The 144,179-nt window shown below is 43.5% G+C and overlaps 1 protein-coding gene across 2 annotated transcripts; it reads left to right on the forward strand.

Annotated features, from left to right (window-relative positions):
- The first annotated feature begins 20,164 nt into the window (after window positions 1–20,164).
- Adtrp (androgen dependent TFPI regulating protein) lies at window positions 20,165–78,703 on the forward strand. 2 transcript variants are annotated; one of them, XM_052157479.1, is made up of 7 exons: window positions 20,165–20,254; window positions 20,463–20,710; window positions 33,223–33,357; window positions 35,144–35,245; window positions 66,143–66,258; window positions 73,435–73,586; window positions 77,391–78,702. In XM_052157479.1, exons 2-7 carry the CDS (start codon window positions 20,558–20,560, stop codon window positions 77,423–77,425), a joined length of 693 nt encoding a protein of 230 aa, XP_052013439.1. In that variant the 5' UTR covers window positions 20,165–20,254; window positions 20,463–20,557; the 3' UTR covers window positions 77,426–78,702. The 2 variants fall into 2 exon arrangements, with proteins under 2 accessions (XP_052013439.1, XP_052013441.1); XM_052157481.1 differs by lacking the exon at window positions 20,165–20,254 and having other exon boundaries at window positions 20,535–20,710; window positions 77,391–78,703.
- Window positions 78,704–144,179: the final 65,476 nt, after the last annotated feature.

Consider the following 144,179-nt stretch of genomic DNA (forward strand, 5'->3'; position numbering starts at 1 on the left):
GTTCCCCAGCAGGGAAGTCCAAGTCCCATTCCCAAATTGGGAAGAATCTAAAGTACCTCTGGCCCAAGCATTTCAGAACAGCAAACAAAGCAAACACATGGGAAACTTTCAAAGTAATTGGTTCTTCTTCACAAAATAGAAAAGGGTGCCTCATTAAAACATGGATTGGTTGTAGTTACCTGCAGCCGTGAGTTTTTGACTACTCTGTTTTATGCTTCTGGTGGGTTGCATGCTTCCAGTCATCCTCCCGGCAGCTCTTTAGATCAGAGAATGAAACACACACACACACACACACACACACACACACTATTTTGAAATGCCTTGGCTAACTCAATGACTGGGGACTTCTAATCCTCTGCCTGCTACCCGAGGTCCAATCTCACATGGCTGGCTGGCTTTATCTCCTGCTGCTCTTACATCCATCCATTTGGGCATCCTCCTTCCTCCTCCCCCCTGAATCCTAGCCAGAATAACTCTAAGGGTCCTGCCCCGTCTCACTTTGCCCAACCATTAGCCACTGGCATCTTTATTGAGTAATCAAAAACCAATGGGGAGACAAGGACCTTTAGCATCTGGATATGCAGATTCCCAATTGAATCAAAGCATTAGAACCAATCTCCTACAGTTATCAGTCAATATACATTTACAAGGAGCAAAACACATCCAATTTTTGTAATGATAGAATGTAAAATCAGAGTTTCTTTCTTCAGGACCTGATAGTTGAGATCAATTAAAGCAATAAGACATAGTTACAATATGGTACCAGGACAGAGTCACATGTGACCCTGTTTAAACTCATTTGTAATTTAGGTGAAGAAAGCACTTGAAAGGGGTCCATTTATAGAGGGAGAATTCTAGCTGTTGTTGGGAGGTAAGGTTAACTGTTGAAATGTACAAGTCTAGAGCATGAAAACAAAGTTCAATTAAAAAAAATTGTAGTGGCTTAGAAATTCCCCAGGATCAGGAACATAAAACTGTTAGAATATTTTCATGATGCAATCAATAGTCTTTTGTTTTCTGATGAGCTGAAAAATAACATAACAAGCTTGAAGAAAGATTTACCTTTAGCTCATGGGTTCATGAGAGTTCAGTCTGTGGCTACTGGTCCCACTTGCTGACCATCGTGGTGGTGGACTATGTGGTGGGGTGGGCTCTTTATTTCTAAACAGACAGGCGCTAGACAGAAGAAAAAAAAAAAACAGAGAAGACAATGGCATAGAATGTAGGTCCCAAAGATAAGTCCCCAGGGGCCTACTTTCTACAGCTTCTAGCCCCCTACACTTACTTTTGATTCAACTTACCAATAACATCATTGTGAGTTTATCATGGTATTAATCCTGTCACTCAGTCAGTGCCTCAAGATCTAATCTCTTCTGCAGAGATTGTTACAGAACAATTGTTGTGATTTGCTGATGTCCCGGATATTGCTTCATCTGTCAAATTGCTAAACAAGACTGGCTATTGCAAACACAGTTTACCCAACTGATTTAGCTTGCCTAAGGTGGCTTTAGAATTAGGGAGTCCTGGATCAACTTGGATTACTCAGCCACCCTAGTATTGTACTAGCCAATTAGAAAGCCTTTTGGCTAAGATCAAGTGTAGAAAGACCAGGTACATGAGGTTATCTAAATAAAAATTAATTTTACTTTATGGTACTGGTCACATTTCAAGTGCCCCAGGACAACCTTGTAGCTGGTTGCTATACTGATGATCAATGAAAAGATAGAAATCTTCACCATTATAGAAAATTCTGTGGGGTGGTACTGAGCTTGAAGGTTATTTCTTGCCATTTCCTACAACTAGCATCCTTGAAAACAGCACACTAGTCAAGGATTGAGCATGCTCGTGTGATGAGGATACTACCCCCATGTACACACAGAACCTGCTGTATCAGGAAACCTGCAGCAAATGGTTCCTCAAACTTTGTACCAGGTTGTTGGCTCTGTGCCCTCCATCTGCTTAGCTCCCAGGAATATATGAACAACTACTTAGTGCTTAGTGGAAGTAAGGGCATGACATTACAAATATTTAATGTATATGCAAAACAAAACCACTTGACGCTTTTTAAATTGTCCACTAAGCATGAGAGTCGTGTTTCTTTCCTTCCATTATAGTATCTCCCTGGATGTGCTGCACTGTGGAGCTAATGGGTGGTGTAGCTTGCAGCTGAGGGTAGCCATGCATGAGGGACACTGCCTTTTGCAACAGGATGACTTGTAAGTCCATTGCCTCCCTACCCCACGCATCATTTGGGTGAGGGGGATGTAGTGACCTTAGTCACAGAGAGGGCAGCTCTCTTTCCTAGGACAAAGGCAAATCAGCATCAGAAACAGACAACTGCCTGTTTGAAGATTCACTCCTGAAGGGTTTGAAGTGTGAGCACAGGGATTTGTTCACTTCAATATTCTATTGACCATCACTCCAGTTCTTGCTTCTGTGGCATTCAGACCAGAAAGGGGGGAAAGCATGGTAGGAAGTGGGGAGGACAAAGAGAGAGACACACACATTAACACATTTACTTATTTTAAAGGTATAATGTAAATGAAGATTTTTGAAGGCTGTGTTTGCAATGATGACGGTGGTTATGATGATATTTAGTGTTTGTTGGGAGTTTTCCGTAGGGCAGGCTCTAACCTGCCTTACATGGGAAAGCGTAGGGCAATTCTTTGGGAATCAAGATGCTAAAAGGAATCTCGGATGAAAATGTGACATTTGATTTCTCAATATTTTTAATAAAACTATCATTTAAACAAAGGCAAACTCTTGTAAATTATTTGTAGAGAAAAAAAATCTTAGACTAATGAAGATGATGGGTTTTATTTAACTTCTTAAAATGATCATTTTGGCTAGGCAGTGGTGGTGCATACCTTTAATCCCTCAGCACTCAGGAGACAGAGGTAGGGAGATCTCTTTGATTTGAAGTCAGCCTGGTCTACAGAGATAGTTCATTTTGGAAAATCTACTTCAACAGTAGTACATAGAGTTCCAATGGGATAACAGGGTTCCGAGTTAAGATTAAAAAATATTTTTATAATAAATACATTAGTTTTTGAAACTACAGCTCACATTTCTGCCAATTGTTCAATCTGTGTGCTTTGATAACTTATTTAACTCCTGTGTATACTTACATAGGCTTCTTTAGTTGTCAAATGCAATAATAATGTGTGCCTTAGTGTTGTAAAAAGAAAAACATGAGGCACTATGTACAAAGTGCTAAGCATGCTTGGGCCACTGGTGTGCTTAATAAGCATTTCTCTTTAGTTATATAAATGGAATATTTGCTTTAATAATTTTATGAAAATAATACCTAATATTGAATGGGCACTGTCTGCTAATACTATAATTCCCTTTCTTCCATAGTTCATTTCTTTCTTAGTTAGAAATTCACACCAAATCACATGGATCCACCATCTTTTTGTCTTGTATCATTAATGACCTTTTTCCTATTTAAAGAGACAAAGAGAAGCTAGACTTGGTAAACCTCCTGTTGTGGCCATCCAGGTTGTTTTAACAACTATACTGTAGACCAAGTAGCTTAAACAACAAAAGCTTATTTCTGTGCAGTCATGGGTAGTCCAAGGTCAAGGTGCCTGTCCACTCAGTTACTTGTGAGGGTGCTGATCCTGGCCACTTCCACACATGAAGCAAAGAGGGACAAAGCTTCCTATGGTCTCTTCTGATAAGGGCATCAATCCTATGATGAGAGCTTCCCAAAGACCCCCATCTCCAAGTACGATCTCACTGGCGAGTAGAGTTTCAACATAGCGATTTGGGGACAAGAGACACAGTCCCTAGCATTCATGTTCTGTTCAGGGGCTCACTAGCAAGGGATGGGAATTATATAGCACTGTCATAGGAATTCTGAGTATGGGAACAGTGGCTTTATTTTTTTGTGGAGCTACTAAATGAACCACCATCTAGCTTCCTAGTGTCTACTTCTGGGCTATAGAAAAAAGTGGAGTGGTAGAGAAACAAGAGTACCAAGCAACTTCCACAGCACCTAGTTTTCTTCTCATCTTTAGTTTACTGAAGTCTAATGACTTCATGTAAGTCTCATTAGTCTTCATGACCTCATTAGTCTAATGAGGACTAATTCCATCTTTAAATGGGAAAAAAAAATCCCAAGTTTTCCAATCTTTCGTGGGATCTATTTGCTTGTATTTCCTTCATCATTGATTTAACATCATGCCTACTACCTGAGTTCTTAAGAACAACAGTTAAGAGGAAAGGGGGAATCTGGGAAGAAAGTAAAACACACAGGAGCACAAGTGTGGTCTCCTCAAAGAAGAGCCACCAAGAAGAAAAGATCTTTAACTGATCATATTTTGGGCTACATATTCGAAATTAGTTTATTGAGTCCTAAGAATTTGATAAGTTGTTGAATAGATTTTGATTTCCCATCTTTCTTTCTGTTCCACTGAAAATACTTCTAATTGTAATTTGATCTCTGTTTTACCTAAAACAGATGTCAAATCAACACTGCTGATCTTTGTACCTTACCCCTCATTTTTTAAAGATTTATTTATTTATTTATTTATTTATTTATTTATTTATTTATTTATTATATGTAAGTACACTGTAGCTGTCTTCAGACACTCCAGAAGAGGCCGTCAGATCTCATTACAGATGGTTGTGAGCCAACATGTGGTTGCTGAAATTTGAACTCAGGACTTTCAGAAGAGCACTCGCTGCTCTTAACCACTGAACCATCTCTCCACCCTCCCCCCATTTTTATAATCATAACTCAGTAGCATGCTGGTTCCTTCTGTCTATTAGACTTGGTGAAAATTTATCAACCTTGGACTTCAAGTTAATTTCAGATGCCCTTTCTAATTCCTGAGAAATGTAGCAGGAACTAGTGGGAAATTCTGGGTCATTAAGGTCTTAATGGAAATCCCCAGATTAAGAATGAAGGTTTTCCTTCAGTTTAAAAGCTGATGTTGGCCTCAAGACAACTATGAAATATTCTTGGAAATCGTTCCTCCTGAATATTTTCTGGAAAAAAAAATCATAATGCTAATAGTGGGCAGCCTCATGGCAGAACTGCTACTTCTACCATGTCTTCAGCAGAAAACATATTTCTAAGTTGTTCCCGTATATGTGCCTCCCAAAGCCAGACACTTCTTGTAGGTCACTAGAATGTTCTCCACAGTTGGTAGCCACAAGCGATAATGTTCTTGTTCTCAATCTGTGGATCCCTGCTCCTCAGGGGGTCTAATGGCCCCTTTCACAGAGGTCACCTAAGACCATTGAAAAACACAGATATTATCTTATGTTTCATAACAACAGAAAATTACAGTTATGAAGTAGCAACAAAAATAATATTTTGGCCCAGGGTGGGTCACCACAACATGAGCAACTGTATTAAAGGGTTGCAGCACTAGGAAGGTTGAGAACCATTGCTCTAGAAGCTATTCTTATCATATTGAATATTTACAATATTATTACATTATCATGTTGAATATTTACAGTCCTGTGGGTTGTGCACAGCACCCATATGGACTGTCTTATCTAATGGGCCCTGCAAAGCTGTGAATGGGGAGTTATATTACTGCCTTCATTTCACAGTCGAGAAAACAGGTATAAAGTTTTACTGCCTCACACATAACCACACAAGTGAGAAGAACCGAGCTCGCAATTTGAAGTCAGGGACTTGACTTCCGAGTGTACACTGTTGACCTCTTGTGAAAATGGTGTTTTCTTTCGAGCCTATGCAGTTTCAGAAGCCAACACAAAATGGCAAGGCAGCAGCCTGGCCATGCTAACAGACAGATGTGGTTCAGCTGTTGCAAGCTAGGATCTTAGTAGCACTATCACTGGTTATAAACAGCTTTGACCATCAGTAGAAGAGTAGCCTGAGGGTTAGAGTTTCCTCATTGGTTCTGTGACTCCTGGATCCAATGTGTTCTCCTTTAGCTTCCAGTCAATATATACTTTGAAAAGATAGCTAGCCTGATTTAAAAAAAATGGATGCTCATACAAATGCCACTAAAAATCCAAAAGAGTACATAAAATCTACTTCCTGCTAACACAGTGCTGGCAAGAGTATCTTTGGCAAGAACAGTAGGACATTGTCACTGAACATAGTAGAGGCACTATTACATCTCAGAACAGAAAAGAAATCATCACTCCATCTATTCAACTAAATATGCAAGGAAAGTATACCCTATGGAAGACAACTTTGAAGAGCGTTATCTTCTCCCCATCTGCATATTTTCTGTATCCTTTTTGACATGACTCCTTTTGAATCTCAAGAAATGGACAGAGAAGGAAAGAAGAAAGAAGGTCACAGTGGGGATTTTGACATCATTCAAGACAATGAATGCAAGAGCTGAGTCAGAACATCCAAGAACTAGCTACAATTCTGCCCAAGGAATCCATAGTTTATAAGACATCCTCATCCCCAGAAGGCCAAGTTTTCAAGAATCTTACTTTTGTTAGAAGTAAGAGTTGGATTTGATTTCATCTAATTTATTTTGGGAACCTAGGAAACAAATTGGAATCACTCAGAGTGCCCTCAGATACCTGGACATCCGTGTATCAGTGGTCAGTGACCATGGGCGCACCTGAGTCATTCAGAAAGCTGAGTATGGCCTCATATGCCGGTGACCCCAGCACAGAGGGGACAGAAGCAGGCAGATTCTGGGAGTTTGCTGGTCAACCACTGGCACCAAAGCAACAAGCATCGAATTCTATGAAGATTCTGTCTTAAGGAATAAGGTAGGAAATAAGAGAATACTCAGTTTCCTCTTCTAGCCTCTGTGGGCACACACATGAGCATGCTCACTAGAATACACAACTGCACACACATGTACATGTAATAGAGTCTCCTGCTATCCAAAATTTGCATAATATAGGTGCAATGAAGCATTCATGCCAAGAATAAAAAAAAATCCCATCTAGAATAAAAACAAACAGTCCAATCAGATACTACTATCATTTGACAATGACTTTAACACTTTTTTTTAATTTCCATGAGTAATTGCAAACTTTCTTGAAACAAGTGAAAATAGAAGATATCATTGGAGAAGTACAAATTATAAAACAGAATCAATTTAGAAGCAGAGAACTGAGGAAGAGATTGACAGGAATAAATCTAATGACAGCAATAAAATACTGCTCTCATTACATGAGAGCAGCCATGAGGTCAAGAGGACCGACCATCTACAGAACCAGAGAGGTGTGTGGTGCAGCCGAAGAAGCCAGCCAGTCTGAAAACCAGAGAGACAAAGGAGACAGACAAAACAAGTGGGAAGTCAGCTGGACTGTCAGACCATAATAGAAGACTTTTCAAACATCTCATTGAAAAAAAAAATAAAGACTGAACATTTTTCAAATTAAATAAAAAAAACCTACAGATTTCAGAAAATGAACAATCCAACAGGATTAGACGAGACAAATTCATATCTCAGCACATCATCATTAAGTTTCTGAATGTTTTTGACAATGTCTTTAAAAGTAGCTAAAGAAAACTGATATGCCAAGCACACAGGAATGCAAATTGAGTAATTGCACTTTTTTCGCCCCTACAACCGTGGGGGCCAAAAGGAAAGGGCACACAGCCTTAACATGTGTTGTAACAATGGCCAAGGATGCCTTCAACTTCAGAGGTGAATTATTAAGAAGTGAAATACAGAGAACTCACTCCCATGAGTTGTCCTCTGACTTCCACAGATGCACTGTGGCAAGAGAAAGACATGCACACACGCTGAGCGGGTGCACACACACACACACACACACACACACACACATAAATGTAATAAAACCTGTACTAGAAATGAAGTAATTAAAACTGAAACATGATGATAAAAGAAGGGAATTTAAAGCATCAGGAAAGACAACAAATGAGATGCATGAAAATCAGAAGTAACTGAGAGGAGTAGGAGGGGTGGCTGAGTTTCCCACTCACTGGGCAAGGAGTGGACGGCTTCCAGCTGTTAACCCAGCAGCAGCATCCACAAAACGGTTGAAGTAGGAGTGGGGACAGGGACTTAAGGGATAGCGTGGTGATGAATAGGTTATCTAAAACTATCGGTGAATGAAACCTTCTAGAAATGACTAGTTTGTAAGTTAGTTAAGCATTATGATATATAATAAAGAATGTTGAACAGAAATAGACTCCAAGGGTAGACAGTGTTACTCCCAAAGACTGAATGAGTTACTGAATGGAAAATCTCAGTACCAAACACAAGATACTTCCCTATGAATTATTGGTCAAGGAGTCCCAGAGGAACCCAAAATAACACAGGTTTAATGTTGGTTGCTCAAGTTAACCAAATAGTAAGACCTATTCCTGAAGATATCACTAACTTTGGATACAGGACATAGAAATTAACCTTCACTGACCAGGAAACTCTCCCTTGATGGCTAGCTCACATGGTGCCAAAAGTTGCTATGCAGGATTCTGGGTCGGAAAATAGATCAATGATTTCACTCAGCACTGGACCCTGCATGATACAACACTCACTTGCTTCACAAGGTTTGTCCACTGTTGTAATAGTGGCATACCGGTTGCAGAACTGACCAGGCACATCCTGATTGGATATGAGGCCTGTTCCACAAGATGGATTTCAAACCTGGCTAAAGGCTCATCAATAGGAAGATCATAGATCTCAAAAGAGAACCTATTGTTATTATGTTAAATGGGCTTCCTGAATTCCAAATATTTAAGCTTATATCCATAGGTTTATGCTGCTCTTGACTTTGGTTAGAGAAACTTCTTTTTGCAGTGGGTAGTAATTAATGCAGAGACACATAGATGATCAAACTGTCAAGTGTTTATAACTATCAGCACCCCCATGTGGTTGAAATATCTATATTAACATCTCATCCCCTCACCCAAGGCTTAGAAAGAAGAATGAACAGGAAGGTTAAGGAGAGCTTTGAAATGCAGATTTCTTGACCTGGCATGACTGAGGAATTTACCAATTCACAGCACTTCTGTTTACTTGCACAAGACTGGCACAACAAGATGAAGCCAGTCAAAATTTCAACACCTATGCAGAGTGGTCCCTGAGGCTCCACCATTGGAGGAGGAGCTCTAGATGATTGCAGAGGGAAAGGGTGTCACCCTCCTTTAGTGTCATGGCCTCTTGTAGCTTGCTGATATCCCAGAGGCTGGCTCCATACTCATGTACATATGAGTAGCACTAATTGAATTCAGGGGGAGGACGTGAAATTGGAAGGGAGATGGGATGTTGGACGTAGAGGAGGTAGATGGATATGATAAATACATTGTATAATGTATGAAAATTTCATAAATAACTGAGCAATGAATCCTATGTGGGGAGAGGGGATGCTAAATAATACCTCCTTGTCCACCAGCTGCAAGACAGTCAGAAATAGAGCAAAGCTTAAGACTACCAGAACAACCAGAAACTTTTATTTGACACATGGACAGACTTTCCCTGATTGGTTGTAAGTCTCACCTTATTTGCATAGGTCTCACCTTATTTGCATAGGTCTCGACTTATATGCATGACAACCTGGGGCCATCCATGACCCAGTGGTTTCTTAGGAAATTCAGGCTGCTGACAACTTCCATACTAACCCTTCCTCCACTGTTGGACTCAACAGAGGAGGACCATACAAAGATGTCAGAGCCAGTGGTTGATGACAAGAGACGGTCTCTAGACAATAGTCACTTCAGTTATGCATAGGATAAGAGTAATTGATGTCTTATAAATCCTGCTTAGTAATTAGAAGGTATAGCACCAAGTGAGGCAAGCCTACTATATTTAAACATAGGAAAGATAAGGGGGTCAAAACCAGAAGGATGGAAGGAGGCCACATTTCACCTAAAATAAAAACATATATACAAGTAGAATGCAATGGTCTCTGTGTATATTGTCATGTCCAGATATTCAAATGGATAAAAATCAAAACACTGTTAAAAAAAGAAAAAAACAAGATGGAATCTTAAAATGTCTTCAAGTAGTATAGAAATCCATGGAAGCAGGTTCAGAGGAAATGGACTGAAAACAAAGAAATAAAGGGGAAATTTGAATCCTGACAGTTAACAGCTACCTTAAAACACAAATAGATAAAGAAGCCAACTACAAGGAATATGTTGGCACAATGTTCAAAACAATAAGCCAGGAGCCAGCCTTGATAGTACACAATTGTAATTTTAGCATTTAGGAGGCTGAGACAGGAGAATCGTGATTTGGAAGTCATTCTGAGCAGCATAGTAAGACCTTGATTACAACAACAAAAACAGCAATAAAAAAATTAAATCAAAACATTGCCCAGCCATGTACTACCTACAAGAAAATTGACAATTGACCATACTAGAAATAAAAACTATATAGTAAGAAGTTTGCCATTGCCCCTACATTAAAAGTGCTGTGATACTGGGCAAAATCTTTGGATCCTCTGAGCTTTAATCTTCTTATCTGAAAGATAAAGAGGTTGGACTGACTGATTGCAAATGTTTTTCCCCCTGACCTAAAGTCTTAATTGTGACTCAATCTGATGCTTGTAAACAGATGAGTTCTTTGGACCTTCAGCTACAAGTGCACCCTCAAAGCTCCTTGCAGTGATTCTATCTCCTCTCAGGGACTCTAGGAGCACACAGACCCGCATCCCACCCCAAGGCAAAGCTGGAGAGGAGTGAAGAGGCTCATCTGAACCAGTGTCCTCACTATAACAGGCAGAGAGGGAGCCAAAGAAAGTAATTAACTTTTCAAACAGAAGAAAACCAAGAAGCAAGCTTCCATGTCTTTCAACACCAGTTTAAAGACCGGTTATTTGGTTGCTAGAAATGCACTCATCCTTTTTTCAAAACAAACTTTGGGAGGTGACCTGAAGCTATAGATTTGTAAGAAACAGGGCATTCATGTTGGTTTCCTAGAGAAACAAGTACTCTTGGTGGTGGTAAAAAAACACAGCTCAGTGGGCCAGGACACCATTCTAAACTCGTTTCTTAGCAATGGCCAAGAGCTTCTAGAGTTGCAAATTCCTCCCCTTGGTTTCTGTGTACTTTGACTTCAGCTGTTCATCCCACACTCCCAGTTATTCTAGAATCATTCCCCTTTCTGAGAGAGGTACTACTATAGAGGAAAACAAACTAATACAGGCTCAGAGGCACCAGGGGATTGGGAGAATCTATAAAACACCAGCAGCTGAGACCACAGACCAATGCCACCCCTAGTGATTATCAGCAACACATGTCTGAATGCACAGCAAATCTGTGTGAGCAACTAGAATTTGCCTGCCACTGCATAGGCCGGGTACACAGAGATATGGCAGACATCATAGAAGAGTTGGAAGTTCACTGCCTGTATCAGGATGTCCCGGCTTCCTTGGGAAGGGCACTGTTACCCTGCAGGAGTTAAACATCTCTTGAGGCCCTGGATCAACTTTCAAGGGAACTATGTATCTTAAAAAGGGCTCTCAAAGCAGATCAAGTAGTAAGTTAACCTAATAAGTATACACCTCCCATTCAAGTCCCATCTCAGCTCTTTCCTTTTTCTGCCTTTTTACAAGGTGACTGTGAAATATAGGTCCTATATTTATCAGTGTAATGGCTATTCCTGGTTGTCAACTTGAATATATCTGGAATGAACTACAATCCAGAATTGGAGGGCTCACCTGTGATCCAGATCTTGAGGTTAGAAGACACAGGTTTCTGACCTGGATCTTGGCATGGAGCTCTTGAGGCATGATGACTATGAAAAGCTTAGGCCCAGGCAAGGTAATACACACCTTTAATCCCAGAAGGCTGAGGCAAGATCTCTAAATTCATTATCAGCCTGGGACAGAACAAGGCCTAGATCCATACCTTTATCCATACCTGGGCCACACCTCCTTCTGCTGGAGACCTTCTTAAGGACTTTGGGAGAAGGAAGACTCGCTGTTCTTCATTTGCTTACACTTACTTGCCAGCACATCTGTTGGAATCTTCTTCTATAGAAGACCAGATGAAACAATTAGCCTCATGGGATTGAGCAACTACTAGATCCTTGGACTTCCCATCCACAGCTGCCCATTGTTGGGTTAGTTGAACTGCAGACAAATTCCCTTAATATAAAGAGACATTCCGTAACTTCTGTGAATCTGGAGGGCTCTAATACAATAAGGAAAAACTGTTGGTCTTACTACAACGGTCTGTAATTTATCTGTTGCCATGAGTCGCTGAAGACACCATGAAGGTCAGTCAAGGTCAGTCTCCACTGCGGAGGCTCACCATCCCATTGGCTATCTATGTTGTGTTCTGAGGCAGCCCCCTCATGTGAAGGTTGAAGGTTGAGGCTGAGGAAGCCGAGAGAGGAACATTCTCGAGTGGGTGGCCATGGGGTGACTTTAATCTTTTTCTTCTGTATAGGCACTGAGTTTCTGATGATTTCCTCAATGCAATCCAATCTTCTGTGAATTTTAAATGACAAAATAATCTTCAGGATAATTTAAACTCCATTACTACTTTATGCATATCTCCATTATAGCACTTATCACATCTTGCTGTAATTTTTTGTTTACATATCTGTCTCCTCCATTCTTGGCTTTGAGTTCCTCCAGGACTTCGGTTAGATTCTTCATCCTAGATTCTGCCTCCTCCTCTGTACACAACAGCTTAAAGCTCCAAATATAGTAGGTTTTTAATGAATGAGTTAGCTCCGAGAGGCTCAATGACCAAAAATCCCATACTATTCATATATACATTTGTCCATAGATATTTTTACTGTAATGATTTGTTTTTGAGAAAAAAATAAAAATGTGTGCACTTATTGTACACTGCATGAAGTTCTAAAGTATGCATAAGTATAGATGGTTAAGTCAAGCTAATTAATATATGTATTACTTTACACACGTTTTGTGGTGAGACTACAGATCTTTGGGAATTTTCTTTTTATTGATTATACTTGTTCTTTGGCAATTTTGTGCATATGTACATAATACATCTTTACTCTTGATCCCCACCCTCTCCTACCTCTCTCTCACTGTTAACACATCCTTTCCCCCTCCCTCTCCCCTCCCCCCTTCAGGTCCCTTTCCCATATTTGTCTTGATTTTCATCAGGACCATCTGTGTGGCCAAGCCTGGAACTATTCATTAGCATATCATGTACCATGATCCATTAAAGCATTGTGGTATATAACTGAAGTAATGACTGCCCCTCCCCCAGGTTCATCAATAGCCAATAGTTCAGCAGGTAGGCGTGGGGCAACTGCAGCTGCTATGAGATCACGTTTGCAATGGATGTCATTCTCTGGAGAAGACAGCACTTCATATCTCTTCTCCTTATCTTCGGCTCTTACAGTCTTTCCAATTTCTCCTGCCATGTTCCCTTGCGGAACATGTGCATAATACACTGTTATTAACTGTAGTCACCATGACATACAAGTGATTTCTTCAATATTTTCTTTGGGACTGAAATTTTGTCTGGTAATAAACTCTTAACTAATTTCTACTCCTGCCTTTGTTTAATTCCCCACTAACCACCAATCCACTCAATGCTCTGATAAACGTTTAGACTCTTCATGTAAGAGAGGCCTTGCAGTATTCGTCCTATGGACCCGTGCGACTTTGTTTAACATAGTCTTATGTTATGCTAAGCCATGTTGCTAATGGCAAGATTCTTCCCTATGCAAGGTCCATGACACTTAAGTGTCCATTAAACGTAATGCGTCGTTCATGCCTTTGTTTACTACTGGACATTTAGAATGACCTCATACCACAAGTACTAAGAAGAGTATTGCAGTAACACAGGAGAGCACATGTATATTTGACATTCTAACATCATCTCCTGAGGAAGCATACCCAGTTTTGATGTTGTAGGATCATATGGTGGAGCATTTTGATTTTTAATGGAAGCTTCAAAAATCTCTAGTGGCTGGATCAATTTGGATTCCCACTCGGTATACCAGGGTTCCCTTTACTCCAAAGGATTTTATTAATCCTTTATTTTTGTTAAAAAATAACCATTGTGACATAAGTAAATTAATATCTCAATTTTGCTCTTGAATTTGGATTTATTGATGATTAGGAATGTTGAAAATCTTGTTTGTATATTTGTTGGTCATGTGTATGCTTTCTTTTGCAAAATATTTCTTCGGATCTTCTCTTTGTCTTATTTTATGTATTTTATCTTATTGAAATAAGTCATCACTATATAGTCTTGGCTGACCTGGAAGTCACTATGAAGATCTAGCCTTAAACTCTTGAGATTCACCTGCCTCTACCCACCATTCCCAGCTTCTTTACATTTTTTGAGTTGTTCATTATCTTATTTGACAGACATTTATGAAGCACTTACTAAGTGTTCAGGACTCACTAGTAAGCACTTACTATGTGCTTGGCCCTCTGATAAGCTTTAAGAATTACCAGAGCATATCTTGGAAACCCAGGAAGCAACAGGGTGTTTAACAAGTTGCGTTCTTGGTTGTTATTCCATTTTCAGAGATGCTTGGGGCTGTGGGGATACTTATCAAAGAAGAGATAAATGTTAGGGAAGAGGTGGGGACCATTTTATATGCTGGGTTCAGGGAGGAGGTCAGGGAGAAGTCCCAGAGGAGGAAGCTGCTAGGCTGTACTTCAGAGTATGATTCTGAGATAGCCAGTCAGACTTCAGGGAAAGGGGTCCTAGGAATGAGGAATGAGGGTACGTGTAACCTCCGTGGGAAGTTCTGTTTATTTGTTGTTCTTAGAGGAGCATTGTGTGACATCAAAAGATGAGGCTGGGGGGAAAGTACCAAAAGCAGGTAATAGTGGGGCAGCTCACTAGAGCTTGTGAACACAGATAGTGTGTCATTACGGATTTTCCTACAGCAAAGGAATGCACATCAAGAATGACTGTGGTGGCTGAGCTGGGCTGGTACACACCTTTAATCCCATCACTTGAGAGGCAGAGACAGATGGATCTTTGAGTTCGAGGCCAGCATGGTCTATAGATCGATCGGGTCCTAGGACAGCCAGGGCTCCACAGAGGGAAACCCTGTGTGGGGCTGGGGGCATGCAGATGACTATGGCATTGCAGAAAGAATCACACTCCTTGACCTTGAAAAGAATAGAGCTGAGGAAGGAAAATCAGTGAAGAGACAGTTGTTCTCGCCAGCGAGAGATGAAGTCCTAGACTAGACCAGGGAAGGGTGGACAGAGAGGGACTGCTTGAAGCCCAATTTAGGAGGCTAACTGGCCGGTTTTCTTCCTGTTCACTCTGCCTCTGCTTTCAAGAGTATACACTTCCTGATAGCAGGGATTGGATTTTATTTCTAAAGAAACTGTTGGATGAAGAGCTTCAAGTGGTCAATGCCTGCATACAGTTGGAAGATTAATCTCCTCCTGAGAGCCATTCCCATATAGGTTGACCAATCCCAATGGGTCACCCCTGGACACATGGAGAGACAAGCAAAGCTAAATGGACCCAGTAGGTCTTACGTGTAACAATGATAACTTTTTAAAAGATGACGAGTTTGGGAAGGGAGACACTAGAGGAGCCTGGGCTGGAGGGGTTAGGGTGATAGAGATGCAGTGTTATGTGTGGAGTTTTCAAAAAATTATAAAACAAACAAAGAAATGTCCATGGCTTAGTTAGTTCCTGGCAAATAGTTGTTTGATATGCAGTTATTCAACACCAATATGAATTTAAAAAGCTAAAAGCTCACACCCCGTGTCCCAAGAGCCCAGAGCTATGAGAGGCACTTTTGTGAATCAAGTTGTCTATGCAATATTTAAAGCATGAAACTTGTGTGTGTGTGTCTCATTATTGCCTCTTAAAATTAAATTCCTGCCCTGTTTTTAAAAATAAATTTTAATTCTCTCCTTTCTCCTTTATATAAAACATAGCTTCTAATTCTTGAAGAAAGGGGGCATGCAGGCAAAGAATAGTCTAGGCCTGTGTTAGATCAAAACTGGTAGCTAAGTTTTGATCCTGGACATGGGGGATGGGAGCTAGTTATCAGAGCTCTTGCCCAGCAGCACGAAGTCCTAGGTTTGATCCCCAACACTGAACAAGACCAGGAGTGGCAGCCCATAATTCCAAAACTTGGGAGGTTGAGACCGGCGGATCAGAAGTCCAGATGGTCAAAGTCAACCTGGGGATGACTCAGTTGGTCAAGTGCTTGCTCAAAAAGCACAGGGACTGGATGGAGCTCAGCCCCTAGCACCCAATTACAAATAGGTATGGTGGGACATGCCTGTGATGCTAGAAGTGGGGGTATGGATAGAAGGTCTCAAACCTGAGACAGTTAACTGCGGTGCTTATTACCATATCTGATGCTGTCTCTCAGGTCCTCCAACATTCCTCAACACGTTATAGGGTCTTCCTGGATTAGAATACCCCATATCCTACCTTAAATTTCTCTAGCCCAGAGACTGGGCTGCTCTCCACCACCACCCCAACCCCAGCTCTTCCCTGCATAACCCAGACATTTTGGCCACCAGCCCTTATTGGCCTCCTTGCCTTTTGGTGGCTGCTCTTGGTTGTCATTCTCCTAGTCTCTTGGCTCCTAGCTATCCTCTCTTTCCTCACCCCCACTCCCCAATGTGTTTCCTCACATGGCCTGGTTCAGTCTCACTCTGGACTTCCCCCAATGCCTTTGCCTCTGTTCTCTGTTATACCTATAATAGAAACCTCAACCCCTTGGGAGCAGTCGTGTTCTTTATTTCTTTTTTTTCCCCTCATTCAATGGAGACAAGAGGACTCTGGGGGTTCACTGACTACCCAGTCTAGCCTAATAGATGTTTTCCAGGCCAAATGAGAGACATTGACTCAAATCAGGTAGCTATGTTTCTAGAGCAGTGGTTCTCAACCGTCCTAATGCTGTGATTTTTTTAATACAGTTCCTTAAGTTGTAGTGACCTCCAACCATAAAATTATTTTTATTGCTACTTCATAACTATAATTTTGCTGCTGTTATGAATCATAAGGTAAATATCTGATAAGAGGATACTTGATATATGACACTTGGAAAGGGCTCTTTGATTCCTCCCAAAGGGGTCATTGAGAACCACTGCTCTAAAGAATGGCATTTAAGATTGTCCACTGGTCTCCAACACACATATGTACAAATGGAAATACCCTGTATATACAAGTGTACCTCCCCATAAAATACATTTAAAAAGTTCACCATCATCCTTAACCACATATAGAGCTCCAGGCCAACCTCAGAAATAAAACAAACAACAACAACAACAACAATGCTCAAACATATCACCAACAACAAAAGTGGCAAAATCTCCACTTGATGTCATTGCTGGGGACAGATATCAAATGAAAGTAGGTCTGATCATTCATCCAGAGATATCCATTGTTGAGGTCTGTTGCTGTGTATTGCAATTCTAAATACTGGTCATGCTTGCCTTAGGGAGATCCTCACATACACCAAACGATGCCATGTAACTTTGCCCCACAAATTATCCCTGATTGGTCAATGTCCTGTTCAGTTTCTATTCCTGCACAAACATCATGACCAAGAAGCAAGTTGGGGAGGAAAGGGTTTATTCAGCTTACAGTTCCACATTGCTGTTCATCACCAAAGGAAGTCAGGACTGGAACTCACACAGGGTAGGAACTTGGAGGCAGGAGCTGATGCAAAGGCCATGGATGGGTCCTGCTTACTGGATTGTTTTTCCTGGCTTGCTCAGCTTGCCTTCTTGTAGAACCCAGAACTACCAGCCCAGGGAAGGCACCACCCACAATGAACCCTCCCCCACCAATCACTGATTAAGAAAATGCCTTACAGCTGGATCTCATGGAGGCATTTCCTCAAGGGAGGCTTCTTTTTCTGTGATAACTCCAGCTGTGTCAAGTTGGCACACAAAACCAGCTAGAACAGTCAATAAAGATGCCTACAGCCTCTAGTTGGGCAGAAGAGAGATAGGCAGGGTTTCAGTTCCCAGACTTGGGAGTCTGAAGCAGGACCACAGAGGGAGAGGAAAATGGACAGAAAAGAAGACACCATGGGATAAGGGATCATGAGAAGCGGCCACGAGGACTGGTCAGTCAGTCTGAGTAAAACCCACTCAGGCAGAACGTGGCAAATCATTTTTTGGGGTGCTACCTTGATAGGAAGTAGATACTAATAGCTTAAAGGGTAGATGCCTGCCCAGCTCTAGTGCCAATTAAGGCTTATTACAAATATAAAAGTTTTATGTATTTTATCTGGGAATAAAATTATCTAAAGTGGGGTAGAAACCTTAATTAATATTAAATATTTATCACAATGATACATTGTGATGCAGATGTGATTATCATGTAGATTTCATTTTGGTGACAGTTTTGATCCAAGTTTTATTAGAAAATGCAAAAATGTAGTTTAGAAGTTAACATCATTTTTATATACATAAAATATTCACTTCTATTTATTTCAATGCTGACAACTACTGGGATTCCCAAAACAATTATTAAATACAGTACACATCTAAATATGTCAACATTTATGGGAGGTCCCATCAACAAAAGCTTAGCTACGAATGGTCCATCTTTAGGTCTGAACACACCCCAGAGATTCAAGATTCAAGCTTTTATATTTTCCTCCTTTCCTACCTTTGTTTTTTTGGAGGGCAAGGAGAGAAGGAAGATTGGTTTTTCCAGACTATATTTCTGTATAGCCCTGGCTATCCTGGAACTCACTCTGTAGATAAGGCTGGCCTTGAACTTAGAGATCAGTCTGTCTCTGCCTCCTAAGTGCTGAAAAAAGGCATGTATCACGACTGCCAAAGGCTTCCCACCTTTCTCTTAATGTTTACCCAACCCTGGTCTTATGCTAGAGATTGGGAGAATTTTCTCATAAGAATATAAAAGGCCCGTGGGGGAGAGGTAGTGTGGAAAAGGGAGCCAGCAGAACAGAAATCAAGGGTTTCCCTGGGCCCTTGAGATCCACCAGTAACCAGTGTGGGTCACTCTGCCTTCTCACTGTTTCCTGAGCACACCCTTTTATCCCTAAGGTCATGTCAAGTCATTTTTAAAGACTTCGGAGAACCAACATTGGTCACGCGCTCAGAGCCATGCTTAGCTGGCAGTATTAGAGAAGCAGGAGATGCCATCATTATTTGCAGTTTTAGCCTCAGCCATGAAGTCTGCAGAGCATTGCCCCCATGTCCTAGATTGCTCTCTCCATGGTGAATGGTTTTCTGTTTTAAATGTTCGTGCCTTTGCCAAGTTCATAGGCTGAGATCCTGACTCTTCAAGTTGATATCAGTCATAGGCGTGGCTATAGACAAGTCCTGAGGACATTAAAACACAGCCTTCTCAGATAGGATTTGGGCCCCAAAGGTACCCAAAGGATCTGTTCTGTCTCTTTCCCATGAGAGGTCATGGTGAGAGGATTATCTGTGTTAAACAGAAAAGGAACCCTTACAGACACCAGACTTGCCAGCATCTTGGACTTATAATGGTATAAATAGAGGATAAATAAAAGTTGTGTATAAGTCTACAACTTTGCAATATTTTGTTATAGTGTTTCCTGCAGACTAGGAAGTGGTTACCCTGCAGACTTGCTGGCCACTGTCCTCCTGCGTATGGGTTTGAATGTTTGATCCAGTTGACTTTTCAGAGGGAGATGAGCCTGTTCTGGATTAATTTGGGCTCTGATAGCTCCTTATGGTTCTTTTTCTCAGTTCTTATAAGCCCTGGGGAAGTCATGAATAATATCAACTGCAGACTTCCCTAATGGCGCCAGGGGCATTTCTCAAGGAATTTGCTCAACCCTCCAAGTGAGTTGCCCAGGGAAACAAGCCAGTGATGTCACAAGGCATGCCACTTGCAATTCTCCTTAAGTCCCCTTCTGCACAGGTGGAGGTAGGGCCCTGTCCTTTTCTCTCCTAATCCAATTCTGTCTTGTACTCCCCAGGGCAGTACAGAGGCCCTTGCTACCCCAGACACACACACACACACACACACACACACACACACACACAACCAGCCTCGTCTACACTCAGGATATGCTGACTTCCCATGACTCTCTCCCTGAACGTCTTCCCTCTGGGCACAAATGCTGTGCTGAAGGAATGTCTGGACATCTTTAGTTCTTCTGTAGCGTAAAGGTGTGGGGGTGAGATCGGGACTCCCTTGAATCGGTTCCTAGAGGATCAAAGGCTTTACTCAAGCCTGACAAGGACTCAGAGATTTCACAAGTAGAAGGGCTACACCCTATTTCCTTATCTCTCCTCGGGCTATAAACACAGCCAAGTCTGTACTTCCTGGTTTTAAAGGAACCGCCTCTTATTTGCTGGGACACTGTTGCTACCTCTTGACCTTTCGTCCAAATGAAAAGAGCAGCAGCCCGACCTTTTACCAAGATGGCATTTGTAACAGGTTATTTATCAGGCTATGTCCTCTGTTCAAAGTTCAACTCCTTTGCTTCCCTCAAAGTCCTGTTTTGAAATGGGTGCAAACGGGCGGGTTATCTAAACACGTCTATCGCAGAAATTTCCTCCTGCACGTTTAAGGAAAGGTGCCTAAGAGAGATGCGAAGTCCAGCCTGTGCTGAACCGCTCATTCCCAGAGGGCTTTGTTTCTACAGCTTCCCAGCCAGGAGAGAGTGCAGCTGTGCCACGCAGGACACAGCGCAGCGTGAAAGCAGAGTAGACACACGCGTCCCTCCAGTCCACGGAAGCCATGACGAAAACAAGCACTTGCGTGTACCACTTCCTTGTTCTGAACTGGTACATTTTCCTCAATTATTACATCCCACATATTGGAAAGGATGAAGAGAAGCTAAAAGAATTCCATGACGGTGGTCGATCCAAGTACTTGACGCTTCTTAATCTGGTAAGTCGGTTTATCCATGTCTGGAACCTCGTTCTCATCAGTAATGTGAGAGTTTTTCCACGCACCACTTTACGAAGCACAACCCCCCTATATATCTTTCTTCTTCATGGTTGGTGAGTTTTGGGCTTCTCCTGTTAATCAGTAATTTGTTCTAAGGAGCTAAGTTTGAAACCTCTCTGTAACTACTGGGGTGTCTGTTAAATGCTTTTTACAAAGACTCTTGGAGCCCAACGTGGGGGGGTGGGGTGGGGGAGGGAACACAGGCTTGAGTACAAAACACAGGAGAGATTTTTTTTTGAACTTTGCTTGGGAAAGTCTGAGAAAAGAAGGCAGAGTGTCACATGTTGAGTAGGAAGTGTGACTTCCAATGGAGGAGTAATGTCATTTGACAGCACACACGGACTCACAGATTTATCTGAGAAAAGCAAACACATTTTGCCACCTTCTTCTCCCACTACAATTTTTTATAGGCTCAGGTTCCATCTTAAAGGAGAGATCACCCAAGCCAACAGCCAAGACACAGTTTAACTGTTATAACCAAACCAAAGTTAAAACCCAACTTACAGTGTAATCTGCTCTTGTCTTCCTAACCTGGCTGACCATGTGCTCATGGACAAAGTCTGATTGAGTTGAAGAAAACCGCCTTGTAAGAAGTAGTTTAGGAATACAATTTTAAAGTTAAAAATTAAAAATGGAGCATCCTTCAGACGTGAGAATTGACACTTGAATTTTTGTTGTTGTTGCTAAAATACACAGTTCTGCTGGGTGGTGGCAGGGCAGGCCTTCAACCCCTACAGAGGCAGAAGCAGAGGCAGGCAGATCATTTGAGTTTGAGGCCAGCCTAGTCTCTACAGAGTGAGTTCCAGGACAGGCAGAGTTATACATAGAAACCCTGTCTCACAAAACCAAAATAAGCAAGCAAACAAATTAATTAATTAATATAAATAAATTAAAAGTAAAATAAATACAGTTATAAAATCTGATTTTAACCTGCAATTTTTTTTTTCTGTTTTAATTTTAGTTTTGCTTTATGGGCATGAGAGTTTTTCTTGCATCGCCTCTGTGCATCCATGTGTACCACATGTATATGTGTGGGGCCTGTAGAGGCCAGAAGGGGGGATACTAGAGTTATAGGTGAGCCTGTCATGTGGGGGCTGGGAACTGACCCTGAGTTCTATGAGAAGCTGCAGTGGTATCCTTAAGTGCTGCGCTGTTTATCTCTCTAGCTGGGAGCAGAATATGCTAATACCTCAGAATCTTCAGAATCGAAATCCTCATTTGTGACCAGAGCAGAAACATGGTCAGAAAGGATGGTGGGTGATGACATGTGGTCGGGGTGGAAATGATGAGCTCAGGTTGAAGGGCCCCTCGAGGCCCTGTTTCCCTTCCCTCTGGCCTTGCATTCCCATTCCCCTCTGGGTATTAGCCTGAAGATTTTTAAGCTCTGGACACCCGCTCCCTTGTGCCAGAAAGTGTCAAGGTGGCTGTTCGTTTCAGTCTTGAGATTTTTATGAGGGAAAAAGGTGAATCATTCGAAAAGAAAACAAAGACTGATTTTGTAGAATTCTAAGAGCACTACACGTATCTCTGTTGGGTAAAGTGTGTGTGTGTTGGGGGGTAACTTTAATCCACTAATCAACGGTAGACTCCTGTGTGGACATTCTATCTCCCACAACTGTGGAGCAGGACAGACTTATCTATCACACAGCTCCATAAGCTACCTCCCTGGCCTCTGCTGGCCTCCAATGCCATTTCCTCTAATTTTCTGTCTCCTGGCATATCCTAGTTTGGTGTCTTCAAAAAAAAAAAAAAAGGTAACACCTCTATTTATTTTGTGTGTGTGTTTGTATGTATGTATGCATGCATGCATGCATGTGTGTATGTATGTATGTATGTTTTGGGGTCATGTGCACCACAATTCATGGGTCCAGGTCAAAGAACAGCTCTCCGGAGTCAACACTTAGTTAGATTCCACCATTCGGGTCCTGAGGCTTGCACTCAGGAAGTCAGGCTGACCTTCTACCTAATGAACATCTCCTGAGCCCAAATCATAGTCTACTTTAATCCCATTTCCTAACTTCCTAGTGAATTAGCCACCAAATCAAATCCCATTGGTTGTCCCTTCTGTTGGACACACCTCTCCCTCCCCAAACATACTGCTGGTTCCTTCCAAACTCTGCATCAGAGGACTACCACCTTAGCTCTGCCCTATCCTTTCCTACACAGAGTATCTGCCCCTCCAATACTCAGATTCCAGATTAATCTTCCAGAGCTCTCTTTATTTTTTTCTTGAATCCTTCAAACATTGCTGCCTCTTTGGTGGGGGTAAAAAAAAAATACAAGAAAAATAAAAACATACAACAAAACCAACCAACCAACAAACAAACAAACAAAAAAACCAAAACACCCAAACTCAACCCTCAGGTCCCTTTTTTTTTCCTTAGGAAAACTAGTGTCCCTGTGAGAAAGTCTGTCTCTAGTTTTATCTGCAGGCTTCGTTCCTCATTTCTCTGCCCATATCCCCTAAGGCCTGTTTGTGTTTGTTCAACACTTTGCTTCCTTCTTGGCTTCTGTAGACCACCTGGGATCCAGTGTACAAAGCTGTTTTCTCTTCCTGCCCCTCCCTTTTATGTAAATGTATAAAGCGTTTGAACTCTTCAGTAGTTCAAAACCAGTCCTGCCTCCCACTCTCTTACCTACACGCCCCACTTAACTGTTCTCTGCTGTGTTCACAGACTAGAGGCGCTACTCACTGTAATCTGCTGGAGGTGTGGCTAAGTTGAATAATATCTCCTCTGGCTGCTTCTGGCCCCTGCTTGTGAGCAAAGGAGACCTTACCTGTCATAATTTCCTTCCTATGCAGAGTATTCCCCCATCTTTTTTTCTTTTTTTCTTTCTTTTTTTTTTTTTTTTTTTTTTTTTTTTTTTTGGTTTTTCGAGACAGGGTTTCTCTGTATAGCCCTGGCTGACCTGGAACTCACTCTGTAGACCAGGCTGGCCTCGACCTCAGAAATCTGCCTGCTTCTGCCTCCCAAGTGCTGGGATTAAAGGCGTGTGCCAGCACTGCCCAGCTCCCCATCTGACAAAGATGGGTTTAGTATATTTTAGGGAACCCAACCAAGGATAGTTTTTGAATAGCTTGATTAATATAGTTGAGCCTCAAAATCTCTACCTCATGAGGTCTTACATGTTCACCTGTGGCTATTCGTTGCTAACTGACTTATATGTTAATGGAATAGAATGATCAGGTTGTAGCGCTCCTAACTTTCCCTAGCAATGATGTTTATTTGCTTGAACCTGGTGAAGTCAGCATCCACCTCAAGTTAGCAAGAACTGTACATTTTACTATATTGTATTTTATATGTTAGTTTCGGCCTTACTTTTACAGTAGTTTTGCCTGTATGTTTGTATGTGTACCATGTGTATGCAGGGCCTGCGGAGACTAGAAGAGGTTGTTAGATCTTTTTGTACTCAAATAATAGGCAGTTTTGTACCATCTTGTAGTCTCTGGGACCCGAACCTGAGTCCTCTATAAGAACAGCAAATGTTCTCTAACAACTAAGACATCTCTGTAATCCATCAACGTAACAGGGATTATATTCCCTCCTCCTTTTATTTTATTTTTATTTTTAATCAAATATAACTTTTAATGCCTTTGTAATATTCCCTGCTAGTCATGCTAACCTTCTATGTGTTTTTTTCATGTGCGCATACAAACAAAAAATGGGCGTCATGGAATTTTCGTACGGATTTTGATTCTATTGATTACCACCTACACTTCCTTCCTCTGTCTTCCTATCCCACCTGCTTGTCCCCAGTAGTCCCCGACCTCCTTGCATGTCCCAGGAATCATTTGACTTTTTTTCTTTCTCACCACGACTTCTTTCCTCCCATTTCTAGTTTCATGACCTAGAGGCTCCTCATAGAAACGGTACCATCTAGAACCTACATATGACGGAAAATGTGGCTTTTATCTTTCTGAGTCTGATGTTCCTTTCCTCTCAGACATCCTTAATTTCTAATCTGCTGAGCGCACGTCTGTGTCCCGGTTGAAGAGCAAAGCCTGTCTTATTACAAGTCAGCTTTCAGAGCTTCGTGCCTTTTTCCTCCTGACACCGCCCCCAGGAAGTCCCAGAAGAAGCCATGGAAGCTGTCAGAGGGTTGGTGGCTGGTAGAGAGCTGCTAGCTAAGAAGAGAAAGGCAAGGGGACAAGAAAGTCCTTGTCTCTCAACAAGACAGAGGTAGCCCCAGGGAGAGGGAGTGTGCTCTGGTGGCTGTGTCTGCTGTAAGGTTCCTCTGTCCTGTTGGTTACACTGTGGCCCAGGGCTAAGGACTTTACTCTGTTCATTCTCACATTCATTAAGTGGAAACACAAATAGAAGCTAGCAGCATGGCCATAAACAATCTGTTGGTATTCTGTCGAAACTGCGCCCCTGTAGTTACCTGGAAACAGTCAGGTATATTTCTCCCCACAGTTACCTGGCAACAGTCAGGTGGGCCTGGCCCACTGTAAGAGGGACTGCTTGCCCCTCCCTTCTCTCCTGTCATCTGTTCTCTTACCCTCTTGCCTCTTGCCCCCTTGCTCCCTCTCTCTCCCCATTCCCTTCCCCTCTCTCCATGTGGTCATGGCCGACCTCTACTTCTCTATTCTCTCTCTCTTTCTCTCCCTCTGCCTTTCTCTGCCTCTACTACCCTCTTACCCCCTTCCCGTTCCCTGAATAAACTCTATTCTATGCTATACCGTCGTGTGGCTGGTCCCTCAGGAGGGGAAGGGATCCCTCGGTATGGGCCCGCTGAGACACCCCCTTCCCCCACATCTCACCACACACCCCATAGAACATACCTTAATATCTATTTCTCTTTTTATGATCACAACACTACCAACATGGTGTAAGCAGAAAAGGAGGGAAGATGGAAGGGAGGCGGGGAACTTGGAGTCATCTTGTGTTTGACAGAGATGGATAGTGAGGGACATAGTGCCTTTAGTGGAACACAGGTCTCCTTGATAAGTTCCTAGTGGGTGATCTGGATGAGACTCAACCAGGTCATACTTTGGACAAACATTCTACCTACACAGCTCCAGTGTGTACCTCTCCGCATTACACTCTCTGTTAGGAACGGATGTCTACTGAGACTCCCCTCTTTCTGCTGTAGCTGCTGGGGTGACATCCTTGATACCGGGGCTTTGGGGTGGGGGTATAGCTTCAGGTGCGAGCTGAGAGTGATGAGTTCTACCACGTGAGGAAGCCTAGCAGCGGAGGATGGCAATTGCACTATGCACAATTATAGTCCACTTGTGCTAGCTCAGAGCACATAGTGCCCAGTCTTTCACAAATGTGCTTCCTGCATTCCTTCACTCCCTTTCCATCCAAGAACTGTCCCTGGCCCTACAGGACACCTACTAGTGAAGATGGGGAGCCTTCGGCCACTTCTTGATGTGCACAGTCATTGGGTTTGCTCGGATTTCCCATTTTTCGGAGCCTCTAGGTGAGTCTCTTAGAGTCGATCCCTTTCCAGGCCGTATCTCTTTCTCCAGCAGACATGGGCCTTTCCTTTGCTCTCCTCTCGTAAAGCTTTCCAAACCTCATGATCCTCAAGTTCTCAGGATGACAACAACGTGATGTCATTACATATGTCCCCAGAGAGGATGATTCATGGCTAGAGAAAAAGTAGTCCTCCCTGCCTGTTGGCACAAACTCCCAAGGCAGCCTACAAACAGTAGAAAGGCAGGGTTCTATTTATATTACAGTTCCTGCTCTGGTACCTAGAGGGAAACCCTCGATTCCCATCACCAAGTTTAGATCTTAATCTGCAAAGCTCTTTAGCTTTACAGGGTCCAAAAGGCAGAAGATTGATGATGCTCACAAAGATGCTTATGACTCTTGACCAACTCAGCTCTCAGGAAGCTGGACGGATTACAGATGCTAGCACAGAAGGAAGGGACGTCCGCAGCACCCAGATAAAGCAGCTAGAACCTATTGAGTAGGCAGGATGGGTAGCATTTTTGTGCGTTCTTTAAACCCAGTGGGGGAGATCTGTGCTGAGAAGCCAGGCTTCTGGAGCTAAAGCACTGGCTGTCTACTTACTTCCTGTGTGGTTCTAAGAGAGTTACCTCCCTTTGCCACTTCTCGGTTTGTTCCTGTGCAGCGCTGAGGAAAACATATCCTCCCACCTCACAGAGCTCCCAGATGGTGTGTGGGCCTCCAGTGGGTCCCAGGTGATCTCTCCTCCCAGAAGAGCACCCTCCGCAGAAGGAAGCTGCCTCCACTAGGGTTTATCTCCCTTCCCTGGAGCTGGCAAAGGGCCATTTCAGGGAATCTCTGCAGGGCTACTCTATCCATCTATAGCATCTGCTCTGCCCCCAATCCTTCTCTCTCCCTGTCATAGATATTTCAAGGGTAGTATCCTCAATGAATCCCCTACAGGCACATCTCAGAACCACACAAGTTTTCACTCATGCAGGCTTTTATCCTACCAATAAAAACTTATAGAAAATGCCCCCTCCTTTTCCTCCTCTTCCTCCTTCTTCTCTTCCTTTCTGCCCCCCCCCCCCCCTTTTCCTTATTCCTGGTAAAGGCAAACTGACCAGAGCCTTCCCCAGCCTGTGTGCCTCAGGGGCACTCCAAGGACATTGGCTGAATTGGTAAACAGTACTTACTTCTAACTGGGAGGAGCTGCTTGCCAGGAAACTCCACCCTGCAGGTTGCTCTGCCCCAGGAAATCCTACTGCTATCTGGAAGGCTTTGTTTGCAGCTACACAGCCTTGGCCAAGGCTTCCTCCACTTGTAACCAACACATCTCACAACTCTCGCTCTTCCTATTGTTCTCATTATCCCAAATTGTGTTCTTTATGTTATTTGACCTCCTGGTTTTGTTTAACTCCCTTGTTTATCTCTGGGAGTTTTGTTGTTGTTGTTGTTGTTGTTTTTATTGATCTTTTTTGTTTAATTTGTTTGAGAATGTCATATATGAGCACTATACCTAACTTAACCACTCCTTTATCCCTCCACCTCCCCCACGTCCACCCCCACTCCCACCCAAACTTACGACTTCTTCAGTCATCACCACTTTACACCCACACAGTACTGATTCCATAAATTCTGGTGAGCGTCTGTTTAGGGCTGACCACCTGGATTGGCTAATCTCTCAGGGAGCTCATCCCTAGAGTACACTGGTGCTCCCTCACTCTGCAGCCATGGGTGGATTGCTTGTGGCCCTTCATCAAGAGGTGCATTTATGTGTAACGTCCCACACCCACCTGAGCACATCAACAAGTTGGTAGCATTGTGCACGTCTTATTTAGACAGCCGCGTTGTTGAGATTACATGGACGAAACTTGAGCTTCTTGTGTTGCCGATGTTGCTGCTGCGATTAACTTTTTATGGGTTCGTTGTGCATTTCATGTCTTGCATTCCAATCCCACTCATCCCTCCCTCCCCTTGGGCCCTCCCTCCACCCTTGCAACCCACCCCGCCCAACAGAGGAAATCAAATCTCAGAGCTGGGCAGTGGTGGCACACACCTTTAATCCCAGCATGCCTTTAATCCCAGCACTTGGGAGGCAGAGGCAGGCAGATTTCTGAGTTCAAGGCCAGCCTGGTCTACTAAGTGAGTTCAGGACAGCCAGGGCTACACAAAGAAACCCTGTCTCAAAAAACCAAAAAAAGAAAAAAGAAAAGAAAAGAAAAAGAAAAAAAAGAAAAAGAAAAAGAAAGAAAGAAAGCAAATCTCACTGTGGAAGCTATAGTTGTGTAGCTGTGTCCCACAGTCTACCCCTTTTGTCCACACGTTTCAGCATCTTTCTCAAAGCACATGAGTGTACTATGAGTGGGTTTCTGCACTTCACACAGGTCCAGATAGCCTTGGCTGGGAATCCTGTCCACCTTCCCAGTCCACCGCACCCTCTCCCATACCACCAGATAAAACACCAGTCCCTGTTAGTCCTTGTGTTCTCTTTAATTTTAGAATGGTCTTTCACTGCAAGAGTTGCATCAGGTTGACAGCAGGGTAAGGAAAGTCCCAGTGTGGCAGAGTCAGGCCTAGGGCTTGGCACTGGCCTGCTCGACTCCTCCAACAGGAGTCATAATGTCTTGTTCGGGGAACTTGCGGGATCTCCCTCTCTGGAATTATTATTATTTTTTTAATGGAAGAAATTTTCATTTCCTGGGGTTGTTTAAAAAGGTTTTGGCGTTAGGGCAAGGAAATAAACTTGATGACTTAGAGAGGGTAAGTTTCCATGATTTTAAGATCCTCATGGATTTGTGAAGACATGGAATATATAAACTAAATATCCTTCAGCTATGGTTTTTAAAATTACCTTAGTTTTTTTTTTTTTTTTTTTTTTTTTTTTTTTAAAGTGGATTAGGCTCTGTCAGTGGTCATAAGTTTGTTAGCTAGCAACAGAAACAGAAAGACAGCTAACAAATTTAGAGGAGCGGCCTTTCAGGAAAAGTCCCAGAACATTCCACTGGAGTAGAGTCAGGGAAGAGTCAGTAGAAAAGATGAATCAAAACCCATCAGCTATGAATAGCCTGTAATCCACAGGAAAGCAAGAAGCCTGCTTTCCTGGGTGCCAGTGTCCTAGGATGACAGAAGGGCACACCACTATCCATTTGAATGACCTGAGATAATCCAAATGTGCCCTCAACACCACATAGGACTCCCTAGAATTCATGTGTGTGTGTGCGTGTGTGTGTGTGTGTGTGTGTGTGTGTGTGTCTTTAAACATTGTCTTATTTTTTCTTTGATGGAGGGGCAGATCACTATGCATCTAGATGAACTGGTGGCTCGTGGTGTGCCCTTGACACTTCTCCAGACTCCCCAGAAACACAGCTTTTACTACTCCTTATCCTCCAGCTCTGTTCAGTGGCCCCTGTAAACCCTAGCTCCACTCTGTGTCTTTGGCCTGGTGAGGCCAGACCCTCACCCTTTTCTCTCCTACACCCTTGTGGGACCTGCCGATGCCCAAGTACGCCTTGTTGGTTCTGGTGTAGCATGTCAGTACTCAGATCGATGGCAGCGAGGCTGCCTCGCGCTGAGTTGGCGTCTGGCATATGTCTGCAAAGACGGTATGTGTGAACTGGGGGCGTAGGGGGAGAGGTGATTGGCACATTTACAGTAGGGAGCCAATTTGTATTGATGGGGAGAAACCTCGGAGGAGCTGAGTAATAAGCTTTCTTCCTTAATCTGATTCCCACGCTCTGTGGCTGAGAGGAAAGCGATGGACTTGACTCCCTATGAGAGAGATGCTTCTTTGGCCAAAGGACATTGGGTAGTATAGACTTCACTCTCTAGCTGGAGGCAGCCTCTCTCTCACTCTTAAGGAGCAGTTCCAGAGGATGGTCTGTGTGTGTGTGTGTGTGTGTGTGTGAGTGAAGAAAGGCTGTGTTTATCAACAAAGCCCCAGGATTGCTTCTGCGAACTGAGGCAACCAAGGGCTGCTGTGGCCAAAGTATCTGGAACTGAAACTAGGTCTGAGAGCTATGTGGGAGGGGGAAAGAGGAGAGAGAAGAAGCAAGTTCTGACATCCGTGACATCTGTGTGCAGATGACTGCACACTCGCAATTCTACAGCTCATGAGCTACGTACCCAAGGTTCCAACAGTAGGGATAAACATTCTAGAGGGAACCTCTGCAGGGCATTTAGAACTGTGACTCTTTCCCTCCTTCCCACACCTACCTCTGCTCCCTCGGGAGGAGACTTGCCACTCTCACCCAGCCTGTGATTCTGCCCTGGAATCTGCCTCTGTGACCTTGGATAAGCTTTGCCTAATCCAGCCCTTCACCTGAGGTAACTTCCTGGCATTTGTTCCCTGATCACAGCTCCCTCAAAGGATTTCATTCCAGCTGAGAGGACTGACTACCTAGGGTTGCTCCTCCCAGCTGTGTGTCTCTGAGACCACTCAATAGCTGTATTTCTAAGAGGAGGTTTTACTAGACAGGTGGGCGAGCTTCAGTCTCAGATACCTCTCATCAGATACCAGGGATGTGGCTAGGGAGAAGGCTCACCTGGGCAAATGCCTGTGCACGAGCATCAGGACCAAACTTCCATCCCCAGCATCTACACATGAGGCTCGGCATGGTGGCATGACCTTGAAATCCCAGCTCAGAAGAGCTGAAGATAGGCAGGTCCCTGGGGATTGCCTGCTGATCAGACTAGCTGAAGCAGAGAGCCCCAGGCCTCTGTGAAGGACCTGTTTCAAAAGCCAAGATAGATATTGTCTCCTGGCCAACCCTACCACCACACATACCCAAAAGAAAACCGAGCAACCTTGGGAAGATTTATAAACCCTATTACCTGAGCTGTCCCTTTAGGCCCATTAAACGGGAATCCCTGGGGTTAGAAACAGGGCACTGGTATTTTTATTTTTTTAATGTTGTATTTTATTCTCCTAGTCATGTAGAATTGCTTCTCCTCAATTCTGCTCAAGAAATCTGATGTTTCTTAAGTCTGGCTCAAGAAACAGACTCCAAAGCCTTGGGACTTAAAGCAAGTATGTTAATCTCTCTTTAGCCCATTTTCCTCATCTTGAAGATGGAGCTGAGACACTAATACTGACACATCACTAGGATGTTTGAGAATTAAAAGCGAGTTTCGAGTCTGGCATGTCATAAGCCATGACCAAAAGTCAACTGTGGGAGTTGCCAGTCCCGGTAAAATCCATGAACACTGGATGTCTAATCCAGAGGGTTCAGCTCACATAAGGATCCCATAGAGTCCTTATTTCAAAATCACCCCTAATGCCAACTGACGGTGATCCCAAAGTCTGTAGGCAGAGAGGCTTTCTGAGAAGCTCCAGCAGTGCACTTTCTGCTGGTCTGAGGACTCAGCTGCCATCCAGTTATGGAGGAATCGTCTGTCTCTCTCCAGTCCCCTTCCTGCACATTGCTCAGCCTAGGGAGTGTCCTGAAGTCAACTTGAGATCCTTGCCCAAGTCTAAACTTTAGACACTGTTCCCCAACAGCCAGTTCGGATCAATTATTAACCCAGCTCTCCGGGCCCCATAAATCTCCCTTCTCATACTGTAGGCTAGACTCCAACTGCCCCCACAGGCCAAGGCAGAGCCTCTAGGAACTGAGATGACTTCTAAGGCAAACATACTTCAAACAAAACCAATCTCTGTATAGACAGTACCCACTAGACCTTAAATTAGCAGCCATAACATTGCACAAAACACACAAGGCTTGCTTTCCAGGCCATACTGCCGGCTTAGTATCCTGAATCCAAAGATCTGACAATTGACTCTAAAATCGAAGTGTCCTGGTCTCAAGTATAATGTCACAAGTAGAAAATTTCACACAATCTAACGTGATTTCACGCATGAAATCATTATTAGGAATATGGTATAAGGTTATCTTCAAGCTATTTTTAAGAGGCAAACATAAAATATAAATTAATTTTGTTTGCATGCTTGAGTCTTCTCTCCATTATGAGTCAATAGTCTAATATCTGGACAAAGAAATCCTCAATCCAAAGTACTTCTAGTGCCACGCATTTAGGATAAAAGGACTTCAATCTTTCTGAAGTGAAAGAGGCTCTGTTTCCTTCTTGTCTCGCCTCAGGAACCTCACAGAACTCTGCAGCTGCCACAACTCCTGGCCTTGCTTCCTGGATCCCACGATTTAAATCCTTCCAATTATCAGATTGCTTCCCTATGGCCTTCAGGCAGCCCCTCTGGGGAGGGGACAGCACAGGTTTCTCACTCTGAGTATGATGTTATGATCTGTACTTTCTTCAAATGGCACAGAGCTCTATTCTGGTACTTACGATCCTCATGGCTTTCTTAGTAAGTGTTCAGTGTGTGTGTGTGTGTGTGTGTGTGTGTGTGTGTGTGTGTGTGACAGAGAAAAATATGCTCATGCATGTTTGTCCATGGGTACCTGCCTGTGCATGTGTGTGGAGACCAGAAGCCAACTTTATTTCATGAGTCAGCATTTTTTGGAGGGTCCACCTTTCTTTGCCGTCGTCCCACAGGGCTGAGGTCACAGACAAGTGTTCTACCACACCCTGCTTTTACACGAATGCTTGGGATCTGAACTCGGGTCCTCAGGTTGTGAGGCAGCCATTCCACTGACTGTTGTATCCGCCGCCGCCCCCTGGGTTTTTACCTCAGTTATCTTTTCTGGGAAGGGACTCCTGACCATGCCCCGCGGTGCCTAGCCCTTCGCCCTGAGTTGTATATTAGTTGTATATTTGTTCCTTACATCTGTGCAACCATGCTACACAGCTCATTACTTTCTCCCTTTAAACTCTATTTTGTTTCCATTTTAGTCGAAGACCATTAGACTAAATACTGTACACACTATTATCTCCTAAATGAATTTCCTCAATCAGTTTTAGTGTGCAAGGTCAAGGCCCAATGAGCTTGGATCCCAGCCCTTGAATTGGCTCCGTACCCAAACGACCCCACATCCCCTCCTTCTAGAACCGACATTGCTCCCAGAGGGGTGCAGCTTTACATCAGTGAAGGATGTATTAATTAAAGCCAATGCTCATTTATTGTAATGAATTTAGCTCTTGCAGGCCATTTTCTTTGGGGTCGCCTGCCTGGATGATGTGCTGAAAAGAGTCATCGGAAAGAAAGATATCAAGTTCATCACATCCTTCAGAGATCTGCTTTTTACCACACTGGCTTTTCCTATATCCACAGTAAGTGCCCAAATGTGTGTCCGGCATCATTGTCGCATATGATAGATGGATACTTCTGTAACAACAAGGTAGTCTGGAGACTAATTATTATAACTGGAACATCTACATTCCCACAAATTTTCTGACTCGGGACTCACTGCTTGACTAGTATCATCTGGGAGTGGGGTACACCGCAGGTGAGCTTATCGCTAACTTTCTTTTTTTTGTTGAAGGTTTTGTGCATGGTCCTTGTAGTCGCCTGGTGGAAAAGCATAATCAAAATAAAACCAGCTCTCCATGTTTATGGATTTTGCACCCACAAATTCAACTGAGTACACATCAAACGTATTTGACAAATGAATAAAAATCGATGTAACCTTTACCTCGTACTGGATATTATAAGCTATGTCTAGGTGATTCGGCACACACAAGGGGAAGTATATGGGTCTTATGAAAATATGATTCCATTACATAGAGAGGATTCGAGCATCTGTGGGTTGTAACCCTGTGAATGCTAAGGGATGACTATATTAGTGGGACAGCTTTGCTCCATCGTGATGACAGGGAGGGAGTCCTAGGTGGGAAAGGATCTACTTCCCTTTCTATACAAGCTATCACATACAAAACTGGTAAAAATAAAAGACATAAGACCTCACCGTTGAGCCCCAGAAAAGACACATTAGGGACAAATGGCAGCCCCGTGCAGAGAACAGGGCGGCTGCTTCATTCGCTGTGTCCAGTGGACAGAAATCAGGCAAAGCAAGCTGTGTACAGCAGAAGTAGGCTTTGTTTTCTGGTGCTGCCATGTGACTATTCCATTGTCCGTGCGTCCATTCGCTAGCTTGAACTGAAGCACCCTGAGATCACACGTGCTCTCTGCACAGCAGGGTCTGGGATTAGAAATGGCTACCTCATTCCTCCTACCAGAAAGAGAAATGACTACCTCATTCCTCCTGCCAGAGCTTTCTTGTGGCTCAGAGACTTCCAAACTGAATGCAGACTGCAACTCTCCACCTTGGGGGAGCTCAGATGCAGCAAGGGCTTAGCATTCCAGGTTTCTTTGTGGAATGCCTCCACCTCCACTCTCAGAAAATCTCTTAAAGTTCAAGGTTTTAAAAGGAACGATGGAGTCTGTTCTTTTCTCTTGCAAATCGAGCCTGTACCTGTTCAGAAGGAAGTGTGATGGGAGAATCAATAGCCCTCCCCATCATCTCAGCCCAGAACCCAGAGGGCAGATGCTGTGCCAGGCATACAAAGGGTACAGCAAATGCAAATAAACCCAAAGTTCTAAGCGAAGGAGAGATCCAACTCCCACTTTATCAGCTTATAAATGATCTAAGGCTTAGCACCACTCCAAGCCTTCTTGTTCTTTGCCATGACTATTTAAAGAGAGGGGGGCAAGTACATATATGCATATGTATTTGTGCATACGTGTATATATGCATATATGCATATATACACATATGCATACACAGGAGCTCGTGTGTACACATGCACAGCTGAGAAAGAGCCCATTAGTGACAATGAAGGGCTTGTAGTCCATGCATCTTTTTGATTCATGTCTTCTCTTCCTACCATTGATGCTCATCATTGTTGCTTCCTAACACATCGTCCTCAAAGAAGAATCCCCAGAGAGCCAGGATGCAACTGTTCCTCCTTCGTTTCATGTCTATAGACATGTATGCATGACATTCCTTGAACTGCCATCAAGTTTTATGTTACTGTCTCTTTGGTTGGCTTATATACCTCTGATTGAAAAAAACAAAACAAACGAACCTAATCCCGGTATTTTGTGTTTCCTTTCCAGTTTGTATTCTTGGTATTCTGGGCCCTCTTTCACTATGACCGGAACCTCGTTTACCCCCAAGGCTTGGACGATTTCTTTCCAGCATGGGTTAATCACGCGATGGTGAGTGAGAGAAAACTAATGAACAGCCAAGTCAGTTGATTCTATACTGAACACTAAAGTGCCTGAGTATGTTTCCAAACAGTTCTTCAGTGCCCTCCAGTTCACTCCTGCCTCTCCACCATTTCACCATTTAAAAAGCATCCGGAGGGGTCCTAGGGAGATAGATGGCTCAGTGGTTAAAAGCACCTGCTGATTTTCCAGAGGTCTGGGGTTCAATTCCCTCCTCAGAACCTACCTGGTGGCTCACAACTGTCCATTTCTACAATTCTAGGGGATCTGATGCCATACCTGACCACTGTGGGCACCATGCACATTTGTTTTACACATACATACATGTAGGAAATATTCATTTACACAAAATAAAAATAAATCCTTTTTTTTAAAAAAAAAAAAAAAAGAAAAAAGCATACTGAGGATGTAAATGGATGGAATCTAGTATCACAGCCCAGGGGGTCTACTGAGGCAGAGATGAAGAGCTAAACTGTTGTTATATTGCTCAGGAAAGTCATTAAAAAGCATGCTACCAGGAATAGTGACCTTTGGAAGTTCTGAAAAAGTAGTGACTTTTGCCATGACTAATAACGAACATCATTTCCAGGAATGGAATAAAGGAAGATTTAAACAAAATTCTATCCCCATGTCCAAATAATACGCTAGAAAGGGCAAAGCTGTGACCACTCACCAAAATTTTCCAGGACTGCGTATCACCACCAGGACTAGTGTTTAAATATTTCAGTCTGTTTTATCCAGTCATGTAGTCTTTTTTCATTGACTCCAGTGTTTGTGAGGAGTTAAACAGAAAGCAGACCCTGTTCTGAGATGTTCAGGTCACTGGAGTCTGAAGAGTCAGCTGTGACCCAGACAAAGCAGGACCAGCAGGGTGCCCAGGCCTCCACTGCGATACTGAGCCTGAGTCCTTAGAGCTGTGTGTATACTGTCTCCCTGGGCAAGTGTGGCTCAGTTACTCAACACTTAGAGATGCATTTCCACATTACTGTGCAGTTTAAATAAACAGGAAGACCTCAGATTCTAGGGAACAAGACATAAAAATCAGGAGAACCCATAGGGGCTTAAAACTCCCAAGTTCACCCAAAGACTTTCTTCCACTTTTCAAAGCTCCTGTTTCCAAATTCATGACAGTGTAGAAAAGTTTCTCTGCCTGCTAATACTGCCTCATGTATCCCATAACCAGGAAAAAAACTGTTTAAATGTTGTTGTTTTTTTCTGAGAGATATACCATTGGCTGAGTACAGTGCTCTGGATTCTGACCTAATTTAGTGGACAAGATCCAAATCTCCATGTTAAGTAATCCCCTCCTTCCAGTGTCTTGTCTTTGCTAGGTTTTCATTAGTATTTGTCTGGGATGACTTCATAGTGAATATTCCCAATGTGGGTAGGAACATGGGGTGTTTATCTTCATATATATGTAGCTGGACATTCAGGAGTGTGTGTGTGTGTGTGTCTGTGTGCATACATGTGCACATGCATATGTGTGTATGTGAAATGTGTATGTGTCTGTTTTTGTGTTTCTGTGTGTGTATTTGTGTACATGCGTCTGCATGTCTTTGTATCTGTGTGTATGTGTCTCTGTGTGTCTGTCTATGTGTCTGAATCTATGTGTCTGTGTGTGTCTGTGCATGTGTATGTGTGTGTCTGTGTCTGTGTGTCTATGTGTCTGTATGTCTGTATGTGTGTCTATGTATGTGTATGTACATGTATCTGTGTGTGTATGTGTATATGTGTATGTCTGTGTGTGTCTGTGTCTATGTGTTTCTGTAGGTGTGTGTGTGTGTGTATGTGTGTGTGTGTGTGTGTGCCTGTGATGGCCAGAGATTGATACTGAGTCTCTCTATCAGATACTCTTCACCTTAGTTTTGAGACAGGTTCTCTTCCGTAACATGGAGTTCACTGATTTAGTTGGCCTGACTGGCCAATGAGTTTCCAGGGATTCCCCCCAACCTCTCAGCCCCCAGGGCTGAGGTAACAGACTCTAGCTACCTTGTCCAGCTATGTTGTGGGTGCCTAGGAGCCAGGCTGAAATCCTCATGCTTGTGTCTACATTAAAATTTTTACATTATACTATGTAAATCATGTTTCTTGAATATGATTTAATTCACACACCCTTCTTTCGATAAGTAGCACAACTCTGAGTTTTACAAGTGAAAAAAAAAGAGCAGAGAGGCTTAAGTTATCTGCCTTGGAGCCAGAAAGTTTGTTGTCCACAGCTCCTCTCGGGAGGTAATCCCGTAATAATATGAGACTAATTTGCTGTTGCCTTTTATCAGTTAAATCTAGAACTTGGGCTTTGACTCAGCTTTACAATTCACTGGAAAATTGAGGGGATTAATTAATAAGACAAAGTGAGAATTTTCACATAGACTCCCCCGTCTATATGCTAACAAGTCACAACCTGGAGAAAAGCAAGGGGTAAGAAAGCTGGGTGCTACTCCCATGGTTTAAAAAGCAAAGCCTTGAAAGTTTATTTCTCGTGGAGCCAAGCACGCTGACCAAGGCCACTCTGCAGGCTTCAGGCTTCGTGAGCTCAGCCGGTTTTCTGACAAGGACTACCAGCTCCCTCCTCCATTGAATCCCACTATCTGCGAAGATGCTTGGATTCCCTCCAGTTAGCTGTAATGGTGATGCCCAATCCTAGTGACCTTGATAAGTAAACAGCCATATGGATGGCTGATCATTTGGGAAGTGAAGATCTGGATAATACTGTACATCACACCCATGAGCCAATTATTAACAGCAAAACAAATACTGTACTGTGGAGGTGCTGAAGTGTTTCGTTGCCTGCACCACCCAGCATGGGGGTTGTTAGAAACTCCAAGTCCTTGCTCTCCATCCAAGTCACCTCCATCCCTCGAGGACACTAGGCCAGAGTCAAAGGAAGTGGACTCTAGATTAGGGAAGAGGTGGGGAAGGAAGCCTGTTAGATACATGAGTTAGATACGATGTTTCCATGTTTCTCTTTGCTTAATTGCAGAAAATCCATGCATGTCATCTCAGGGGTGGGGTGGGGGGGTTATTGCAAACCCACTTGGAGTTTCCTAATGGAACCATCTCCAAACACCCTGCTTCTCTCCAGTGTTGGCTCTAAATGGAGAGTGCTTTGTGGCTGTATCTCATCGCTGTACTGTAGACTCTTGCCTACTCTGGTTATTTTCTGTCCTTACTGTTAAATCCTTCTAGCCTTATGCTTCAAGAATGCTTCTCCTACAAAATAGTGGTTGGTTAAGGGATAGCGAGACAGCTCTGTTGGTAAGGTTCTTGCTGGACAAGAACAGATCCGAGTTCTATCCCCCGCTCCCATATAAAAGCCAGGTACAATGGATGTTCCTGTAATGCTAGTGTTGGGGAGAGAGAGACCAGGGAGTTTCTTCAAGATCATTGGCTAGCCGGTGTAGCTGAATAGATGACCTCCTGCTTCTATGGAAGGCTGTATCTTAAAAAGTGAGGTGGTGCACTGGCTAGTTTTATGTCAACTTGACACAAGCTATAGACAGAGACATCTGAGAGGGGGGGAACCTTGATTGGGAAAAAGCCTCCATAAGATTGGGCTGTAGGCAAGCCTGCGAATCTTTCTCTTGATTAGTGATGAATGCAGGAGAGCCCAGCCCATTATAGGTGGTGCCACCCCTGGATTAGTGGTCTTAGGTTCTATAAGAAAGTAAGCTGAGCAAGCCATGAGGAATAAGTCAGTAAGCAGCACCCCTCCATGGCCTCAGCATCAGCTCCTGCCTTTGGGTTCCTGCCCTGCTTGAGTTCCTGTCCTGACTCCCTTTGATGATAAACAATGATGTAGAGATGTAAACCCAATAAGCTCTTTCCTTCTCAAGTTCCTTTTGGTCATGGTGTTTCATCACAGCAGTGAAAACACAAAGTCAAGTAGAGTACAAATGAAAAAAGGTGCCTAGCATGGACCTCTAGCTTCTACATGTATGTGCATACATGTGTATATTCACATGTACAACATGTATATATGTGGGTGTCTATATATATATGTGTGTGTGTGTGTGTGTATACATGTATATATATTTACCTTCCAGAAAAAAATTTTAAAAATATTACATAAGGATGGAGAAATAGCTTAGCCAGAAAAAGTGTTTGCCACGCCAGCATGAGGATCTAGTTGGATCCCCAGACCCATATAGTAAAACCTGGTGCTTGTAGCACACGCCTGTATCCTTTGCTCAGAGGGCAAAGATGGGAAGATTCCTGGGGCCTGTTCAGCCAATCAGTGAGCTCGGAATTCACTGAGGGCCTCATCACAGAAAACTAAGGTAGAGAACAACTGAGGAAGGCGATCCTATACTGATCTCTGCTTGCATATGCATGTGCCAAGAGGCACACTCACATGCACACACAGGCGTTTGCACAGGTAGGTCCATGCAGGCACACCCAGGCGCACACATACAACACGAGGGTGGGGGGAGGTAGGTATTTGGTGCTATAGTTCATGTGTGGAATGGTCTCCAAAGCCCTGAGTGTTAAAGCCTGGGTCCCTAGGGCCTTTCTGTTGGCAAAGAATGGAACATTGAAGAGAGATGCTAGTGAGAAGCCTTGAGGTTACTTGTGACCATGCAATCCCAGCTTCTGTCCTCTTTCTTCTGAATATGTATTGGTCTCCACATGCTCCCTGCTTTGCTATGCCACTTCTCCATGGGTCTAAAAAAGCAATGGAGTGAAATGACCATGGAAAGAAACCTGTGAAGCTGTGAGCCCCAATAAACCTTTTTACCTTCGCAGGTACTGTCTCTGGGCATTTGTTATAGCAATGGGAAGCTGAGTACCTTCCAGGTCAATTTGTTAACACGTCCCATTCTACTAGGGCCCATATAAGACGATCCAAAGAAATTGATTCCGGGCTGGGAAACTGGGATCAGAAGGATGATGGGCAGTCTCCTGGACCTTTGGCCTAAGTGCTTCTGTGTGAGGCAAACTATTTCCTGGAGTGATTCCTGCCCTGGATGCCCTGCCTGTCTCTCTGCCACAGAACAACTGCAACATCAGCAGCACCTTGCTGTCCCTGCAGGTTCTTTTACTTTATCTCTCCTGCTGACCCGACGCTACCTTTCTTCTTGCAATTGTTTTCTTATCATTATCTGCGATGTTGTCCCCAGGATTATAGCACATACACACCCACCCCTTACCCTGTGATGCTGTCCCCAGTTCTGTGGCCCTCTCTTTTGACGCTGTATATTTCTAGGTGCTTTGGAACTAATTGTCTTTGGGATCTTCCTGCCCAGTGCTTCTGACACATTGGAAATGTGTGGTTCCTGTAGGACCCTTCAGAGTGATGTCACCGTATGTTCAATGGACATTTTCTTGTTCCTGTCATGTTTTCAGTCCAAATTGTCCTCTCAGAGGGATGCTAGCATTCACCCCTGTGGACAGGCCGCCTGACCGCCTTGGGTGACGTAGATCAGCCCGACTGTGTTATTGCTGAGCCGGAGTTCTCTAGCCTTCGTAAAGGAAGAAACTGAACAGAGTATTCATATTTCGGGGTTTGCCAGGAAGGCATTAACTCCTCAGGTCTTATCTAAATGCTTACTAAAGATAGAACCGGAGCAGACAGATTTAAGTAGCAGGGAGAGGATTCAGTAACTGAGAAATAATGACCCTCTCCTGTCTCTGAGGGAAGCTGGAGAACAGATTTCTCTGGAAATCAACCTGAATTGTTCAAGTTGGAATGGAATCGATCAGAGTTCCTCCTAAGCTTTGCTGCATTTGAAAAGCATGCATAATTATCTAGAATGGGCCCAAGTACTTTAAAAACAGCCAAAGACAGCCTAAATGGAAGTCATTATCATGTAAAATATAAGAATCCCAGCCAGGACCCATCAAGCCATCTCTGAATCCACAACCACAGTCTCTGAGATCCGGACCTTAGCAACAACCTCCAATTAAAGGAGGGCTGGCTCTTTGCATTAGAGGAAGGACACAAAACAGCTTCTCCATTACCAGCTCTGCTGGCTTTGTTCATTTGGAAATAATTATTAAGCCCTGTTCTGTGTGTGGTGCCTGTCAAGGCAAAACTATCAAGGGTCCCTCCTAAGGGCACATGTGTTGATGGATTGATGGACTGGTCCTCAGTTCCAGTGCTGCTGACGGGTGGCTGGATCAAGAGATTCATAAATTCATGGCCATTAGGATGATGTGGACTGACTCAGAGGAAGTGGGTCAGAGGAGCGTGACTTTGACGAATGTCTCCTGTCACTGGATATGGCTTTTGGTTCCCACGCTTCCGGGCTGCCAGGAGGAGAGCTGCTTTGTTCTGCTCCCCAAATTTCCACCATGATGCTCTGCCTCATTGCCAAGGATTGAAAACACAAGCCCAAATCAATCCTTTGCCCTTTCCATTGTTTCTCTCCTATATTTGGCTATCGTGAAGGAAGTTAGTGACAGGTGGCGTGAGTGACATTTGACAAGAGTTTTGGCATCCAGTGATTTTGAATCCTGATTGAGCCTGTACACACACACACACACACACACACACACACACGAGAGAGAGAGAGAGAGAGAGAGAGAGAGAGAGCGCAAACATTAACCCAAAACACTGGTTTACATGGTGAAAATGGTGACATGCTCTGATATTGGCATATGATTTTTTTAATGATTTATTTATTACATGCAAGTACACTGTCGTTATCTTCAGACACTCCAGAAGAGGGTGTCAGATCTTGTTACAGATGGTTGTGAGCCACTATGTGGTTGCTGGGATTTGAACTCAGGACCTTCAGAAGAGCAGTTGGTGCTTCTAACCGCTAAGCCATCTCTCCAGCTCCTGCATATGATTCTTGACTGACAAGTATAATCCTGGGCAGCAGAAGTACAGCTGGATAACCTACAGGCATTGTCTCAGATTTCTCGCTCCTACCCAGAAGCCCTGTCAGAGATGTTTGGGCTAAGTACCAGTTAGTGAGTCCTGAGGAATAAAGTAGATCCACCCTGGACATGTCAGCCACTGATGGCTGACCTTGGTTTCCAGGCCTTATAACCCCTGTGTCTCCCTCCTGATTCCTCATTCTCTGCCCACCCTTTTCAGACACAGTAACCCACAGCCTGGGTGTAGACATCTTTGGGGAGCATCATTTAATTGCTGTGCTTTATGATGGCAACAGCCTTACTGCATATACTTTCTCCAGTTTGCAAAGCTACTCCAATACTGAAGAGGATAAGGGATTCTGTTCATTCAGCTAGGCAAAGGTAGTGATGTTATTGAAGCTTGTGGTTAATGAACTGTGATCTAGTACTGTCTTTTAAAAACTCACGCACTGCCCATGTCAGGAAGATAAGGTATTATGTAATTTGGCAATGACGCTATGACACAGGTGAGACAAGGGTGACAGAAGAAAAGGAAGGAGATAATTGGATCTTGAGGGATATCAATAATCATGGTCTCATATGTTGATGATGTCGCTTCCTAGGTTTTCTTTTTTTCTTTTTTCCAGAAGCTTCTACTTGTTTTATTTCCTTCTTTCCCTGTTTCCTGCTCACTCGAGGGAACTTGTTTATTAACTACAGAAACCTTTCATAGCATCCCACTAGTGGAGAAGCGGCCTCATCCATCCTACATTACCTTCCCTGAGCGCATGCGCTTCTCTACCTTCTCTTCTAAAGGGGCGCGGATCAGATTGATTTAACAGCGTCCAGAGACCCCAAGAAAAACACCAAGTGAATACTGTCTGACCTGGCAGGAGCTTAAAGAAAGTGGGGGGAAGGTAGATGATGCGGCTCAGCAGTAGATCTCTACTCTAGAACATGGGAACGCTTAAAATTAGAGCTGGGGCTGAGAAACATAGGTGGTAAATGCTGAAGAACTTTAATGCTAAGAACTTGTTTTATCAGCCAGGCCGGTACTCGGTAGTGGTGGCGCACGCCTGTAATCCCAGCACTCTGGGAGGCAGAGGCAGGCGGATTTCTGAGTTCAAGGCCAGCCTGGTCTACAGAGTGAGTTCCAGGACAGCCAGGGCTATATAGAGAAACCCTGTCTCGAAAAAACCAAATCCAAAGAAACCAAAAAAAAAATAAATTTTGTTTTATTGATTTTGGTTGTTGGTTATCTTGTTGTCAAAGGAGATGGATAACCAGTTTTGAGCTTAGAATTAATTGTTCATGGCCAGGAGTATAAATAATTAGATTTAATTTTTTTTTACATGGGGTTGGTTATTTAGGAGCTGTTGTCAACATAAGCTGTAATAGGGAAATCTCACCAGACCAGGTAGACAACTCAGAAGCTTTCCCCAAATCTCTTTCCTAGTGGGAATTCTGGGAAGAGACACTACATTATGTTTGTCTCACATTAAGTCTTGTTAAATCCAGAGAAAAGAACAAGAGATTTAAAAAAAACAATCTATTTGTATAACATTCTTAAAATAGCAGTCTTGACTCTATTCTTAACCAAACATGGCGCCTGTGAGCATCTGCTTATATTCAGCTGGTGACTTCACAGCTGCAGGCCACTACCAAGTAGTAGTGATTCATCACGCCTTGCTTTGCTCCCTGGAGACACAAATGTGGGCGTAGAATCGGAACTAACTTGTTTCCAGCTCTCTGTGCTGAACACCTTGCAGGGGAACAGAAGAGGAAGCCAAAGTTGAGCTGTGACAAGCTAGATCCACCTCATGACCCTAAAAGGTAGACATGAATTTTCTCTGACATTTTTATACCTTTTTTTTTTTTTTTTGGTTTTTTTCGAGACAGGGTTTCTTTGTGTAGCTCTGGCTGTCCTGGAACTCACTCTGTAGACCAGGCTGGCCTCGAACTCAGAAATCTGCCTGCCTCTGCCTCCAAGTGCTGGGATTAAAAGCATGCACCACTACCCAGCTAAAAAATTTTTTTCTTGGGTTTTTTGGAGACCCTGGCTCTCCTGGAGCTCACTCTGTAGACCAGGCTAGCCTCGAACTCAGAAATCCACCTGCCTCTGCCTCCCAGAGTGCTGGGATTACAGGCATGCGCCACCACCGCCCGGCTACATTTTTATTCTTAATACGGCTTTTCCACAAGGTGCATCAATCACTAGACAGAAGGGTTTTTTTTCTCCTGCCCTGCACAATCTTTGTATGCAAACATGCAGTACCTACTGTATGCACAGTTTTCCTTTATTCCTTCATTTGATCTCAAGCTATTTTCAGATAGTTATAGATTTGCATACAAGTGCAAGAAATAAACAAATCCTCTGTGGGCTTTGCCCAGTTCCACCAGGGGTGTAGTTTTGTTCTCTCTCTTTCTCATTTTTCTCTGTCTGTCATTTTCTCTGTCTGTCTGTCTGTCTGTCTGTCTGTCTCTCTCTCTCTCTGTGTGTGTGTGTGTATGTTGCTGTGAATTCTGTGGATATACATGCTGTGATCCGACTGCAAAGTTCCGAGATCTTTGGTATCGGTTCCCGTCGTCTGTTGTTGTTCAGCTAGTTGCTGCTGAAGATAAGGATGCTCCTACCTCTACCTCCCATCTCTTGAAAATGCCAGAATTACACATGCACTCTGGGTCCTCACACTCGAGCAATAGGCACTTACCCACGGAGCCATCTCTCCAGGCACCCCCTCTGCCACCGAGCATTTTTAATGTGTCACTTATTGACGTGACAGTATCTTTGAGTCACAAACTCAGGGGCCACCATTTCACATCATCCCTGATCCCAATCTGTTGTATCATGAAATTCTAAAATGTTTCCAGGTCGTTTTCTACTCTACATTATCATCTTAGTCCATTTTCTTTTGTTATGACAGAATACTGGAGGTTAAACAATTTATGAAGAAAAGGGGTTTATTCAGCTCAACAGTCTTAGGGACTGGGAAGCTCAAGATGAGGTGGCTGGGCCTGGTACAGGCCTCGTTCTATAGTATGCAGGTGGCATCAGATACTAGATCTGCATGAGAATTTGGCGACCCAGCCATATGGAAGCAGGCAGGGAGGGAGTGAACACTTTGTATGTGCGATGATTCCATTGTTACAAAGAACAGACTAATTTACTCTTTTTTTTTTATTTGATATAATTTTTTATTTACATTTCAAATGATTTCCCCTTTTCTAGCCCCCCACTCCCCGAAAGTCCCATAAGCCCCCTTCTCTCCCCCTGTCTTCCCACCCACCCCTTCCCACTTCCCCGTTCTGGTTTTGCCGAATACTGCTTCACTGAGTCTTTCCAGAACAAGGGGCCACTCCTCCTTTTTTCTTGTACCTCATTTGATGTGTGGATTATGTTTTGGGTATTCCAGTTTTCTAGGTTAATATCCACTTATTAGTGAGTACATACCATGATTCACCTTTTGAGTCTGGGTTACCTCACTTAGTATGATGTTCTCTAGCTCCATCCATTTGCCTAAGAATTTCATGAATTCATTGTTTCTAATGGCTGAATAGTACTCCACTGTGTAGATATACCACATTTTTTGCATCCACTCTTCTGTTGAGGGATACCTGGGTTCTTTCCAGCATCTGGCAATTATAATTAGGGCTGCTATGAACATAGTAGAGCATGTATCCTTATTGACTAATTTACTCTTGCAAGAGCCAGTTTTGTTACTTGGGAAAGGCTCACATCCTTCTCAAAGGCCCCAACACTGCAACAAAGTTTCAGGGGGATTTTGTCAAGAGCAGAACCTCATCCAAAGCCCAGCCATTGTGCTTACATTGTGAGCAGAAAACAGTGCTGGGGATACAACTTCCCCTGTGACTCTAAAGACAGTGCTCAGCATTGGTGAAGGCTGTGGAGGGACACTCCAGTGTACACACCGTGAGTTGGGGAAGAGCCCCAAGCTGAGAGTGTTTAGGAATCCCCAGCTCAGAGAAGCACAGCTATTAACCACGCCCCTTATTTGGACCTGATGGCGGGCCTAATTACAAGGGTGTGGCTATGAGTTGAGCGTTGCTTAGAAAAGCTGTAGCCTTCCTTGCTTTCTTCTTGACTTCCAAACCTAAGGTGGGTCACTCTGTCCTCTAGCATTCACCAGAGAGACCCTATGAAGGCAGACGAACACTTAAAAACCTAGCAGGGAAACCTGAAACTAATCTTGGCTTTGGCAACAGTTACTTGCAGGACAAGAACTATGTCATACTTGCAAACAGAAGAGCATCTAACAATGACCTGCCTCAGGATTACCATCCACTGCAGACTTTTTGTAACTAAAATCAACCAGACTTTCACTAGGCCTGTTTTCTTCATCTCTGGAGAACCTAGATGATGTCTGCTTGCCCCGTTTTGTTGTTGTTGTTGTTGTTGTTGTTGTTGTTGTTTTTCCTCCTCCTCCTCCTCCTCCTCCTCCTCCTCCTCCCCCTCCTCCTCCTCCTCCTCCTCCTCCTCCTCCTCCTCCTCCTCCTCCTCCTCCTCCTCCTTCTTCTTCTTCTTCTTCTTCTTCTTCTTCTTCTTTTATTCCTAATTGAGAAATGTTCCAATTTGGCTGGAGTGGCCTGCTTTCAAAGTTCCATTTATTCTTGGTTCTTTATCAGTAACCTGCTCTCACACAGGGGTCACAGATTTTTTTAAGATGTATCCTAGTTTCTAAATCAAGGTCAAAGGTTTTCAAACGTCATCAAAACCATGCAGATGTCTTCTGAGAAGCTGCAGGGATTTGAGTAATTGAAATCATCCAGTGTGCTAGAGGGTTTGCTAGTGGGCCCCGCCCCCATCCTGGGTGAATCAGCCAGCCCTCACTTCCATGGCAACCGCCACGGAGTATAATACCCCAAATGGAAGAGTGACTTCGCCGCCGGAGACTACCAGGAGGCAGACACTTGAAATAGCAGATCCCGGACCTCTCTGAAATACCAAGAGACAATAATTAAAAAGCTAAGTAGGTAGGAGAGACCAAAAGTTCCCCGAATATCTGGAAACGAATGAAAATACACATGATCGGCCGCCTGGTGTGTGGCCTGGGTAGCCTCCCCAGGCAGATTTGAATGGACTTCCTGATAAGCAGCCAGTTCACTCTCGGTGCCCAATGACCCCACAGGCGGCCACTGGGGGCTGGGGTGGGGGTTGGGGTGACTAATGCAGAGACCCTGCCTTAAGGTAGCGGCTGCCAACCCCTCGCCCATCCCCCACAGCGCACATCCTTTCCTCTTCACCTCCTGGGCCCATCACACACCACTTGTGCCGCCCCGCCCCTCCTCCGAGTGGATTGCTAGCCGGTAGAATAATCCTGCTGGGCATTACCCAGTAGCCTCCTGGATGGTCTAGTAAAATTGCCAGAGGTTTCCAGTGTCTGCATGAATTCTCAGTTCTTCGTGCTTTGTGACCTGAGTTTTCCAACTTCCAACTTTTCCTTTCCGTTGGTTCTCCCAGTCCATGACTTAAACATCGCGCATGTGCACAAAAGGCCTTGTTTTGCCATCCCTGTCCGAATCTCACCAACTCTGTTGAAATCACTACTGCACTGGTGCTGTGGTTTAAATGTTTCCCCCAAGTGCAGTGTTGGAAACAACTCCAGTGCAGCAGAATTGAGAAGTAGGACCTTAAGTTGCGATCAGGTCATGAGGGCGCCCCTCTTCATAAATGCATCAATTGGATTTAATAAGAATGCAATTATATGAGCTGTGAGGAGGATCCCTAAAAAAAAAATAAATAAATAAACGACTTTGACTCTCCTTTCCCAGCCCTCGCCATATTCCTTCACCACAGGAGCATCTACTTTTCAAAGCATATTTAGCAAGAAGACCCTCAGTAGATGCAGAGCCTTCAATGCCAGGCTTCCCAGACTCCCTCACTGTGCAAAATAAGCTTCTTTATAAGTTGCAGACAGACTCTGGTATTCTGTTACAATGATGCTAAGCAGGCTAAGACCTCTGTCTCCTTTCTTTCCTCTCCTACCTCTTCACCTACTTGCTGGATCCACCCACTTTGAAACTATTTGGTTCAAACAGAGCTGAAGAGGAGTGAGGAGAGGGCAGAGGAACTTCCTCCAGGAAGTGCTGTGCCAGGAAACGTTCTCGAACCCCAAAAAGACCACCAAGGAGCCGATTCCAAGACAGTCGCATTAGGGCCTCTTTACTCAAGCTGGAGCTTGGGTCACACCACAGTCTCTGGCGCAGAACTGGGTCCTGAGCCCAGTTAAAGGCAAGCATTTCCATAGGCAAGAAGGGAGTGTCTAACCTGGTACACTTCTGATGGAGCAGTGGTGGGGGTGAGGTGGGGTGGCATTATGGCCTTTAACGTAATTGGCTGGCACTGGAGCTGAATCATAAACTTAACTTCTGCTTTCCTCCTGATTGATTGGTGGTTGTTCAGAAGTGAAGTGTCAGGGGCAGGCTTGTAACCTGGAGGTGCAGATTTATTGGGGAATAACCTGGACACTGGTGCTAGCCACAGGTCTAGACTAGAAACTGGTGCTAGGTACTGGCCTGTTCATTAACTTGAGTTCAATCTCAGGTCATGTTTTCTAAGATAGATGGAGTCTGAAGCCAAGATCTGGTCTGTGAGAAGCTTAAGTATAAGCCACAGGAAAGACAGGTGTGTATGTCCACAGTCTGTGACGAGTTGAGTAAGATCTGTTCCAGTTAGGATTTTTTTTTTTTCCTTAACTCAGAAATTCTTTGGAGTACCCAGTGTATACCTGCAACCTTTTTTTTTTTTTTTTTTTTTTTTTTTTTTGGTTTTTTGGATTTGGTTTTTTGGATTTGGTTTTTTCGAGACAAGGTTTCTCTGTATAACCCTGGCTGTCCTGGAGCTCACTCTGTAGACCAGGCTGGCCTCGAACTCAGAAATCCACCTGTCTCTGCCCCCCAGAGTGCTGGAATTACAGGCGTGCGCCATCACCGCCCGGCTCACCTGCAACCTTTTAACAGCCACCGGCAGCTAAAAAAAAAACGACTCCAGACATCAATATTGAGTAATTCCATTGATGCAGACCCTGAAAGTAAGTGGTGAACGTTCCAATCAAAGAATCAGTTATCAAACTGTGATCATCTTAACCCAAAGGAAACAGTAATGCCAGTTGTCCCAATGGGGAAGGTAGCCAGACAGGGACTTCTGCTAGCAGATACCATTATTGCTTGTCTTGTATCCTCAGGTCACATGACGCTAGCAGATAATCATACCTTGAGATTTTCTTTCTTACCTATTTCACACTCAACAATGAGTATTCTTCGGTAGGAATGATTGGCAGAGATATTAAAACACTTAGCCCGTCAAATATCATTTAATAAAGGCCTTTTGTCTCCAATCAGCACAGGGAGTCGAGTTCAAGGCTTATATGTGGGAACATTTTAATTAATATGCAGAGTTATACTGACATATTTTAAAATAATACTTCATAATCCAGTGTCAGAGTTGGTAGCATTAAATTGTCATTGTGCGCACAGAAGGTGTAAGCTTAGCAGGAAAAGCTGCTCAAGAGATATTTGTTGGAGGATATTTGACAACGGTAATACGTGGTTATATGTCCAACTGAAGGTGGACGTTGATTTTAGTAGCTTTTTCCCATTTGTATTGAGATTCTAGAACATGAGGTAAATGTGGGAGCATGGTTATATACAAGCCATTAGAAAATGGTCATGTGGTAAATGGATTTACATCTTTACAAACGGTCCCTCCACCTGTGTTAAAGGTATATTTAGGCTAAGAGGTTGAATGGATACATCACTAGAAATGAAAACATTGTAGCTCCGTCACTCTCTAAACCTTCTGTCAGGATCAATGAAAGCAGTCCCTCTATGTTTAAGCCTCTATATCTCAAGCACATATGAGCTTATTTTTGACTTCATGGGAGAGAGAGAGAGAGACAGAGAGAGAGACAGAGAGAGAGAAAGAGAGAGAGAAAGAGAGAGAGCAGTACCAGGAAACCTTGATTTTTATCTTTTTTTTTCTCGTGGCTGTAACTAAATACTTAACTGGAACCAATTTAAGGGAGGAAAGGTGTATTAGGTCTTCCAGTTTGAGGGGACCTATGACATCATTGTGGTGAAGGCACGATGGCAGGGACAGGAGGACAGCTGGTCTCCTCCGTTGGCAGTCAGGAAGCAAAGAATGAACAGGAAAAGGTGCATGGGTATAAAGGCCCAAGGGGCTTTTTCTCTGGCAAGGTTCCACCTCCTAAAAGTTCCATAACCTTCCCAAATAAGGTCACCAGCTCAGGACCACGTGTTCGCATGGGCCTATAGGGAAGATTTCCACAAACCACGACACGATGGTATTTCTGCCATTTGCTTATCTGGTTTCGAGAAAGTTAAAAATGTGTCCAAGCGTTGGGTTCCTTAGAGCAAGGAAAGTATGTTGACCCTCTTTAAGTCTCAGAAATGTTATTGCGAGCAAATGAAATGTTATGTATGCGACAGGGGAAATGGCTCAGTGGATGGATTGAGGTGCTATACAAACATGAGGACCTGCGTCCCAGTTCCCTAGGAAGAGCTATAAAGAGCTAAGTGGTGTGGCTGCAAATTCTGTAACCCCGGTGGCTAGGGAAGGGAAGAAGATAGAGGCAGCAAGTCCCTTGGGCTCCCTGGCCAGCCACTGTAACTGAAACAAGAGACCTTGTCTTGATAAGTAAGTGAATACATGACAGACAGACAGACAGACAGACAGACAGGTAAAGATGGAGAGTGAAAGAACAAGTTGCTGTTGTTGATCCCTGACTGCATATGTGCAGACCTGGACAAGCATGCCCATACATATAGACACATATACCCTCTAGCACGTGTTATATGTGTAGCTCTTGAATTATAGTTATATATATATATAACTATATATAGTTATATAATTATAGTTATATATGAATGAAGTCAAACTGAGGCCAACTTGGAATGGCCCAGCTTCCTCCCTATTCTATGCATTGCTCAGAGAGCCCCCAAATCACACAGTTTCCAAGAAGCAGAGCTTATAATTATCTGGCGGAAGTGGACGACAGGTGTGTGGGAAGACCATAAACCTGCGGCTAACCCTGGCTCCGGGATGAATATGTAGGCACCATACACACTCCACACAGTGAACAACGAAGGCCGTGGTGGCTTGTTTACAGCATCTGATGGAGCGCTCCCTCTTCCATAGGAGTTGCTCCGATGTCACCATCCCTTGTCTCACAATAGTCACCTAGATTGCCAGGCCTTGTGTTGGATTCCTTGAACACAGTTTGATTTTTCTCAGTGAATCTTGATGCTACGTGATCGTAAAATTCACACTTGCTTCTGAATCAGGTTCATGATGTTTTAAAAAAGTTTCACAGTTCAAAACCTGTGTGTGTGTGTGTGTGTGTGTGTGTGTGTGTGTGAGAGAGAGAGAGAGAGCGGGGGTGGGGGGAGACATGTCTGCATGTATGGTTACACATATACAATGCTGTGAGAGAAAAAGGGGGAGAGACATGTATACATGTATGGCTACACATATGCAAAGCTCTGTGTGTAGAGATGACAGCCTTGAGTTTGAACTTCCTCTCCTGCCTTGCTTGAGACAGAGCCACTTGCTTATTGCACTAGGCTAGCTGGGAGGAAAGTCTCCAAAGTTCCTGTCTCCTTCCCATTTCATTGAAGGAGTGCAGGAACTGCTGGCACCTGCTTGCCATATCTGACTTTCTGTGGGCTCAGAGATCCAAACTCAGCTCCTCAGACTTTAAAGTCAGGCCCTTTCCCACTGAACCACCTCTCCCCACTATTCATTTACATTTTTAAAGTTAACCTACAGAATAACAATAGCTTTTATTAAAATACGGAGAAAGGTATCCATAGTCAAAGGAATCATGACACAAAGTGACTTTCATCCCTAACACATGGTAGAAAAGTGGCCCAGAAAGGAAGAACTCTCATTAAGAAAAAGACACCTCAAATATTGAATAAAACATTTAGGGAAAAAAAAAGAAAAGAAAGAAAGAAAACTTTTAAAATGCTTGGCTTGCATACAAGAAAGGAATGGAAATTTCCCAAAGTTAAAATAAAATAGAGGGATAACAAAAACGTGAGATAAAGGCAAGGTTTGAAGAGATAATTGCTGTATTTTTTTTTTTTTTTTAGAGTTGAAGAACAATGAAGCACCAGCTTCAAGAAGTAGGAAAATAAGTACCATGTGGGGCTAAGAGGCAGAAAAAAACCCACACTCTCTTGGCCACTCGTGTGATGCTAGAGACAGGACACCTCAGACGAAAGACTCCTAGAGAATCCTTAGTAGGGCACATTTTCAAATGTATTCCAGTTTTGGAATTTTCAGACTCAATGATGACTAGAAATAATTGGGGGAAGTTTTTATGTACCAACCATGGTCAGAATTTCTTCCTCTTCTTGGGATCCTGTAAGCAATCAGGATAGCAATTATTTACATAGAGTTTACATCATGTTAGCCATTGTAAGTACTGTCAGGGTGACCTAAAGTGTGGAGGACGGTTGCACAGGTTCTAAGTAAATGCCATGATTTTGAGTTTCCCTAGGTTCTATGACTCTCTGATTGATGACCTAGAGACCCTGTCACCCTCCCTCCCAGGAGCTGAGGCACCCCTGTTAGGGAAGCAGTCTGACCTCAGCCCTTGTAGGCTGCTTCCTGTTTCCTCCCCTCCCCATCCCGTCTGGTTTCTTTCTTCACGCCTGGCTGCCACTTCTCTGACAGCTTGGATCACAGTTGTCTCCTCATCTTCGGGGCTTACACCTGTTCTTCCATTTCGGGACCCCGTTAAATCGGCACATGCTGGTCACCTTAGAACCTGGGAGGCTGAGGCAGGAGGTTTGTGATTTTGAGATTAGCCACACAATAAATCCTGGTCTCAACACTGAAACAACACAAAACCAACGAGAACAAACCCCTGCAAGGCGTCATTTCACTGAGAGCCTATGGGCACTAACATAGACCTTGATACTCACGCACCCCCACCAAAGGGTGCGCTTATGGAAAAAGAATGAGATTTCAGAAGGGAGATTTGAGAAAGCTTCATGGGCTTCTGAGAAGAATGTATATTCAATTTAGATGGAACAGTCTGTCGAAGTCTGTTAAATCTGTGTAGTCTGCTGCTTTTAGCCTTGATCTTCCTTCCTTGATGTTTTGGCTGGATGCTTTTAGTATGGGTGAAGGAGGTCTTGGATGATGCCAATCTATGTTTTTACATCAAGTAGAGGTGGTTGGGTGAAAGCCGTCGTAGATGTTCCATACATCCGTGTTTTGGATGCTAAGGCCTCTTGTTCCAGTCATCAATCTGAAGTGTCTTTTTTCATCTCTTCTCATTTTGGTTTGAAATCTATTTTGTCCGATGATACCACTGTCGCATCTGCTTGCTTTCCGGGACTGCGTTTCCTTGGAGCACACCCTTTTCCAGCCTCATCTTACTCTTGGGTTATGTTCGTCTTTAAAATGGAGGATGATGGGGAATCCTCTGGGCATATGCCCAGGAGTGGTATAGCAGGATCTTCCGGAAGTGAGGTGCCCAGTTTTCTGAGGAACCGCCAGACTGATTTCCAGAGTGGTTGTACCAATTTGCAACCCCACCAGCAGTGGAGGAGTGTTCCTCTTTCTCCACACCCTCACCAACACCTGCTGTCTCCTGAATTTTTAATCTTAGCCATTCTGACTGGTGTAAGGTGAAATCTCAGGGTTGTTTTGATTTGCATTTCCATGATGACTAATGAAGTTGAGCATTTTTTAAGATGCTTCTCTGCCATCCGAAGTTCTTCAGGCGAAAATTCTTTGTTTAACTCTGTACTCCATTTTTAATAGGGTTATTTGGTTTTCTGGGGTCTAACTTCTTGAGTTCTTTGTATATATTGGATATTAGCCCTCTGATGTAGGGTTGGTGATGATCTTTTCCCAATTTCTTGGCAGCCGATTTGTCCTTTTGATGGTGTCCTTTGCCTTACAGAAACTTTGTAATTTTATGAGGTCCCAAAATAAGATAAAATAAAATAAAATAAAATAAAATAAAATAAAATAATAAAAGATTCAAATACTAAAACAGAGAAAAAATCATGGCATACATTTTGCCAATGAAATGAGCCCCGTTACTTTGTATGGTAATTGAAGACCATTTGATTAAAAAAAAATTAAAAGCTAGAAAAGCAATTTGAATTTACTTACATAAATGACAGGGAATGAAATGTAATCTATTGTGATAGAAAGCTTATAAATGTGCCTAGGATGGAGGAAAAATGAGAAAAAACAAGGGAGACGATTATAAAGGGGCATGTAGGAATCTGATGATAAATAATGTAACGATTGGGCTAGTGAGATGGCTCAACAGGTTGTGTGAAGATACTTGCCTCCAAGCCTGATAGGCAGAAGTCAATCCCATGCGCCACATAGTGAAGGGGGAAAGAAACCACTCCTAAGAGTTGTTCTTTGGTCTCCACTACTATGTTGCTTGGGTGCACCCACCCTCAAATAAATGTAATAAAATATTCTAAAAGAATACAACAATTATATTAGTTCTATCAACAGTTACACACATACATTAAAATGTATCAAACTGTAAAAAAAAAAAAAATGGAGGATGTTTCTTGGAGGTAACAGATAGAGATGTCTGTTTTGAAAAGCCAGTCTGTCCGTCTGTGTCTTTGGATGGGAGAATTGAAATCATTAAATATGGAGTTATTATTGAAAGTCATGCATTCGTTCCTCTCATTTTTCCTTTTTGTCATATCTGTCATATCTGGGGCTTTCCTGGATTTACTGTACTGGGACAGGGTTGACTTTGCTGTGACCTTGTGGATGTTCCTCTCTTTCTTTGTTGCATAGCATTCTTTCCAGAGTCTTCTTCAAAGCTGCCTTAAAGGTTATGACCCCCCTTCTTTCTTTGAGTTGGTTTGTCCAGACCCAAGCATTTTATTTTTATAGCCAAATCTATTCGGGGCTTTCCAGCTTTGGAATTGGAGCTATGTTCTAATTGCTTAGGACAGAAGCCACAATTGGAATTGTGGTTTTAAGGCTATCTGGGGATATATAGTGAGACTCTCGTGCTATAAAATCACAAATAAGCTGAGTATAGAGGCTCCTAACTGTAACCCCAGCACCCAGGAGGCTGGAACAGGAGGGTTTCTGTGGACTTATGGTCAGTCTTGGCTACAGAGTGAATTCCAGATAAACCTGGGCTGTAAAATGTCATTCTATCTGGAAAATGGATACTATTTGATGTCATCATGTTTTGTGAAATGAGCCAGACTTGGAAAGACAGACATTGCATACGTTCCTTAATTTAGTGGATCCTAAATTTTATATAAATAAAAGCTATATACATATATGACATGAAAGCAGAAGGGGAGACTGGGGAAGGAGGAAGTCACATTGTGAGGCAGGACGGAAGCACAGGGGTGGTGGGAATGACTACAGTCAAAGCATGTGACGTGTTTGAAAGAAATTCTCTTTATGAAACCCAGAACTGTGCTCAGTGACCATATAAACCAATACCATTATTTAACAACCAAAAAGATGCCAGTATTGACCTTGCCAATTCCTTTCAATATCTTATCCATTCTACCCAAGGAGGGGGGGCATTCTTGGGCACCTTCTAGAGTCACTGCTGATGTGCTAGGGGCTACAACCACTTCTTACATGACCCACTGCAGAGCTCTAAACTGGTCATAACTGGCGCCAGTCTCAATCTCCTCCTCATGATAGTAAAACAGACCGGAAAATACCATCTCGCTGGGTCCTCCTCCATGGCTTCCTAGTTCATTTGGACTATGTTGATCAGGCTTGCTGCTGACAGGTCAAATGGGCCCCCTCTCTTCCTGATGTGCTGAGATGAATTTGTCTGTCTGTCTATCAGTCTTGCAGTCTATCTGTCTTTCTGTCTGTCTATGTTAAGGCAAGGTCTTAAAACTCACAAAGATCTGTCTGCCTCTGCCTTCCAGTGCTAGAATTAAAGGTATGTCCCCACTGTCTGGTGAGTGTTAGGTAATCTTGCCATTTCTCTTTTCCAGTGAACCCTGAAGTCTTTCCTACACCAGGCCTTTGCCTGTGCAGTCCTTCTCACCTGGAAACCTCCTCCTCTGCTCTTGCATGGCTCTCTTTCTTGTTGCAAAAATAATGTTAATCCTGATGTCTGAATGGCCATCCCTAATCTGCCCGTACTGTGCCTTTCTGTGTTTGTTCCCAGGCAAAGCTTCTTAGTCTCCCTTCAGGGTGCACATAACACAGCTGTTAGCATCTCTGTTCTCTTGATTATAGAAAATTTTGCCCATTGGTGAAGTCTGCAAGAATAGAGTTTGCCTTTTGATCACAAGAGACGATGAAGATTTCATGAAAGGGCCAAGGTGTCACTGCTTCGCTTCATTGCTTCTTTGGAATCTTGACTGACCCCAAGATTCTTCCTCTTTGGGGACACAGGAGGGTATGATGAAGGCAGAAGAGAAGTTTACTGTGGAGACCATTGATACTTTTGAAATTGGGCAGTTGGATGTTCCTTTTCTATAGAAAGTTGTACTGAAATTCTATTGAATTCTCTAGTGCCTCGAAATAGCTTCAGAAACTCTGGTTCTACCTGAGTGAGACATGGTATATTTGAGGATGGTTCACGTTTAAGACAAGCACAATGCCATGGTTAGAGCATCTGTTTTACTGAAGGAAGCATAGTATCCATCATGGCTTCCACTGTGGCTCAAAGGTAGATCATTCAGTGGAGACATTTGCTGATCTCCAATTTCCTTGGTTATCACCATAGCTGGGTGTACATCAACATTCTGGCAAACAAGGAAAGGTCAAAAGGCCATTGAAGCAGGGAAGAAGTGTGGCTGAGAATGAAAGGAAGAAGAGAAACAGACACACAATCATGGAGGTCACTAGATTAATGAGATGTGGTCAAAGGAAAGGGAAGAGACGTGATTGAAAATAGAAACCTCCTTTCTCAGCGAGTGAACATGAGTGAAAGGCCCGTTCGCTCCCTTGGGTAATGGCCGGTCAGAATGTGACACTGAGAAGTGGACTCTGTATGTAAGCTAAGGTTCCTACAGATGGGTGACTGCAGGCTCTTCTTGTATGGAAGAAGTGAACCCTTGTACGAAGCTTCACAGGGAAGAGCTGGTTCTTTAATGGCCTCCACGGAGCCCATCATTTCTCCTACTGACTGGTAATCACCGACATCTTATTTTAAGAACAGAATTTTAAGAAAAGCCTCAAAGGAGTTCAGCCTTTCACTTCCCTTACAAGGAACAGATGCTGCCAGTGAGAACTCAGACCTGAAAGCTAAAACCCAGCAGCATGCTGGGGACTGCAGGGGAGTTTTTGTTGTACTGTGCCTTTTGCATTGGAAAACTGAAAAGTGCCGAATCATTTCAGAGGGGTGTTCCAGACACCTTACCAATCGTGTTATCTCCAGACTCATACTCAGGCTCCTAAAAGCCACATTTTACTGCTCTTTGTTGAGAAGATGTCTTGTGACCTTTAGAGGCCCTTTTGATTTTGTTTTCTCTAAGAAAACCAGGAGAAGGAAGTAAATCTACTTTCTGGGTCTTGGGCCGCTGGTATCCGTGTCTCAGGCATACTTTCTCCAGAGTGTGGAGGGTCCTGAGAGTGATCTCGCTACCAGTTGAACCTGCACGTAGGTTGCCAGATTGTATACTCACAAGTGAGATTTAAGTCAATGTCAGGGTTTGTGGAACAGCTGGAAATGGCGGTCTAGAGGTGATCCTTGTCAAAGAATGCCATAAACAGGAGGTTGACACCAGTGGTCCTCTGGGCAAGGAGTATAGGGCTCAATGTGGAAGAATGATCAACATGGGAATGCAGGGAGAAAGTTAGTCTTCTTGTTTCTGTACTTAGTCAGTGTGGGCCTGTGTCTTTGTGGTATGTGCATGTGTGTGTGCTTGCACATGTGTGCCTTTGAGAGTAAATGTGCATATGTATACATGTGTGTGGTGACCCAGAGGGTTTCCTCCTCAATCATTGTTCACATTCTTTTTTGAGACAAGGTCTTGACTGAAACAAGAGCTTTCTCATTTGGTTAGACTGACTGGCTGGGCAGTCCCAGGGATCCCCCTGTCTCGACACGGCACTGGGATCATGAGCATGTGCTGCTGTACCCTACTTTTTATGTGGATGCTGGGGATCTAAACCCAGATCCTAATGCTTATTCCATCTGACCTATAACTCCATCAAATTAGCTCTTGACTTCAGTGGAGGAAATGATGTTGCCCGGGGGACGTAGTGTCTATGAAGCAAGCCAACCCCGATGCTTACTAAACCCCCTCTATGGTGAGAACAACCTTTCATCAACTTAAAGCAGCCTTCTAGGGAATGTCCCATGTGTCTCTTTAGGTATCTGGGTGCCCGGTGGATCCAGCCAAGGGGTCATGGAGGAAGTGTAGGAGAAGACGGATAACACGTTGTGGGGATAGAAAAACTATTCAATGAAGCATGGGAAACACAGTCTGCAGCAGAACTAACACTGACCCAGTGTTGAGGGAGGGTGGGGAAGAGGTGTGTCTGGGAGAGGCTCTCAGGACAGACTGTAGCAGAGCAAGAGGGAGATTTTTTTGCTTGGGTGGACTTATTTGCAATGCAAAGATATCAATATTATTACTGCCTTTAAGACTATCCGTCCACGTTTTTATATCTGAATCACCAACAGTAGATCATTCTTGCAGTCTGGCTTTATATAAAGAGGCTGCCTGACGTGCAAAGTTGAAATGAAAACACCCATGAGGAAAAAGGTACCTATGGCCTGCTGCTCCGACGACCACAAAATGCCGCTTGCTGATCTGCATGGCACCAATGTCTTGCTTTGCTGCCTTCCAATGATGTCAGTTCATAGGTTCAGGAACCCTGAACTCTTTGCTATGGGGTTACTATTAAAATTACTAAGTCCCTTATGGTCCGTAAATGGAATACAACGTTAAAAACCTCTCTTCAGTTTTCTCACAAAAGGAAACCCTTTATTTTCTCCCAAAGGAACCCCAAATGAGCCACGTGAGTCCCTTCTCTTTCATATCAGCTGCCTAGAAACACACTGCTCAGTGGCATGTGCCTTGGCACTAGTGCAGTAAGCTTTCTGGCTGGTTTATTGTGTCTGTTCTCTAGAGTCCTATTTTTTGTTTCGTCTTCCAATGCTAATTAATGGACTTGAGATGAAAGGTATCTCAAAGGTGCATAGGGCTAGTTAAGAAAGGGGAAAAAATGAACTAATTTAAAACAAAGGAAAGTGAAGAGTTGCAGGAAAAGAGACAGGCAGAAGCAAACCTAAAGCTGATTTGAATGTGCAGACAGCCTGCCGACATACCTCGGAGAATACGGGATGGGATTGAGAAGAGGGACATAGACAGGAGAACCACAGAACAGTTTTGAGCAAGGAGAAGTCATATGAGACTTGACTGAGATCAGCCCCATTACAATGTAGCAAAGTACGCTCCCGATAGGAATACTCCATACTCTTTACCATGACAAAATGCCATGACCAAAAGCAAGTTAGATGAGGAAAAGGGTTGATGTAGTTTAGCTTAGAGTTCCGGATGGGTTATAGTTCATCATGGCAGGAAGGCATGACAGACGGGAGTCCGGGAGCTCAGGAGCTCAGGTACCACATACATACTGGAAACAGAGAAAGACAGAGAGAGAGACAGAGACAGAGAGACAGAGGGAGACAGAGACAGGGAGACAGAGAGAGAGAGACACAGAGAGAGACACAGAGACAGAGACAGACAGACAGAGACAGAGACACAGAGACAGAGACACAGAGAGGCAGAGGGAGATAGAGAGAGACAGAGACAGAGACCCAGAGAGACAGAGACAGGGAGGCAGAGACAGAGAGACAGAGACACAAAGAGACAGAGAAACAGACAGAGAGAGAGGACACAAAAGAGCAAGAGAGGTGTAGAGAAAGAGGAGGTGAGGGCAGGCAGTAAAACTTCAAAGCCTACCCCAACTAATATAATTCCTCCAGCAAAGCTCTAACTCCCAAATGTCCCATAACTCCCTACATAGCACCACCAGCTGGGGACCAAGTATCCAAATACATGAGTGTGTGGGGAGCCTTATTACTCAGACCACCATAATAGGGGAAACAACAACAAACTGAAGGCTGTGATTTCAAAACTAAGCAGCTACAGGAAATAAAAAGTTTGGATGTAAAGTGTAAAGGAATGAGTCAGTGGTTAGAAGAACCATACAGACAGCGCATAGGAACACACAGGAAGAGGTGGAAGACACTGATAATATAGTCCTAGGGTCTGTTTTGTCTGACCCTAACTAGACAGACTCCAAATCATCACCACTTCACCAGGGCAGGCTCTTCTAAAACCAACCAGCTTCCAGGTAGGAGAATGAGGCTTGGTTAACTACAAGCTAACCCAAGGATAATAGTCTGTGCATGCATGAGGGCTGACAAAGCTTTTCACAAGTTGTCGCTCACCCACCCATTCAGTTAAGGTAAGAACATATTCATAGTAAACACTAGCACACTTCCTCCCTCACCCTACGGGAATATCAGTGAAGGTCGCCCAACACTTTTAGTGGCTTATTAAGAAAAAATTTCCAGCATGACAATGAAGAAATCTCAGGGTGAACTGATGGTTCCATACTTGCTGGTTCACTGGTTTGGTTTTAGCATGCATCTGTCCATCTCTCATGCATTAGTTCCAGGGTTCAGGCGCATCTCAGAGTAAACTGGGCTAACCACCATGGGCCGTTCCCATAAAGGAGACAGTTTTCAACTTCTCTTTGCAGGTGGCCAACCTGTGTCAGCCTATCTATCTAGCCGGATGGTGAAGATAAAACCAAAGCTTGTAGCTCTGTCTGTGGGTGGTTTATGTGCCTCCATCCTCCAACCCTTGCCCAAGGCAATTTCACAGTAATGTTGTAATTACAGTGAGTCTTGCCAGTGAGTTCCTAGAAAGAAAGAGAAGTTTGTTTTACAAGTACAGGCTTCTTTTAAAACTGTAATATTGAGACAGGAGAAGAGGCTTGCAGGTTGCAGAGACACAGGAGTTAAAACCGAAAATCCCCTAGAGGTAAAAACTGACTGGCCTGTGTGGACTTCTGAATTGCCTTATTATTAGATCTACTTCAAGCAAAACTGCACCTTAAAAAAAAAAAAAAAAAAAAAAAAAAAAAAAAACAGAACTATAGCATTCTTATTATTTACTTAGCACATGAGTACACTGTAGCTCTCTTCAGACACACTAGAAGAGGGCATCGAATCCCATTACAGATGGTTGTGAGCCACCATGTGGTTTCTGGGAATTGAACTCAGGACCTTTAAAAGAGCAGTCAGTGCTCTTAACCACTGAGCCATTGGAGTCTGCAATGCAGACAGCTTCAGTTTGGGAATAGAAAATACTCCAAGCTGCATGTCTAAGACCTCCGCTGCTGTCTTGTGGGGATTTGAGGCAGAAAGTCAGCTAGGGACATTCCTTGAAGAAGCAGATCAAAGCAATTAGCTGGGGAATGTATGGTGTTAACAATACTGCCCTAGTAGGATTAACCACACAGTTCTCATTGGCTCCACAATGACATGTTACAAGCCTGGGAGTCACAATACTTCAATAAGGCTTGCTTGGTCTTCATTTTTCCATCTTTTGCATTTATATTTAAAACTGTGACTTGATGTTTTTGTCACATTTCTCCCCAAGGAGCTTTTGTGCAGTTTCCTTTTATTCATTACAGTGTGTCTGGTTTATCATAAGATTCATCGTTATGTATCCAGAAATGAGGTCTTATTAGAAAACTGAAGTTCATTTAAAAATAGCCACCCTTTAGCACCTTAAAAAAATGATATTAGTCACTTTTCCTGGTGCTACAACCAAATGCCTGACAGAAGCAGTGTAGGAAGGAGGAAGGGTTCTGTTGGCTTCCAGTTGAGGGGACACCAGGCCTGGGTAGCCACAGTGGCAACATCTTGAGTCACATCATGTTCACAGTCAGGAAGCAGAGAGAAGGAATGTGAGGGCTCTGGCTCCATTTTCTTCTCTATTTAATGTGAGACCCATGGAACGGTGTCACCCATAGTTAGAGTAGGTAGTCCATCCTCAACTACCGTAATTTGGAGGCTTCCTCACTGACAGGCTTTAATGCTTGGGAAAAATTACCACCAATAGTTGATTCTTGGCTAATAAGTGCAGTCTTGACAGAGGAGATGGAGAGAGCTCAGAAGAAGCCTATTATGAGATGGCACTCTGTCATCTTGGGGTGGGTAAGGACATCTAAAGGAGAAACCACTAGATAGCAGCCCAAAGAGGACAGATATTAGCTTGTTAATCTTAATCCAGTCAACTTGACAGAAGCAAGATTCTGGCACAGAAATGAAATAGAGGAAAGGAGCAAAGATCAGACATTTTTAAAGTCATCATCTGATTTTTAAAATATGTAGTCTCCCTAGTATTTTTTTTCCACTGGAGAAAATTAAATATTCTCCTCAAAACCACCCCATCCCCCGTAGTCTTAAGTGGTCGGTTAGCCTGTAGATATAGTCTTTGGGACCTCCATGACCATGAGCAGGCTAAAACTCCTGTACTAAGGAGTAAGACCAAAAACAAAAACAAAACAGAAACCAAGAAGCCTGTGGGTAAAAAATAATTATTAATACCTGTATATATTAATTAATGCTAGAAATACTAATTAATATGCTGGCAGTTATTCCTTAACCAGCTAGTTCCCACACAGAGACTTTTTAATTTTTCAAAGCTTGGGCCTTAGCTGGGCACATTCTCTACTAGATTATCTAAATTAACCCAACCACCTAGCCCTATTCAGCCATATGGCTAATTATACCTTCCAGACCTGAAGTCATGACTCTCCTAACATCTGTTGGCAATAGGAACTACCTACTTCTTCCCTGAAGTTCCTTTCTCCCTCCCAGGAAGTCCTGTCTTCCTCTCTCTACTGCCCAATCACGGGCTTTATTTTGCCTTGCTTGCATTGACCAATTAGCTTGGGGAGCAAAGTTGGCACATCAAAAGCTGGTGGATGTGAGAATTGGCTCCTCTTAGGGGCAACCAGATCTTGGGGTTACAGAATTTAATCTTTGAGTACATAGTAGCACCAGAGCAACCCCAAGCCCTGTGGACTCCACTGCTTATGTCATTGCATCCATTGTAGGCTCAGTTCCTAGGCAGGGTCATTGCAACCGCTGCTTTTCTGCAAGTAGAGGGTGAGCAGGAACACGCATACATGCTGTGTTTTTCCATTTGATTTTTCCAGTTGTCACTCTTGAACTCTAGAAAGAACATTCTGTGAGACAGGACATTCTGATCCTTGTTCACGGCCCCAGAGAATCTAAGGTGCAACTATTATACTAATACTTAAATTCATATTTCACATGCATCGCTCAGATTCCAAGGCATTCTGATGGAAGTGGGCATTATAGAAAGAATAGGGGGAAAAGTAAGAAAGAATAGGGGAAGGGGAGCAACGAGGAAGGGACAATAGCATTCTCCTGCTTTTTGGAAAGATGCATTGGAAGGAAAATCCACCCAAGGACCTCTTCATGGACTAGGAGAGATAGCTTGGCTCCACCCACTGTGTTTACATAATGCCATTGTTTCAGCCTGTAGTGTTTTGTTTACTTCCGAAGGAAATATTTTACCCCCTGTGAGATAATTAATTTTTGTCAGCTTTCCTGTTTATAAGGGAAACTGAGAAACTGTTAATTGAAATACAGAATGAGTCACTGTTTTCTGTAATTTTTGGCAACGTTCTAATTTGTGTCAATCCCAGCCTAATTATTAGATTTTGTTGGAAGCAGAAAGCATATTTGATTTTTTTTTCTCTTGCTGAATTCCTTTTCTTCCCCTTTTAGAAAAAATATGTGCTCTCTGGCAAAGGTTATGTAATTCATTTCAGTATGAGGTGAAACACGGGTACATCTGAAATACTGAGAGGTTTCCTGTGTCATTCTTGGCTCTAGTCAGTAGCTCGATATTTACAAAGTCTGTAGATTGGAGTCTTCCTGCCTTGTTCCTGCCTACCTCAATCCCCCATGAGAAAATGTGATTCTTTTAAAGACCTTGTCACTGGAATGGAGCCACTATCTATGGACCATCGCTAATGGCATCACGGAAGTGAATTTCCTAGAAGCCATCAGGGAGAGTTCATTTGGAAATCCAATTGAATGTCACTCGCAAAGGGCAGGCACCTCGGTAGAGATGCCCAGTCATGCATTCCCGAGTTGTTGGTTGTAAAAGCATTAATCACCATGAACTCATTTACTCCTAATGCAAACATACCGCATTATTCCACAGGAATTCTGTTCCCAATGATCATTAGTGCGGACAACAGGGAGCTTCTGGTTGTGGGCGAGGTTAATAAAATCTGTCAGCTCAATGGCCAGCATAATGAACCTGTTAATGACTCTTAATAGAAGCTGGATCCTTCCAACTGCTGCAGAGCAAAGGCCGGAAGAGAGGCAGGTGTCTGTGCAGGGCAGACAGCTCTGTCCCTTAGCTCCTATGGTGTCTTCTAGATATAGACAAATTTAGATCAGTCACTGAGTTTGATCAGGAATCAGAGTCTGCTTTGTCTAGGGGCTTTGGCGCCTCTGTGGGAGGAAGGACAGGGAGTCCCCAGAATGACCCACAATGGCTCTGCCCCTATCCTCTAAAATGCATGCTATAGCTGCTTACAAAGCACAGGTTAGGAGCAACCAAGCACTTAGAGCTATGAATACCCTAAACCTCTTCTCCACCCTGAGTTTATATATAAGAAAGATGCAATTCACAATAATAATAGCAACAACCATGGTAGGTGGTCACCAGATGCTGTCAAGGGCTCATGTATTGTCCCCATTTGACAACAAGAAAGCCCAAGTCCAGAGGGCTTCAGCTACGATAGCAAGGTGGTTATTTGGAAGGTTCTGCCCACAAGCGCCATGCTTCTTCACTGGAAGAACACACAAAACCAGCACACTACAGTCAGACCCATAAAAACGTACAGAGCATGAGAGAGCATGTGGAACGTTCTCCATCTGTACATCTGTCTAGCCAGTCAGTACATTCAGGTCCAGGTTCAAGAAACGTACATAACTGCTATTATCTAACATACCTTGGTGTGACAACAGAGGATTCCAGGCCTTTAGTATGCTTGGCTGTTCACTGTTACCCACTTGTGACCCTGGCTGTGACAGTCTAACCAATGATAATCCTACCCCTGTCCTTGTCATTCGCTCATTGCTCCAGTCCCACTTATCACAAGTTGTGTCCCCTGAAGATCATCTTGATCTCCCATTTGGGCCCTAGGTAAAAGGGACAATAGAAGCTGCCAACTCAGGGGACTCCTCTTGAGCCCAAGCCTTTGGGGACTGACAACAAGGAGTGCCTGGAGCCAGAGACCTAACCTCCAGTCCCTAGACTGGGAAGGAGCACACAGAGCCTCTCAAACACCAAGGTCTCTGTGACTCGGGTGCTGTTCCACCCCCAGTTTACAGAGGCACAATATAACTGTGAGACTCCACGGCACCAGATAGAATGGCAGCAGACTAAGAGAAATTAGCAACAGGGAAAATTCACAGATAGCACTATAAAGGATTGCATTAGTGTTCAAGAGCATAGAAGTTCCGCACACACAGAAGACACAGCCCACTTATGGAGACGAAGTACAATCTGATGAGGTGTTTGGATTGAGAACAGCATGCAGAATGCAAAGGAGAATGAGGGACACTGAAGGTAGGTAGTTGTAGGGAGACACATAAGAGAAAGCAAGTGTGTGTGGATGAGAGGGTATGTGAGTATACATGTGTGGCATGTGTGTGTGCTTGTGTGTCTGTATGTGTGTATGTGTGTGTGTATGTGTGTGCATGTGCATGTATGTTTTAGGAAGGCACGGCATGTAAGATCAGAGAGGATGATAGTACATTTCCAGATATCTTAGAACCCACACAGAGGAGTTTCAACCAACATAGCAGGAAGTCACAGGAGGGCTGTGGGTATACAAGAAAAATGATCTGACTCAAGTTTGGAAAGATCAACCTGGCACTGCCTAAGTGGGTAGGATTAGAACCGGACAAGGGAATTATTGGTACTGCGAGCAGCTGGGGAGCTCTGCCTTACAGTTTGTTATGTTTTCTCCCACAGCATACCTCCATATTTCCCTTTTCACTGGTTGAAACCATTCTCAGACCACACCACTATCCATCGAAGAAGCTAGGACTCGCTTTGCTGGGTGCTTGTAACTTTGCCTACATTATCAGGTAAGAATGTCACAGATTGGGTCAAAGGAACATTCCATAAAAGTATACCATTAAGTTCTTCCTTTTGCTGGTTTAGTTGGTGATCTAACTCATCTTTAAATTTCCAGGAGAGCAGAGTTCTTATTGTTTGATTTTAATACTCATAAAAATGTTATATTCAGAGGACACACGGATATGCCTGAACACACACACACACACACACACACACACCCCCACACACACACACGGCAAGTCACAGTGTCCTTGTCCCTTCACCATGGAAAGTCATTATTGTTACATTATACACATTATACAGGCATGTGTATAAGAATATGTTGATTTCAGTTTCATTTCCAATTAGAGTTTGAATGAATGAATGAATGAATGAATGATGGAAAAGGGCATTTGTCAGGAGGAGCCAGGTGCTACTGCCCTACATCATCTTAGGCCTCAGATATGAGCACCCAGCGGGCAGTTGCCAGAGACCTCCAGAACATGGAAATGAATCCAGTAACTGGCTTGACATCATCTTTCAGTCACCTGATGACAATCACTCTTTTTAATGCTGCACTGTGGTCTGCAGTCAAGGGCATGTGCAGGACTGCTCCTCGAGGGTGACCTGGTTCCCTTCCTTCTGTAGCTTGCTTTCTTCTTTTCCTTGGTTGCTTGTTCATTTTTATTTTTTTGAGACAATGTCTTAATGTAGCTCATTCTGGCTTCAAACTATCTAGACGACCAAGAATAACCCAATAATCTTCATTTTCTTTTGATCATCCTGTCTCCACTTCCCAAGTGATGGAATTAGGGAAGTGTATCATTGTCTTAGTTGGGGGCTTCTGGTGCTTTGAAGAGACACAATGGCTGTGGCAACTTTTATAAGGAAATCATTTCATTGAGGCTGACTTACAGGTCTTGGGGTTTAGTCCATTATCATCATGGCCGGAAATATGGGGGCATGAAGACACACATAGTGCTGGAGGAGCTAGAGTTCTACATCTGGATTGGCAGGCAGCAGAAAGAAAATGACACTGGGCCTGACTCAAGCATCTGAAACCTCAAAGCCTACCTACCCTTACTGACATAGGTTCTCCAACAAGGCCACACCTACTCCAACAAGGCCATGCCCACTTCAACAAGGCCACTCCCACTACAAGGCCACTCCTCTCAATAAGGCTGCTCCTTACCTGGTGGTCATTTTCATACAAACCACCACAAGTCACCTTGCTCAGTTTTATGATGCTGTGGTTGAACTGAGGACCTCATGCATGGTAGGCAAGCACTCTACCAATGAACTATATCCCCAGCTTTATCTTCCCAGCCTTCACTTACAGCACCATTTTGATCCTGAAAGGGCCATATGGTGGTCCATGTACAGGACCTGAACACCAAGCCCATAGGACAATCTGGATCATTGCCCCAGTTTCTATATGGGAAGCCATTTAGTGCAGTGCTCTATTAACAATGAGAAGAAGCTCAAGGTGACATTTCAAAGGACATGGGAGATTTCATTGAAGTCACCAGCTTGGTACCCAGAATTTCATGGACTTACTTTCCCTCCCGTAATCTTTCTATCTTCCCCTACTCTTTCTCATTGTCCCCTGAGTGCTAAAGTCTGTCTTCCTTTTCTCTTGAAGAAAGTTGCATAATATAATTTTCATGAGAATTAAGTGTTCTGCACTGTTCTCCACTCCTAGGGTGAATTTTAATAAAGGGACATTTTAAGAGACCTAAGCTCTAGCTAGGGACCATTTGTAGTCGACACCAGGATCATTGTGCTAAGAGGGATCCTGAAGCCATATTGTATGACTTAGATACTGGAGACACAGATGGTAAAAAAAGCCTATGGCTCTTAGGGACTGTTTGGGAATGAGAAGGAACAAAGCCCAAAGAAGACATAGTAATGAAAATGGCGGTAGGGAAACCAAGGTGCTCCAGGCTGATGGTCAGGGCTGGCTTTCTAAGGGGGAGAATCATTTAAGCTGAGATCCAGAGAAGGAGAATGATGAACTCAGAAGAAATGCGAGAAAAGATGAGACAGAGGTAATAGGAGCTCTGAAGGGCTAACGGAGGCAGGGGCATAGCAGAATTGGAGGACAGGGGAAAGCTAGGTCTTGAATACATGTCAGTGAACTTGCATTTGCAAATGGAGTGTTTTTCTGCTTTCAAAAAGTTTTAAGCAGAGTCACAAAGTCAATAAGTAGCGTGAATTAAGTACAAAGGAAAGTCGGGTAACGGTGGCTGAAGTGTGGAGAAGGGGCTGAGGAAAAAGAGAGGTAGACACTCAGGAGTGTCTTATTAGTCAGATGCTCAAAAACAAAATTGAGCATGAATGGAAGAAGGTGACTTAAATATCAGCTAGCCTCTGAACACCTGGGGGGAGGGTGTCCATTGGGTTAGATGCCTTCATGAGGTCATGAGGTCATAAAGCAGAGGCACCTGGTGGGAGAAGGAATGAGGTTCAGGTAGAAATCTGGGAAGAAAACCTTAAGAAAGACTTTAAAGTGCTGAGATGGCTCGGCAGTTATGAGCACCGGCTACTCTTGCTTGACCCAGGTTCAATTCCCAGCACCCACATGGCAGCTCACAACTGTCTTTAACTCCAGTTCCAGAGGATCTGGCTCCCTCCCAGAGACATGCAGCCAGGCACAAAACATCAGTGCACATAAAAATAATTAAATCTTTAAAATCTAATGCTGGTTTGATGAACTTAGGCTACACCCCCCTCCCCCCACCCCCACCCCCCACCCCTAGAAAAGCAGTTACTCTCTACAGGGAAGGTTGAGACCCACCCACCAAGAGGAAGCTCACTGCCTGCATTCTGAAGGGATGCGTGCAGGTAGCTGACCCTCAGGATGAGACTTGTGGAGTCAAAGGGGGAACGTAGGGGAAAGAATCAGGAAGCAAATGCTGGGGAAATTCTCTTGTTTTAGTGATTAGTTGAGGCAGGAGGTCAGCTGGTGTAGCAGACAGCTGAGACCAGGCAGACAAGAATCCCCACGTCAAGGAGGATGCCTCACACCCAGAGGACGTCTATCAGGATGACCTGGTGAGGTTCCAGATTCAGTCCATGCAGGGTGTACTGTTATCTCCTCTCTCTCTCTCTCTCTCTCTCTCTCTCTCTCTCTCTCTCTCTCTCTCTCTCTCTCTCCCTCCCTCCCTCCCTCTCTCCCTCTCCCTCTCTTCTCTCTCTGTCTCCTCTCTCTGTCTCTCTCTGTCTCTGTTTCTGTCTCTCTCTCTCTTCTCTTTCCTTCCCCCTCTCTACTTCCTTCCTTCTTTTCTCCCAGTATTTAAGCAAACCACAGAGAAATGGTTCCAGCTGCCCCGTGACTCTTCTTAACTCACTCTCTGTTGAATGGCCTTCAACAGCTACTACATTCTTGCCCCTGACTCCTCTTGGCTTTCTTCTGCTTTTCGCCTTGTCAGCTAACAGCTAGCACTCCTTGGGCATGTTCTCTGTGAAAACGCACAGTTGATTTGCTAACCCTGGGATCAGAAGCTTTATGCTGAAAGGAAACAACAGTGAAGCAAATGCAAAACTTCTCAGGTCCCTGAGGAAACGCCCTTGTCCTTGATTTCATGTATTTAAAGTAAACACTGTGAACTAATTAATACAACCTGTTAGTGTGCTCGAAGATCCAGTCCTGCTTCGGGGATTGTGTGTTTTTTGTCCCTCATTCCTACTCTGATCTGTACCTCGAGATAGCCATTCAAGCAAGAGGCATGGTGAAAAGCCCACAATGTGCATCTCTGCCGTGCACATCTTTATTTTAGTGTCAATTATAATGATGATATTACCTTGTTACAATCATCACAGTATCCAAATAGCAGTGAACAGATGGGCAGGTTGGGAAACTAATGACCCCAGCAGGACAGGACTAGGGACCAGACACCAAACCTACACTTGCTTGACCCTAAGACTGATGCTGTCCATCTTAAGTCAGGACGTGTGTTGCTTTAATAAAACACCACTGGTGGGGGTTGGTCTGGTGCTGCTGTATTCTAATACAAAATGCTGGAACTGCCCCCCCCCCCAAGATCTGATTGTCCACCGACTAGAAGATCCTCATGCACACCAAGTAATGCTGTATAAACTTTGCTCCCCAATTTAAAACTATTCATTAAATAAATGTGGCTACAGCCGAGTACTGGGGAGAATAGAAAAAGTGGAGTTTCTGTTACCAGGCTGGAGGTCCCAGGTAGGAACCACAAAAAGAAAGGAGAGAGAGGGGAGGAGAAAGGAGAGTAAATGAGGAGGAAGAGAGAGAGAACGGGAGGTCTCCATTAGGTGTGGTGGACCAGGAGCATGTGTCCAAGTAAAATCACCCCCACCCTTAGGGGCAGATTGCTGGAGCAGAAGCAACCCGCGCAAGATTCAAATAGCAAGTTCCTGGGTAATGCAGCTGGGAAGTAGACAGTCTAGTGATTAGAAAAATGGATTTAGGGGGTAACCCCCCAGTAATTGTGAAAGAGATGATTAAATAATCCATAGGGCTCTGCCTCAGTTATTAGGGGTCTGGTTGGGTCATTTTAATAACTGATAGAGTTTATTAAAAGTCTGTTTACAGACCATGCCCAAAACAAGGGTAAGGAAAGGGTGCATTTCAGCTTACAACTCCCAGGTCACCGTCTCACAGAGGAAAGTCGAGGCAGGAAGTCACACAGGGTGGGAACCTGATGGTGGGCAGGGAGGCAGAGGCCATGGCGAACACTACTTACTAAACTGCTCACCCATGGTTTTCTCATCACCTGCTTCTTAAGGAAATAGGACCTCCTGCCTAGGGGTGGCACCACCCACAGTGAGGTGGGCATGACCACATCAATCATTAATCAAGTGTGTCACAGACTTGCCCACAGACCAGTTCAGTGGGGGCATTACATCTATTGAGGTTCCCTCTTCAAAAATGACTCAAAAGAAAAAAAAAATGACCCTAGTCTGTGTCAAGTTGACATAAAAGTAGCTATCACAGAGGCCCTAAAATGATTTTAAATGTGACAAAATAAACATGGGATAAAATCGACCATTTTACTTCTTTAAAGTGCGTACTTCAGTGGCATCAAGTACATTCACGTTGTACAGCCATCAGCTCCGTCCCTGTCCATAACTCTGAGCCCACTCAACATCTCTCCACCCCTTCTCTGCCCAACCCTCACACTTCCCATTGGCCTTTCTGTCTCTGACTCTGACACCACGGCCTCCTCTTATAAATGGAGTTATATGGGTCCTTTCCTTACTATAGCATCTTCACCGTTTACACCATGTTGTAACCTAGGTTCAGATGCTTTTCTTTTTTAAGTCACATTCTGTTCCTCCGTTCACCCATCCATAGACTTTCCACCTTTGGGCTATAAACCCTGATGTACAGATATCATTGGGTCCCTGATTTCAAGCCTTTGAGTGTATAACCCAGTGGTAGAATTTCTGGGGCAGGTGATAACCTTTCTTAACTCGCTGGAAAACTTACAGTTTTCCTAGCTGATGACAGAGAAGGGATCTGACTTCTCTATATCCTCACAACCACGTAGCCTCTGTGGTTGGATTTGCTTGAGGTTTTTGTTTTAATATTAGATAATCTGAATAATGATATGGTAACTCATGATTTTGATCGACATTCTCCAGATATTAGGGCCACCTGACATCTTTTGATGTGGTCCTATTTCTTTCGTATGTATATTCTTTGTAGAATGTCTGCCGAAGTCAATCGTCTATTTCCAATTAGGTTGCTTGGGAGTATTTGGGACCAGGACTAGGGTGGGGCAAAGGGGAATCAGGAGTCTGGATGCAGGTTCAACTCTATGCATCAAAGGATGTCATCATCAGTGTAGAAGGACTGTCAAAAGGATGCCAGAGAATGTGTGCAAATCATATGTATATTGATCGGCTAGCATTTAGAATATATAAATACTTGCCTAATTAAAAAATACTCCATAAAATGCTTCCCAAACTGAATGTCTTTGAAATGTTAGAGATTACATTCAGGTTTCTGAAGGCTTACTTAAACACAAAGCTTCATGTTTCTGTCTGAACTCCAATAGCCACACTGGAGTTCTGTTTCTCGGGCCTGGCTATCTTCCCTCTCACAAGAGAACTCTGCTGGTCTGTCTCTCTGTGAACGTGGCCTCTTGGGAACTCTTGTTAAACTCCCGGCATGCCAGGCACTACTTATACCTTATGTATCTTACACATTACATACACCGGTAACAAACACGTATTTCACTACGGTAATTCTTGCAGCCCTCTGATGAGGGGTATGTGTTTGGACCTACCCTGGTCTACACCAGCAGAGTTAATAAGACACTGGAGGCAATGCAGCTAATAGTGGCAGACTGAACATTTAAGTCACAGAATCCTCTTCCAGACTGAATGCACTTAGCAACTGCAAGCTACAGCAGAGGTGGCATCATCCCTTAACACATATTCTGGGTTTTAAGTTATTCCAGACTTTGGCATCTTCAGGGCTGTTGGCTTTCAACATAGTGCAATTTTTAGGCTTCACGTAGACATCATGGCTTCTCTCCCAGCATTTCCTTTCTTCCCTTTGGCTCAAAGAAACAACTTACATTCTATCCTCATGTGAGTGAGGTGTGAGCCTCCCCACCCATTCATCCAATCCTGCCTAGTGCTCGAACCCTAAGAACTCCCGAGCTAAAGTCAGGGATAACACATAACCCAGGCATCCCGTCTGAGAGCAATGATGCACCACCTCTTCCCCTCCCGTGTCAACAGGACTTGGAGAGCAGAGGAGAGCCGTACTGTCCTCTAAGGTACCAAAACCAACAACAGCACACACCATTACTTTAGCTTCAGGACAATATCTTTACAGATACAATGTCTCAGCCAGCCAGCTGTCCATTTCAAAGAAAACAACAGTTGAGTCATGGACTCACAAACCCTCCTTTGCTGATGATACGTTTGGGTGGAGGTGGGGGGCTCTCTTATCCTTCCAACAAGATGAGTTACAGAGTATCGGATAGGGAGAAGGCCCCCTCATTCCATGAAACAAGATGATTTATTAAAACAACAAAATGGTGCTGGGAGATGACTGACTCCCAGATCTGTGGGAACTCTTCAGGTGTTGACGAACGTCCCCCAGGCCTGCTCTTCACCTGCTGCCTTCCAGTGTCCCACTGAACCTGAGGGGAAAGTAGCTTGCTGGCTTCCGAGATGCTAACAGTCATCTTGACTTCTCGTTCACACAGGATCCTGTGGCGCTACATTCAGACTGGAAACTGGGTGTACCCCGTGTTTGCCTCCCTCAGTCCACTGGGTATTATTCTCTTCTTCTCAGCCACTTACGTCCTAAGCGCCGGCATCTACCTGTTTGGAGAGAAGATCAATCACTGGAAATGGGGTCAGTACTTCTTTCTCCGCCAGAGTTGACGGAGACGCCTCTAACCCATTCTCCACTCTTCCCCCAAACCAAAGGAAAACTCAGTCAAAACCAGAAGGCCAGGCTACAAGACACCTTAGTTCATAGGGTTCAAGTGGGTCCTACGAACAGTGTCAGAACAAAAGCCTGGTGCACCTTGGCATTCCCTCAGAGAACCCCGAGTGTTTCCTCTCTTCCTTCAAATAACATCTCATTTAACTCAGATACCAAATCTTCTTTACAACTTTAGGACTCAAAGAACAAAGCGATGTCCCTCCCAGCATGAGGTGGGAAATCCCATAAGGGTTTTGCTCACCCCAGTGGGGGCCTTTGAGGGGCATACACTGTTAAAATGTGAGTTCCTTCTGTCCACAAAAAGTGTGACTCTCATTCTAAACTATAAGACATAGTTTTTTCTGTGCCAAATATGAGTGAGCATGGTCCCAGAACCATGGATTCAGGTTGCCCCGAATGACATACTATGCAATGATTTGTGATTGTCCTTTGCATTTAACCAAATACTGACATGTTGATGGGGACCGCAGGTGGGTGGGCCCATGGGGTACAGCAAGTAGGGAAACTTTGTGGTTGGCTTCAGATATTATCTGATGACTCTTAGCTTTGGGGAGAGTGAAGCCAGTAGTTTGCCAAGTTATGGCTTTGTGTGACAGGCAAAGGAGATGTTGACAGGCCAGACACAGAGGTAGGCAACAAATGGCTATTAAGAGGAGTAAAGGCATCCCAGGATAATTTTGGTGCAACATTCCTGGGATTTGGGGGCTGGGGGGCAGTTGGAAAGAACATCGAATAGGTGGGAGATGCCACTTCTGTTTCAGTGGAACAGAGCTGCTGGTGGCTGAATGGTGGGAGGTGAGACCCCAGAGGTTCTTCGCCTTATATACAAACCAGGGTGGAATTCCTGAGTGTCTCCTTGCAGAATTAACACATAAAATATCACCCTCACCCTCCCCAAATGTTCCATGGCTCTTCCTCTATCTTATAACCACTGAACTTACTGTGTTAGCATTGCTGCTTTTGCTGTAACTTAGGGATTTGTCTTTGCAGGAAGCCTTAAGCTTCTTAAGGGTTAGGAGGCCTTAGCCATCTTTGAATGTGCATTTCTGCTAGCTCTTCCAATGACACAATCAGAGCAGATGTTTGCTTGCTTGCTTAGTTTTGTTTTAATGGGGACTTTTCTTTCTAGGTAGGAAGAAGTCTTACAAAGGTGTTCTGGAACTGGCAGTCAAGAGAGTAGTGCTAATGGTTGTACATTAGGACACCAGAATGGGACTTTGTTGTGTAGTCAGGTGGAGATGTGGTATACCCATTGAAGAGCTGCTGAAGAAAGGGGTACATGTTGAGGCAGGGTATATAAAATGCACAAGAACATTGAAATAGCCACGTGCCTTGTGTTTTTTTCAAGTAAAAAATAAAAAAATGAATAGAATTAATGAATGTAATATGAAGCCTGTGGGGCTCAGATGATACTAAAACGTTGCTGACGTAACAGAAATAATCTGGGCTGGCGAGAGGGATGAATACAAGATAGTCCTAAGGGTCTCAGCATCCGGAAATAGTATTCTAAGGAAATCAAGCTAAGAGGCCACAAGCAGGACTTCAAGATACCAGTCACCTCGGCTGGAGAGGTGGCTCCAGTGGTTAAGACTACTCCCTGCTTTTCCAGAGGGCCCAGCTCAATTTCCAAAGCCCACGTGGTGCCTCACAACTGTCTATAATTCCAGTCCCCAGGAAATACAACACCCTCTCTTGGCTTCTGGGGGCACTGTATACACACGATATACAGATAGGCCTTCAGACAAACACACAAAATAAATATAAATAAAATCTCAAAATAACCCAACCCCAAAGCAAAAAGCCAAAACAAAAACTTTCAAAAGACTAGGGCCAATAGAAGCTTTGTAATATATACTATTTTTTTTTATGTATTTGAGTTTACTTTTAGCAGTGCTGGCATTGAATCCAGAGACTTGCACACACTACCTCTGAACTATATTCTCAGCCGTAATGTATATTTGCTGAAAATATGAGTGGGGGAGGTGGCCCTCTGAAGGATGAATTCAGCCTGGAACCTTCTGTGTTTGTTTGCTTTTGAATGGACACACAGCACGCTGTGCTTCGTTGTGACATTTTCATACACTTTTTATTCCTGCTGATCCTCCTGTCCACTTCATTTCCGCCCTTCTGCTACCCCTGGCTGGAGTCTTCTGTCACCGGCATTCCACTTGCATGTCACATGTGTCCTATTACCCTCCTCCATCTCCCCTCTCGAGATCCCCTTTCTGATTTCAAGATCTACACACACACCCAAACAACCCACTTATACATACATGTATGAAAACTAGAAACTAGTATCTACATATGAAAACTTTCACTTGTCTTTCCAAGTGTGGGTCACTCACTACAATTTACAGATCCATGTATTTTTTCTGGCAGTTTTACAGCTGAGTAGCTTCCCACTGGATATGTGTGCCTCGTTTTGACTATCCATTCATCTGCTGATGAACATCTAAATTTAACCATCTTCTACTTTGTGATTATAATCAGCTTGGATGGATGCCTAATATTTCTTTGGTAGTATATAGTCTTTTTTTGTATATGCCATGCAACAGAAGAGTTGCATGGTTGTTATATTTTTAGAATTGTTTTGTTGTTATTAAGAAACCTTCATACAGATGTTCATAGTGGTGACCACAGTTCATATTCATATTAGAAGTGGAGAAGAGTTCCTACCCCCAACATTCTAACCAGCATTTGTTGTCACTTGTTTCCTTGATTATAGCCATGCTGGTTGGGATGAAATGGAATTTTATTTTGCCTTTCCTTGATGCCTAAAGGTATTGAGCAATTTTTAAAATATTTATTAACCATGTTTCCTATTTGGGGAACTATTTAGTTCATTAGCTTACTTGCAAATTGATAGCTTTGTTTAGGGGGAGTTTAATTTTCTGAGTTCTTTGTATATGCGAGATATTAACCCCCAACTGAAGCACCGCTGCCCATGCTCATCTCCCATTCTGTAGGCTGTCTGCCCACTCCCCTGCTCTCTGCTGCTGTGCTGAAAGCTGGAGCACAAAACATTGCAGACTACAGCTACCCTGGCTCTGATTCCCACAAGGAAGAAGAGATTGAGCTGAGAAAAAAAAATCAAAGTAGAAGTGTGGCAACAGGCACAATGGCTAATGAGCTACGAGAGGTCATCAACTTTAAAGCTTGTGGCAACACTGGTGATCATGAAATATGGAGATGCCAACTTGTTGGCTAAGTGGAACCCTTTCTAGAACTTTCATACCATAGTTACAACAGAAGAATGATTCTATAATGTGCTTACCTGAAACAAATCCTGTGCCAATACTGATATAAACCGATTTGAGAGAAGTCATAGAAGACCCTGATTAGGCAGACTTCCATTTTTCTATTTTCCTCTCTAACTTGATGCTGTCTCTTTATCTCCATCTGTCTCTGCATTTTCCCATGGATGCATGCAGCACACTGCACTTTTCCATGGCAGCAGCAATCGGGGAGCTGGTTTGAGATTACCGTACAGACCTATAGCATTACTGAGTATCTGGCTAACCACACACTGACCCACAAGGCAGGGGACGAGCTTCTTGTCTATGTAGCAGGAATGGCTGTTTATCAGAGTTTTTCTCCCTGTGTGAAAAGGTGTTTTTGATTTACCATTGCCCCATCAGCATGAATGTCTACCCACTCAAGAATACCCCTTAGGGAAACCTATCTGAGGTGTCTCTGTGTCTGTCTGTACAGGTGCCATAGCGAAGCCACGGAGGAAGAAGAATTGACTCCACACTATTTTCCAAGAGCCATGGAAGAAGAAACTTAAGAACTGGTCATCTTTCTATTATTCTCATTATTATTATTATTATTATTAGATTGGGGGTAGAATTGCTTGGGGAGATAGAAAGGACAGAGAATGTTGCATAGTTTTAATAAAGAGTATGAAGGAAGCTTCGCCTGAAATCTCTCAGTTTTCTGAAAGACTGACAGTTAATTCCTGACATTTCAGAATCTATTACTTTGGTCTGACCTCCATGGAGGATTTTGTTTCTGACCAAAAAGGCTAAAACAAGCTTGTCTAAACTTAATGCTAGGCCATTTAGAGAATGGGTGTGGGGACAGGAACGTAGAGACATAAAATCTCTTCACTTTCAAAGGCCACAGGGAAGACCCAGATGGCATGTTGCATATGACAAAAATCACTGCTAAGCTGGAGTCTCAGTGCACACAGAGCATTCCCAGTGTGCTGGGGGCTAAATCAGGAAGATCATGAATTCAAGGTCGGCCTGTCCTGCAGAGTAAGACCACGTCTTTAGAAGACCAAAAATAATTATTAAAAAAGTTGTCACAATGAAGACAATGGCTTCTTCTTCCAGATCTCCCAATACCCAATACTTAGCTATTTTTCAATAATACCCACTTCTCTAAAAAAGTATGTATTTTTAATAAACTAAATAATCATTGTTTCCAGTGATTTATGACCTATTTCCCCTTGATTTAGGAGTGTGCAGAAATATAACCTAATGGCAGCTAACTTTATAATAACAACTAATAACAAATGGCAGCAAACTTGCTGGGGCAGTAAGAATAATTTATAATAAGTGGTGGGATGTCCACCCCTCTTCAGAGCAAACATTTGGGGTGGGAATTAACAATTAATGTGGAACATTAGGGGCTGTCAAATGGATCTTCCATGTGGATGCTAGTGGGAAGAGAGGCATAGATAAGTCATTGGGAAGTCAATGTGTATACCATAAGCAAACAAGATTTTAGCTGGGAAAACGGGTTACTGTGAAGGGGCTGAGGTTGCTTCTATACAAGTTCCTTGGCTGATCAGGTGACTCACAAGAGCTCGTGAACCCTTTCATTTCCCTGGCTGATTTTAGGTCCAGCTATGTCATTGCTGTAGAGTTGTTTTATGTAGAACAGAGTCTTGTAAAGATAATTCCTTTTAGAAGTACATCTTGGCCGGGCAGTGGTGGCGCATGCCTTTAATCCCCGCACTTGTGAGGCAGAGGCAGGTGGATTTCTGAGGTCAAGATCAGCCTGGTCTACAGAGTGAGTTCCAGGACAGCCAGGGCTACACAGAGAAACCCTGTCTTAAAAAAAAAAAAAAAAAAAACAAAAAAAACAAAAAAAAAAAAACAAAAAAAACAAAAAAAACAGAAAAAAAAAAAGAGTAGATGATGTATTTTAACCATATATGCTTCCCAAGAACATCATCTTTCTCACCCCCACCCCCCATTTTACCCAACTCCTGCTCCTCCCACCAGCTTCCCTTCTGATTTCTCTCTCTCTCTCTCTCTCTCTCTCTCTCTCTCACACACACACACACACACACACACACACAGAGAGAGAGAGAGAGAGAGAGAGAGAGATAGATAGATGTGCATGGTTCCATAATCTACAGCATATGAAAAAAAAAACCACATTTGTCTTTCTGAGTTTGGCTTATTTGCCTTAATTTGATGATCTCTGGGTACCTCCATTGTCCAGCAAAGGATATAATTTCCTTCTTTATAAGTGAATAAAGCTGCATTTCTATAAAGATTTTTTTCATGTTTCTTGTATTTCTGGATTAGGGTTTGCACATGTGAGAGAGACTAAAGTGCTTGCTTGGATTAGGCTTTAATCACCCATATTCTTTAAGGGAAAATTGTTATACTTAAGTGGGAGTAGGACCTGCTTGCACCACCGTGCAGTTCTTCCTCAAGACTCTTAGTAGTTAGACCATCAACCCCGAGCTCAGGATATCAGATTTCATTTTCAGCCGTGTTAATTGGGTTTTGTCAATTGTTTTGATACAAACCTATACATATCTGACAAGAAGGAATCTTTTTTTTCTAAAGATTTTTAAAATTTTATTTATTATATGTAAGTACACTGTAGCTGTCTTCAGACACTCCAGAAGAGGGCATCAGATCTTGTTACAGATGGTTGTGAGCCACCATGTGGTTGCTGGGATTTGAACTCAGAACCTTCAGAAAAGCAGTTGGTGCTCTTAACCACTGAGCCATCTCTCCAGCCTTGACAAAAAGGAATTTTTTTTTTTTTTTGATTTGTTTTTTTTCGAGACAGGGTTTCTCTGTGTTGCCCTGGCTGTCCTGGAACTCACTCTGTAGACCAGGCTGGCCTCGAACTCAGAAATCCGCCTGCCTCTGCCTCCCAGAGTGCTGGCATTACAGGCGTGCGCCACCACCGCCCGGCTGACAAGAAAGAATCTTAACTGGGAAAATACTTGCGTAAGATTGGTCTGTAGGCCAGTCTACAGAGCATTATCTTAATTAGGGGCTCATGGGAGAATACAACCATTGTGGACGGTGCCACCCTGGAGAGGTAATATTGGCTGTATAAGAAATACTGAGCAAGCCATGGAGAGCAAGAGTTGTATCCCAACTTCCCTCAGTAATGGATTGTTACCTGAAAATATAAGGAAAATAAACCCTTTCCTCCCCGAGTTGCTTTTGGTCATGATATTTTATCACAGCAATAGAAGCCCTAAGACATGGCTAGAAGGATATCATATTCAGAAGTAGCCACAACTGGATAGAAGGATATTATATTCTGAAGTAGCCACACTGGTAGACAGGCTCCTATGAAATGACAGCGATAGCCAGTCAAAGACATGAACGAAGCCTATCTCTGTGAAATCCCTCAGGAGAGCAGGCAGTAAGTGCTAGGTCTGTATTGTCTCTTGTGGGTTTGTGGGTGCTGCGGCCACCTCTGCACCAGCCCATATATGAGTGGACTACAGCTTATCTCTCTACAGACCATGGCTAAGGTAAGGTTTCTGCCTCATGCAAGTCTGTATAGGTGTCCTGAAGGCCAGGTCACAGTAGATCTGTGACACTTCCCAGATGAGTCCTGGAGGGAGGGGATCTTTGTGCCTCTAAAGCTGCTAAGTAATTTTTTAAAATGGCATTTCACTCCAGCTCCTGTCTGGTACAAAAAGCAGAGGGTTTGTCGGCAACACCCCACCCCGCCCCGCCCCCAACTGTCATAGCTTCTGCATGCCCCTTCCCCTTCTGGTCTTTATTTATTGTGGATAGTAAGATGTGAATTTTCTCAGGTTCTCTCTTTTTGTTTTTCAGAATCATGTACACACACACACACACACACACACACACACACGCTCATGTGCACAAGGGCACGCACATAAGTGACATCCCTCCCCGCCCCCAAGAGGACTTGAACTCCTCTGGAATCGGGGTTACAGGTAGTTATGAGCTACCTGTCTTAGGTACTGCAAAATGACCTCCAGGCCTCTGCAAGAGAAGCATATCTTAACCAACCCCGGAGCCATCTCCCCATGATCTCTTCATTTTAAGCCAATGCTACCACCGTGTGTATTACCTTCACCCTGGGAGGAGAGAGCCCTCCTGAAGAGATGCTGGCATCTCTCTTTCCATTCCATCCCGGAGTTTCCCTTCCTTCATCCTTACTGAAATTTGCGAGAGATTTTCCTGCCCGCACCCATCTCATACCGTGATTGCTCTCTCCACTCTGCCCAGGTTACCTGCCGGTGTTTCTAGCCGTGAGTATTGTCTGCCACAGTCCTCCTAGGCTCGCTTCCTGAAGATACAATGACCAGTGAGTGTCTGGGAGTGAGAAAACTTGATTGAATTCTCAAGGCTCACATGGGTTAGGAGTGGGCACAATGGTGGAATGTATGTGCCTTGGCTTCCCGACCTAATGTTACCTAGTACAGGCTGGGTAAAAGTGACACCAAAGAATTCCTTAAACGGTTATGAAAGTATAGAAGAGTGGAATAGTCTGATATTTTGAGGACACATCCTAAGGGAAGACTACCAGGCAAATACCAAGAATCCTGTTTTGTTTTTTTCTTTCTTCTCACTGAGGTGGGAATATTAGCCTCTAGCTTTTTTTTTTCCTTGAAATGAAAGCTCTGCTTCCTGGTCACACCTGTTGCTGCTCCTAACGCCTGCTGTCAGTAGAGGCCGGGGAGCAGTTGCCAGGGTGGAAACTCCCTAACGATACAGCTCACAGGGGATCACCCAAATTTTCCACACCCTGAAGATGACCTGCACGGCTACCCTCTCACAGGCATGATACACTCCTGTGTCAGTTGAGACCATTTCTATTTGTGGCTTTACTGTCCTGGCATCAAATTAAACCTTGATGGCAGCATGGCTGGCCAGTGTGTAATTCTGTTCCTACACCAGAAATACCTCAGCCGGGTGTCCCACTGGGCACATGCATAATAAGCAGACAGGTGCTTCTTGGAGCTGGTGCAGTTAAATTACGAGCAACAAGACACTTATAATGAACGCTGATTAAACATTCATGAAAAGACATAGAGCATTCGTTACCTGCAAAGCTATGTTAGGGGGCCTAGATGGTTGGAATATGATAACTACATGAGCCAAATGGTGCCAGCAGTCATATTTGAATAGTGAAATTCCTAATCACACCCATTTTAGCCTCAAAGTACTACGTATGCGGAAAATGTATTAGGTCCCATTTTGCAATGAGTCAAACTGATCTCCCGATAGTGAGAGGCACGCTGGTAAATGTTTAATGACCAACAACAAATTAAACTCCTGATTCATAATGTTGGCTCCTTCCCATAGTGTAAACACTCCCCCCCCCCACACCCCACCCCTCCCCACCCTGTGATCTTTTTTTAAGCTACCAAGGTGCTACCAGAGTTGACTAGAGATGGCCTCAACCCTTTGGTGCCAGAGAGCCTGTTTCCAGTAGACTTCTGGATCCAGGGACAGGATGGGTGAATGACAGACATGTCACACAGAGAGCTCATTCCCCAACTTACTTTCTTTCCTTTTTGTTGCAGAGCAAAATGGCAATACTGCTAAGAAAACTGATCTTTTCTTGCAATGCTAGACAAAACAAAGTGGCCAGATGTCCCCAGAGTAGTTGGAGACCCTTATCCAGACTGCGGGAAGGAATGATGACTCCTCATAGCTAACCCTGCACCTGATTGGCTCATACCTAAGCTAACGTCCCCAGCTCGCTCTCACACAATGAAACCAGTTCTGAGTTTGAGTAAATGCTTAGACTACAAGGGAAGCATTCTATACTTACCACCCTCTTCCTTCCAAAGGAGCCTTCCTTCCTTCATACATTCCACAAGCTATTTTCAACAACCCTGCATCTACTTGCCTGAAGTATTTGTCATAACAGGAATCCAGTTTCATATACAGCAATCTTCAAACATGTTGAGGTGCATGTGGGGGAGCATGAGCAGGCTGAGGGCAAACTGGGGATGCCAGGGCACCTCCAAATCCCTGAGCACTGAGCAGCGGTCCCATCCCAGGATATAATAACAGCCTCTTTCCCAGGCCCAGAGACTGAGAAACCCAATTTATTCCATAGTCAGGCAGCCTGTTTTTTCCTTCCACATCAAGTTGGTGGTGGCTTTTTTTTTTTTTAATAAAGGATTTTGAGTAGGCAGCTAAGCCAGTCAGCTGTTTATTTATAGCTGCAAATTTTCAATGCTGTATAAATTAGAAATCACTGCTGAATGAGGCCCGCGCCCACTCACACACGCAGGGCCCCTATCTGTGAGGCCTTTCACACAGTTTGACTGTACACAGTCTAAAATGGGAGAAAATGACATGCTCCGAGTCAAATGACGGAGTCACAGCTAAACGGCAAAGCAGAAAACCAGCAATTATTTTTCCTCGGCACAATATGGGAGGTACGACAGGTGCAATTATCCAATATTATTTAACAGCACCGGTTTGTGGTGTACAGAGAAAATAAAGGTTTCTGTGTCTTGGAGAGGAAAAAAAAGAGAGAAAGAGAGAGAAAGAACCTGCCTTGCAGCTCCTGTTACTGTGGATTAAGTTGTGTTATGTAAATTGAAGCTGGCGAGGATTCTAAATCTGGGAAGGGAGAGAGAGCCACCTGGCTCCAGGGCCTCCCGCAGGCCTTAGAGACCAGCAAGCAGCTGCTTTAGTTGGAATTTCTGAGGAAAGACCCCAGACCAAGGAGTAAGAAATGAATACCCACCCCCATGGAGACTGGAGGCAGGGAGGGTGGGGCTGAATGATTTCTGTCCCTTTAAGGACATTTGTCCTGCATTTGATTCCCTCTGACCTTGACGTCCAAGGGAGCCTGCGGGAACCACTTTTGTTTGGTTTGCAGGTGCAATACTCCCATAAACTCGGGTTTGAACACTTGGTCCTCAGCTACATGGTTCCATTTTGGAAGGCTATGAAACTTGTACTTGGGGGTTTCCTGGAGGAAGTACGTCACTGGGGGTGTGTGTGTGTGCAGACCTTGGGGTTTGATGGTCTGTTCCCACTTCCTGTTGGAAATTAGTTTTCTGACTGCAGATGCACCACACTCTGCTCCTGGCCACTTCTCTATACTGATGAATTGTGTGCCTTCTTAGACTATAAGACAAAATAAAACCTCCCTCCCTAAAGGTGTTTTTTGCTTGGAGTTTGGTCAAAGCCACTGCATTCTCTTTTGCCTCTAGCTTCCATATATATGTATATACATACATATATACATACATACATGTATACATACATATGTATTAGTTTCCAAGTTGCCCCCCAACAAAACCTGAGTGGAGCTCCAGTCTCTAGGTGAATCCCCAACAAGACCAGCATTCCCAGGTTATTCCCCAACAAACCTGCACCCCTAAGTTACATACCCACTCACTGCCTAATGACCACCAATGCAGAGGGGAACAAAAATTAAGTTTGTGATATGACTCCCAGCACCAGCCAATTATGCTAAAGGCCACAAGAGCTTTCCAGTTAGGTGCTTACACACTTAACCTCCCACTTGCTGAGTACTATAAAGCCTTGCCCCATAGATATTTGGGGTTCCCACCATCACCAAAATTGTCCTGTGTGACAGGAATGCATGGGTGGGGGCAAGCTAGCTTGAATAGAATAAAGATCCTGCTGTGAGCTGCAGCAGATCAGCTCCTGTCTATTTTGGGGGAGATCAAACACTTCCTTGGCACTACAATCTTATTAACCCGCACCGTGGTCTGATTCTAGAAGACTTAAGGATACTCTGTTCATATATCTTGCTAATGCTGAGAGAAGAAAATAAAAATCGTTACCAAGAATAAAGCCTTCCATACTCTATGGAGAAACAATTCGAGTTTGTAACTATAGCCTCTGTGCACCTTCCTCTCCCAAAGATTGCTGAGTGATAGTTACAGTGCCCAGAATGGAGCTGGCTGGGAATCTTGGCAGCTAATGGGTCAACAGAACGGTGTACGCTCCTAGAAGTGTAGACGGAGAAGACAAAGCTGTCTTAGGCTGTTGGAGTCCCCAGTCTTGAAGGTCTGGCTTAGACTGCAGGAATGTAAACTTGCATCATGCCTGGCGAAAGAATTAGTGTTGTGTTATCAACACTCATAGGAAGAGGAGAGAGAGACAGAAGAAACCTGGATCCCATTGGATCCTTCGGATCCTGAGGCAGTACTGGACTTTGCTACAGTCCTCCTTCCCGAATATCCATCTTATTTATCAATCAGAGATCCTCACATGCTCGTGAAAGACCAGATCTTGGGTTCAGACTCAGTCTTAGGGAGCCTAACCTAAGGTTGAACTCGAGTTAACCAACAAGCCGGGCACCTAGCACCAGTTTCCAGGTGGCTCCCCAACAAGCCAGTGTCGAGCACCAGTTTCCAGGTTACAAGCCTGCCCTGCTGGCACTTCACTTCCTAACAACCACCAATCAGGAGGAAAGCAGGGGTTAAACTCATGGTTTGGCTCCCAGCACCAGGCAGTTATGTTAAAGGGCAACAAAATTCCACAATACCCCCCTACAATCAGATGTGTGCCAGGCTAGAGACCCCTTTCATTTGCTTGCCCTTTACTATAAAGCTTTGTCCTGCTGAGAGCTCGGGACTGCACAGTTCTGCTGCCTCAGAGATGGCAGTGTGGCCAAAGCTTGACCCTAGTGTGACTGCATCAGAGTCAGCTCCTCGGTGGTCTTTTGGGGTTTCTCGAAATGGGCACAACACTTGAATAATGGACACTGTGCTTGTGGGGAAGGGCGGCAAGATGTCTTCTTTATCCTCACCCTCCCACTCCCACCCCCACCCCTACTCCCCCACCCCCGCTCAAAGCATAGTGCCTCATACGTGGCACATGTGAAATACATGTTCGGTACCCAGTCAGATTTAAGTAGCATGCTCAGTGATTCATAAGGCATCAACATTCAACTCCTGGTCCATGTGCAGAGCCCACACGCTCCAGTAGTTTCCTCTCCATCAGCATCTTTCAATCTTACTGAAAATACTCTCTCGGAAGTAATTTTTTGGTCAGGTCGTCAGAAGAAATACACATATGACCAAAGTGTATATGCCTGTGCATAACTGAAATAAAGCTTTCATAAAATCATATTCATTTTAAAATATATGTGAGGTCTTATATGTCCCACAAATCTTTTATTTTCTGTTATTTAAACTCTGTAACTATTACTGATTTTCTGATAAAATCAATGCTACAGAGATTATGTATATCATAATCTAATAATAATAGTAATAGTAGTAATAACTTGTGTTGAGCCACATGACACTCTCCTGCTCTCTCATTTATTCATTCAACAAATAATTATGAAATGCCTATTCTATATACGGCCATGGCTGTCTGCATCTCATGATTGTTTAGAGACATGGTGTTCTCTCCCTAAGACTTTTGCATTAGGGTTGAATGTTCATTTCCTCCAGTGGCCCCGTAGGAGATGCAGAACACAACCCGTGTTCCCCACCTCACAGTCGCAGCTGCTCCGGCACCTCTGAGATGTTGACAGTCTCTCCATGACACCTTCCACACAAGAGCCTCCTGATCGTCCACCAAGGCCCCAAGCCTGTCCGAACAGACAGATTTTGTTTCACTTCAGGGGTTTGTTTGCACTCAGCACGAAATTTTAAGTATTGAATGATGAAATTAGTTGACACTGAGTTAGTTTTTCCTGACTGGGAATCTGCTATGTGATCCCGAGGGTGTGCGAGGGAACAACTGAGACATGCTTTTGCTTATGAAATTTCTACGTATACCTAAAAGTCAATTATGCTGTCATTTGATATATGGTACTAACTTAACCAATCCAAGTTACAAAAAAATCACTTATTTTGTGTACAATAGATGTATCCGTGTTTGCCTCTGTCAGATGCTTTCTGCCACTGTGACCTTTGACTGTCCCCATGTGTCACCAAACTAAAAAGGAAGAGGCCAAAGAGAGCCATGGACCACCAAGACTGTCATGTAAAATGTAAGGAAAAATAAACCCTTTCCTCCCCTAGTTGCTATTGGTCATGGTGTTTTATCACAGCAATAGAAGCCCTAAGACATGGCTAGAAGGATATCATATTCAGAAGTAGCCACAACTGGATAGAAGGATATCATATTCAGAAGTAGCCACAGCTGGTAGACAGGCTCCTATGAAATTACCGCAATAGCCACTCAAGACATGAACCAAGCCTGTCTCTGTGAAATCCCTCAGGAGAGCAGGCAGTAAGTGCTGGACCTCCATCTGTATTGTCTCTTGTGGGTTTGTGGGTGCTGGGGCCACCTCTGTACCAGCTCATATAGAAATACGTGTTTCTGAGTAATAATCAGATCAAAGGAAAGAAAAGAAGCATCATGAAAATGGCTTTGGACCATACAGAGAACTCTCAGTCTACCAGGGAGCCACCCAAGACCTGGGCATAGAAGACCGAAAATTATCCATCCAACAGCACAGTAGTTCTCCGTTGGAAAATACATTCTAAGACCTGAATCGACTATCTGAGGCTACCACAAACCAATATATACACTATGATTTCTCCTGTGCATGCACACCTGTGATGAAGTTTAATAAATTAGACACAGTAAGAGATCAACCATCAGAAAGCTCTGTTGATACCTGCAAATAATTTTTGGTTTAATAACCGAGAGACTGGAGATTCTGAAGTCATAGATATCAAAGGCTAGCTCTTAACTCTTTTCATTAGTCTATCCCAGTGATGATTCAGAACCCATACTGCATGCTTCTCTTCAAATGGACATCTGTTATTCATTATCCTGGAACCTTCCTTCACCACTGCAGGGAGAAACAGACATCAACATTCTAGTAGCAACCCCTCCCTCCCCCCCAAGGTCAGTAACATCGATGGATTTTTCTCAATGAAGATTTACCCAAGAAAAAAAGTCAAACAAAGCTGTTTCCTGTACACCATATGATTTTCTTAACAAATACGGTTTCTGACTCCTTCATGACGACTGGAAAATCTTATCCTTTCTCTGTGTGTCTTCAACACATTAGACATTTTTCTTTCAAATCTTTTAAGCCAACATGGAATGAATGTCAGTTTAGAGAAAATGGTGTCGTTGTGGAAACGCCTGCTTTTCTGAACCTAAGCAACTTTAACGAGTGAGTTAGGGCCAGTGATACAGTTCAGCAAGGTGCTCTTGTATGGGTGCACGTATCAGACATCAGCACCATCAGAGAGAAAAGTGTACTAATCAGACATTGTGGACAGCCCAGAAACACCAAGAGCTGCTAAGGGAAGCTGCGGTTTGAATGTGTCACCCAAGAATCCATGTGTTAGAAAATGAACCCCCAAATTTACATATTAGTAGTAGTCCTTTGGCAGGTAATTAGGCTAGATGACATGAGAGGAAAACCTTTTATTGAAAGATGAGGACTGAAGATTCCATACCCGAGGACTTGCTATTTGATGTACTCTGCCACATTAAGACATAGCTCAGGGTCCTCGACAGAGGCTGAGCAGATACCCATGACACAGACACCGCACACTCCAGAGCCTTGAGCCAAATAAGGTATTTTCCTTTATAACCGACCCAGTCTATTACCCTGTGACATTAGCTGTGTTGCACAGATTTCTACCCAGCCTTTCTTGCATCTGAGCAGTCACTAAGGCGCTTACAGGAATACAATTCCAAATGCTCCCTTCCCCCCCAGCTCAGAGATTCTGGATTTGTCTGCACTATGAATACCCATGCTAGGTGTTTTAACCCCCTTTCCAGATAGTTCTAATGTGCAACCAAAGCTGGGATCCCCCTCGATGTATAAGAATCCTGTTCTAACGCTTCATGGAAAGGCAGCAACCAAGTCTTCAAGCCACTGCCTGCTTTCCTTGAGCAGCCAGTGTCAATCCAGGGAAGCGGAACTGGCGACCTGGCCTCTCCGGGGAAGCAGCAGAGGTGAGTTTGAGATATAGTGCGGGGGTCAAGCTCTGCTAGACCTTTGGAAACATCTATAGAGATTCTTGGTCAAGACTTCTCACAGCTCCCTAAAGACATAAACCAATGTATATTCCTAGCACTGAACACCAGGCTGTGGACGCCATGGTGGTGGCACTTTTGGACATTCAAGATTAGCACTTCCCTGGTCCTCCAGCCTGCACCTTTGAGCTTTGCCAGACTCTGTCATCACTGGAGCCTATTCCTTGAATGAAATCGCCTCTGACACGCACACGAATCGACTAGTGCTGTTTCTCTGCAGAGCCCAGAGCCTGACTCACACACTCTGAAGCGCTGCTCCTTGTCCTACCTCCTTCCTCCTAGTCTGCCTCAAGCCTGCTCTGTGCCTACACTCCCTCCGTCAGCCCACTCAGGATCATCGCCTGCAGTCCCTGTGACTCATAGGCCTATAATAATCCTTCAGCTTCCGCTTGCCAAGTTCCCAGTCTATCCTCTCTCTTCATTCAAGAGTCTCCCCAGATGCCACATCATCCAATCAAGGGAACAACAGCCTATGCTTCCTAGAATGAACCCAGCCAGTGGAACAGAGTTAACGAAGATCAAGTAAATAGATGAGAGCTATTGGAAAATTAATTTCTGAGACTGTTACACATATGACCCTAAGAGGACTTTGAGTTCCAAGAAGCTATAGGGGCTGCTGGCTTCCCAAGACACTTTGTCCCCCGCCCACAGCCTGTGTCATTCTGTCAGTCTGTGGCTAATGGAGCTCATAAAGCTATGGTCCCGGGCTCGTCTTCCGGAATGGGTGCTAAAAGCCGTTGTTCTGCATGATGACAGGCTGAAAAGGCAAGTTTCTGGTACCTCACAGGATGGTTTCCTTTCTGGTGAGGCCAGGAGGAGTCAGGGAAAATTCCCAAGAAAGGCACAATCCCTTGTGCCTCATCATAATGGCGGCTTTGAGGTAGGATCCAGGGCCTATGATAAACTCAGTGTGAGCATAACATCCACGGCAAGGAGCACAATCACGCCTGAGGGTGGTCCATGAACCCCACCTGTATTTAGAGTCAGGAAGCTCTCAGTTCAGAGATCATTAGTAGCTGGAGTAGAGCAGTAGCTATGGCTAGAGCACAGCAGTTGCTGTAGAAGATGCCACCCACACACTGCAGATGACAAGGGACCCAGACACCTCCCCTCCCTCTCAAATACAAGGAGGAGCCCTTGTAGTGTAGCAGCCCCCAAAGAGACACACTCCTAATAGTTATTACCGTGCTGCAGAGCATGTGGCCTGGGGCTCCTCCACAAACAACCCTGAATGGCTTGAGGAAAAAGTGGTGTCCAAAAAGACCAAAAGATAGAATGGTTAATTCACTTTCTGTGGGCTCCTAACTTGTCAAGGTGAAAAAAAAAAAAAACAAATCGTAGACTCTCTAGGCACTCTAAATCCAATTAGTTCCAACTCCACAGTCATAGATGACTCAGCCCTGCAGAGTTTGGTCTCTTCTTATGCAAATTGGGAGCTTGACGACAGCTTTCTGTCGCTTCCCAGGAGAATAGATAACAGTAATACCAACAGCAATAACGGACTCACTGTCAGGACTCACTCAACAACATTTATTTCCTTCTCCGGTCTCCTGATCCAAGGGCTCCATCAATGCAATAAGGGAGATTATTGGTCATCTTTTGCAAGCATTGGGTAGATTTGGTGTTAAATCCCCCCCAGCACACAAAGGAGCAGTGTTGACCCAGGATTAAGATGTGGGTGGGAGGAAAGAAAACTCGCTTAGTATCAGCACACCTTCACCAAGAAAGCAAGAGGGAGCCAGATCACACTACATCGTATATTAGGAAGGACTATGGAGATAACAAATAGCATGAATGCCATGAGCTCCAGCAACCTCAGATTTCAGTGGGTTGTGGCTGAGCACTGACTTTTCAGTAATTAACACCATTTCAATGGAGCCACCTAAAGGGAAGAGGCTCTCTGCCACATCCTCCCTCTTCCCACCCAACATATGGACAACGTTTCCAGGCAGCTCCTGCATCACAGTGCACCAGAAATAAATTCAAACAGCAATTAGGAAAAGGCAAGGAGGGCAGCCCGCTCAACATTTGGAGATGGGAGTATTTAGAGCACATTTGTTTAGCTTCAATCTCCCATCTTATATTAAGATAGCTTGGCAGGATGTCTTTACAATGGTTGCATAAATTCAACAGGGAGGAGGGAAGTAGCCTCCTACCCTCGTGTGTATGTGTGTGTGTGTGTGTGTGTGTGTGTATGTGTGTCTGCATCTTTCTGGGCTTCAATTGTATTTTTCTCTTCATTTAGTTCTAGGCCTTCCATTAGAAGAGAAGATGAGAGCCCCCTGGTGGCTGCAATTAATTCTTCGTTTCTTAGAGGCATTGAAACATGTCCTCTTGAGTTGGGAAATTCCTATGCCTTGTTTTGATTAGTGAATCTACTTCATTAAACAAGGCCCGGTCCCCTGGTGGTATCACACCTTGAATTTCTTTGATGTCCATCCTCTGCATTTAGGCAAATAATCAAGGCACCTTCTGAAAAAATATAAAAATACCACTTCAGTAATTACATCCCAGATGTTTATCTAACACTATTTATTGGGTATCTTGGCAAAGTCTGACACCCTACGAAGTATAAGAAAAAAAATACATAAGAAAAAAAAATACAAGGAAGTTTAAGTCACCTTTGACCTTGAGAAGTTTACGTCAGAGAACGACAGAAAAGAATGACCTTGAGGGTTTTAAAGCTGTGTTTTCTCTATAAAACTGACCTAGTTTATCAAGTGAATGAGGTTCTTATCAGAGCTATGCCTCTAGACTCCCTGCCTTCTTTCATTCTCCTAAACTCCAATCCAATTACAGACAATTTAAAACCAACTCTCTACTTGCATTCCTGTTGACATAAGCTTCATTAACTCAGGGCACTATCTTTTCAGATCCTTCCAATATATACCTTAAATTTTTGGGTTTTTGACAATAATTTGAGTATGTACAATGGACTGTTTCCCAGAGGCTCATGGGTCCTTTGTCTAAGGATACTGAGAAGTAATGGGACCATAAAAATGTGGGGTCTGGCGGATAGTAAAGCAATGGGATAAAATGCTCAAAAATGAATGGCTGTTCTTCTGTAGGGACTGGGCTAGTTCTCTCAGGGAGCTAGATGAGCTCTCTGTGGAGAAGCTCCGCCTCTCTCTGCCCTGTCTTGTGGACAGGCCTCTCTTGCTTGCCCTTCCACTCCCCCTCTTCATCATAACCAGCAAAAGCCCAGCCAGAAGCTGAGCAGACCCTGACCCCGTGCTCCTGGACGCCCATGGTCAGCACAGGCATTTACTGTAGAACTCAGACTGTATAATAGTGATTACATTGGAAAGGCTTAAAAAGCAAAGCCTAAACCTTAGTCCATCTAGTTTCCTTCTTCAAAGCAGCTCTAAGTCCACATGAGTTGATTATACTTAAAGAGATATAAGTAGGCTCTTTAAAAAAATGATTCCCTGCTGTCTGGTTGCTCTTACTTTTCTCTTTCGATGAACATTGCTGACAATTCAGAGTAAAGCAGGCTACTTCGTCTTTCTTAAAGAACTACATAGAAGTCTATTATATGCATCATAATTTATTTAATCAGTTCCCTGTTGGTGGAAATTCAGACCTTCTTCAATCATTTACTATTACAAGTTGGCACTGTGGTGAATATCTTCATACAGACCTCATTTGTACACATGCCAGAATATACTTAGACTAATTCCTAGAAGTAAAATACTGGATCAGAGGGATATGTATATTTTTACTTTTGACAGTTACTGCCAAATTATCCTTTCTCAAAGTCTATCCTTCCTGACAGAGATTGGGGCTCTGTTTTCCAGAATCTTCAGTAATATATTGAATTATAACTTTGAGTTTTATCTGTACCAATCCTATGGGAGGAAATGGAATCTCAGTAGAGTTTTAACTTAAATTATTCTTATGTTGAGTGAAGTTAAATATCACATAAGAACATTTTAAAAGTATTAAACTATATCTCCATATTTATTTATAATCATTTTTGACAGTACCAGAAAAGTAATCCAGGGCTTTACATATACAAGGCAAGTGGTGTGCCACCAAGTTACATAAACCACCAGACTATGACATATATGACATATATGAATTTTCTATAAACATGCTTTCTATATATCTTAGCCTATCTCCCTTCCTTCCTCCTTCCTTTTCTCCCCCCCCCCCCTTTCTGCCCTAGCTCAATAGTTTTAACTGTCAACTTGACCGGACCTAGACTCACCTAGGAAGAGACTTAGTGGGAAATTATCTCGATCAGGTTGACTTGTGCGCATGTCTGTGGATGACTGCCTTGATTGTTGATTAATATAGGAAGATCCACTCTGAATTTATACAGCTCCATTTCATGGGGTGGGCCTGGGACTCTATGAGAGTAGACAGAACTAGCTGAGAACTAGGCAGGAAAAAAACATTCTTGTAATTATTTTCTGCTCTTGACCAAGAACATGCTAGTTTAGATTCCTACCTGAACTTCACCACAGCAGTGGACTATGGCCTGGAACCGTAATTTGAAAAAGCTCTAAGTCACTTTTGACAAGATGTTTTATTTTATTTTACTCTTTTTAAAAAAAATAAATGTATTTATTATATATTTAAGTATACTGTAGCTGTCTTCAGACACCCCAGAAGAGGGCATCAGATCTCATTACAGGTGGTTGTGAGTCACCATGTGGTTGCTGGGATTTGAACTCGGAACCTCCAGAAGAGCAGTCAGTGCTCTTAACTGCTGAGCCATCTCCCCAGCCCAACAAGAATGTTTTATTGCAGCAACAGAAATGATTCTCCCTGCTTTCTCTGTTCCCTGGAAGTGTTTATCAGGTAGTCTCCAAAATGCCAGCTCCCCAAATGACCCCCAAAATGCCAGCACCGACACATGTATATACACCCTCCCATAATGTACCATGATGTGTGACCTATAAAACATACCAAGAAGGATAGTAATGATGGCCTATAATTTTCCAGATTAGCTTATAAAATGTGTTTAGCTTACATCTTGGAGGCTGTCTTGAGCCGCTACTTTGGGTACTCAGTAATCCTGACATGAACAGACAGATGATGGAGTCATGTGTGGGGTAATGGAAGTCTGCAGTGATGGACAGAAGCCTCCAGCACATCTCACACACACAACCACAGTAATGGTCCTCTGGGCTCATGAGCTGGGCTCATCGATCTAGCCTTGCTCCATCCAGGTTCTGCCCCTTAGTCCTGTGAGATTAAAACAAAACAAAACAAACAAACAAAAAAAAAACAAAAAACAACCACTTGCTGGTTGTATTAGTTAGGGTTTGACTGCTGTGAACAGACACCATGACCAATGCAAGTTTTATGAAAGACAACATTTACTTGGGGCTGGCTTACAGGTTCAGAGGTTAAGTCCATTGTCGTCAAGGCAGAAACATGGCAGTGTCCAGACAGGTATGGTGCAGGAGGAGCTGAGGGGTCTACATCGTTATCCAAAGGAAGCCAGGAACATTCTGGGCATACTCAGGCATCTAGAAGGAAGATCTCTAAGCCCAACCCCACAGTGACAACTTCCTCCAACAAGGCCACACCTTCTAATAGTGCCACTCCCTGGGACAAGCATATACAAACCATCACACTGGTTTTGCTTGGTTTTTATATCTCAACTAATGTCAGTACAGAGTTCTCTATATATTAAGAAAAATGGTTCTTTCTCTTATGTTTCAGCTTAAGAAACTTTAAAATACCTTTTTTGTTGAGTAATTATTGGTTCTCTTTATATATTCTTTTTTTTCTTTTTACTTCCTTGTCTGCCCCAAAGAAGTTTATTTACTTTTTTACATTATAAATCACCAATTTGGGATTACTTCTCTCTTTGGAAATGATGAGAGAGATATTTAGAAAAAAAATTCCAAAATTTCCCCTCTTCCGAGAATAAAGGCCCAGGCCAATTGAGACAAACTTCCTGCTAAAATCAATTAAAAATAATAGGAAAAATCATGTTCTTAAACAAGACAAAGTGGCATGTATTCTAATTTGTCTTTTGTTACTGTGACAAAACACTAGGCACCACTAAGCTGGAAGAGAAAAGGACTTATTCATCTTACAAGTTATGTGGTCTGTCTCTGAGGGAAACTGAGACAGAAGTGTGAAGTTGACGCCACAGAGGAACACTACTTACTGGCTTACTCCCTCTGGCTAGCTCAACTATCTCCCACAGCACAGACCCATGCATGTAGGGACTGAACCATCTACAGTAGACTGTGCCTTCATACTTCAATTAGCCATCGAGAAAATGCCTCACCGACAGTCGATCTGATCTAGACAATTCTTCAGCTGACATTCCCTTTACAAGGTGGCTCTAGGTTTGTGATGAGTTTATATCTGAAGCTAACAACAACAGTAAGAAATTACTAAAGCAACTTTTGAGAGACTCCAGGGCCTCAAAAAGGGAAGCAAATCAACAGGAGCCTTTGCTATGAGGATTCATGAAGGGACAGTAGTGTTAACAGTTTTTGAAGGCCTACAAGTAAGAGGAACAGGAGTCAAGTTCAGAGTCCCTGCAAGTTGGAAGGCCAATGTTAGATTTGCCTCTGCCTTAACCTAGAATCTCAAAGGGAAAACTACCAATGCCCTGAATACTTTTACCTAGAGTTTAACCTTTCTGTATAATTAGTCTGAATTGAAAACAACAGGGGAGGTCCAGAAAACTCTAAGCCAGGAATTAAATTTAAATTGATTCCAGAATGGTAACACCCCTAACTACCTGTCAAGGACACCTATCTAGAGAGGGATACCTTCTGATAAGGTACCCCGAATGCATGCTTCTCAGAGAGTGGCCGGTACATGGTTAGCACACAGCAGGCTGCTAAAGAAGGTGAGTGATCAGGATGGAGAAACAGAAGTAATACCAGATTCTATACACAGATCCTGAACACGTCAGTATGGAGGTAAGCCGATGAGATCTAGAAGGCTGTCTTTAAAGGAAGAAAGACCAAAACTGTTTGAAATGAACGAGGAATGACAAAAAGAAGAAAAGAGTGGGTCTTCTTGTCTAGACTCAGATGAAAAGAAGCACCAGTTAAAAGCCCTGTACATCTTTGTAAGGAGAGAGTGGATGTAATCACAGAGGACTAAAAGACTGACCCAAGGAAATGACTCCAATTTACAGGTCAGAGAGAGACAAAGGAAGGGAAATGCAGTTAAAAGAAATAGTAGACTGAGGGGTTCATGTGGTTAGAACCGTGTGTGTGTGTGTGTGTGTGTGTGTGTGTGTGTGAGTATGTGTGTGAGGGAGTGTGTGTGTGTGTGTGAGTGTGTGTGTGAGTGTATGTGTATGTGTGTGAATGTGTATGTATATGTGTGTATGTGTGTGAATGTGTGTATGTGTGTGTATGTGTGCATATGTGTGCATGTGTGTGTGTATACTACTAGAAACAACAATTAGTGAATTTATCAGTGTTAGAGAACACATTCAATATTGAAAATTAAATGGACTGTTACATGTTAATATAAACATCTGAAAGATACAGTTATTAAAAATAAAGTATAATGGTACAAACGCACAAAATACCTAAAAAAACACTTATTGTGGTACAGTTTCTATGCAATATAGAGCTTAAGTGTTACTTTGCTGGTCCTCAACAGATGACAGCCTATCCTCCATCCCCAGCCCCTCTTCCTAGTGAAGAGGTAAAACCTTCATCATCCATGTTGTTCCAGGAGGCCTCTGCAGTCTCCTCCTCCTCAGGTTCCCCTCTAGCCCCAGCAGCCTGAGTTCTGACTTCCTTCACTGCAGCTGAGGACAGATATGAGTTACATCACTGTAGATGCACATGGGTGACCTAGCGTCTTTGTCTTGGCACAGGCCTGATGTTCCCGAGGCTCAGACATCCACATTTCATCATTTTTATTACTTTTCATATGTACGAGGACAACACACACTGATTAGATTCTTGCTAGACATTCGGGTCAATTTCAGTTCAAGCTGTTATAAATAATGTTGCTGTGAACTTTTCTGTACGAGTCCGTTGGCAGATGGATGTTTGCATTTGTCTAGATGTACCTAGAGGTGAGACATCAGGTCACATTTGCACTCACCACACTTTTGAATCATCCACATAAGTGGTCACCCCTTGGACTGTCAGCCTCTGAAAATAGGGAGCAGGTGTATGTCATCAGCTTATTCTGAAGTCTTGCACAATAAAAAGCACACAGAAACAGTACTTATGAACTAAGTCAATATAGTTAGGAAACATTTTTTAAAGACAAAAGCAAACAATACATATTTAACTCAGTTTGTCCTTGGTTATATATGGTTGTGCTTTATGAAGACATGCTAGTTTTTAAAAAATTATGTAAAGTAAAGACATATGAAAGGCCAGGCATTGCGGTACACACTATTATGAGTGTGAGGTCAGCCTGGGGGTGCATAATAAGAAGCTGTCTCAAAATAATATAAAAGCAGAGAAAATGTTCAGGAAAATGTGAACTCTTAAAATAATACTAGGTGGGCTAGTGTTGTAGGATCCTAATGCTATGGAACTAATTCAACGATCAATGCATTCATTCCCTGTGTCCCAAGCAATTAATATAGGGTAACAAGTCTTGCAATAGGTAAGTACTTTGCAAACACAATGTAGCCTGTTAAAAGTTTTGATGTTCCCTGAGTGCTTACTGCTCTTGTAGAGGACTCTTCTGTCACCCACACAAGATCTCATAGCTGCCTTTAACTCCAGTTCCAGGTGAGCCCTGTGTTATGCTGAGTACCGCTCCCTGAAGAGCTCACCCAGAACTTCATGAATTGCAACCTCATCACTGAAATGTTCCAGTGATTGGACAAACTGAGGAAGACTGCCTTTGCTAGTGCTATCCTCGTTGGAACCAACAACAGCAGCTCCATTTCCTGGGTTTGGGTCTTCCGAGGCCAGGCACTTGCCTTTCCGCTGAGCCCAGACTGGCAGGTGGATTATGAGCCATATACATGGCAGAAACTGGATATCGGTAGCAAGCAGACCCAGACCCTGGTCCAAGAGTACTTTTCCTGGGAGGGGGCCTTCCATCACATGGGGAAAGCTGTCCATCAAGGCAAGATCTTCAAGTGAACATGTCTTGCCAGTTACCTAGCTGCCTGCACCTACCCTTCAAGGGAGATGGGGGTCATTAAAGGAAACTGAACATTGAAGAAAGAAAGAAAGAAAGAAAGAAAGAAAGAAAGAAAGAAAGAAAGAAAGAAAGAAAGAAAGGAAGGAAGGAAGGAAGGAAGGAAGGAAGGAAGGAAGGAAGGAAGGAAGGAAGGAAGGAAGGAAGGAAGGAAGGAAGGAAGGAAGGAAAGCATCTTAAAACACCCAGGATATGGCCCCTCTGGGCATGGCTGTGGGGATCACCATGATTTCAGGAAATGAAGTGGGAAGCCTCACCCATCCCATCCTCCCATCCTCCCATCCTACCTGGATGCTGGACCACATAAGCAGGGAAAGAGCTGAGGCACAGCATCCATAGCTCTCTGCTTCCTGATTGTGGATACAATGTGACCAACTGTTTCAGGCTCAGCTCCTGCTGCTTCCACCTACCCACCCTGCGAGACTGTATTCTTGAACTATGAGCTACAACAAACTCTTCTTCCCTTGCTTTTGCCACAGTAATTCATCACAGCAATGGGAAAAGAGGCTCAGACAGCCAGGAATGAAACTATAAACAAGAACCACGACTTCAACAGTCAAGAGCAGCAGCAGTGGCTCCACATTGAGCTTCGATTTACTGTTAACTGCAGTAGGGAAACGTTAGACACATAGTAGCTTTGAATCTTCAGAATATTCTAGAATGTCAACACTATCCTACTTAAAGCAAGGCAGAAAGTGGCCAAATGGTGATACTAACTGATGATGCTGATGCTGATGGTGATACTCATGAGATATTACATTGCATCAAGCTTGTCTGTGACCAGAGTAAATTAAAACCAATTAACTACACATATTACTGTATGGCTACTGATATTTTTTTCACCCTTGGTGTGGGTGAACAGATTGATAATTGCTTTCAAAAGTAATAGTAAAATAGAAACTCAAAATCCCTTCTTCATATCCACTATAGATGCATCAACATATATTTATTTGTTATTTTTATTTATATACATCCAGTTATATGCACCATGTCTGTTAGGAGCCCATGGAGGCCAGTGGAGGGCATTGGTTCACCTGGACCTGGAGTTAAAGTCAGTTATGAGATCTTGTGTGGGTGACAGAAACCAAACATTGGTCCTCTACAAGAGCAGTAAGCACTCAGGGAACATCAAAACTTTTAACAGGCTACATTGTGTTTGCAAAGTACTTACCTATTGCAGGACTTGTCACCCTATATTAATTGCTTGGGACACAGGGAATGAATGCATTTAACAAACTGAGTTAAATATGTATTGTTTGCTTTTGTCTTTAAAAAATGTTTCCTAAAGGAGGAAGGTGATTGAAGAATAGGTGGAGAGAAGCAGGTTTATGGGACATATGGGGAGGGGGAATCTGGGAAAGGGGAAATCATTTGGAATGTAAACAAAGAATACAGAAAATAAAAATATTTAAAAAATGTTTCCTAACTATTTTGACTTAGTTCATAAGTACTGTTTGACTGGTAGCTCCTGGGTAGGTGAGCGATTCTTCTTAATCAGACTTCCGGAGTCTCTTCACAATCATGCATGGTTAAAGCATTGGAATGTCCATCAGAGAACCCCCCTGGCAGCAATCATTTTAGGTTCTAGCAATAAGTCAAACGCCAGTATCCTTTTCTCCTCTTGGGACCTTAAGATTCCAGTTTAGAAGTTATAGCCTGGACTTTCCAGTACCATGAATCAATAAATCACATTTATAAATTGATCAATTTCTCTAAACGCAAAGCCCCTTATGTACAGTCTTATAATCTTCAAGTTAACCAGGGAATAGAATTCAAACTCTGCTTAGCCACTTTTCATTATTATTTGTGTTCCTAAACACTGAAATTACACAGCCCTTCACTGGAACCATCATTTTAGTGGAAAATTGCAGAAGTTATAAGGTCGCATTAATTCAAATCAAAACTAATACATCTGCTGCCAAACTTTTATGTCCACAAAACCTCGGTGAAAAAATGTAGGAGCTTAGGGGCTGGAGAGATGGCTCAGAGGTTAAGAGCACTGACTGCTCTTCCAGAGGTCCTGGGTTCAATTTCTAGCAACCACATTGTGGCTCACAACCAGCCGTAATAAAATTTGATGCCCTCTCCTGGTGTGTCTGAAGACAGCAACAGTATACTTAATATAACAATAAATAAATCTTTAAAAAGAAAAAGGTCTGAAGAGATGGCTCAGCGATTAAGAGCACTGACTGGACCTTCTTCTGAAGGTCCTGAGTTCAAATCCCAGCAATCACATGGTGGCTCACAACCATCCATAATGGGATCTGATGCCCTCTTCTGGTATGTCTGAAAACAGCTACAGTGTACTTGCACATAATAAATAAAATAAATCTAAGAAATAATAAAATGTAGGAGCGTACTGGAGAAGACTGAGCATGGTCACTTGCCTAAAGCTCTGCGCCCCTTTGCCCACTTATCCCTGAAGCAGGACGTGAGTGATGACTCTGACAAACACAGCAGGGTTCTTAAAAAGCGGTGCTCAGCAATTTATTTTCCCAAGATGTTGATGTTCCAGTCGGCATCCCGGTGCCGTCCATTCCCAGCCTGTCCCTTCCCCAGCAGTATCGCAGGAGTCTGTGAATATATACATGGACCTCCGTTCACAGTCATCGCAGCTGACCATGTCAGTCTTTAACTGTCGGAATGCACATCCTTCAGACTCCAGTTCGTCATTACAGAGAGTGGTCAGAGGGCCATCCTTTGTCCCCGGAGAGGCATGCTTCGGGAGCAGATGTGTGAGTTATAAGCATCATGGGGGTTCCTCAGTTCAACCTGTGAGTTCAACTGGAGACAAGTACTTTGAATCTAAATAAGCTCTTTAAAGTGCCAGCAAATGGCCCTCCACCGGTGTCTAAATGTTCTGACTCATCTGGTCACTAATGAGTTTTCTCTTTCACACAGATCTGCAAGCTGTTTCGATTTATTTACATATACGTATTTATCTCAGGATGTCAGCATGGACCAGACGCTGGGCATGAATAGCTCAGGAAGGGTCTAAGGATATTCATAAAGACATAAAGTCGGGCAGTGGTGGTACACGCCTTTAATCCCAGCACTTGGGAAGCAGAGGCAGGCAGATTACTGAGTTTGAGGCCAGCCTGGTCTACAGAGTGAGTTCCAGGATAGCCACGGCTATACAGAGAAACCCTGTCTCAAAAACAAAAAACAAAACAACAACAACAACAAAAAACCCAAAATCAAAGACATAAAGCAGAATAAAAGGGAAGACCCTGTCAGGCAATACATGACATTCATAGTACCTGTCACAATTGACAAAACGCCCTGGGCCACCTGATCTGCAATAATCCAAGTTCTTACTGACAAATAAAAGAAGCCCCCCTGGCTACTTAGATTAGAGGTGTATGTGCTGTAAGGAAGAAAATAGTTCCCAACATTCCGGTGACCATCAGAGCATGTGCAGTCAGGAGCTAAGGGAGGCCACTGCATGAGGCATGGTCACATAGGGTCTAAGCATGCAGGGGCTGGACTTAGGCCTCTATACATTTGTAGCAGATGCACAGCTTGGTCTTCGTGCAGGTCCCCTGACAATTGGAGGGCAGATTGTCTCTGGCTCTGTTCCCTGCCATTGGATCCCCTTCCCCTACCTGGACCTCCTGGTTGGGCCTCCAAGGGAGAGGATGTGCTCAGGCCTGCTGGGACTAGATGTCCTAGGGTGGGGTGGTACCCAAGCCAGGGGGTGAGGGGGGGACTTCCTTTTCTTGGTGGAAAGGGGGAGGGGATAATAGAGGGAGGGATTTGTAACGCTGGACCCTGGCAGAAAGTAGGGAGCAGGGCTGCAACTGGGATATGAAGTGAACAAGAAAAAAATAAATTATGGAAAAACTAAAAAAAAAAATAATAATAATAATAAAAGCTATCTTGGTGGCCGTCTTCCATTGGACATTGGCTTCTCCTGTCACTGTGCCTGGAACCTGACCTCTAACAGTTTCTGAAGACTGGAGACCATCCTCTCAAATTGTTGAGTCAGTGAAAGGTTTGCTGAGAGAACAAGAAGAAGTGAATTCGAGATGGGGGCGGGGCGCCTGCACGCATGCAGCAGGGAGACAGAGAGAAGTGGATCTCAGAGTTGATGGGCAGGCTACCGATTCTCCCATTACACCATTTTCTGAACACACACAGGCTACATTTGCAAGAGAAATGAATAGATTCCATTGTTCCTTTTAAAACCTTGAACTTTAAGAGATTTTCTGAGAGTGGAGGTGGAGGTGGAGGTGGAGGCATTCCACAAAGAAACCTGGAATGCTAAGCCCTTGCTGCATCTGAGCTCCCCCAAGGTGGAGAGTTCCAGTCTGCATTCAGTTTGGAAGTCTCTGAGCCACAAGAAAGCTCTGGCAGGAGGAATGAGGTAGTCATTTCTCTTTCTGGTAGGAGGAATGAGGTAGCCATTTCTAATCCCAGGCCCTGCTGTGCAGCGAGCATGTGTGATCTCAGGGTGCTTCAGTTCTAGCTAGCGAATGGACGCACGGACAATGGAATAGTCACATGGCAGCACCAGAAAACAAAGCCTACTTCTGCTGTACACAGCTTGCTTTGCCTGATTTCTGTCCACTGGACACAGCGAATGAAGCAGCCGCCCTGTTCTCTGCACGGGGCTGCCATTTGCCCCTAATGTGTCTTTTCTGGGGCTCAACGGTGAGGTCTTAGGTCTTTTATTTTTACCAGTTTTGTATGTGATAGCTTGTATAGAAAGGGAAGTAGATCCTTTCCCACCTAGGACTCCCTCCCTGTCATCACGATGGAGCAAAGCTGTCCCACTAATATAGTCATCCCTTAGCATTCACAGGGTTACAACCCACAGATGCTCGAGTCCTCTCTACGTAATGGAATCATATTTTCATAAGACCCATATGTATTCTCTTGTGTGTGTGTTCAATCACCTAGGGACGGCTTATTATATCCAGTATGATGTAATAAGTATTTGTTTGGCTATATCTGATCTGAAACTTGTTCTCTAGCCTTTATATATGTATACACACACACACACACATACATACACACACACATACACACACACACACACACACACAAGAGAGAGGAGGAGAGCATAAGACAACAATAACTAAAATGACAAAGCAGAGCAGCTACAGAGGATGGGGGAATGGGAAAGACACCTTCCTACCCAGCACTCAGAGCTGGCCTTAGCAACAGCTGTCAACACTGGATCCAACTCCTCCTGACCAGATGGAATCCATCATTTTCTTTCTTTCTTTTTTTATAGCACATCAATTTTGCAATATTTTCTCCCCACCCCCACCCGGACTGGGAATTAATTGCTTACGCTTGAAGCTAGGCAAGACCTAAGTCATGGGCTCCACTTGGACCATTCTTGCTCTCTGCTTCTTAAACATGTTGAGAGCAACTGTTCCTCTCCGCGTGACTCGTGTAACCAGCTCCCTTTCCCGCTCAACCCCTCCCTTTCTGTTTATGTTAGAGAAGAACCAGAAGCTGGCTGTATTATCTCCTTGATCACCGTTGCGTGAAGTTCCCATGAAGGTTGTGCACTCATCAAGGAACAAATACTCAAAGTGGGGCGGAAAGGGGCAGCAGAGCAGGAGCCAGAGTCTACTCATCACGTAACAAAATGGATCTCCCTATATAAAGGCCATGCCCGAGGAGGAGGAGAAGGGACCCTGGTTCTTCCCTATCCCTTGGAAGATTGTGAAGATGCATTAAATATCAGGCAGGAGATGTGACACTTTTAACTTAAGTCTGAGTCTGTCCCTCTCTCCCCAGTCTCCGCAACACAGTTTTCCAATAATAAATAGGGGCTGTAATAACATCAAATTGCCTAGGACCCTGGCTGGCTTCAGATAAATTTGCTTCTGGCATGGTGGAAAAAAACCTCAACTTCTCTTTAAATGAGCTCTGCCTTCCATCTAGAGAATCCCCAGGCAACAATGCCATGAGCTTAGAAGGGACAACCTGACATCTGTTAAATAAATGAAGTTCATGGTATAAATGACTGGGCCCCCCTGGGGGGGCAGCTTCAAAATGAAACCAATAATGTGTCCGTCACTAGGGAAGGATACATGTTCTTGCCCTGATCCTTCATTAGTGTCCTGACTCTGATCGCAGCTTAGGAGTTCCCTACGTGAGAATGTGGCAAAGACAAGATCCCTGGGAGCTTTGGAAGAGGGCCTGAAGTTAAACTGTGTTCTCAGCTTTGAACTCATGCTTCTAAATTGCCTTTGTGAGTAGGGGTGGGGCGGGGTGGGGGGGGGGTGAAGGGGGGGCAGCTGATAGTGCCCTTGCCAATAGGCAACAATGAGGATGATGGGAGAAAGACTCCAAGGAGAGAGAGAACCCTGTCTTCTTGTTGCTTGTCATGCTGTCTGTGAAGTGTGGTGCACTCTCCACTTTGGCAGCAACCCTGAGTAAAGAGGAGGGACTCCAGTCTGTAATTTGACACTAACACTCCTCAGAGCTACCAGCTAGCTGATGTCCCTTCCTTGTCCACCAGGACCCAGATCTGTGGGACCCTCTGGGCGGGTTCAAAGGCAACAGTGTGATATAAAGGAAGCTCCTCTGTTTCAGAGGTTTTGCATGTTAGCTAGCCAGGGAACTTTCCCCAATCTTAAAAGCTTTACAAATCCCAACCTTATCCCTTGTTCTCAAATGTTAGGAGACATAGCTTCTTCCTGCAGGTGCTACTTCAGAAGCTTCATATTTTTTAATTAATAACTATTTATCCTGATGGCATGTATTAAAAAAAAATCTCACCTCTCCCCATGGCATCTTTATTCTCTCTGAAGACTATACAACACACACACACACACACACACACACACACACACACGCACACACGTATGTGGAAGCCAGTGGTTAACCTCAGGTATTTGTCCTCAGGATACATCCACCTTGTCTCTTGCTACAGAATCTTTTGCTAATGCCTGAGCCTCACTGACTAGGGAAGGTTCACCAGTCATTAATCCCCAGAAATCTGCCTTTCTCAACCTTCCTAGGACTATGACTGCAACTGTGCGTTATATGCCTGGCTTTTTAAGGGGTGGTTGGGCTCAAAGCAGGTCTTCATGCTTACACAGAAACCATTTTACTGCTTGAGCTATGGCCCAGAGACCCTAACTCACATCGATATTTATTCCAGAATGGATCCAAGGAGACACACCCCTTCGATTCCTTTAACAACAGAACCTGGGTATTGTTTGCTAACTCTGCAGAACAGAGCTGCGCTCCCTATCATTGGTCACATGAGTTCTAGCAACTATGACATAGATAGAGCATCACACAGCAGACATTAGCATCTTCAGTTGACTGTATTAGTTCCTAAAACAAGAGCCTTGGAAAGAACATGGGCCTGCTGCCTTTGCCAACAACATCAGAGTAGGTGACTGAGTTGGCTACGACGTAGACTGGCTTCTCCTGAATTCTGAGAACCCATACTGAAGACAAGTTCACATCTAAATTCTCAGCTCAAACCAGAGATGGACAGTCAAGAAACTTCCAAGTGTGTCCTGATTATAATAAGCCACCAACGTTAAGTGTGGGGATTGTAGAACGTGAACTGAGGTCAGATCCACAGATTCTCAGCTTTTACAAGTGATGCCTCCCAGTGTCAACTGAAAAAGATAAAGTACCTTGGGATTATGATGAAGACATGCAGATAAGTTCAGATGGGGCCCAGCATCCTCCCTTGCCAGCAAAGGTTTCTTGTACTTCTAGAGATACTGGCCTCTCTGCTTAAGTAAACTTTAGTGGTGGACAGAACCTTTGCTGGGAAATATCTCTTCCCCTAAAGGCCTTTCCCATTGGTTCCTTTTGCTATAACATCCACAACCAGGGCCACACCTGTATTATTTTATGTTGTTGCGATAAGACATCATGACCAAGGTAACTTATACACGAAAGTTTATTTAGGCTTTTAGTTCAAGAGGATTGAAGTCTGTGATGGCCAAGGGGAGGCATGCATGGTGGCTCGATCAGGAAGCTGAAGGGTGACTTCTGAGCCATAGCAGAGCAGAGACAGCGAGCTTGAAATGGTGCAAGGCGTGAACACCTCAGCGTCCACCTCCAGGGACAGGCTTCCTCCAACAGACTACACCTCCCAAACCTCCCAGAGAGCATCAATGTGGGACCAAATGTTCAAATCCACGGGACTATGGGGGGGGGGCATCGCTTTCAAAACAAATTACAGCAAGATTTGATCAATTTTTATTATAGACAAGTACTAACCTAACCAAAAAGGCAACCGAGTACACCACTAAGATAATTTAAGATTGTGTACATTGAATGTACGGTGGGTGAGTTTGAAAAAATAAGTGTGTGTCTCCTCTAGAGATATAAGATCAAGGACAAAATGAATGGAATATAGAGAAGATTGGATTTTATTAAACATGATGATATGGAAGAAATTAACAAAGTTTGGGTTTGAAGCTATGTTTCCTGCAACTAGACTTGGCTTTAGTGGTTTGCTGGAAGCTTTAAAAACCGTGGTTCATTTTTACTGAAATGGAGATGCTTTCATTTCTGGTGAAGGATCCTGTCTGCTTTTTCTTAGGAAGGCTGTCAGAGTGTGTCTACAATGTGCTACCTAAATTTACTGCTCTACAGTTCACATCTTGAAGTAGCTGGAAGACACTTGTTTTATAAAAGCATGAGGTAGCCATTGGTGATGGAGGTATCAGCATCCTTGAACAGTTCTAGGAATGGCATCCTCTGTAGACCTGTGCTGCCATGGAGGAGACTCCCAGGATCTAGCAAACCTCAGGCAGTTTGGGGTGTTGATTACTAACAGGATGAATTACATTCATAGAAAAGCACACCAGAGGTGAGGCAGTCATTAGATCCTTTCTAATTTACAGTCTGAATGTCAGCGTAGTAAGTGGGCTTCCCATAAATGTGCTGTGGGACCTCTGCTGGGGATTGCCAAAGTATCCTATGAAGCTAGATTCAGGAATATCATGCCCTTTGCAGTCCAAGAGGCAAAAAAATAAAAAGGTCTTTCAGAGATACTTACATATAAGAGATAATGAAACCTCAATAAGTGGTCACTGATGAAATTAAAAAATATAGCACTATGAACTTGTAATTTTCTTGTAATAATTATAATCTGGTGAGGAGAGAGGAGAGGAGAGGAGGGGAGGGGAGGGGAGTAGGGGGGAAGAGGAAAGGAGGGGAGGAGGGGGGAGAGGAGAGGAGAGGAAAAAAGAGTATATTATTTCACTTAATTCAGTCTCTGAGTTAATGCTTTCTACTGCCAAAATCGATTGAGAACGTTATCTGTTAAAGCTGACTTTTAATAAACTTTGTGAATGTAACCTAACCTAACTTAATCTGTGAAACTCTTCTTACACAGATAAGTATTGCCAAATATTAGCCTCAAGGCCAGGAGCATATCGTTTTAAGGATATTCACTACTCAGAAGTTATTTCTATAACTCAAGTGCTTCTCTTATATAGCCGGCCATTCACAGTATAAAGCAAGGACGTGCTGTAGTTGTGTGAATACAGGATGCACAGTACAAACTGATGCAGTCTATTTGATGTAATCAAGAGACACAGGAAACAGGAGATTTTGAGGCTGCCCCAAGCCCAACCCACTGTGTTATTTTATAGTAAATGGTTTATTTTAACACATATGAAAAGGACATTCTTGCCACAACCACTAGTCATGCACTGGACAAAACTGTGTGCTTTGCTTTAATACAGCAGGTTTAGCCCCAGCAGCATCACCACAGATACGTCAGGAATGCACTGTGTTACGATTTCACCATGGCTACAGCACCATTAGTGTTTGCAGCTTCAACATAATCCTACGAGACGCTTTAACCATCTCTAGGAGTCAGACTATGCCTGCTTGCCAGTAATTATACATCACTGGGTTTATTGGCTGTTGACTTGGAAAGAGAAAGCAGAGAAGAACCTTCACCTGAGTATCCAGCCTCTCCTCCCAACCAGTTGTATATGACTCTGCTCTAATTTCACATGATGTCAGAGTCAGGGTCAGAGGCTAGACTTAAGATGAGAAGGATTATCAGGGGAAGTGGACACTGTCTATGTAACAATCAGGGAGCCATCATCCATGTTGGTTCTGGACCTTCCAGTATGGCTTCTTTACAGTCTCCTATGCTTCTGACCTTAACTCTGACCCATGCTCTCTAAGTAAGCCTAATAAAGCCATGACTTCCTCAGAATGAATTTTGGCGCAATTGTACCTTGGTTTGTTGCAGGGATCCAAAGAAGAGAGGCTTACATGGCTTACATTTCCCCAAGGGAGGGACTTTTAGCAACAATAATATTACAGATGTCTCTATTTTTGACAAAAAATTAATTGCATTTCCAGTAGGTGAGTCTACAATATGGAGTTTGTTGCCTTTCTGGGTTCGATAGCAAACATTAAAAATTTTTCTGCAGAGTACCTATTAAAGGATAACTCAATAAATAAACTGTGAAAGTTTTAAGTTTTCACACGTGTTGTAGATTTTCCCCTCCATGTATATTTCAACTATTCTCAGCCTCAACACACATAACAGATTCTACTTCAAATTATATTGAATTAGTGATTTACCTTCTTTGAACATATACTGACCTGCAATTGTTCCATATCGAACCACACTGTTCACAGACTGCATCTTTAGTCATTTAAAAACTAGTCTAAAATTGACTCCCTGAATAAACCATTGAACAGTTTCATAAACATTTTCAACTCATCCAGAGCCCCTGCCCCCCCCCAAAAAACAAAAGCTGTTCACAATCACTTGCCTTGTTTTGATATTGACTATTGATTTTTGCTGTCAATGTTCTAAATTCTTAAAAACAACTGTTCCTGCTAAAATGCTAACAATCTTAAGTTTATTTTTCAGGACACACTTCTTTAGCTGCTAAGATCAAGCATGATTAATCCACTGTCAGTACATGAATCATCTTGCTTTCTTGCCTGGCAAATGAGCCACTTGGAAGCTATTGTGTCTTTGCATAATTAATGGAATCTTGCATTATTTCATTTGATAAAAACAAAATATATACTGTAATAAATAAAACACTGAAAATAAAAAATTTTCAGACTAAAAGTCCCTTGAGTCTTCTTAGATTCAGCTACAGACAAGTAGAAAACACTGAAGCCTACTGGTCTACCATTCCATTCCACCCCAAACTAGAAGTTTAGAATAGAAAATCGCTAAGGAACAAGTTGGTCTAATGACCTGAAGACATGACCAGGTCATACACCTGAAGATCCAAGTTCCTCACACCACTTTCATGCCTTAATGGCATACACAAAAATTCCACTTTTCTCATGTTTCTGATCATGACCTGTGTTATCAATAAAAAAAACTTATAGTGTAGTGATAGGTATGGCACTCAAAACACTGTTGCATTGTTGAGAGATCACAGATGTATCCTGATAATCTGCAGCATATTTAGCAATACCTTGTAAGCATAAAGCACAGTGTCCCATCTCTTCATCCACGCAGTCAGCTCTGCTGTGGTGTCTCCAAATCACATAGACCAAACATACCACCTGAGTATGAGGTTCTCCAATAAAACTTTACAGATATTGTAGTTTGAATGAAAATGTCCCCCATTGGCTCGTAGGGAGTAGCACCATTAACTGGCCTTGTTGGAGTAGGTGTGGTCTTATTGGAGTGGGTGTGGTCTTGTTCAAGTGGGTGTGGTCTTGTTGGAGTAGGTGTGGCCTGTTGGAGTAAGTGACCTTTCAGAAAGTACCTAAAAGCAACATACAGAAAAATAAGCTAATTGGTAAGAACGTAGTGGAGTTGTGCGATTTCATAGCCAGCTGTTAAAAAATGTTTTCACTGAGTTCACTTCTGTCCCTTTCTTGCTGGTAGGCTCTGTCTCGGTCCCATGTCACCAGTCAGGCAAGCCTCTGCCCTCTCTTCTCTACCCTTTCAGCACCCATGAGATGACAGCACTGTCCATTTATAGGACAATTGCTAAAATAGCAACTGAGGTGAGACAGAACACTAGCAGGCAAGAAGTGAAGGCTTTCGTCCACGTGCTTAAAAATAACCAGCATGAGATGACATCATGGGAAAAATCCAGATAAGACTGCGCTTGCTCAGTGTGAGATCACCCAGGCTTGTCTCTTGTGCCTCTCTGTACCACAACCATTGAAAGCAAGACCTGCACTCCTAGTCTATTCCCTCCAAAGCATAACAAGGTATGAGAAGTTTCCATTTAGCGACCAGCATTACCCATTTGTGGCCCATGATAGCTTTGAATTTTCAGGAGAAAAACACTAAGGTGACCACAGTTTACAAAACAACTTGGCATTTTTGACACAACCAAAATCTTAAAGCTTCGCTTATTTCTTGAAAAATGTTAAGCAAGATTTTACTGGGGAGGAAATTAACAAAAACCAAAAAAGAAAGAAAGGAAGAAAGAAAGAAAGAAAGAAAGAAAGAAAGAAAGAAAGAAAGAAAGAAAGAAAGAAAGAAAGAAAGAGAAAGAAAAAAAGAAAGAAAAGAAAAGAAAAGAAAAGAAAAGAAAAGAAAAGAAAAGAAAAGGAAAGGAAAGAAAAGAAATAACAGTTACCATTGTAGCTCTGGTCCCATCACCACCCTTGCCCATTTAATCATGAACATCCAGAACTGTCAGATCAGAATGCAAACTAAAAGCATTCCAAGGGCAAACCAGGGACCCAAATTCTCAGCAGGAGGATGAAAGAGACAAAGATAGCAGCCCTATTTATAATAGCCAGAAGCTGGAAAGAACCCAGATGTCCCTCATTGGAGGAATTGATACAGAAACTGTGGTATATTTATATTATGGAATACTACTCAGCTATTAAAAGCAATGAATTCATGAAATTCTTAGACAAGTGGGTGGAACTGGAAAATATCATCCTGAGTGAGGTGACCCAATCACAAAAGAACACACATGGTATGCAATCACTGATAAGACGATATTAGCCCAGAAGCTTAGAATACCCAGGAAACAATTGACATATCAAATGATGCCAAGAAGAAGGAAGGAGAGGCCCCTGGTCCTAGAAAGGCTCAGTGCAGCAGTGTAGGGGAATACCAGGCTAGGGAAGCAGGAAAGGATTGATTGGGGAACAGGGGGAGGGAAGAGGGCTTATGGGACTTTTGGGGAAGGGGGATTCTGGAAAGGAGAAATCATTTGAAATGTAAATAAAGAATATGTCAAATAAAGAGAAAGAAAGAAAAAGAAAAAGAGCCTCTGGGTCCAAATAACATGCAGGAGGAACGTGGTTGACACACGAGAATTAACCATTTTTGCTGGCTGAAGGTACCAAGTATTCCAAGGTTCCTAGGATTGCATTGAAATGGATGTCTGCATCTTCCCAGACAGTTGCCTGTCAGGGAGCCATCCTGTGGACTCGGCCAGTATCCTTGGTTGAATCCTATCATGGTCACCATCCCAGGTATCACACAGAAGTGTGAGTCTGTGCCTTCCTTCCTTCCTTCCTTCATTGTAAGCTTCTTGAAGGCAGAGACTGTTGGTTTTCATTGGGACGTTACATCAATGATCAAAGTGGCATGTACTTTCAGGTATACAACTCAGTACTGTGTTCTTTTGTATTAGCCCTAATGAAGTTTTTAAGAATTGCTGTTTGACTTATGTAATACTAAAATGAAGTTGTGTGAGACTGTGCAGTCGTAAGCTTGAGTCTTCTCTGGAATGAGATTAGGCTGAGAGCTTGCCCTTGCTATCTGCTGAATAATCTTTAACCAATTTCTTTTAAGTTTCATACACCTCCACTTTCTCATGTACAAAGTAGGGATTTGATAAACACTGGATTAATGAAGAAATATTATGAGAAATAAATGAATTGGAATATATAAAAAAAACCAAAGTCTGCACAGTGTTACTATCTTAATTATGCTTCTGTTGATAGTATAAAATAATGCCACATCAGGTGATGGTGACAGATCTGTACCTAGACTCATAAAGCAGTGATAGATTAGTAGACATCCTTCACAACAGTTAAAAGATTATTAACATAGAAGGCATCAGTAACTTCATATTTTAACTTTATGAACACCAGAAATGAAAGATGCAAAGGTCGCTGATAAGTGGATATTAGCCCAAAAGTTTGGAATATCCAAGATACAATTCACAGACTACATGAGGCTCAAGAAGAAGGAAGAACAAAAGTGTGGATACTTTGGACCTTAGGAGGAACAAAATACCCATGGCTCACAGCCAACCAATAGACTGAACACAGGGTCCCCAATGGAGGAGCTAGAGAAAGGGCCCAAGGAGCTGAAGAGGTTTGCAGCCTCACAGGAGGAACAATAATATGTACCAACCAGTAACCCCAGAGCTCCCAGAGACTAAACCACCAACCAAAGAGTGCACATGGAGTGACCCATGACTCCAGCTACATATATAGCAGAGGATGGTCTTTTCAGACACCAATGAGAGGAGAGGTCATTGGTCCTGTGAAGACTCGGGGGCCCCAATGTAGAGGGATGCCAGGTCAGGAAAGTGGGAGGGGGGTTGGAAAGCAGGGGGAGTGGTAATGAGGAAAGGGGGTAACATTTGAAATTTAAATAAAGCAAACATCTAATTAAAAAAAAGATGCAAGGGGGCAATTCGCACCAGCAGAAACTCAGTCAGTGTATATAAGCACACATTCACAATTAATTTTACTTTATGTTTGCTGTTTCTTTGTGCAGGGCTGGAGCATATTGTTTAATTAACAGTGATACTAAATAATATATTAATCACTATTAGCAATAACAATGTGTTCATTAATGATGTTATTAATTGATATAATTAACATTAAACAATACTAAATGATATATTAATTAAATAATATACTCCAGCCCTGCAAAAAAAAAAAATGGAAAACAGAAAGTAAACTTTAGGTAGTAAATTTTTTGAACAATGCCAAACTGGCACACATTTCAGGATGTGTCGCAGTCAAATATCTGCACGGATCAGGTGATAGGAACTTTCTGCAGGTGGTGGGACGTGAAGTGGTGGTGTGGGCTGAGATCAGGTACTGTCGGTACGACTGGGCATGCGCACATTTGAGCGGGAGGCAGCTTCCACAGCATCCGTGGCTTGCATGCAACAGGCTCATGAACCAGGAGCATCTTTCCAGATGGGCCTGAATAAAGCCTTCCTAGTTGACAGAAGCCCGTTTCTAGGCACCCAGTTTTCTGGGTTTGAAAATCCTTCAGCTAATAAAGCAAGAAGCTCCTCCTTAGTAACAATGGAGCACGCAGGAAGCCTTCGGACAGCCAGCTCTTCCAAAGCTGCACAACAGGTTTTAGTGGCATTGCAAAGATGGCTGAAGAGAAAACACTCTCTTAGTAAGGTGGCAGGAGGGAGGTGGGGTTCATGACTGAATCATGGGTAAGACATTTTGAATGTTCTAAGGAATTTGAAGATACATGTAGGTCACCTTCTATGGGCTCCCTCAAGGGTCCCTTTGTGTTGTGTCTGGAAGGTATCAGTGGCTCGAAGCAGCCAGCACTCTGAAAAACTGACAGTCCTTCTATACATTTTGGAAATGTGGTCAGAACTATCCAGTTTCCTGAAGTTCAATAAAATCTGTAGCAGAGACTCTTTCATAATTTTTCTCTAACTTGTGTGACCTTCAATAAAACACTGAACTGCTCACTATAAAAGCAGGTCTGGCCGGGCAGTGATGGCACACACCTTTAATCCCAGCACTTGGGAGGCAGAGGCAGGCAGATTTCTGAGTTTGGGGCCAGCCCGGTCTACAAAGTGAGTTCCAGGACAGCCAGAGCTACACAGAGGAACCCTGTCTCAAAAAACTGAAAAACAAAGCAAGCAAACAAACAAACAAAAAAGTAGGTCCAGCAGATATTGAGAGAATGGCCAACTAATCAATGGCTGGTCCAACTTGAGACTCATCCTATGAGAGAGAGCCAATCCCTGACACTACCACTGACATTCTGCTGTACTGCAGACAGAGTCTAGCATAACCGTCCTCCGAGAGGCTTCATGCAGCAGCTGATGGAAGCAGATGCAGAGACTCACAGTCAAATGTTAGGTGGAGCATGGGGAGTCTTGTGGAAGAGTGGAAGGTAGGACTGAGGGAGCTACGGGCTGGGTCAAGGACACCACAAGAAGATCTATGGAGTCTACTAACGTGGGCTCGTGAGGCCTCACAGAGATTGAGCCACCAACCAAAGAGCATGCAGGGGCTGGACCTAGGCCCCCTACACATTTGTAGTACATGTGCAGCATGGTCTTCATGTGGGTCTCCTAACAAGTGGAGTAGGGGGCTTGTACTGGCTGGTTTTGTGTGTCAACTTGACACAGGGTGGAGTTATCACAAAGAGCTTCAGTTGAGGAAATGCCTCCATGAGATCCAGCTGTGGGGCATTTTTTGAAGTAGTGATCAAGGGAGGAGGGCCCCTTGTGGATGGTACCATCCCTGGGCTGGTAGTCTTGAGTTCTATAAGAAAGCAAGCTGAGCAAGCCAGAGGAAGCAAGCCAGTAAGTAACATCCCTCTATGGCCTCTGCATCAGCTCCTGCCTCCTGACCTGCTTGAGTTCCAGTCCTGACTTCCTTTAGTAATGAAAAGTAATGCGGAACTGTAAGCTGAATAAACCCTTTCCTCCCCAACTTGCTTCTTGGTCATGATGTTTGTGCAGGAATAGAAACCCTGACTAAGACAGGGCTACCTCTGACTCTGATGCTTCCCTTTGGATCTAGCTGGGCTGCCTTGTTGACCCTCAGAGGGAGAGAGTGCACCTAGTCACGCTGTCACTTGATGTGGAGGGCTGATATGGGGGGGGGCGGCTCTCCTTCTCAGGGGAGAAGGAAGGTGGGGGTAAGAGAGAATATGAGAATGGGACTGGGAGGACAGGGCTGTGATTGAGATGTAAAGTAAATAAGTAAAAAAATTAAGGAGAAAAAATGAAAGTGTGCCATGAATAATCCAACCAAAATTAGCCTCCATCTGATGTCAATGCTTTCTATTCCTAAGAACAACAACAACACCAAAAAAAAAAAAAAAAGAAGAATGAAGCCCAGGGCACTCACTCAGTGATAGTGATGGATTTTAGCATTCCGTGGCTTTCTCTTTAAACACCAGGGGATGTTTTTATACTGAGGCTGCGAAATTAGGGCATTATGGATGATATTTACACTTGGTTCTAACTCATTTTCCCCCCAAGGTAGAACATAATGCGCGCGCGCGCGCACACACACACACACACACACACACTCACACACATACACACAGTCACATACAAATACAGACACACACACACACACACACTCACCAAAGAAGCATCATGGTTTCCACCATACAGCTCACTTCAGATATAGCGTAAAATTTCAGCTAAACAGTGCCTCTATTTTATAAATGAGGTAATACAAATAGTCACATGACCCACTTTCTTTTTATAACTATTAAAAAGCGAATACATTAATTCTCCTAAATATACATCCTTTAAATCTTGGTGCACTGCATAGTCTGACATGTATTTCTCAGTGGTTTTAGTAATGTTGGCTATTTATTCAGTATTAAATGCAAATTAAATTCAAGAGATACTTGATGACATTTCTTAAGCTTGTATTAACATATTTATTTGAATTAAGAATGAAGCTGGGTTATTTTTGTCCAAAAATAAAAGGTTTTATCATTGATATATTTGACAAAGACATAGGATTTCTCCATATAGGAAGAGTAGTTTTACAAATAAGTGGAGAAAATCTGGAGTTCTGAATTTTTAATGAAAAATGTATCTCAAAACATGCAATGAGATTAAAAATTATCAATAGTAAAGTTGAAAAATCTGACTGTTTCTACATGAGTGACCCATGGTATTGCCTGATAGGTTCTTGTTCCATGACCTACTGTCTCACCTAAGGGCTCACTTGGATGATAGATTTGGTGCAAAATCCCAGATTTTGGTGGTGATGGTGGTGGCGGCATGTGAGTGTGTGTGTGCACATGCTGTATGCACGGGCACACACTTGCTGTGGCACTGAGGCCGAGGTCAGAGGTTAACCTCAGATGTTGGTCCTCACTTCCCACCCTATTCAAGACAGAGTCTCTTTGTTCACAGTGGTTGGGCTAGCGGGTCTGCAAGCATCAGAGGATCCTACAGGTCTCTGCCTCCCATCTCTCTGTAAGAGTGCAGGAATGTGGCTGCCACACCAGGCTGTATGTGAAGTTTGGGGATTCAAACTCAGGCCTCTATGCTCACACTGTGAGTGCTTTACCCTAAATTAGGCATTTCTCCGGCCCTGTATCTTCTTCTTCTTCTTCTTTTTTTTTAATATTTTTATTTTCTATATTCTTTGTTTACATTCCAAATGATTTCCCCTTTCCCGGATCCCCCCTCCCCATATGTCCCATAAACCTTCTTCTCTCCATCCCTTCTCCAATCACCTCCCTCCTTTTTCTCTGTCCTTATATTCCCTTCCCATGCTAGATCGATCCTTTCCAGGATCAGGACCCTCTCCATACTTCTTCATGGGAGTCATTTGTTATGCGACTGTGCCTTGGGTATTCAGGGCTTCTGGGCTAATTAATATCCACTTATCAGAGATTGCATTCCATGTGTATTCTTTTGTGATTGGGTTACCTCACTTAGGATGATATTTTCCAGATCAAACCGTTTGCCTAAAAATGTTGTGAATTCATTGTTTCTAATTGCTGAGTAGTATTCCATTGGAAAGAAGGACTCCCACGTGTCTCTCACCTTCACCGCTGTTCAGAGGAGCCTGGGTGATGAGACATGGGTGGAGGGATAGTCTCTCTCCATGGCCTCGCCCTTTCTGGAAGTTTATTATGGTCATTCGGGGACAGTTTACTGTGGGGATTACAGGCACATGATATCACACCCAATTTGTAGCACAGTTCTAAGGTATATTCCACAGGACACAGTGGAGGCAGGATCTCACTGGATAACCCATTTGGGGTTGGATCCGCTTATTTTCTGCCTTCGTTCCCACAGATTCCAGTGGATTCTCGGGAGTAATTTGCTAACAGAAGCATTTGCACTGAAATTTTTATCATTTCTGTTTAATAAGCTACAAACAATTATTGTTTGGAAATAGATCATTGTTTTCCGAAGCAATCAAAAAAACAATGGCAATAACAAGACAACTCAACCCAGAAAACAGTTGTCACGGTCACAGGAAATAAACTGTCAGATGAATTTACTGAATTCAACCCTGGATCTTGGCATCGGTTTCAAGGGGAGCCAAAGCTGAGACCCTGGTTCACACTACAAGAGTCACCTTCATGTGAAAGAGCACCAGGTGTCACTGAGAGGTGCGTGGGACATGTTGGCAAACACTCCTGGGGAGAAAGTCTCAGACTTGAGCCTGTTGATACAGTCTTCAAATAGGTGGTAGAACTTCTGCCTGTCCACTGAGCTCAGCACTCATTGATCTAAAGAAGGTTAAGAAAGGATCTGTACCAGACATGGCGATGGAAAGATTTTTGTTGGGGCTAAGTTGGCTCAGATATTAAAGGCACTGTCTGTCCCTCTAGAGGACCCAGTTTTCATTCCCAGTATCCACATGACAACTCACAACCATCTGTAACTTCAGTTCTGGGGGAATCAGACTCCATCTTTTCTATGAGCACCAGGCATGCTAGTTACACATGCTTATATTCATAAATTTCCTAAATTAAGATAAAAATGTCTTCTTGTTGATTAATGACTAGGCCATGTTTGGCATACCAGTTATATGAAACTGACAGAATTTGGATCCAATTGTTACCGTGAATAGCTTTCATTTCAATTTAATACCATTAATACATTCTTTCAGTGCTTATTTCTGTTAAAATGGTAGGGAGGAATGAAATTTACATTATCAATCTGTGTGGCCCTGTGGGCAAACAAGGGAGAAACCTTGATTCTTATCCTTAATAGGAACACTGACTGAAATTTTACCCTCTGGTTGTTGTTGTTTTATAGTGCAGTTTGTTTATCGGGATCAATTGTCCAATAATCATTACAATACTTCTATCCAGGAAGAAAGCTTTTAGCATGGCGTTATGGTCCTGGAAAACCAAACAAATTTGGCAAGAGTAAGTCAGCCGTGGTGTCCCTCACTTCTCTGTGTGGCTCAAGATTTTCTGAGCCTATTTGAAATGCAGGCTGTATCGGGACATTCTCAGCCTTATTTTTAAAAATGTCTTCCACTCTTCTTCCTTTGTCTATTCTTCAAGGACACCACGCAAGTGCACGGCCTGGAATTATCCTACAGAAAGCACAGTTCTCCTCGTTCTCCCTGGAGTATTTTGTTATCACTGAGTTACATTTAAATATTTTGTCTTAATGTACTTCAGAATCACTGATTATGTTTTCCTTCTGAGTTGTCTAATCTGCCGTTAATCCCACATAATGTAGTATCATCTGAAATATTTCCATTTTAAGGCTCTACCATTTCAATGTAGGTTACTTTAACACACTGAATCTTTCCTCTAGCTTTTCAACAAATCCGATGCAGCGATCTCTGTTTTAGTGTCCTAGAATTGCACTTCAGACTTCTCGTTGTCTTTGACTTATCAGTTTTTTCTTGACTCACTTTCGTCTTCAGTCTTGCTCAGTATTGTTCATGTTTTCCTGATCCTCCTCATGCCCCCTAATTTCTGATTAGATTTAATTTTACTTCTTTGGATACAAGATAGCTTGTTTATATGTAAATTAACAAATACAGAAATAAATTAAATGTGCACAGGAAAGACTGTTATTCTGATATGCAGTAAATCATTTGAAGCTGCTGGATTATTTGGGTTTTGGTTTAAAAATTTGCTAAGTGATGCAGAACACCATTTAATCGAAGGCTAACCCTCACTCCAAGACCTTCTACATACTTTACTTGATGACCCATTTTCTAGTCTGCCTGGGCACGGGCACTCTTCCCAGCCTTGTACTTGCGCTAAGAAGTAGCTCCCTCTGGAACCTTTCTAACCCTTTCTGATACTCCCTGCCTGCACTCAGGTCCATGTTTCCTTGGTTGATTCTTATCCTTAGTTGACGTCTCACGAGTGACGTCTCATGAGTGACCTCAGGTGTGTCTTTGGAAAAATCACTCTGAAGCACTATCTCTGTCTCTGTTTCTCTGTCTCTCTGCTCTCCCACGCCCCCTCTCTCTCCTCTCTCTGCCACTGAGCCCCAACCCTCTTGAAATCCATGGAGGTTCCGTCTCCCCACGTCAGGGCCTCCAACAGACGCCCTTTGACTGCCCTCAACCATGCTTCAGCCTGGAAATGCTCCCAAGCAGCCAGGTGGGGGGTACCTGCAAGGCTCGCCACATTTCACCTCCATGTATTAGAGACCACTGAACTTCACTGTCTACTATCCAGCGGTTTAAAAACAAAACAAAACAAACAAAAGAACGGTGCTTTGCATATTTGGTCTACTTTGGGGCATACAGGAAAATCTGATTCCTATGACCCTATTTTGGCAGAAAGTGGAAATTCTCTCTGCCAATACCTTCCTTATCAATTCCTTTTAATTTAAGACAGTGTGGTATCTGCTGCTTGCACGTGAGTATCTGACGGATATGCATCGTGAGTATCTGACGGATATGCATCTGTTTCTTCTGTCCTCACTCAGGAAAGTTCCCAGTCCCATCAGACTTGGTCCTTAAGTATCTCCTGAGCTATACACTCATGTTAGTTCCCTGTGACTTGCAAGCCATGAGTGCAGCAGTGTAGGGCGTGGGTACGTGCGTAGCATGTATAATTATTATCTTCCGTTTTATGGGTGAGGAAACTGAGGCACATGGAGGTAAAGGAACATTTTTAGGTTAGGGTTAAGAGGGTGAAAACTGGCAGTGTGAACTAGCTCCCACAGAACACAGCTTCCTTCTTCCGGTGTCTCTGTACTACCACGCTGGTTCTGTCCACTACCATCGCTGGCCAGGGCCACCATGAGAATGGTGTGTCTACCTTTAACCTGTCTCTTTGCTGCATTAAAGTGAGCTTCAAAACACAAATCTGATTTTTGTTCCCTCTCTGCTGTGCTTAAAACTAGTCAGCGGTACTCCCTGGACTTCCCTTCTAATCTACATGTCCTTTTCCATGAAGCTATCGTGGGTTTTGGGGTTTGGTTGGTTTTTTTGTTGTTGGTTTTTTTTTGTTTTGTTTTGTTTTGTTTTTTGGTGTTTTGTTTTACTTTTCTCCTGCTCCTCTGCCTGATGACTCTTGGTCACCCTGTCCTTCTGACCAACATCCATCATCACAATTCTCTACAAACAAATTCCATATACTTTGACTCCCTATAGAATATCCTGTGTGTGGCATCCTGGTAAGCATTTCCACATGCCCTATGAATTAAAGCTAGAAGAAACTTTCTGAAGGTGGTTAGTCTATGCTACCTGTGGGTGTTAGTGATGATCCCCAGTCTGCTGTCTTCCAAGGAATAAGCCTCTCCTGCAGTCTCTACCTGACTGCTCATTCGTTTGGTATGGGGAGCCTTTATATAGTGACATTATTTATTGATAACTCTAGAAGAATTTTGGTCGATTCAGTACTTAGTCTAAGAATGAACTCTTGATGATTTAAGTCTGTTCCTAGTCAAGGCAAATGAGAAGAACATAGACCTGACATTTCTAGGTATCCAGCTGCATGGGGTTGTAGTTTAGATAATAAAACACTTAAAGTCCAGTGTGCTATAAACCACTTCATAAGAGCCCTGCAAGCAGAATCATAGGCATTGCATTAACTGCTTGAATGGTATATTATCATTCCAGGCATGGGGCAAGAAGCAGGTTATCTTCTGTAAAGAAGTATGCTTTGCAAAAAGAATTCAGGCTGGTGGTGAACATAGCACCCAAATTCCCAAGATGCAATGTTTACGAGAGAGGATGAATGTAAGAACAGGATCCAGCTATAAAGAAACATAGACAATGCAAACAGAGGCAGGTCTCAAAACTGTCAAGACCGAGGAAAAGAAAGAATGATTCCCAGGTTGGAGGCCCAGCTCACTGTGAACCTCAGCACTGGTTTGGATGCTAAGCCACAGGAAGAACATCTGTGTCACGCCTGGCAACGTTTGAAAACCATCTCTCGGTTATAAGGTAGTAACTTTGTGGAAGCTGGGATGAGGTAGTGTGCTTTGCTATACTGAAGAAGGTCTCTAAACCATGATTATAGGTCAGTGATGAATCTGAAATTATAAAACAATGTTCTAAACATCTATACTATACAATAAGCAGAAAACAGGTAAGTCAATTAAAAGAGATGGTTTATATTCCAAGAGGAAAAGTTTCTCCTTTATATAATGAGCTAGAAACTATCACCATGTAGTGAATGGTCCAGTAGCAAGCACACACTTGCCCTGCAGACAGGCTCAGAGGCCCTGTGGTCAATACTGTGGTCTGCAGTGTCTGTCTGACTGTCTGACTGTCTGTCTGTCTGCCTGTCTGTGTGCATGGTGTGTGTACAGATGTGCACGTCCATGTAGATGCTGGAAGAAGACCTCAGACATTTTATTTCTAACCCTCTCTACTTTGTTCTCTTGATTCAGGATTTCTCACTGAACCTGGAACTCTCTTCGCTTGGGCTAGGCTAGTAAGTCTGAGCTACCCTGTCTCTGCCTTGCCTCCAAGAGCTGAAGTTACAGGTGCGTGCAACCACATCCAACATTTTCCCATACGGTCTCGAGATCTGAACTCAGGTCCTTGTATTTGTACGACAAGCACTCTTGCCCACTGAGCCATCATCTCCCCAGTCCCTGGTGTGCATCTAAAAGCCCTTTATGTGCTTTTATATATTTTGAATACGTCGATGCTTCATCTGCAACACAAGCAAGTTGTTTGCCTCTTTGCAGCTCTGAGGCCTATAAGCTGTAGGCATCAAAGCGGGTGGCCAAAGAGGTACAGTCTTTTCAAAGCAGTAGCACCATCAGCAAGAGTAGATGACGCCCTTCCACGATAATTATGGTCCACATTTTACATGAAGAAAGCTAGGCTCGAGGATGCTTAGTGATCCCCAGACGATGCTCCAAGATGAAAGCGGTCCCAGAGATTCGAGTCCATAACCGATGCAGCCGCATCCTGTCCGGCCCCTGCTTTTATCATTTGCGGTAGACAGAGAGATCGGGAACTTCTAACATCTCGTATAGCTCTAACGAGCTGTAATTCGGCAACAGAAGTTATTCGCATGGAGAATACAGACTAAAAGCAATTGCTGTAAATTACCACCGCGACAAAAATATCAGCATCACAGGAGGAGAGGCGCTCTTCTCTCTAGCTGCAGAGTCACCTGCTGTGTCTCAGTGTGCTCTGAACCCTCTGGCCTCCCTGCTGCTCAGTTACCTTCTCACAGCCTCTCCTCTGGTGGTTTTTTTTCTTTTCATTTTGTCAGTCTTTTTTAGTTAAGGACAACAAACAAGAAAAAATTTTTCTTTCTTGCTTTCTCTATCCCTTCATATCTAAATGTAGGGAGAAATCTGATGTATTTGTTTTCTCCCTTGTCTCCTCTTCCAGAGTCCCTTTAATCCCCTGTGCCATGGCATAGGGGTATGAAGAGACACACAAGGCCACCCATAACGTTAGAGTGCTAAGCCCAACAGTCATTTTTGGCTGTCCTTGGCCTTAGACAACTGAATCCCAAGTCACAGTGCACCTCCCCCTTCCTCTCCCTCCCCCCTCCCCGTGTTTCTTTTCTCGGCCCTCCAATATGACATAACCAGTTGTTTGTTTTGGTTTGCTTTTTTTAGGTTTCTCTGACTGTTCCTCCTGCATGTTCTCTACTAGTCCTTACCTTCACAGATAGTGTTGGAATTTGTTCAGACTAGATCCTGCGGCATTAGCTTGTCTCCTCACTCTTTTCCCCACACTGTCTCTTCCAGTGGGTGTGTTTTCTGCTCGTTTAATACTGACTGAAGTCTGAGCTCTGGACTGTCAGATCATCAGCTCTATTTAGCCATCCCTAAAGCACCTGTCTTGGCTACTTTTGAACCTTTCTGAGGTAAACATGCAATAGAAAAAGCTTAATGGATAAAGGGTTTCTCTCTTTTTTCCTTCTTCTAGGTTCAGTCCTGCTCCCTCCAGTCCTAAGATTTATCTATCTATCTATCTATCTATCTATCTATCTATCTATCTATCTATCTATCTGTCTGTCTGTCTGTCTGTCTGTCTGTCTGTCTGTCTGTCTGTCTGTCTGTCTATCTATCTATCTATCTATCTATCCATCCATCCATCCATCCATCCATCCATCTATCTATCTATCTATCTATCTATCTATCTATCTATCTAGATATCTATCTATTATATGTATGTAGCTGACTTCAGACACTCCAGAAAAGAGCGTCAGATCTAATTACGGATGGTTGTGAGCCACCATGTGGTTGCTGGGATTTGAACTCAGGACCTTCAGAAGAGCAGCCAGTGCTCTTAATGGCTGAGCCATCTCTCCAGCCCCTGAAGGGTTTGTTTGTTTTTTTGTTTTTCATCATTTGGCTCCATAGCAGAAAAGGTCCAGTGGCGGGAGGACCCTGCTCCTGGTAGTATGGGTTGTCTGTTGACAGGGTGGCAGGCAGGAAGCAGAGTGAGCGAGACAGGAGCTAAAAGCAGGAGTGAGCATCAAAGGCCCATCACAGTGACATACTTCTGACAGAATGACTCTACCTCAGCCTTCAAAATGGTACCACAAACCAGGGACCAAACATTCAAAACATGCACTCGTGGGGATTGTTGCAGACTCAAACTAAAATAGCATCCAAAACTTGATGTGTCTTAAGGGAATCCACCATCCATATCCTTACAGAAACCACATGCTTACAGAACACATTAGAATTCTATCTATCCCCTCTTCCTCCTCCAACTCCCTCTCTCAACAGTTGATGGTCAACTTGGTTAGATCTTGACTCAACTGCCAGATACATCTCTAGGAAGGTGTGTGAGGGTATTTGAAGGAACGACTAGTTGAGGTGGGAAAACCCTTTCTAAATACAGGTTCCATCCCATGGGTTGTGATCTTGGACTAGAAAATAAAAAGGGGGAAAAACCATATTGAGTACCACCTCTCTCTGCTGACTGACCGTGGTAGAAACTTTGCGGTAGCTACTCACACTCCTGCCCCTGGGAATCTTTCATCCATGTACTTTGACCATCAGTCAAAGTACAACCCACTTCTCTAAACTGCTTCATGCTAGGTCATGATTTCAGCTAAAGAAAGCTATAACTGACATATTCACCATCATCTAAGAAATTCTGGGGCTGGAGTAATGACTCAGTGGTTGAGAGTTGTGGCTGCTCTTCCAGAGGACCTGGGTTCAATTCCCAGAATCCACATGACAACTCACAACTGTCCGTAACTCAGTTCCAGGGGATTTGACACCCTCATACAGACATGCATACAGGCAAAACACTAATGCACATGAAATAAAAATAAATAAATACCTCTTATCTTACTTTCCAAGGTGTCTCATACTTAGTTTTCTGTTTCTACCTGTATTACCCTGCTCATAGTGAAAGATGCAATTACCTGAGGCTAGAGGAGAAAACCCTGCAGTGACTCCCATCACCGCCACAGCCTTTGTGTAATCCACTACTGCCTCCCTCCAGCTTCTCTTTTCTAAGTCCAGGGTGGCCTTTCTAAAATACTTTCAGTCTGGAAGTAATTACAGATTACATACTTTCAACATACAGTGGTGCAGCATATGCATAACCACGTCCAAGGAGAGAAGAGGGAATCATGAGGAAATGCTGGACCAAAGCAAGACCATAAACCAACAGGACAAACTCCAAGCTCTGCAACTCTATGTCTGACTTCAAATTGCTCTTCAGATCTCCAACTCTTCTCAGCTTTATCGACTGCAACACACTTCTCTCCTCTCTCTCTCTCTCTCTCTCTCTCTCTCTCTCTCTCTCTCTCTCTCTGGCGGGTTCCATTTTCTGTTAGCAGCTATCCTGGGCAGGTATCCCACAGCTCTGACATCTCCAACATTTTGGGGTCCCTAAAGCAATCCAGGCTTCACCTTCACCCAAAGGCCTTGCTGAGCCTCCAGGTGCCTGGCCTCAGTAGCCTTCCTTAATCATGGAGGGAGATTCTACAACCCCTTGCATGTATCCGTGGCTCTAAAGCCAGAACCACATGGCCAAAGCCACCAAGTTCTTCTGCTCACTGGAGCCAGAACATGGCCCCCTCACTCAAATACATTTTTACCAGGTTTCTGATTTTCATTGTTTCTTTACTCCCTAAACTTGACTGTCCTGGAACTTGCTCTATAGCCCAGGCTGCCCTTGACCTCAAAGACCTGCCTGCCTCTGCCTCCCCAGTGTTGGGATTAAAGGTATGTCACCACACCAAGTCCTAAGATTTTCTTTAATTTTTTTTTCAAGAAGCTTAGCTGGGTAGAGTCCTGCCCTGCGGTCACCACTCCCTTTATTATTATTTATTCTTTACACTTTTATCTTCTTGAGCACTGGACTTAGCTCCGGTATACTTCCTGGTGCTCCTTTTCTCCTCAAACTGTCCATTTTGTATTTTATTTCTTTTTCAGCTTGTTCCTTTTCATTATAGATCTGCATAAGAACGACTAGTAATAGCCACATGACATAGTCAATACTAGGCTGCCTTGAAATCTCCTCTGCCAACACCATTAATCCAAAATTCTTCAATTTAACCTCAGGCAAAATTTTCAGACAAAGGAAAAAGCAGTCACATTCTTTGCCAGAATATCACAAGCATAAGAATGGTCTCTGGGCCACTCACTAATATTCTTCCCTTCTGAAACCTCTTGAGCTGGGCTACAACAGTTCAGATTATCCTCAACACCATTTTCTTTCATGTTCCTACCAAGATAGTTCATTAAGCCCTGCTTTTCTTGTCCAGGGTCTCAGAGCGTTCCATATTCTTCTAAACAAAAGCACAGCCAGGCATATAACAGCAATACCCTAAGTCCCTGGTGCCGACTTCTCTCAGTCATTATTCTATTGCTGTGAAGAATCACCATGACCACGACAAATCTTATAAAGGAAAGCATTTAACTGGGGCTGAGTTACAGTTTCAGAGATTCGGTCTACTGCCATCACGACAGGAAGTGTAGTAGTCGATTTAGACCATTGTCGTTATGACAGGAAGTATAGCAGTAGATGCTGAAGAGGAGCTGAGAGTTCTACATATGGATCAGCAGGCAGCAAGAAACCAAGCCAGACCAGTCAGTCAACTGGGTCTCAAGGGAGGGAGCAAGGACTGAAAAAAAAAAAAAAGACAATTAGACAACACTATAACATGACTCTAGCCAGTGCTGAGGCTGAAGTGGGTTTATTTATCTCCAGCCTGCTTTTATGCCATTTCAAGTACATGCAAAGAATAAGGTCAGTTCTAGGTCAAAGAATAAACCAGTTCTGTGATCACAGTTTCTAGGGGTTGTATTAGCACAAATGTAAATATTCCTGCCTGAGCCTACTTCCATGTCCTGGCCCGATGTCAAATTCTTGCCATGTTTCTAGAAGTGGCCCTAAAAGCTCCCCGCAAAGAAAAGAGAGATACCAGGCCCTCGAAACCTCAAACCCAATAAAAACCATACCTATTCCAACAAGGCCATACCCCCTAATCCTTGTCAAGTAGTGCCACTCCCTAATGACTGAGCATTGACATATTCGAGTGTATGGGGGACATTCTTATTCAAGCCACCATAGATACCAAAGCTGAGTTTTCAATGCTGGTATGAATGGACGGAGTCCTATATCATCACACCTATATAATCACTTTCCCAACATGGTCCTGACTCAGAGGCTCTACGGCTCCTGCCATCTCCTGGAGCCACTGCTCTGCCTTCTTACCCTACCTTCCCTGCAGACCTTGTCGCCATCCCTGCAGACTCCACCATCCCTGCATTTCCTTCTTCTGACAGCTCATAATTACAGATTGTGTGTTTGTATTTTGCTTAGTGTCACCCATACAGGATGCGAAACTTTACAGGGACAAAGGCCAGTTTCCATAGTAACCCCATACCAGGTAAAGGAAGACATTTAAGTATGTATTCAGAGAATGCATCGGAGACGCTGTTAGCAGAAATATAAGCAATTGTTGCCTGTTTGGGGGGGGGGTGTACCGATCTGCTTCAGAAGTGCAAGGTGCAGATTTTGATTCCTGGACTGAAGGCTCACTTTGTAGACAAAGGTAGACAAGGGATCGGCTCTGGATTTTTTGTTATCAGTTATTAAAAATATATTCTTCGACATTTAGACCATCATCCATTCTCATTTGTGTCTATGAGATGATGCTTCGAATCTGGATAAACTGATTTGAATGTTGGAGTCAGCTTCCAGAAACAAGGGGATAACTATGCAAAATCACACTGCTCACAGAGAGTTGGCAAAGGGAATTCTAAATTTAACTAGTGACTTTTAAAAGCCAAATATGGGGCTGGAGAGATGGCTCAGTGCTTAAGAGCACTGACTGCTCTTCCAGAGGGCCTGAGTTTGATTCCCAGCAACCACATGGTGGCTCACAACCATCTGTAATGAAGCCCTCTTCTGATGTGTCTGAAGACAGCCATAGTGTACTCATACACATAAAATAAATAAATCTGTTTTTAAAGCCTAATATGACTCTTTAAAGCCCATTTTATCCAACTGAACTGTGTTTGATTCTTTTTTTTTTTTTTGGTTATTTATTTACATTTCAAATGTTGTCCCCCTTCCCAGTTTCCCTCTGCAAAACCCTCCTCCCCCCACCCCTTCCCCTTTGCCTCTATGAGGGTGCTCCCCCACCTGCCTACCCACTCCTGCCTCACCAATCTAGCATCCACCTATGCTGGGGCATCAAGCCTCCACAGGACCAAAGGCCTCCCCTCCTATTGACACTGATAAGGCAATCTTCTGCTATATATGTGGCTGGAGCCATAGGTCCCTCCATGTGTGCTCTTTGGTTGGTGGTTTAGTCCCTGGAAGTTCTAGGTAGTCGGGTTAGTTGATATTGGAATTCTTCCTATGGGGTTGCAATCCTCTTCAGATCCTTCAGTCCTTCCTCTAACTCTTAACCATTCCTAACTCAGACCAATGGTTGGCTGTGAATATCTGCATCTGTATTGGTCAGGTGCTGGCAGAGCCTCTCAGGGGACAGCTATACCAGGCTCCTGTCAGCAAGGGCTTCTTGGCATCAGCAATAGTGTGGGGGTTTTGTATCTGCAGATGGGATGGATCTCTGGGTAAGGCAGTCTCTGAATGGCCTTTCCTTCAGTCTCTGCGCCATTTGCTTAATCCCTGCATTTTCTTCAGACAGAAACAATATTGGGTTAAAATTTTTGAGATGGGTGGGTGGCCCCATCCCTCAACTTGAAGCTGTGCCTATCTACTGGAGATAGTCTCTATAGGTTCTATCTCCTCTTTGTTGGGTATTTCGGCTAATGTCATCCCTGTTGGGTCCTGGGAACCTCTTGCTTCCCTGGCATCTGGGGCTTTCTACTGGCTACCCTCAGTTCCCCCATCCTCATAAAGCTACATATTTCTGCTCAATTTCCTGACCCTGACCCTTGTACTTCTCCCTTGTCTCTTTCTGTACCTGATCCTGCCCCCACTTTGCCCTCCCCTTCCTCTCTCCCTTTCAGCTTCCTCCCTCCCTCTACCTCCAGTGATTATTTTGTTCCCCCTTCTAAGTAGGGTTAAAGCATCCACACTTTGTTCTTCCTTCTTCTTAAGCGTCATATGGTCTGTGAGTTGTATTGTGGGTATTCATCTTCATCTCCTTCCTAGTTTTTTTGTGAAGTAATGGTGAACATTCATATGCACACTTCCTAGAACTAAAAGTTTTGTGAAAATCTTAAATGACCCTCATGAAGAGTCTCTGTTTTGTTTCATTTTGTGTTGTTTTGTGTTTGTTTTTCTCCAGACAGGGTTTCTCTGTGTATCCTTGGCTGTTCTGGAACACACTCAGTACACCAGGCTGTCCTGAACTCAGATATCTGCCTGCCTTTGCCTCCTGAGTACTGAGATTAAGGACACCACCACCCAGCCACAGCAATAGAGACTCACTGTCAAGTTCTGGGTTAAGAGCAATCATAGTAGGCTGTTATATTTGGGTGTCTACAGGACCTCACAAGTCAATAGCTCAAAAAGAGATGTGATGATTTGTATATACTCAGCCCAGGGAGTGGCACTATTAGGAGGTGTGGCCCTGTTAGAATGGGTGTGTCACTGTGGGTGTGGGCTATAAGACCCTCATCCTAACTTCCAGGAAGCCAGTATTCTACTAGCAGCCTTCATATGAAGATGTAGAACTCTCAGCTCCCCCTGCATCATGCCTGTCTAGATGCTTCCATACTGCCACCTTGATGATAATGGACTGAACCTCTGAACCTGTAAGCCAGTCCCAATTAAATGTCCTTTATAAGAGTTGTCTTGGTTATGGTGTCTGCTCACAGCAGTAAAACCCTAACTAAATAAGAGGTAGCCTATTCTTGGTACTGAGGTTTTTACTAGCTATCAAGTGGTTTTTGATTGGTGTATTTTCCCTCCCTCCCCAGTATAGGGTAATTCCATTTAGGGAGGGATGTAATTCCATTTAAGTGTTTCAAAATATATGTATGTATTTTAGAAAGCTTCTACAGTAGTAGGTTTCCATGTGGTCTTTAGAGCTAGTTATCCCCCTTTATATTCCCTTCTGAACCCCAACCCCATTTAACCCTTCCCATTCCATCACTCTATTACACTTTGCTCTATCTCCTCTCCTCCCCTATGGCTTCTTACTAGTGTCTTGATGTCTACAGGTGCTCCTAATGAAGAATAGTACATAGCTAAAGATCCAAAGCTAACATCCATATATGAGAGAAAACATGCAATATTAGTCTTTACGGTCTGCACATTAGAGGTATGTAAACCTACACATACAAATAATTAAATAGGCAAAGCCACACAGTTGGAAGGGAGCAAAGCTTGGATGGCTGAGGGCGCAGAGAGTCTAAGAAACAGTTCCCTGGGCAGCTCTGGCCCTCAGGGCTTGACTCTGTGGTTAGCAAGAAGAGTCACAGGCCTCTCAACAACATGCACATGATTCTGATGGTGTCAGTTATTGCAAACATACGTCTCAGGATTAAATCTATATTCTACACATGTTTATCTCCATAAGCAGATGCTTAAGAATAAATAACTTACATAGCCCTATTAGGAAAATCAAATTTGTGTGTGTGTGTGTGTGTGTGTTTTATCATCCCCATCCCCAAAAAACAATACAGTTGCATGAATATTCACAGTGCCTAAAAGAGCAACACCAAAGGCCCTTCAAGAGGTGAATGAATAAACAGTGGCCTCGCCATATAATGAAACTCTATATGGTAATAAAAATGAAGTATGGCACATACAAGAACATGGATACATCTCAAAGGCGCACTAAATAAAACAAATCAGACCCGAGGGAATTCGTACTGTACAGTTCTGCTTACATGGATTTATGGACTAGGCTAATGTGATCTCGGGTGACAGGAAGCAGACAAGTTTACCCAGAGTTGGGGAATACAGGTAGACTGACTGCCAGGCAGCGGGGCAAGGGTAGAATGTGGAGGTCGACGGAAAGGTGTAGGTACTCAGGAAAATATACTAACTACACCTTAAAAGTGGGTGCATTCTATACAATGTGAATTACGACTCAATCAAGTTAGTCCAAAAGAAAAAGGAAGAAAAGGGATGATGGAGCCAGAAACTCTGAGTCTTAATTTGCTGAAAACTCAGCACATGTCTCAGTACACCTGCTCTCCCTCACCAGAACACATTAATTCCCATATATATATATATATATATAATTTAAGTGATAAGAAAGAATAAACTGATCATCTATTTCTTACTAAAATTCTGAATAATAATTTTTTAAAAACATGTTTTTAGATGCAATTTCTCATTATATAGGCCAAACTCTTGATCCCCTGCCTCAGCCTCTCAAGTATAGGGATTCCAAACCTGTGTCACTTCACCTGGCCCAAAACTGTATTCCAATGCCGGTCCAATCTTCACTGGGGTTATGGTCTTAGCTAAGTAAACTGGGCCAGCCACTCATCAGGAAGCTGTGTGAGGGGACCCTTTCCTCTCATTTCTGACTCTTCCCTCCTTGTCATGAACAGAGGTAGGGGTCTGCTCTCCTGAGTCACAGTTTACGTGAACATCTGCTGTGAATGGATGATGGACAACTGTGATCTCACCATTTCTGTGGATGTGGGCTTCAGGGATAATGCAGCATCTATTTCATTCCATAATTTTAAGACTAATAAGCTATCAGGACTCAGTACAGGGAGTCTTGCTGTACATTAAGGGCATTTCCTAGTCTCTTGACTAGGTGTATGCAAATGAACTGGAGACAATAGGAATAATGTAAACCCTCCGGCTGGGATGAGAAAGACAAGGACCAGAGGAACACAGGATGCACTGAGACCTTTAAGAGAGATGCTCAAGGTTGAAGGGACCACTCCTAAGTATCTCACCACCAGCTGGGGACCAAGCGCTTACCACTTGCCCTAGATCCCTTCTAGTTGCTATGATAAACACCCAACAAAGAAGCAACTTCAGAGAAGAAAGTTTTTGTTTGTTTCTTTGGTTACAGGCTAGAGGCCACTGCTGAGGGGAAACCACGGCAGGAACTTGAAGTAGTTTGTCACGTCCACAGTCAAGAGTAGAGAGTGGTTGTACCAATTTGCAACCCCACCAGCAGTGGAGGAGTGTTCCTCTTTCTCCACACCCTCTCCAACACTTGCTGTCTCCTGAATTTTTAATCTTAGCCATTCTGACTGGTGTAAGATGAAATCTTAGGGTTGTTTTGATTTGCATTTCCCTAATGGCTAATGAAGTTGAGCATTTTTTAAGATGCTTCTCCGCCATCCGAAGTTCTTCAGGTGAGAATTCTTTGTTTAACTCTGTACCCCATTTTTTAATAGGGTTGTTTGGTTTTCTGGAGTCTAACTTCTTGAGTTCTTTATATATATTGGATATTAGCCCTCTATCTGATGTAGGATTGGTGAAGATCTTTTCCCAATTTGTTGGTTGCCGATTTGTCCTCTTGATGGTGTCCTTCTCTGGAAATCAGTCTGGCGGTTCCTCCGAAAACTGGGCACCTTACTTCCAGAAGATCCTGCTATACCACTCCTGGGCATATACCCAGAAGACTCCCCCCATGTAATAAGGATACATGTTCTACTATGTTCATAGCAGCCCTATTTGTAATTGCCAGATGCTGGAAAGAACCCAGGTATCCCTCAACAGAAGAGTGGATGCAAAAAATGTGGTATATCTACACAATGGAGTACTATTCAGCCATTAGAAACAATGAATTCATGAAATTCTTAGGCAAATGGATGGAGCTAGAGAATATCATACTAAGTGAGGTAACCCAGACTCAAAAGGTGAATCATGGTATGCACTCACTAATAAGTGGATATTAACCTAGAAAACTGGAATACCCAAAACATAACCCACACATCAAATGAGGTACAAAAAGAAAGGAGGAGTGGCCCCTGGTTCTGGAAAGACTCAGTGAAACAGTATTCAGCAAAACCAGAATGGGGAAGTGGGAAGGGGTGGGTGGGAGGACAGGGGAAGAGAAGGGGGCTTGCGGGACTTTCGGGGAGTGGGGGGGCTAGAAAAGGGGAAATCATTTGAAATGTAAATAAATTATATCGAATAATAAAAAAAATTTAAAAAAAAAGAGTAGAGAGAATGAATTATTCATGTCTACTCACAGTTAGTACTCCTAACACTTGGGCAGTGTAGGATCCCCTGACTGGGAATGGTGTCGCTCACAGTGGGCTTCCCACATTCATTGACATAATCTAAACCAGCCCCTACAGATATAACCACAGACTAACTTAATAAACAATCCCTTCATGAGTCTCTTCTCCCTGGTGATATCATATTGTGTCAAGTTGATAATTAAACTGATTAAGATAAATCATCACACTGACTGTACTCATGGGATATGTTTTATTTCAAAGTTTAACAATATTCATTATTATCCTGCATGCTTAGGACAAAAATAAGTTTTAGATTCTGGATATTTTAAAGATTATAAAAATAGTTTCATGTATTTAGCTACTGTATTGGGCTACTAGGGCCCAAGTCTAAGTGTATAAGCCATTGACTCAGATGTACCTTGTGCCCCTGACATAAAGTTATACAATGCTTTAAACAATTTTATGCAAAGAATGATGTGGAACTTTATGCCTGTACTGGCTGGTTTTGTGTGTCAACTTGACACAGGCTGGAGTTATCACAGAGAAAGGTGCTTCTGTTGGGTAAGTACCTCCATGAGATCCAGTTGTGGGCCATTTTCTCAATTAGTGATCAAATGGGGGAGGGCCCACTGTAGGTGGTGCAATCCCTGGGCTGGTAGTCTTGGGTTCTATAGGAAAGCAAGCTGAGCAAGCCAGGGGAAGCAAACCAGTAAGAAACATCCCTCCATAGCCTCTGCATCAGCTCCTGCTTCCTGACCTACTTGAGTTCCAGTCCTGATTTCCTTTGGCGATGAACAGCAGTGTGGAAGCGTAAGCTCAATAAACCCTTTCCTCCCTAATTTGCTTCTTGGTCATGATGTTTGTGCAGGAATAGAAACCCTGACTAAGACAGTACCTGTGGTGTTGTATTGGTGATGGGAAGGTGTTTTGATTTCCTGTCTCAGATTCTCAGATTCTCAGATTCAGGTTGCTCAATTTACAGAGGCCAGAAGAGATTATTTCTAAACATTGGCCAATTCACAGGCCCATACCTCCTTAGTGAAGGAGAAAAGAAAGGGTGTAAGACTTTACTTTTTAAGATATGTTTTATGACTTTTCATCATGGCTGTCCCTAAAGGTACTTGTGTCCATTTGCATAATTCAATATCTTGCGAACAGTAAAATACATTTTTTTTGGAAATATTTTTGCACTGGCTTCAAGCTAATAATGTCACAAACTACACAAAAGCAGCCAGAGGGGGTCAATTGTGTGTGTGTGTGTGTGTGTACATTTGCCTTATAATTGCAAGAATCATGATTTTCCACATCTCTTCCTGTGGCATCCCAGTGTCTCTCACCTCCTATCCTTCCCTCCACCTCCAGGTCTTAGAACTTTCTAGTCTCTGGTCAGAGTATTCTGCCTACCCTTTTACCCAACTCATTCCTCCTTAGCCTTCAAATTCAGCTCAAGGGTCCCCAGCTCAAGAACACTGCCCACTCCTATAAGTTTGTAAACCCAGACTAGGCCCAACAACATCCCAGGGCTGTGTTCCTTCCTCCAAAGCAAGCTGCCTGGACTTTTTTCTGTAGGTTTCTGTGGTGACTTGATGAGGAGCTGTTTCTTCCCCTAGACTAGAAACTTCTGTTAGCACAGCACTGGGACCTGGTGGGTACAAAGCAAACAAATCATTGAAAGAATGAATGATAGCGCTCTATCAGTTAGGTAGCCCAGAGTACTCTCTTTTCCAAACAGAAAAACCGTAGCCACATGGGAAAAGCTGGGTCCAGCTTCTCAGCACCGTGCTGCAGGCCGAGAAAGGCTGATAGAAGTTTGTGGGCCGAGAAATTGGGTTGCAAAACTCAATAGAGTTTTCTTTCCAGTCCTTAATCTCATCTGTACTTTCCTTTTAACAAACTTTGTGGAAATAACTCACCCTGAGCTTCCACTGTCTACTGCCAAGAGCTCCCTGTTAAGAAAGGCTCCCACTTGCAGTGTTTGGTGAATGCCCTCCTTGGCACTCACTTAAAGGGCTCCTTTCTGCTGGAAGAGACTGCTGGTGAGGCTTTTCTTCAAGCACAAGGTCTTCCTAATAAGAACGTCTGCTGCCATCTGCTGGCCAAATATACACCAACGTGGTAGTTTGGTCTCATAAAACCCCAAATGCTGGTCATTTGCCAAAACTGGCATAATCTAGAGGATTTATATTGCCAGGTCTTTATTGGAAAAGTTGCCACCTCTGTTCTTTCAATTTGGAGAGTATTTGTTTTCCTAAACAGACAGCTTTCTTTGATTGCCTTCGAGGGGAACACAAGGTTCATTTTTGAGTTAAAAGAAAGACGGGAGTTGCAAATGATTAATTTTGCAAAATAGAAGTAGAGAGAGTTGTCCAGACATGTTCTAGATCCTTCCGTCTCTAACACAGGATTCTAAGAAAGTCTGCAGCCACTCCTCATGCACTGACCCACAGTGAGTGCATGCTAATGCAGACAGGTTTGACTTCAAGAACAGTGCTGCCTTCCTCATCCTTGACTAAAAAGCCAAACAGACCCAGGTAGGTCCTTCTGAAAATTCTGCCAACTGAATCATATTTCTTAACCTCCCCCCCCCCACACACACACAATCACCCCCATCCCTGTCCCCATTGCCACTGCCCTCCCCCAAGTGTGAGGAAAACTGGAGGGATGACTCCTGACATCCTCACAGGCCAGGCTAGGGCTGAGATTCCCACAGACTGCTTGAACCAGCACAAATTCCTTCATCAGAGAAATTCATGCCCTTATCTATAAGATCTATAAGATCAGCAGTGTACAAAATAATCTCCACATAACTAGGCATGGGCAGAGCAGAGAGCAAAACCAATTTTCGTGGAATATGTCAATCTGCCAAGGCAAGGTCTGTCTGCCTCACACTCTAGAGAGAAGCTGACAGTCAAGGCATCCTTTAGGGCACCGGCACCTTTTAATGACCACAGGAAACATGGTTCTATCAGCCAGTGCAGAAAAAGACACAGGAGATACCATGGTGTGTGCCTTGCTCTGCTGGGTTCATTCCCAGAATTCAAGTCAGTCTGAAGGGCCCACAGGTGATTCCATTCAAGAGCCTCTTTTTACTGGGGAATGAATAGGGACCTGAAGGTCTATGTGACATCAGCCCGGGGGCCATTTAAGGTAGAGCCTAACAGGGAGGGAGGAGGCGATCTGTTCTCAGCTTCTCCTTTTCCATGTGATATAAAACTGCATGTTGATGGGAGAGGCTGTAACGGATATAATACAATATAATTGAGTGTCTTCCCCTCTTCAAGGAAATAAAGGCCTTAATGTGAAAGGGATGGGATGGTAGACTGTGGTAAGCTGAAAGGAGGGAAGCATCACTACAGTCAATACTGACATCTGTGCTGTGGCACATGCATGTGTCATCTTCAGGCCCCAACATTCTTCAGTATGAGTCGTGTGGACTGCGGGGACAGCTCACACCTGCATGGAGTTACACAGAGTCCTCTCCAGAGTGCTATTGGTCACTCCACCTAACGACTGACAAGCCCTCCGACAAGCCCCTGGTACCTCCCCTTTCTTGTTCAATTATACTGCTGGAACTAGGTGGAGTGTAAAGATACCCTGGACAGGTTTTAGAGGTATAGGTGTGTGTGTGTGTGTGTGTGTGTGCTAAGACGACATGGATCATGTGAATGAACTTTTAGGTAAAACTTCCATTTATCATCCTATGCCTATGCATGCTTGGGCATGCACAGGATTAAAAACAGGTGCATCTGGGGAAAGGTTATGCAGAACTAAGGCTTGCATAACCCAAGCCTGTCAATCAGGGACATATAACCACCCGCACCGCACCCCGGCAATCACCTCTTTCTTCTGCACCTATAAAAGCAAAAGCAAGCCTGGGAAGTAATGTAGGAATCTTGGAGAAATCACATTCAGGCATACTGCTTCTTTGCTTCTGAATAAAACCCCTTGCTGCTTTGGTATCTGCATCCACTCCTAGTGTTCTTATAGAGTTCTTAGTACAAGATTACAAGAACCTAGAAAAACATAATCCAGGCGGCGACCATCTACACACACACACACACACACACACACACACACACACACCTGTGTGTATATGGGTGTGGGATTTAAGACCTGCATCCTAGCTCCCCGGAAACCATTTGCTCCTGTTTGCCTTCAGAACAAGATGTAGAACTCTCAGTTCATTCTACACCATGCCTGCCTAGACACTGCCATGCTCCTGCCTTCATGATAATAGACTGAACCTCTGAACCTGTAAGCCAGCCCCAATTAAATGTTGTTCTTATAAGAGCTGTCTTGGTCATGTTTACATCAGTAAACATGACTAAGACAAGGTGAATATGTTTCCCCTACACTACTGTGCTAGAAAAGTGGGTTTGAGGCAGGATCCACCCATGAACTAAAGATTGCCTGACTCCACATCCCATTATTTCTGATCACATCTCCTTTTCCTAGCACCTACAGATTTACCACTGCACAGAGCCCTTTCCAAGACCTGAAGATAGAGAAAGGCCGGTCTAAGCAAGTTCTAATCCTAGAACTAAGCAAGAGGAATTTCTAAGGGTGAGACTGAGAAGGGTCACCTCATCGGGTAATGTACCCTGGGTACATGGCAAGTGCAGCATTTGTCTTTAAAATGAGAATTTTTCTCTTGGTGTGAAGATAGTTTGGACACACAGAGGGAGTGAGCAGACAGCCTTTGTTTTCAGTCAAGTGAGGGAGGTATGCATTTATCAGACACACACACACACACACACACACACACACACACACACACAGAGTGATGTGGTCATAGTCACCATTGCATCTGCCTTAGGTATCTGTTTGCAACAAAATATGGCCTTTTCTACCTCACCCCGCCCCCACCCCCATGTACACATCCTTAAGGAATGTGATCTTTGCTGAGATCATGGGCAGGAAATGACCTTGACAAAAGCTACTTGATGCCATTCCTTGAATAGTCTGCTGTCAGCTCCTCCAGACTTTCAGACATGAGGTGGTTAAGGGCTGGCTTCAGCTGTGCAAACAGAAGTCACCAAAGGAAGCCAGGAGAGAAAAAGCAAGCTAGTAACCAGAGCTGTTTCCCTGTGGACCAAACACAACCACCCTGGCCCCTGATAAAGGTCCTTGATGTAGTGACTCCTACAAATCCAAGCTCGGGTCTTACAGATGACATTTTCCAGGACTGTTACAATGAGCCCCCTGTTACTACTATCTCAGGGTTCCCACCCGTGTGAAGAGCCTCAGAGGGGTGTCCACTGTGGAAGTGTGTGCTATGTATGGCCTGTGTTGACACTTCCTATGGCATGAGGAAATCATGGATGCTCACCTACCCAGCCAGCTTTCTGGCCTTTGAGTTACACTGGCAATAATGAAGCTTGACCCAGATCTGGCTTCCCACCCAGACTCAGATCTCCATGGATGAGTTTCATGGGCAGTTTGGTCCTTCACCCCCACAGCTCTTTGAACCCCACAGCTCTTCTCATGCTCTTCTGGGTAACTCTCTTCTCTTCCATCCCGAGCCTTGTTAGCTTTCCCAGAATCCTTCAGCACTTCCTAGTTGTCTCCCTCCTTCACTCCTAACTATCCCCACATGGCCACCATAGTATCACCCATAGGACAGTCTAAAGCACGTAGGTCACTAGCTGCCTCCAGTGTCATCTTTCAAACAGATCCCAAATTTTGTCCCAGGGCTCAGCACCCCCTCCTCTACCAATACTTCAAGTTCGATCTTTACCCACTTCTTCTTGGGTAGATCTGGTGGGTCTGAGTTAGATCATACCCCTTGCCTTGCCAGGGACCACTGTTTCTGGCCTGTGAAGTAATGGGCAATGAAGAGCTATGGTTATTTCTGGGACTGTTCTCCTCACTCTTACCTGCCGGGCATTGTTTTGGTATGAAGATAATCATGTCCTTTTATTCATATGCATGTCTTCATCCTCCATTCTGTAACTCAACAACAGACCTTTACTGCCTTTCGCCCTGACTCAGTACAAGGCCTGGCATAAAGTAGACCTTCCAAACATGTTTGTTGAATGCGTGAGTGGTGGATAGCCTGGAGGATGGAGTGAGGCACTCCCCCCACAGTGACTTTCCTTACCGTGCCTTGTGTGTTAACAAAGGATCAGAGATCCTGAATCCTCACTGAAAGGAAGCCCATTTGGTTTGATGCTTGGCAATAAAATGCAAAGTCTCATCTACAAGATCTGCCTTTTACCACAACAATATGCCGGGCCAGATGTCAATTTTTATTTTTCCTAATTAGGAAATAGCCCCTTCATATTATCTATATGAAGAGACCATTCAACAAGAACTGGCAATTCCATAGAAAATGAGCAACGGGGGAAAGTTTTAAGACAGCCAAGGTACAGTGCATCCAATGTACTATAGTATCTGCAAAGGAAGCTCTACCTACAAGTTTGTCATCAGGATCAGCAAGACAGGGGGTCCTGAGGGTCATGAATTGGAAGCAGAAGAGCAGCAAGTGTCCCCTGCAGGGCATTGCAGGTAGATATGGAAGTCGGATAGAATGCCTACCACCATGATTTCCTGAAACGCTAAATTAAAAGCCCGCCTGTCCCTATGGAGTGTGTGGAACACTAAAGAACAATTTGCATCTGAGAGCAGCACGGTTAGTTTTTTAACGCCGATCATAATTTTCTTTTTTCTTTTTTTCTTTCTGCATGGACAGACGGATCCCACATTGTGTCTGGAACAATCGCTGCATTCCAAACACAAAGCAAGCCAAAACAGCCTACCCCAGGGCCAGCCCTTTCAACAATCTATCGCTCAACAACCGAGAGTTCCAGCCAGTTCGAGGACCCAGTTTCCTGCCATTGTTAGCATGTTGGGCCTGGAATTCCATCCAAATGGATTTGACCCCTTTACTAACAGCAGTGCATAGTTGCCTGATTAGTATATTCCTGTGTTTGGATGGGAAGTGGCGGGGCTGGGGGAGGTAAGGGCAGAAAGACAAAGGAAATCATAAGGAAAACAGCTCTGTCTCCATGCTGTTACGGAAAAGACTGACAGCTCTGGCTTCACTCACATGTGTAATAGCCATACAAACTCATGTATAAACACACACACACACACACCTCCAAAAATGTCTTGCTGCATATGTCTGATTAAAGTGACTTGTTAAGGAAGCACACAGCCCTCTTTTAGGAAAACAGGCCGTCCTGTTTAGTCTCCGCAAGATCGAACACAAATTATAACCTCTGCAGTTGTCCCAACTGTTCCTTCATGCTATTGTTTTCTTCTCACAGACTTTCTGGTATTAAGTGACCAGGGCAATTCCTAGATTACATAGGACTGAAGGCCTTTCTCTAGCCTTCTGGCCACACCATTTTTTGTTTGTTTGTTTGTTTGTTTTGTTTTGAAACTGTTTCCTTCAGTGCTATACTTTATAATCATGTTTATCTCTTCTGGAGCTCAGTTACTTAGATCAATTCACCATTCCTCCTAGATCACACACACACATAGACACACATAGACACACACATATATACACATACATATGCACACAGATACATACAAACATACACACAAACACATACACATATACTCACATACATACTTGTCAGTAACTAAAAGGCAAAAAAATGAAATAAATTCATCATGTAAAATCCAGTAATGTTATCAAGATTTAAAACATATGTACTTAAAAAGAAGCAAGTAAGAAAATGAATAGACAAGCTGGGTTTGGTGGCTCATTTGGGAGGCCACTAAAGAGTGTAGTGAATTCAAGTCAGCTTGGACTGCATAGTGAGTTCTAGGCCAGCCTACGCTACAAAGTAAGACTTCATCTCAAAAACTCAAAACCAAAGAGAAAAGACATCCCACAGAATTGGAGAGTTTTTCCAAATCATGTATTTAATAAAAGACTTGTATATAAAATAGATGAGGAACCATCAACAACCCCAGAAAGGCTCTAGATCCACCCCCAAAAGGGAAGTAGATGATCAAGGCACATTTGGAAAGTTGTTCATTGATAGTCATTACCACCAAGAACGTGCTAGATGAAACAGCAAGACGCCACTTCCCTCTTCTGAAGATGGCTGTCATAGAAAGAACAGACAGTAACAAGCACTGTTGAGAAAGTAGAGGAATGGGACACCGAGGCATCAAGTATCAACGGGGCTCTAGAAATCTGAGCATACATTTCCAAACAGGTTAGAAACAGGGTCTCCACATGACCAGTGACCCAAGTAATCCTGCCACTAGGTATGTTCTCAAAAGAAATGGAAATATATGCCCACACAAAACTGCCCAAGAAAGTACACGGCAGCATTATTCATCACACACTGACATTAAAAACAATTCCCATCAACTGATAAATGGCTAATAAAACCACAATATAGTCACTCAATATATTACTGTCCAACAAGAGGAAATTAAGTAGTAATGCATGCTACTGTCCAGGCAGGCCTTGAACATTAAGTAAGGGAAGGAATCCAGTCATAAAGAATGATGTCATTCTATACAATGCCCAGAACTGGCAGACCATGGAGGCAGAAAGTAGGTTCCCTGTTGCCTAGGGCTAAGAAAATAAGCATTCTGAATAGATGTGTTTGCAAAGAAGGGCATAGATGGCCAAGAGAGAGAGGAGGAGGAGTCTGACAGCTAAGGGCTGCAGGCTTTCATGCTAGAATAATACACAGTTCTGTACTAAAAGCCACTATTCTGTGTACTTTAAATGAGCAAATTTTACGTCATACAAACTCCAAAACTGACCTCTTATTGAATAAGACCCAATTTAGATACACTCTGAGGCTAATTGAATTTGCTGGGAGATTTAATTGAAACAGTGCTGGGATTCAAACCAAGACTCTCACAGTCTTGTCCTTACACTGACCCCCACTTGAAATAACTAAGGCAGGTCCCTTTGGACCATCTGTTCTGTTCCTACCTGTCAAGGGATGAGGGTGGACAGATCCTCTCTGAGGACCTTCCCACCCTTCATTTCTTTAAAAAAAAAAAAAAAAAAAAAAAAAACACTGACCTTCGAAACAATTGTGCTGATAAAATGTGCCTGACTGTTCTTTGAACCCTCCAGAAGTTATCATTGCCTTTTCTTTGGTTTTCAAGATCCCACCAAAGACTCCGCTGGGTGGCTAAAATAATCAGTTAATTGTGTTTGATTTCAATGAAAGCAATGTGTTTTAAATTAGCCTGATAATAGCCTTTTCTCTGTGCAGAGGTGGGTGGTGGGTGGAACTTTTGTCCACTTGAAGTGGGGCTCTGTGGGGCTTGTGCTTGACCTGCAAAGCCCCTTCCTACTCACACTAAGAAGATGTACAAGTCCCCTTTGGTCTCCCTTTATCACCTGAATCCGTGCCAGATCTTGTTTCTTGGTGCCTCGGGAACACGGTTGTGTGCCTGTTAGCCGGCTGCACATTAATTTTGCTCTGTGAATGAATCTACTATATTTTCTAGAGGTGAGCTTTCTTGATTCTGACTTTCGTAGCCTTGATGGTGGTGGGTGTAAGGTTGTTGGGGGTATTGAATCTCCCAAGTTTCCATGTAAGATTCACAGGCGCATATAATATGCAAGTTAGCCAAGGTTGTATGGAAGGTGACCATAGCTTGTCTACAAGCCAGCGTGTTTATGAGTGTGAGAAGAATATTGTTTTTTCCTCTTCCCTAGTGCACTGCAGCCTTATGGCTTTATACCAAAGATTCTTTTTTCCCATCAAAACAAGTATCTATGATTTAACTACAGCTTCATCCAAATACTGTCTTCCTCAAAAGCTTCACGTCTGCCTATACTGATTCCCCTTTTTCTATACCCCATGTTAACAGTGACTATCTCAGTCTATTTTGTTGTTGTTACTGCTACGACAAAGTACTTGAAGCCAAATAATTTATAAAGAATGAAAATTCACTTGGATCATGGCTTGACATGTGGAAAGTCTAGAATATGGTGCTAGTGTGTGGCCACTGCATCTGTGCAACATGACAAAGGGCAACACATGACCAAGCCAATTGTACCAGCTCAATCTCTGCTGTTATAAGACCACTAATGCTATCTTGAGGGATCCTGGCCCCATGATGTCATCATATCCTAATTACTCCCCCAAACCTCACCTCTGAACACCATCAGCATATGAATCTGAGGATTGGGTGTCTGATACATGAGCTTTGGGGGAGACACATCCAAACCACAGCCATGATCGTAAACATAAGACTCTACCACCGGTGACTAGTTGTTTTTAACACTTGCTGTGATGACTAATCTTCAGTGTCTGCAAGACTACATCTGTAATCAACTAAGATCTAAAGATCTGGGAGCATCTGAGATTTTCTAGATTAGATCATTCAGAGGTGAGAAGACCCATCCTAAATCGGGGCTGCACCTTCTGGTAGCAGCCAACATGTGAGGACAAGAGAGAAGGAAGCTTTTGGGTTTTGACTGCTTGCCCTCACTCTCACTGGCAAGTTTGCATGTTGAGGCATGCTGAGGCCCTGCTGCTGAGGCATTCCCTCACTGATATTAATACCTACTTCTTCAGGATTCCAATAAATACTGAAGACCAGAAGCTCTATCTAAGATGTCCCTGAAACTACAGCATCAGATTGGACTTCTGAGACATCCTGTCTCCTAGCTTGAGTCCACGGGTGGACTTCCTGACAACAAGCTGTAAGCCACTTAAAAAAAAATCCATCTATTTAGCCAGGCAGTGGCCAGTGATGCACACCTTTAATTCTAGCACATAGGAAGCAGAGGCAGGTGGATCTCTGAGTTCAAGGCCAGCCTAGTATACAGAGTAAGTTCCAGGACAGCCAGAGCCCTATAGAGAAACCTTGTCTTGAAAAGAAATCCACCTATCTATTGATATAGATGCATATGAATATGTGAATATATTCATTCTATCAATATGCTCATTGTCTATCAGTTCTGTCCCTTTAGAGAACCCTGGTTAACACATCTGTAAAACCAGCATCTTCCACTGGTTGCTGAAGTTAGACTGAGGCTACTGCTTCTCTGACACCTCCCTTCATTCTTAGCACAACCACAAGAGGCATGGCAAGAACTTACCTTACTGGCTTCACCCAAAATGGAGTTTGGAGCACCACCCAAAATGGATGACAAAGATGTCATCCATGCTAGTGACCAAAGACAGTCCAAACACTGTGATCCTGCAACAGATTTCTGAAACAGGTGTATAACATTCTCCTAAATGCTATATTCATGCTCTGCTTATAATCCAGGTAGAAGATCACTCAGGGCGAGGAAGCATATCCTAAATGAAGAAACGACAGTGTCATCACTTTCTTTCTCAAGTTCTCCCTTTGGGAGAAGGGACTTTTTCCAGAGTTTTCATTGCTTCCCAGCTGGGGTCTCTTCATCAAGAACTTAGCTCAGACCTCCATGTATTGCCTGACCTTATCTTGATGATGGTGATCGAAGTGGAAAGGTCTACCTAAGTGTGTGTGCTACCTTCCTGAGGTGGCCCAGACATAAGGATGTCCAAGGATGCAGCTTCTGCCCTGTGCCTGCTTGCCTTCACACCGTACTGATGAGCTCTTTTACCCGGTTGTTTCCGCTGAGGCTGCTGTTGCCATGGCCACAATCAGGACCCAGATTCTTCATCCTT

The sequence above is a fragment of the Apodemus sylvaticus genome, chromosome 14 (genome assembly GCF_947179515.1).
Source record: "Apodemus sylvaticus chromosome 14, mApoSyl1.1, whole genome shotgun sequence".
Taxonomy (NCBI): domain Eukaryota; kingdom Metazoa; phylum Chordata; class Mammalia; order Rodentia; family Muridae; genus Apodemus; species Apodemus sylvaticus.

Bases quoted from the DNA above. Each gene is read 5' to 3' on its own strand.
- Adtrp (XM_052157479.1), top strand. From the start codon at position 20,558: ATGACGAAAACAAGCACTTGCGTGTACCACTTCCTTGTTCTGAACTGG. The intron at 20,711-33,222 runs GTAAGTCGGTTT...TAATGAATTTAG, and splicing joins ACTTGACGCTTCTTAATCTG to CTCTTGCAGGCCATTTTCTT. The intron at 33,358-35,143 runs GTAAGTGCCCAA...TTTCCTTTCCAG, and splicing joins TGGCTTTTCCTATATCCACA to TTTGTATTCTTGGTATTCTG.